Source organism: Ascaphus truei, chromosome 6 (assembly GCF_040206685.1).
Source record: "Ascaphus truei isolate aAscTru1 chromosome 6, aAscTru1.hap1, whole genome shotgun sequence".
NCBI lineage: Eukaryota > Metazoa > Chordata > Amphibia > Anura > Ascaphidae > Ascaphus > Ascaphus truei.
Window position 1 is genome coordinate 62811778 of NC_134488.1, and position 144179 is coordinate 62955956.

Sequence of the window (144179 nt, forward strand, 5' to 3'; positions counted from 1 at the left end):
CAACTTTCCTTTAGTGCTGCTCACCTGTCATGATCCTTGTCCACAAGGTGGTACCGCGCCCTGAAAGCCACCAGCCGTGCGTAATATGCGGGAGCCGGAATGGAGACGGAGCGCGTGCAGCGCACATACGTGTGACACAGTTGGTAGGTCAGCAACTGCAGCTCATCAGCAGTGAAACAGTTGTCATCCCAGAGAACTTGGTAATGAGATGGACGACTGGTTCCCTACAAAGGGAAAGGGCATTTAAATGGTCAGCCAAAAGGCAAGAAGTAACCAGCAGACAATCTGGACAGAATCAGGTTTGACAAACCTTGTAGAGTTAAAGTGGTTTCCGGTTTATCCAGAAATTAATTCACTTGGTGCTCAAAAAATTGGTTTACCCCAGACAAACCTGAAACATTTCCCATGGGGAACACATTAAAAAAAAAAAGTTACCTAATAAATTGATTACAGAGAAGAAAAATGTACATTTGCAAACGCAGTCAATCTAGTTTAATACCCAATTCCAGTTTAGCCATTTTTGTTCCGACTTGAACCAATGGTTCATAAACATATCAGCAAGGAAAGCATTTTGAGGAGAGAAATAAATAAAATACTATATTATAAAATAAAGCTCGCTGGAAACGAGTAGCTAGAGGCGATTTAACCAACATGTTAATCCCTTCACTCTCAGTGGGTTACGCAGCAAAGTGATGTCACTTGGCTGCAAAAGTTATACGAGCCCCCACTTCAAAGGCAACTAAAAGCCCACATTATGTACCAACTGCCCCACAAATGTGTCCCCGAAATGGAAAACTATACCAGGCGATCAACAGCCTTGTCTTTCACACGTGTTTAAAGAAATTAAACCAATTTTTGGGCACATAATGAAAAAGGGAATCCTTAGCCCAGTTAAAGGCGCCGATGAATTTGCTTTATAAAGGTAAAAACGGTTACAATAAACAATAGTACCTGAATGCCCGCATGGCTACAGAGATAGAAGTCAAACTCTGATGGATGGGTAATAGTGCTATCCACTGTAGTTCCGGCTGGTACATTTCCACTTTTTCCCACCTAAAACATGGATGGGAAAATGGCACATTATACTGCGAAACGTTTACAAAAAGCAAAGTGTGACTGGTTTGTGCAGCCAACCATTACTTAACGTCTGACCTTCAGCAGGAACTCAAAATATAAAAATACAGCGCACGAGATGGACAAAAATTACAGCGGCTATATATATAAAAATGTACACATCGAAAACCATGAAGAAATCTTGATAAAAAAATCAAAAAGATAAATTGTAGAGCTCTCAAAATATATCACACACAAAAAAATACAAAAAAACTGAAGGCCCGAAACCTCCATACAGACACTTACAACTAATGACAATTTCAGATGAAAAAAAAAAAAATGCACAAAGGCCAATAGCATTATATATAGCTGAACTGTATTAATTTTGGCTCGGGTAATCCTGTTTCCAGTAATTCTTACCTCAGTAGAGGGTGCCAGTATCTCCTCAGCCAAGGAGCTTGTAGGCCTAACATAATGGAGGCTTAAATGTCCCCGCAAGACAATAGGAAGCTGTGATGTCATCCGTTGCGGCTTCCAATTGGCCCGCGTGACGTGGACATTTAAACTCAGATACCGGCACCCCCTACGGAGGGCTACAGGTTTTGCTGCTTTAAGTGAAGCATTTCAAGAAACACCTAGGGGGCAAAATTGGGAGCATCACACTGTAAGCTTCCCTCAGGCTTCTGCATTCACTCGCGCAATGAGTGACGTCACCTTCTTGCAATGCCCCAGGGCTCTCGATCGGCGGCAACATGGTAAACGCTGGGTCAGGTGTATGGAAGGACCCCGAAAACTCTCAGATAAGCTTGGCTTAAAAATGACCTTTGTAAGTGCAATACTACCCATGAAGGATTATTAAAAACTTGCGCAATTGTGGTTTTTGTGCTTTTTGCTCTTCTCCTGCTACAATCTTAGGCATGAAGCACCTCCAAGAAGCTGCAGAAAGCTGCAAAGCGTTAACACCTTGCGAAGAGCGTGCTATATGAACAATTGCTGTTGTCCTTTACCATTAGGCACAGTCATTTGGCTATCTTCTATATTTGAAGAACTGAAAACACGTGTGGTTCATTTTTTGGGGGCACCAACATTTACATTAGCACTATTGGTCACTAAATTTGGAGGTGGTTTGTTCTTCATTTTCACTTTCCTCACCCTTGTCTGTGCACTTTAATCTATTGTTGGTCATGATGCCTTTAATCTTTTTCTAGCAGCTTATCTTTGTGACAAACCAACAAGCATTTGCCCTTTATAATCAGCAATAATGGTCTAAAAATAAATAAATACTTTCCCTGCCAAACAATATATACTCCAGCCTTGCCGCATCTTTCAGAAGAGCTGCCCCTCAAACATACCCTTTCTGTTTTGTCAGAGCAGAAAAGCCTGGTGTGATGCCTCTTCTGCACAACAATGTAGGTTATGCCAGGTCGGTAATCTTCTTCCAGGGTGATGCAAGCCTTCCGAATAGCCATAAGCTCTGGCCATGCAACCTAAGTGCGCAAAGACAACACAAGGTTAAGGAACACAAGTTGCATCAGGTCTCTGTTAATGTCAACTGGACATTTGTGGTTTTAAGGTCATGATTTCTTTTTTTAATTACCAGTGCCTGGAGGCTTCGATAAGAGCTGCACAGTATATAATGCTCATTATCCCCGTTGTCTGCCACAACACGAATAACGAAGAGAAAAGCTATAGAAGGCTAAACTGCGACCGTTTCGTAGCGACCAAAAGGCCGTCGGGTGCTTCGCCGCAACTCGTCCCGCCGCCGGAACCTGCCTCAGCCAGCCACTTCGCCGCTAGGGTAAGTGCCTAAACCCTCACCCTAAAACCCCCTACCCCAAGCATTTACTCAAACCCTATACCCCAACCACTAAAACCCCTTAAATTAACCCCCTAAACGGTAATAAAACTTACCTTTGAAGCAGCTGGCGGCAGGGATTCCTGTGGCAGATAAACTGCAGCGGAGGGTCCGTCTGCGGCCGAACGCTGGCAGCCATTTGGTTACGGCGAAACGGCCGCGACCAAATGTCCCATTACGAAATTGCAGAGAGATTGAATCACCTTTTTCCTTGCTGATGCCCATCAATGTGCCGCTCAAGAGAATACATCTAGTTTTACTCCATTCTACTAGTGCATACGAATGCTATATTTTGAGACAGCATTTATGCAACCCAACTGCACACCAGGTTGTAGATATCTGCTCAAGCTCACCTGCTTCATCTGGCCCTCGGACACCCCTCCTCTGTAATAGATGATACGGGTGGGTTTGAAGCGGGTTGACTTGTAGAACTGGATGAGGAGTTCTCGCACCATGTTGCTCAGGTCCTGGATAACTTCCTGACTGTACAGCAGCTCCTGGGCGGTCTCCTGGCGGGAGGTCTGCACGCGCACAGTGGCGCAGTAGCGACTGGGATGCCCGTCCATGCTGCCGACCACAGCGGCAATTGAAGGTTTCTTACCATCTCCGGCTGGGGGGTGAGTAACATCCGCTCCCAAGAAAATAACAGGCTGCTGGAATACAGAGGGCCTGCAACAACAAAGTGTATGGGTAACGCACCCCAAGAAAACAGATAAAACAGGACGCGTCTATCGTGGTAACTAAAACATCCAAATGCAGCTGGCCCAAAATAGACAGGGGACAAAGTGGTAACATGAACCCAGTATCTGCTCCTTACAGAGGGAGGTCACCCTATCTTCCAGTGCTGCAGACACAAACTATAACTAAGATCTATGGAGAAGGGACTGAATAATGTATTGCAGCGCCAAACACAAAAAAGAGTCACTTGTTGAATATAAACCCTTTGTACAGATACTACAATTAAATCGTACACAAGGGAACGTTTATAATTTATTGCACAGGTGAAGTTGCCTATCTAAATGTGTAGGAAGGAGGTTTTGATAACCAAAAAATATAAATAAAACCGCTTACAATTTAAAAAAGTAATTTTCAAACATTTATTATGACATCCCTGTGCAAACTGCACTTGAGCATAATTCAGCAGTAGCATTCACCTCATGGCTACCTTAGATTTGTTTAAATTAATTTTGCTACATAAAATTCCACTATATAGAAGTACAATGTTACAGCAATGTTACAGTGCAATCCGCACGGACGCCATATTTCATATAAAAGGCTGTTACACCATTTTACTCTTACCTTTGATGAGGCACCAGAACATTGTTTATGCCACCCAACTTCGCATTTATCTTCAGGCAGAGGTTGGAGAGTGTTTGAGGAGAGGTCTTAACCACATTTTTCACCTGGACACACTGAGTGGCCATGCCAAGGAGTGTATCACCTACTCTCTTCACCTCAGCTGTGGGAAAGCAGAAGGAAATAACCTAATTAACCCTGGACAAAATCTTAAGGCCCATCAGGCCAGGGCCATGGTCAAAAAGACCATGCTGAGGCGTGCAGAGCCGCGCTGAGGGGAAACATTATCCCTATCAGCGCGGCTTTAGTCGGCGCTTCCGCAGGCGTGTGGAATTGCAGCCGACAGGGAAATTTACGTTTTCCCGCTGAGGGAAGCGGAGGGCCGGTCACGTGACTGCCAAAAGCCAATGGCAGTCCGTGACGTCGGCGTCGTGACGCCCTAGCCCCGTATCCCGTCCCACCTGGCTCACAAGCGCGCACGCTGACGCTCATGCAGGGACAAAAAAAACACTCCTGCTTGAGCAGGAGAGCATGAGCGTCAGCGCTGCTGAGCACTGTCAATGCTACAATGTCCGAGGCCTTAGGCTGCGCTTATAGTGCCGGCCACAGCAACGTCAAATCAAATTCATTGCCGCCGTCGTGTGTGCTTATAGTAAGCGCGACTGTTTAGTCACGATCGCTGGAAATATCAATTTGATTTTTCCAGCGACCGCAGCCCGACGTCGCCGGCACTATAAGCGTAGCTGAGTTTGCAAAGAAAATCAAAGAGAACCCATTCATATTGAAAAACAAACATGCTTCAATATGAACTAAAGGCCTGGAAATTCATACCACTTAAATCTTTTGCTTAAAGAAAAAAGCACTAAGGAAATCTTCATTGAATATCTAAAACACGTTTTTAACCAGAGGCATGCAGCCCATTGCTATTCAAGGAGTTGCTTAACTGTCAAAGCATTAAACAGCCGACGTGCCCCAATAACCCTCAAAGCTCTCTAGTTCCTATGAAACAGTTTTTCGTTGTAGACAAGGATATTATTGTGGTTTCTTCAGATGCTCATTACACACATTCTACCATATTCATTATAGATATTTTGACAATGAAGTTCCCCCAGCATGCAATGTACCACGCCTCTGCAAATGCCAACTGGAAACTAGTGCTTTCAACGGATGGAGACTAAAGTGTAACTTTTTATCCAGATATCCCTTACTGGTTGTTAAGCAGAGCAATCACATGCATTGAAATACAGGCACTTCTATCTTGCCAGGAAGGACTCGAGCTGTTAAATAGCTCAGCAACAGTACTGCAAATTTCAGCTGCTTCCTTCCATGGATATGTTCTAGGATTCAGACCGCACTGTTCAACCACTAAACCTTTACACAACCACCTTAAAGATAGCAAAGGCGTTAGCTACTCAATCCCTACCATAGACTGGAGTCTTCCCAGGCAGGATAACCACGATGAGCTGTAATCCAACATATGTCAATTTCAGATGCTTAAACATGGGCTCCACGCTGTCCGCGCCCTGCGCGTATTTACAGAAGCATGGCTGGCCCTGGATCGGCATTCCCGCGTCCTTCGAGATCTTACGTAGCTGGTCCGTGAAACTCCTATTAAAAATAACAAAGACATATAAATTATGCATTGTGATCCATTCCAGCAGCTACAGACAAATATTAAAGTAAAAAGAGGATCACAATAGGGAGCATGCAACACATTTAGTGAGCAAGCAGAAGACAAGTGCAAAAAGGAAGCAGAAACAAAATACAAACAAAAAGGGATGGTTAATCTGTTGACACTGGGGGAAGGGAAGGGTGTGGCGAAAGGATAGGTCTCAATGAAAGTAATAAGATTATGCCTGGCACTCTTTCAAAAAGTCATTTTGCTTGGATAGATCATTAAAATGCATGTCATCCCCCCCTCTTTCCACCCTTTAACCTCATGTGTAGGTCACACTCACTTTAACAAGTCTTCTCTGCACTGCTTCTGTGGTGCAAAACAAGCAACAGCCCACACTTTTATCTCAATGCCAGCATAGAACTGCTTTCCTCTCATGTCCCAAACACCCTGGTTCGGTGTGGCTACAGTCTTATTCTGGGAATAGCAAACAAGCAAGCATGTCAGTGACGCTCGAGGCCCCCCCAAAAAATATCACAGACCAAGTATATTTTTAAAGAACATATGTCCAAAACCAATGAGCAGTAATCAGCAAGACACGTTCATTTACATATGGAAAGATGGTGGACACAAGTAGCAGAAATGTCCAGTGAAACATTAAGGATGCTTATGGTGTGCATTGGGTAAGTAGCTGATTAGGTGTCAATGGTGCTTTTAAATAGCCCCACGCTAACATCACCTGATATCACTGCAGTTGTGGTATGTTGACCAGTATAGACCTTAGCAGGTAGTAAGGCTAGGGACTGTCCTGTAATAGGTTGGAAGAGGAATATGAATGTTCTTACCCTGCCTCCGTACTGAAGCATTGGGGCTGGTAATACTCTGCCTGTAAGCTCAGTCATTTCATTGTGTACGACAATGCCAAACTCCTTCAGATATGGGTCAGGACCGCCAACCATGCTGTTACTCTTCACCTGGGAGGTCAGATTAGACATATTAAGCAACACCATCTCCAGAAACCACAACATCAAAACCCTTGCAAGCTGGGAAGGACCTGCAAAGAACTACAGGCCAAGCAGCAGCAAAGATGTGCACTCCTCTAACTTGGGCAAAGAAGCCCCACACAAAATATTTGAATGTTATTTCTTCAGTCAGTTTCGTTATAAAACTCAAGAAGAATCATTCCTAACAAAGCAAAGGTTTTGAAATGATAGAATTGGCACACATCCCAATCAAAAGTTACCAATAGCAGAAGCTACTCCAGCAGAACAAGGTCTGGTTCATGCTTTCATTTCTAAATAAACTAAGACCACACAAAGTACGTCACAGCCTTACAAATAAATGCAATTGTGCCCCTTTCCCTAAGAAATGGTTAGGCAATTCCAAAATATCTGGGGCTTAGTGTGCGACTTTGTACCCATGCACATCTCCTTCCAGCTACGCAATTTGTAGTGTTTAGCTCCCACAACATTTACAACTGTGAAGGTCCTCTGGTATCCTTCATTTTGTCCCTCTATCAATTCCTTGATATTAATGTATTTTGTTCTGCTGAAGACCTAAAGATTCTGTTTATCAACCCCATATACTTTTTGGGGAGTTTATTCCCCCGTTGACTGACGATTAAAGCATTTGAAAGACAGCCAAATTAATAATGTGTTGCCTCTTAAGTTCTGTACGACTTGCTTCATCTTTCTTTCATAAAATGTATTGAAAACAAGAACAGAAATCATTTGCGACATCCCAGAAACGAGAAAGTGGATTATATTTGCAGCAGATGTAATATGGACATGCACGAGCAGAATTTGCTTGCTTCAACTCGTTAAGAAGCCCACGCACCCACAGCTAAAGGGAAAGGCGAATACTGTTGGAAAATAGCATACTAGAGGAAAGCTTCGTCAAACCTGAAACCCAGAATGTATTGGAGCACTCACCAGCCTGCTTATCTCCTCCTGTCTGTCCGGGGCAGACCTGGCTGTGGCTTTTATCATAGTGGAGGTTTGATTGTCCGTCAGCTTCTTGATGCATCGCTGGCCGGCCACAATGTTACAGACCTGGTAACAGTTAAATCCTTTTAACGATTATATACTCCATCAGAGTGTGTAACTGGACTAGATGTGAATGAAGAGACATGCATAAGGGTCTCTAGTTATGGAAAAGGAAATATAGGATGCCAATATCCTCAATAAACCAGTGAGTCGATATCCAGTACAATTTCAGAGGAGTACCATCTCTTTAAAAAAAGAAAAAAAAAAAAAAGAGAGAAGTCCCACTTCACAAATGTTTTAACCTTGGACTGTTCTGACCCCTATGAAGCATATTCCATAAAACCAGGTTTACTGTGCAAAGTGCTTTTGGAATCCAGGATAGAAAAAAAAAATAAAGTTATCCAATAAACGTATTTTGGTAAATGTTGTCTGGCTCCCATAGCTGCATGACTACATTTACACAGCAGGTTTGGACAATGTGAAAGCTGCAATGTAACCTTCGCCAATACTGCCTCTAAGCGGCACTTCAGGCTGATTTGGAACCAACGATTCAAAAGGTTTGTGGTACATGATCCCACTTACCTCTAGTGGCAAATAGGTATGCTTTTGTTCTTGCCCCACTTGAAGACAAGGTAGGTGCGGGTATTTTAATTGCAAGTTGTATTTCTGCTTAAAATACTGAGCAACCGTGCACTCCATAGCCTGACCGTTCTCCAACTGCAGGGGAAACCTGAAATGAAACCCACACAAAATAATAAGGACTACATAATAGCTGTTGGAAGAGCACCAGCGACATGAAGGCATCCATATCCTTTATATGCAACTATTTAATGTGGTGCTAAAACCCTATACAGAATTTTGTTTAAGATTCTGTAAATAAGTTTTAGGGTAACCACAGACAATGTTCTGGGGATATCTAACCACTGTTGAAGTACAGTCACTTTGTTTGCCTAGTGTAAGGTGTTAACCACCGCCCTAGAATAACAAAACCTGGAGAGCTCGGCTTGGATAAAAGAGTATCTTACGTTTGGTGGCTGGCTGGCCGCCTGGTAACATTACAAACTCTGTATTTCCTCTTCATCTGGCCACAGTGTGTAACCTCCACTTTCAGACCTAACCAGGAAAGAAAGGTTTGTGTCTCTCAAACTAAACACCAGGACTACATTTAAAAAAAAAAAATTTTTTAAAGGCAAACAAAGCAGGGCAACCCATCAAGTAAAAATAAAATAAGTCACCTCTAATTTCTTTGGTGAATTTGACACGCTGGGAATCTGTCAGTGGCTTTGTTTGTTCGTTGATGTTCTGAACGTCCAGAACTTCACACATGAACTCAATGACAGGCTGAGCACGGTAAAAAGCTGTGGCAGAAACTGGAAAAGAGAACATTTCAATGAAAAAAAATTGCCAAATCAAAAGCATTCTGCTTTGGCTAATGAGTACAAAGAGGAGCGGCTATGTTGCAGTAGCATGGAGCAGGTCATTTGCGAGCAGACAGAACCCACACACAAACCATCAGGGCAGCTTATGGCCGACCCATTTATGGAGGTGTACTCAAATTATCTTCCTAGCCCAAGAGACCAGAGTGCATTTCAAGAGAGCAATTATAGATGTGTAACTACCTAAATGCAGTTGCAAGATGGAGAATTTGGCTTACCGAAAACGTATTTTTCCTTTAGTCCATCACGGCAACACCATTCGACGCCACCTATCTGAAGGTGAACAGGAAGAAACTTGCACCTGCCTTATAAAAAGGCACCTCCCCTTTAGGATTTATTACGGCAGAGAGATATGACAAACACAATTTTAATCTATTACAGCCTGCGGGACTTTTATGCCAAAGGCAGCTTCTTGGAATACTTGTGCATTACATTTGTAATGTCTTGTGAAAGTATGCCTATTCTTCCATGTTTCCGCCTTGCAAATTTGCTCTGCCGACGCCTGTGTTTTCTCTGCCCAGGACTGCTACTGGCTCTTGTAGAGTGATCTTTTAATCCTGTTGTAATCTGTCGGATCTTGGATACGCCAACCATATTGTTGCTATCATTAATTTTGCGATGGACCTCTTTGAAACTCGCTCCTTTATTTTTCCCGAAAACAGGATGAGTAAGGTATCTTCCTAAATTCCGGATATCTCCGGTATTCCGCAGAACACCTCACCTCTAGTGAATGCAGGTTCCTTTCCAGTCCCTGGATGCGGCCATAGTGCAGGTAGAAAATCTCATTTTGTATAGAAGAACTATGTCAACCTTTGGATGTAATGGAGGGATTGTACCACCTTATCTTCATGAAGTCCTAAATAGGGTTCTTTTACAGAGAAAGCCTGTAGTTCAGACACTTGTAGCCGATTTTACAGCTACCAAGAATGCAGTTTTCAGAAAGGGTTTTAAGACCAATGTCTTGCAAGGGGTCAAACGCCACAGTACATAGCACCTTCAATATTGGATTCAAATGTCATATTGGCATTGGATCTTGAACTCTGGGTCTGATGTTCTGGATAGCCCTCAAAAATCTGTTTATAAGGGATCTACCCGCAATTGGTTGTAACCAGGCTGCGTCAATAGCTGCAATCTGGACTTTGATAGAGTTCGGTTTAAGCCCCTTCTGGAATCCTAAGAAATCTAGGATCAAGTTAATGCAAGCCACTTCTGGGCTAATGCCTCTTCCGATACCCTTCTTAAATGTCCAAACCTTCACATATGTATTGATAGAGACTTTCGTACGAGACTGTAGTAGGGTGTATTACGGGTGAAGACCATCCCATGTGTCGCATTTGACTCACAGCTTCCAGGCTGTCACTTTCAACCTTCGAAGATGGGGTGGCGTACTGGTTGAGACAGGCCATTCTAGGCCAGTATGGAAGGAGGGCTACCACTCTTGCATTGTCCGGTTTGATTTTCTTGAGGACTCAACCATTGAAACTGGAGGATATATGCCAGCCCGAATTCACATGTTGCGTCCAAATGTTCCAGATTGTCGCTCTGATAGAGGGAATAAAAAGCAGCTGAACTTTGAATTTGCCCTTGCCATCAGATCGATCTCTGGCCGAACCCATCTGGGGGTGTTACCTGATTAAATACTTCCGGGTGGAGCGACTATTCTTCTTGGAGAATCTTCTGGCAACTGAGGAAAATGTGTGTTTTGTTAACAGAGGAAATCTGCCTAAACATTCTCCTTTGATGTGAACTGCTGACAGGTAGAGGCCGTTTCCTGCCCATGCGAGTATCAGCGTGGCTTCTTGAGTGCTGGGCTCCTTGTGCATACCATGGCAGTTTATATACGTGGCTACCAGATTGTCCGTTTGAATCCTGATAGGATTTGAATCTTCTCAATTGAACGTGGACTGCTTTTGGAGCTCTGGACACTGCCCTCAATTCCAAGATAATTAATGCAACCTTTTTTCCCCTTGACACAACCATGCATTTCTGCCAGTTCACTCCCCAGCCAAACTGTAGCACTGTTCATATCGGCGTCTCCAAGGAACATCCTGCTAGGAGGTTTTCCTTCTGCAGCCGCCACCTTAGTGAAGCTCTGGTCAGGGGTGAGTGTGCACGGTTTTTCTAAGTGACCATGGGTTTCTGTCCTACTTCAAGAGTTCTTGTGTAGTGGAGTCCACGGTATGGCTTCTACTGAAGCAGACTGTCTTAGTACTCATGGCCTGACCCAGTAATGTTTTTGGGTCAGTTCTCAAACGGCTGATCTTTAAAATCAGACTTATCCCTTTTTTCAAGTGGTAGATAGACCATGTAACGTGTGTGTTGAATCGCAGCCCCATCAATACGGCATGCTCTGTGCTGGTGTCAAGTTATATTTTTTCCAGTTGATAATCCAGCTAAAGTCTTGTAGTAATCTCAGAACATACTGCATGCGACTGTTCAGAATCTGCTCCGATGCAGGTTTTAGTAGCCAGTGGTACAAATAAGGCACTACTGAGATGACCTGCGCTCTGATAGCTGTGGCAGAGTTATTACTTTTGTAAAAACTCTGGGGCAGACGAAAGGATGAAGCCCTGAACATAAAGTGTTTCACTTCACCCACTTCCAGTATGGCAAATCTTAACATCTTCTGATGAACGCAGCAGATGAGAATGTGCAGGTATGAGTTCTTCAGATATATCGTGGCAATGAAATCCCCTGGATTCAAGATGTTAACGGCAGACCTGATTGACTCCATCTTGAAATGCTCCCTGCAAATATACGGATTTACTACTCGTACTGCTCTGTACTTTTGTATTGCTTGTCTGAGAAGACTTTTCTTGATTGGGTATACTGGCAAAGGCATGATAAATTTTCTTGCAAGCCTTTCTACAAAATTTTATTGAATACCCCTTTCTAGCAATTGCTGTACCCAGCGATCTGTGTGAAGAATCAGTCTTCCTCCTACAACAATCTCTGGAGTCAGAAACTTGCTGGTCGAGAAATTTGTGCCACCCAATGACCTGCTTCTTGAAGATCTTCCCCTGATCTGGTTCTCGAGGAAGATAAATGCCTTCCTAGGCTTTGGTAGAATATTAATTCTTTCAGAGAAGGTCTTGAGCCACAAGATTTGTGGGATTTGATTGATCTTTTGTCCAGGGCAAAGCACACGCCTTGTCCTCTGAACTTGTCCACTAACTGTTCTGAACAACACAGCATTGGAATGGCAGAGAAAAGCTTGTTCTTGGACATGGTATCAACAATGCAAGCCTTTCAGCATAATGCCCTGCAGGCAGCTGTTCATAGGGCCATACATATAGCCGTCAGGATTCTTATAGACGCATTACTCAAGTTATCGATGCCTAGGCAAATCAGAGGGAATAACTTCAGGATCTGATCCCTGAAAATCTTTGCATCCAAGCCCTCCATCCAACTTACGCAAATCTTAGTGACCTGGTAGCAGGCTGGCGCGACATTGGGCTTACAGAGTGCCCCTGCTGTCATGAAGATTCAATGCATATTCTGCCAATTTATCCATTGGATCCCGAAAACATGAGCCATCATCTAGGGGTATAGCAAACCTTCTGGACAGTCTGCGCTACAGGGATGTCCCATGCTCTGGACACTACTGGATCAAATGGACATAACTGATTAAAGCTATACACAAAAGACACTAGATGGCGCTCAACACTTATAAACAAACATGCAGTGATTAAAGTGATACTATAATGATATACAACATAAAGTGCAATGAGTGTTATAGGAAAAAACTCAAACCCTGAATGGACTGTTTCAATTGTCCACAAGAAAGCACAATATAGAGGAAATCAGGGGAGCATCATTACCTATAGGAAAAAATAAATACAACCATAGTGCAAAACGTAATAACAAAATACACTAAAATGGCAGATCTCTCTCAAGAGAAAAAAGACGCTAGATGGTAACACTGTAACCACAGGCTAGCGGCAAGGAGCAGGAGGAAAGTGCGTCCAGGACAGAGACACAGAGTCAAAAGATAAAATACCAAACTTTATCCGACAATGATAAAATTGGAGGCTTACGAGATATCAGATGTTTAACAGCATTGGTGTATGGTAAAGTTGTTCGCCGAGTCGCGTTCTCGGAATCCCCGTACACTGCTGCCTTATCCACCGATCTCCGACCTCCGACCTCCTGGAGCCGATACGTCACATCCGGTTCTTTCAAATCGTATGGAAGACGCCACCGGAACTTCACAGCAGTCACAGTGACTGCTGTGAAGTTCCGGTGGCGTCTTCCATACGATTTGAAAGAACCGGATGTGACGTATCGGCTCCAGGAGGTCGGAGGTCGGAGATCGGTGGATAAGGCAGCAGTGTACGGGGATTCCGAGAACGCGACTCGGCGAACAACTTTACCATACACCAATGCTGTTAAACATCTGATATCTCGTAAGCCTCCAATTTTATCATTGTCGGATAAAGTTTGGTATTTTATCTTTTGACTCTGTGTCTCTGTCCTGGACGCACTTTCCTCCTGCTCCTTGCCGCTAGCCTGTGGTTACAGTGTTACCATCTAGCGTCTTTTTTCTCTTGAGAGAGATCTGCCATTTTAGTGTATTTTGTTATTACGTTTTGCACTATGGTTGTATTTATTTTTTCCTATAGGTAATGATGCTCCCCTGATTTCCTCTATATCTGATTAAAGCGTCTGGACAAGAATGGTTTCTTATCTGGGTGCTGCCATTTTGCATTAATCACTTTCTTGACCGCAGCATGCGCTGGAAAGACCCTTAATCCTTTATGAAATCCCATAAACATATGGTCCTGAATCTTCAGGCGCTTTTATGTCTTCCATTTTCATTACGGTTTTTACTGCTTTCACCAGCTTGTCAATATCTTCTGCTGCAAAAGTTTTATATTCTTCCCTCACTTCACTTCTTCCTCAGATGACAGTCAGGAAACTCTGTTCCTACTGCAACTTCACAGTCAGACTCCTGCGATGATGCAGAGTAAAGCCGCTGATACACACTACTCTAGGTGGCCTGGGTGCCGACTGCACATTAGCGGAATTAAAGGAGTCAAAGGTTTGCTGCATTGCAGACTGGAACCATCCTAGAAAACCTTGAATCTGGACAGTATTCTCTTTCATAACCAACAGCTTTATGCAAGTATTGCACAACGTCTACTCGTCAGGCAGCAGTTCCCATCCTGAACAAGTTAAGTGTTTGATTTTTGAAGTTCCCTTCTTAGGACTGATATCACCTGTACTGGATTCTCAGGGAGCCTCAGACCCTGTATAGCAGGAGGCATCTGTGGGATACATAAACAAGATAATGACCCCCCCACCCCCCATATCCATTGCACTACATGCCACCAAGACAGACAGCAATTGATGGGTAAAATTCAAAAAAGTCAACTGCTTTCCTGCACTACTGTGCCATCTTCATCAAATTTCCAGGCATCCACGTGGGTTTCGACGCTTTTAAGCGACATCAGACTCCATCGCTCTATGTGAAGGAAAGTCAAAGCAGATGACACCCTGTACTTATGTCAGACCAGGACTTCCAGGCAGACACTGGAAGGCACAGGTGGGGGTGCTGGCTAAGGTTCTACCAGCCCCCACGAAGTAAGCAATTTTGCCGCTTATGTACCCTCCAATGAGGGCTGGCTTACAGCCGCTTTGCGCCTGGGAGAAGGTACATCCGAGACTCCCTCCCTTATCCCCATGTGACCCATCCTTAGGCGGTTACCTGCCGGCTAGGGATCCCCGAAGGAGCTCCATAAAAATATCAACATTTGTGCAAGCTCCTACTAGCAGGTACGATAGGAAAAATAACACTACATGTGCCCTTTATATGGCCTGTGCAAGTTTCTTCCTGTTCTACCTCAGGAGGTGGAGTCTATAATCTAACGGTGCGCGTCAAGGAAGAAATTCCCATTTCAAGTTTTTATTTGGCAAAATGTTTTGCCAAGCATAAAAGGGCTAATAAGGTCACAAAATTAGTCTTCGATCTTGCAAAATTGCAAGCTTTCAGCAAAATATAGACCGTGAGCGAAACAAGCTGTCGCCCCTATTTATAGTATCGACATTAAGCAAATCTATAGATTTTACAAAATTTCGAAAATTAGCATATTAATCTAAATTTGAATGCACATCGACTTAATGTTTGGTGAATGCTTGCAAACTTATTAGGCTGCAAAATCTTGTGCAAGGAAAGAAACATCCAAATGTGGTTCACGAACGTCTAAAAAAGTTTCCACATCTCCAGGGTCCAATGCTGCTTTTTTCCCCCCAAAGTGAAATGTTTCAGTTGGGTTTAGACCACATTTAGCGCTTTTGCATCGGATTGTGATAGGAGTGTGCAACGCCAACATCTGCTCTCTGTTTATAATAGTTACCCTTAACTTGGATACCGTTAATAATGTTAAATCATCTAAATTGGTTTACTTCTCTTTATCGCACCTACCATCAGAAATAAAATGACAAACAGAAAATGCATCAGGTACGGTGAGAACATTGCAGATGCAGTAAACATCAAAAGAAAATTATTTGGTATATTCAGTGCTAATATTCCATATTTTCCCAAAAGTCTGCCAACCAGAGAGTCTTAAAAATATATTCAAGCATGAGTGTCATCAAATGTAATCTATATACTGTCTCTTACCATCAATATTCAGCATCATGTTCCACATGGCCGGCCGAACAGACTGATGGAACCCAAACCAGACCTCACGTCCCCCACCCAGCGGGTGATAGTAACCCTGAGGGGGAGAAAAGAAGGAGCGTCCCACTGGCGTGTACCTGCAAACAAACAAGAAATAAACTTCAAGTCATATGAGGTACCAAATAAAAAACAAAACATTGTCAAGTCAATGTTTGCAGTATCCACCCACCTCACCAAACAAAAAACCTTTCATGCGGCTTGACAAAGTGAAAGTAATATCTATAATCATAGTCCACTTCTAAACAGCAATATCGAATTATACTACACATAGCTAAATATTGTTGGCCATTTCAAATCACTGCACATTTTTGTAACAAAAACGCTTGCTCCAAAGAGGAAATTGCATGGATTTAAAAAAGGTTTCCTCCGCAGCATTACATGGTACTTCAAGTCGTAGGTCACAAACTGTGAACAGATGGTGTACTGTAAATACCTCATGGAGGGAAGGTGACGAGTGATGACATCAAGAGCCTGCACAGATTCCTCAGGAACTTCACTCACATGTCCGGACAGAGCTTCCAAGAGAAGCTGGAGGCTGACCACAGACACCCATTGAATGGTCACTTTAAAAGTCTGGTCCTTGCCCTCGCCAGGAAGGGTGACTTCCAAGTCAACCTGCAGACAGCAAGTTCTACTTTATATGGGATGCTATAGCAAAGGAAGACTTTATACCTGCAGCTTTACAGTCATACAATGTGTGCATGTGCACCGGGTAAATCTTAATAGCAAATATAGCAAACATTTGTCGTCGTATACCAAGCATGGTCTAAAAAAAAAAAAAAAAAAAAAAACAAGGTGTGCCTTCAAGAAAGTGCATGTATATTTATTAAAACAAAAAAAAAATGTGTATGGAATAAGAGCAGGGCACTTCATTTTTACACAAATCAGGGCACACCAAAAGATAGCAGGATGAAATTAGAAAGCTTGGATCGACAAGGGATGAAGTTTCGTATATGCATCTCCTTCCGTCAAATCCTCATCTCACTGCCTTAAAAGTGCTGGGAGGTGGCAACAGGTGATTAAAGGTGTCTAGTGCCAATTGCACTGGATGTGGCAATCGTGCTATGACAGCGTGAATGATATACCTGGCTAAAGTGGGAAAGGTACTTGCCAACACGCAGTTAAAGCATGGCAAGTATGTCCTTAACATCCAAATATTAAACATACAGGAAACAAATTCTCCTGGGGCCAGATTATCACTGGGCTTGGTGGCTTTCAGGAAGAAGGCACTAAAAGGAGAGTACGCCAAGAATTCCTGGGGATTAGACACCAGCTGCCATTCAAACCTCATATCTAGCTACCTACAACTGCCAGACTCGCTCCAATAAAAGCAGCATTGCAAGAACTGGTAGACTACCTTCAGAAAATTCAAATGGGATATTGTTAGCATTCATCAAGAAAATATGAAGGCCTCATTGTAAGAAAATAGGTCTCCTTTTGACAACAGAGGTACAGAAAATGGAAGAATCAGTGGAGTAAGCTTCATCAACAGGAAATGGAGAAACAAACAGCATAGTGAAGTATGAGAGCTCATCTGAAACGGCAGCAAGAATAATTCAGATACAAGCGCCAAATCTCAGTGTATGCTCCAACATCAAGTCACAGAGAATGAAGTGGAAGACTTCTACCATGAAAATCAACCAACTTAAAGGAAATTGCCACTTCAATTTTATGGGAGATTTCAATGCAAAGATGGGAGCCTAGCAGAAAGACTAAGCATTAGTTGCAATGTATGGCTGTGTCGACAGGAATTAATGTGCAAACGATTGGTAGAATGTGAAAACCTCTGCATCATGAATTACTCTTCAAGGAGAATGCAAAAAGAAAATGAATGAGTTGAACCAATGAAATCAAGAATTAAATTGACTAGATCCCCCCAAAAAACATGATTAAAGACTGCAAGGCTCAGAACCGTTTTGACAAGTGATCACTGATTGGTTTGCAGCAAATCACATAATGATCTAAAGATAGAAAGAAAATGGATTAAAAAGACAAACCATCGTCATCAAGAACCTCAGAAATAAACAATTTCCGTTAGAGCTGAAAAAAAGTGCTGCAGTTGGATTGAGATGCACAGGGATTCTTTTAACAATTACAACAACAAACCACACATATGAAGACGGCAGTTGGAACAAACAAATTGGTAGAGAACCCCCCCAAAAAAAACAAGAAAAATATCAGATTACTGCAGGGGGGGAGGGGGTGGAAGAGCCAAAGCAATGCCAAGATGCAAGAACTAAGTGATTGTGGAAAGGGAAAACTGCTGCGGTCTCATTTAGGCACTGAAACCAGCATCTTTGTGCTTCCGTTATCTAGCCTTACCGCCAAACTGAAGACAAGACACAGACAGATCAAAAACAAACAATAGAGGATCACAGAGCCCTTGCACTTACCCTATCCCTTCCAATTGGTAGTGGGTGCGCCGTATACATGTTCCTCTTGCCATCATATCCTGGCTGACGGTCTCCGAATATCTGCATTTTGAAATGCCGCACCATCGTGTCAACCACCTCCCTGAGCACAAACAAGCAAACTTTAAGATCATACCTTAAAGCCATGCTACCTTATTAGTCATTGGTTTACACTGTTAACATTTTACAGTTGGGATAATGTTGGTCCCACCAAACTATGCCATTTTGCACTTAAAATATAAAGGGAAGGGATCCATGAATATTGGTGAATTTTTTAATGCCCACTCCCCTGACCCAGTAAATACTGAGCTACAATTTCATTCTGAACTCTGCTTCCATTGTTTAAAAAATGTTCCCTTATTTCGTTATGTGACATGAAAATCCAGCATGGACCAAATAGCAGAAAGTATTTACTGAATGACTTATGTGACTCCTAGATCAGTCTCAGCTTCTCCCCTCATGAAATCCCTCTCCTGGCTTCCTATCAAATCCCGCATCTCACACTCCATTCTTCTCCTCACTTTTAAAGCTTTACACTCTTCTGCCCCTCCTTACATCTCAGCCCTAATTTCTCGTTATCCACCATCCAGACTCTTGCGTTCTTCTCAAGGATGTCTTCTTTCTACCCCTTTTGTATCTAAAGCCCTCTCCCACCTTAAACCTTTTTCAATGACTGCCCCACACCTCTGGAATGCCCTTCCCCTCAGTACCCGACTAGCCCCCTCTCTATCCACCTTTAAGACCCACCTTAAGGCACTTCCTTAAAGAAGCATATGAATAGCACTGTGGATATTCTGAACACATGATACATAAAGCTTGGCCCCCTGCAGACGCACTTACCAGAACTCCCTCCTACTGTCTCTGTACGTTCTCCCTACCTACCAATTAGACTGTAAGCTCCTCGGGCAGGGACTCCTCTTCCTTAATGTTACTTTTATGTCTAAAGCACTTATTCCCATGATCTGTTATTTATATTATCTTTTATTTATTTGATTACCACATGTATTACTACTGTGAAGCGCTATGTACATTAATGGCGCTATATAAAGACATACAATACAATGTAAGGCAGGGGTGCGCAAACTTTCCCCCTGCCTGCACTGCCCCCCACCCCCTCCTTACCATGTTTCCGGCGTCAAATGACGTTGCGGAGTCGCGTTGCCATGGTGCCACGTCGCCAGAGACAAGGTAAGTGAAGTTACAGAGGCCTCACGCGATCCCCCGGCATATAATTTAAATGCCTTGGGGAAGTGTGTGGGGCCTCTGCAAATGCCGCGCCACACAGTTTGCACACCTCTGATGTAAGGTATTATTTAGATATTGTTGGAGTAGAAAGATTCAGAGATTTAAGCAAGTGATGTTTTCAATAGAATAATGGACACTATAGTAAGTAACCTGTTTAGAGTAGCTCATTCTCTCTGAGCATCTCCTTTACCTGTTGACTCTCCGGGGCCTCTTCTCAGGCTTGATATCCACATCGTAATGATAGACATCTATCTTCGGTATCTGGACCTGGAAGTGGTTGGCGAGGAGCCTGATTGGCTTCCCGAGTGTGCCCAGGCCAGGACGCCGCGGAGGTTGAAAGAGGCTGGTCGGTGGAGGGCCTGAGCAAGAAACATACATTTCATAATCAATGGAAAGAAACCAGCCAAAATCTAAATACAAAGATGTTACAATAATGCACAATGCAATCATAATAGCCAATAGAACGATGTTGTAACTGCAAATATGCACCTGTTTAAAGAGAGTTCAGTTTAAAATGAATGGAAGGCAAGTTCATAAGAGGCTATGAACAACATTAACTTTGGAAGTGCTTGCTGTGCATTTACTCCAGTGTTTCAGTCCCAAGCAGTACCTTTTCTATTTGTACCAGTTTATTTAATATACCAGTATATTTAACAAGTTTTTAACTCAACTAACAGTTTTCAGAGCACCTTCCCATGTCTCCCATTGGAGAGCCTGTAAAACATTTGAAAAGAGAAATCATGGAATAAATATTTGTCCAAGCATACAAGCTTATATTTGAAGAGAATTTTGTGTTTTACTAGCAGCAAACGAAAGTACATGCCAAGAACGATAGTTCGAACATATGCGCCCACTGAAGCATCACAGATGACTGCAAAGACTTCTGATCTATTAAAACTGTCCACCTGCTGCCACATTTCAGAAAGTCACCATGTCAGCAAGGCAGGTCTGGTAGAGAAACCAATGTTCCAGGAAGGCTGCTAACCCTTCATGTACTAGGTACACAGGGCCACTGCTTTAACCCTTTCATGTCAGTAGGCTCTGCGGTGGTTTGCAAACCTATCTCCCCAAAAGGGCCATCACAGCAGGTTTTACAGTGGAAGATGTAGCAGATTAGAAATATAAATACAATAATCTTACCAATTTAAGGAAGCTTTTGTTTCATGCAACAACAAAAAAGGAAGAGGGTTACAGATTTTGAAACCGCCAACAGCTTTAGAAGCAGGATACAAGGTCATGAGCTTGGCAGTAGAAACAGATGGGGAGAAAAAAAGCACAAAATTATGTGCATTATACAGTGTAGTTCTGCTATGTTCTGGCTTTATCAGTCATTTTAGCAGTTAAACAACTCTTAGGATCCGATTATGTACCAGAACTTATGAGCTGCATTTAGTAAAAAAAAAAAAATACTGATTGCATTAGTATGCAATGAACAGTCCATCACTTTTCTTTTTTAAATGGTTTTCCCTTTACATGTTACGGTTTTTTTTCTGGTAGTGAAGAGGTATAAACAACAGATTGCTTAGTTTTTAGGACCGTAGCTTAATCGTATTAAATACATGTTTAGAACAAACTGAAATGCATTGCAGTGGTCGACAGTACAGTACAGCTTGCGTTACTCCAAATAACCATGTTAAATGTTGCAGACGCCGTGCACAATTTCAGCGATTGAGCACCCACCTTCAAAGTCATCTAAACTACCTCCAAATACAAAGCCCTGTCCTGCCTTTACCAGTTCGGTTTAGAATGGCAGCACTAATTTACACAACAACAAATGATTAAGATTAACAAATGTGCCTGAATATACACAACAGTTTAAGCAGTCACTTAAGAATCATGTAAAAATTAAACTAGTGGCATGAACCACTGTAAGCAATTAAACATTTTTTTTTAATTTAAAAATATTTTAACTTTCTCCAAATAGTTTAATTTTTACCTGATTCTTATGCTACTGCTTGAAAACTTGTGTATATTCAGGCACATTTGTTAATATTAATCATGTGTTATGTTAATTAATGCTGCCATTCTAAACTTACATCACTGGTTTATGGTTGCCGAAGGAATGGCTCAATGGGTTAAGGCAGCTTTGAGCAAACTGGGGGACGGGTGATTTTGCGCGGGGGATGGGGCGCAGGCCGTTGCAGGGGCCCCACGCTCTTCCCCACGGCATTTAATTTAATGCTGGGGGGATCGCGTGAGGCCCCTGCAACGCTATACTTACCGGGATTCAGACGCTCTGTGACGTGTCGACATGGCATTTGACGCCGCGGAGCCATGTGACGTCACACGCGTCAAACGACGCCGTGGGTCACGTGACGTGACCCAAGCGTCATTTGCCGCAGCTTTAAGGCTGAGCTCAGACAGAAGGCGATGCGACGTGTGCGCCCGTCACAAATTTGGGTTGTGCGGTGGGAGTTTTCAAACCCCCCAAACGCCGCGATCTGCCTCCTGCAGTTTGAGCACAGATCGCTGTGCTGCAGGAGCTAACACTGCCGTAGCAGCCTGTCAGAGCGAGCCCTAAGGTAGGGACGGGGGCCGCCATCACAGAGGCAGGGAACACAGGGGGGCGCAGCTGGAAAAGTTTGCGCTCCCCTGGGTTAAGGCACAGACTGAAAACAATGACACTGACTGAGGGAGGAGACCAGTACAAATTTCGGTGTCGGCTCATTTGGGAAAGTCACTCTCGGTGCCTCGCGTCAAAACAGACTAAACTCAGCGGCAGACGGACAGTGCCTGTAATACATGTAAAGGGCGCTACATATTGCAACTATGAAGCTCTGAGCACCATTGGGAGAAAAGCGCTATATGACAGTTATTTTGCCCCTTTTAAAGCAGCAATCCCTCTGCAGAAGCCTACACGAGACCAGAGTTCACCAAAGTGTAAAAAAATTCACTAGCTTCCAGGACATTTAAAAAATGTCTGAAATGGAGCTTAAGGCTGCGGTCCCAGTGACAACCACAGCGCACGCCTCGGTGTGCACTGTGCGCACAAACACCGGCCCATCAGTCACTCAGGGCCGAGTACATGCGTCGGCGCACATTCAGCAGCCGCGCTGTACTGCAAGATTCCACACTCAAATAAATTGTGTGTGTAACTTGAGACAGAGCCCCACGCCCCCTCCCGTCGCAACTTCTCCCTCTCTCCCGAGACCGCAGATCGCGGCTAGCGCTGTGCACGCGATACACACCCACCCAACACCCCTCCCTCCCGCTGGGTGCACGTGTCACAGTGATGACTGGGACCGCAGCCTAAGACTTCAAAAATTTAAAGGGCAATAAAATATATTAAAGTAATAGACAAAAAAAGTAATCAGAAGCACCTCCCCCCCCTCCCCTCTCCACACAGCCAGGTTTCAGCTCTGAGGACTCATTACAAATGAAGTGACTAGGTTTAAATCTCCCTCCAGGTGAAACAAAATGGCTGCCTAATCGCAGCCCAATAGGAAGCTGCACCATCACCCGCTGTGGCATCCTATTGGATGGCCATTTAAATCCCCATTACAAGCCAGTAAGTAATGCCGGTAACAAACAGTTTGTAATGTTGGGAACCAAAGGGGGAACATAGAAATAAATAGTCTAGTTCAGCTCTAAATTAGCCCCTAGTTCCTGTGCGGTCAAAACCAGGGGTTTAGTTGGGTAGGACTGCTGCTTTTTCATTTGCATTCGGTAGAGTTAAAGTTTTGTAAACTTAAGAGACAAAAATGCTGTGCAGTGTTCTGCACCATAAAAATCAGACAGTTGGGCTTGCACAGGACCTTTCTGTGTGACAGGACCCCAGCTGTCAGTGATACGTTTATATACACTACCACTTTTGACAGCTCTATTCTTTGGTCCCCATATTGCCTCAACCTCTATCCAATGTCCTCGATGGGGTATAGGTATGACCATGTTTGGGTGTGTGGCCTTAGGATTCCGAGTCCAGGGTGCCCCGGTAATTCTTAAAGCACCCCGCCGTGAGACTGCTGCTCCAATCACGTCTTCAGTTTCCCCCAGAATTTGAGGCGGATCCCAGTGAGTGAAACAGTATTATCCCACTGCCACCCAGAGCCTGCCAGTTATTCATGGGCCTTTGCTTCCTGCCAGTGCAGTGGTCGGTTACTAGACCTTGTGCAACGAGTTTGTCTCTGGTTATTGAGAGCAACATTCTGGATTTTACTTTCTCCTATATGGATTCTGAAGGACATCGAGGGTAAGCTCGCTTCGACAGCGCCCTCCACCTGAGTTTTCTCTGTACCCCTGTTGCAGAATAAAGTATTACTTGTACCTTGTATACAAGAACACTTGTATTTGTCTAGTGCAGGGGTACCCGACCGTTTTATGCTCAATGGCACACTTGAGAGTTCAGGAGCGAGGAGGGGACACGGACACACACTTATCTTGGGGGTTTCCTCCAGTGTCACACCGATCCTGCTTGCAAATGCAGAAGTTGGGCCAGACTTCCAGCGCAGACCGACATGAGAGGCACTCAGGAGCTATAGGGAGCACTGCGACAAGCTACTGGTAACTCGCGATTCTTAGGCACCCACGGGACCCCTGGTCTAGTCATGGTACGATCATGATAGTCTGGTCTATCCTGATCGTTGAGTCAATATAAAACAAAAAACTCACAGCTAACTTTCTAAAAAGAGGTTTGTGCCCATCGGGGCGTGAGTCAACAGGAGTATGCAAGGGGGACCCCATACAATTCACTAAGGGAGAGGAGTCTGAAAGAAGTACAGTATGACATCACAGCCACAGAACAAAAAGTTAATTTTAAAGGTCTTCCACATGGGAAGATTAGTCCAGAAAAGCAGAACACATACAACCAACCTCTTCACATGCATACTGAGTGAGACATTAACTGTAGGGAGAGGAATTCACCTCTTCTGTTAGTAAAGATCGGTATTAAAGCCCATTGTTTTTGCAAATATATAAACTGCTGTTGGTTTGTCTTTAAGTGGAAAGAAATATTTTGCAAAATAGTCCTGCAATTATCTGTTTGGAGAAAGATGGATTTACAAAAAAAAAATAAAAGTGTAATTGTAATATTTTTAAATGTGCTTTTTATCTCCACAACTTTGACACTGCTAGTCTAGCTAGATTAAAAACATTGCAAATTGTGATTTGTTTACACACCGAGTAGAGGGCTGAAATTGAAGAACCACAAAACCCTTATGGACACACCCTCACCACACAAACGCCTTAATAGTCAGGATATTAATCAACACATCCAGGTCTCCGAGATCTGGATACTAAAAGTTTTAAAGTTCATAAGGAGAGCAGCTAGGTGCTTGAAGTCTACAGTAACACTACCGGTCCATGCAAGTAATTTAAGGGAATGATCCCCCTTACCTAAATGGACTAAAACATTTTCTTCCTCCACAACCCACAGGATACAGAGTAAACCCATTCAGCAAGGTGCATACATAAAATAGCAAGGTTCAAGAGTGAATACCTCAGCTGCCCACTGCATTCCCAAGATTTGCTTACGAGCTGGGAGTTTTAGGAGATCTTCGCAACCTCAAAAAACATGTGGAAAACCGTAAAAACCTGTTTCACCAACCCTGCATTATCAGAGGCTCATTGGAACTGACTAATAGTTTGCAATCTACAGGCACGAGGAGATAAAGAGGGAGCTAATGTCTTTACCACAATACAAGGGTATTAATATCTTACAAATATATACCAGCTGTGCATGACCTAGCATTATTTTGGCTGTGCTTGGCACATATGGCAGGTTAAAAGTGGTTGCTTTCTTCTAAATTGAATCTTTTGATTAGTTACCACTAATCAATGAGGTGCAAGTCTTTTGTGTCCACATGTGTATGCCCTAGTGAAGCCTATTTTAGTTAACCCGCTGTGTCCACCCATTACATGGGTCACATATGTGCCTTATATACTCTGCAATTTACTTATAAACACTATCACCCATACTATAACATCTCCACAGAGGCATAATGGCATCCCAGATCTTCCTTTATGATTTCTCCACGTACGCCACATTGTTACCCTATGAAAAGTCCCACGCACAGGTATTGTCTTCCACATTACTCTTCTCAAATATACCCATAGCAAACAAGTGATAATGGGCGTATGGAAAAATATATCAATCAATCAGTCTGCAAGCCGCTTAAATACCCTCCAACACTGGTATACCTACCCACCCACCCACCAACCAACCAACCAACCAAAAAACAATACCCCACGCACAAATACTCAACACACCGTGCATACAGACATCAACACCTGCAATATCACCCTACAGATCCCCGTCCCTGCATAAAAAAATAAAAATATAAGCTGCCTGTACCCTCCACACATGCAAATACCCCCTACATGCAACACCTGAACCCCACAAGATACCTGCTCCCCCAAACATTGTCTAGTTACTTTAAGCCCCCTCCCCCCCCCCCACATCAACATACCTGCTCCCTCATAAATAGCCCACTCCTTTACCCCAATATATTTTTCTTTTTTAGTTAGCCCCAACCTTATACTATTATGAATGTAGGGATACAACATATACCTGCCCCTCGCACACAATGACCCCCCACAGGTGAGGCCTACACATTCCCGGGCTCGCCCCTCCCTCACTCACACTCACCGGGCCCCACCGCCTCCATCTCCTCTGCGGTCCTCTCCGGGAGTCTCTGTTTCTCCGGAATATTTGCTCCGGATTGGGGTCCCTCTCCGACGAATTGGGGGGGAGGAGGGGGAGGCGGCGGCGAGGGGCTCCGAGGCCTCACCGACCAGCCGCAGTGACGGACGGGAGGCAGCGGGGGCCTGGCCGTCCGACCGGGAGGGGACCCCTCGGTGACCCACGGGGCCGGGCCCTCACCGACCACTGAACGGGTGGGTCCACCGTAGAGGTCCACCACGACCGACCGGGCGGGTATCACAGGGGCTCGGCTCTCCAGCCTAAGACCGGAAGGAGCGAGTGCTGGATACTGGGGAAGGAGGAGGGTGAGTGGCGGGCGTAGCACGAGAGCACCGGACGCGCGCGCCCGTATATGTATGTATAGGGTGTGTATATAGGTGTGAAGGAGCGCGAGGGTTACGGGAGCGCGCGCGCGGCAGACACGGACAGTGGAGAAAGCTGGTGCGCGCGGCAGGGAAACGGACACTGCGAAGAAAAGCGTGCGCATGCGCGAAGCCCAAAACCGGATGTGGTCGGGAGGATGGAAGCGTGCGCCCCCCTCCCCCCCCTCCCCCCCAAAAGCCCGTGAGAGTGTAAATACACAGAGCGGCCACGTGCAGCAAGGAGGGGAGGGAAAGTGTGAGACAGAAGGGATGGCTGTGCAGCTTTTCCTGTTGTAGGAGGGAGGCGCCCTCACATTTAGCTGAATGATTGTGTGTGGGTGTTTATTTATTTACTTTAACCCAATGTTGGTGGTCTATGGAAGATTGAGAACCCTCACTAAACCTTCCATGAAAATAGCCATGTGTCGGAGAAGGGCTCCTTTAATACAGAGAAGGGGGGGCTCCCTTAATACGGGGAGAGGAGATGGGGGGGGGGGCTCCCTTAATACGGGGAGAGGTGGAGGAGATGGCTCCCCCCCCCCAAAAAAAAACAAAGACACTCACAAAGTACAAGCACAACAAGGCACCCAGCTAAGTGTAGGATATACCTGTGTGCAGGAAAAGTTAAAGGCAACCCAAACATCTTAACATGGACAAATTTACAGATAAAACAAGCACCAGCAGCAAAAAGATCAATAAGCAAATGAAAAAAAAAAGTGGCCCCAGAGCCACATTTGCTAGATAGATCTGAAAGAGTTAATACACCACTGATACCCCAAGAACACGAAATGACTTTGGCGGAGGCCATAGCCAGAAAAGTGCTGAAGCTGATCTCCCCTCTGAGGAAAAAATATTTGATATACAACAAAAGACATGGGTGCCCAATACTACATCAAATTGACAAAACATATGGTAATGAGTACAAAGTTCAAATACTTCAATAACAACAACAACTTGGTTATTTAGTTAAACCCTTTGGTCAAAGCGTTATAAGCCTGCATACCAATCGTCAAGGTATAACCAATAAAGAAAAGAACAGGACCTATTATGGTTCTTTCCCCTCATACAGAGATAAAGGGAAGGGTTCACAGTGCAGTGTAGGACCTGCATTATTGATTATACCTTGACGTTTGGTATGCAGGCTTATAACGCTTTGGCCAAAGGGTTTAACTAAATAACCAAGTAGTTATTATTATTATTGAAGTATTTGAACTTTGTACTCATTACCATATTTGTTTTGTCAATTTGATGTAGCATTGGGCACCCCTATCTTTTGTTGTATACATTTGCCACGCCCAGTAGCACTCTTTTTTGACAAATATATATTCATGATGTGGTGGGTGTAGGAGTTTGAGCTAGCTGGGAATGTGTGTTGAAACAATATTCGAGCTTCAAAATATTATACAGGAGACACTGACAGCTGGGCTCGCACGGGCAAAGATTGGAAGAATTGGAGAGCAGAACCATGGTTTGTAAGACAAGTACAGAAGCTGCAAAGCAAGCTAGAGGCAATCTAAACCCATATTATCTATACAGGAAAAATTGGATGACCTAAGGGGGACAGGTCTGACCCAGATGCTATCAAAAGGTCTGCAGCAGGCGCTGAAAATGCCAGGCTCAGCAGAAGATCTGAAGAGAGAGCTCAGACAGGGACCAGAAAGAGACAAAGCTAGACCGAGACCAGTCATCATGACGTTCCTAAACTATGCAGGCAGAGCGAACATGCTAGCAGCCTACAGGAAAAGGTCAGATCTGCACTACAAAGACAACAAACTACTAATCTTTCAAGACTTCTCGGCCCAAGTATCACAAACAGGAGAGAGTTCTCCCCATTATGCAAGAGTTATACCAGAAAAGGAAATAATTCATATTACTCTACCCAGCCAAACAAACAGTCACGGAAGGCTCCAATACCTATTTGAGTCACCAGAAAGAGTGCAAGCGCACTTTAAAGAGGGACCAAATCCACCAAACGATTCATGAACTAAATAAAGGCAATCTTGGCAAACCCAGGCCACTAAAATCCAACTAAGTCAGCCTGGTCGGCGAGTACCCACAGGAATTGCCACACAAAGCCCACAGACACCACCTGTTGCTGCTTGTTAAGCTGGACCAAACACGACATAGCAGGAAAAGTCCACCAAAATCAAAACTTCAAGCCAAAACACCAAAAACCTGGAGGGGTCCGCTCGCTGGGACGGCTCACCTCCAATGGAAAGCAAACAAAACAAAGATTATAACCCCACAGAAGGAATTGAATAGAAGCAGCCTCAATACAAAGCTTAAGTACTGTAGAACCTGAGGATTCCCAAATCTGGATAGACAACCTCAAGATGGTCTTCTGGAATGTCGAGGGCCTTAATTCACCAGCAAAAAGAAGGAAGATACTCTCCCACATCAAAAGATCCAAAGCGCTGGGGACCCTCTTCCAAGAGACACTTCCTGAAGGAGGACACCAAAAGACTAAAAGCACCATGGATCTAGGAAATAATCATGGCACCATACACTGGAAAGCAAAAAGGAACTGCAATACTAATAAACAAAAATGTGAACTACACCATCCATAAAACTCTGAAAGATTCAGGAGGAAGATCTCATGGTCAACATCACCATAGAAGACTCGAGACTGTTGGTTAATGTATATGCTCCGAACTTGCCTTACCATTTGTTTTTCATAGATCTCTACCAAAGAATTTTGGAGTGGGACGCAGAGACCGTTGTTGTAGGAGGCGACTTCAATGTAGTGGAGGACTGGACACTTGACAGATCAGGAAACAAAAGGATATCGCACCATTCACACTCAACGGGGAACTTTAAAATCCTTCAGGGAAAACCCAACACTGGTAGACCCCTGGAGAATTTTAAACCCGCTGGAAAAAGGATTTCATTTTTTTCACACGCACAAAATAGGTTCTCAGGAATAGACCGATTCCTAATCTCAACCAATTTAATGGAGAATAAACTCGGCTAAAATAGAAAATATAATTCCAGACCATGCACCAATATGGATCAACTTAAGACTCCGTAAATCCCAAAATATCTTGCGAAGCTGGCGCTTGCCCACGTATCTAGCCAACTCAAGAGTTCAAAGCGTATCTACAAAACCATTGGTCCAATTATGAGACTGACAACCAGCAGCATTCTGTAGAACCCATTCTGTACTGGGAAGCATCCAAAAAGCAGTACATAGAGGCCATATAATTGCTTACAGTATTAGGAAAAAGAAATCCCTAAACACCAAACTGAACAACCTAAACACACACCTAACACAGGCGTTCCAAATATACAAGACAGATAATACAGAACAAAATACGAAGCAGTATTTAGAAACCAAAGAGTTGTACGAGGCACTTGCTGACTGAAAGCACAAACCCAACTTATGTATCAAAAAAATAGCTATTTTAGATGGGGCAATAAACTGGGGAAATTGTTGGCTAATCTAACAAAAGAAACCAAAAGCACTAATCAAAGTGTCCATGAGCACTAAGGAGGGTAGCAGAGCAACAACGCCAAAGAAATGTGTGCAACATTCCTAAATTACTACAAAGAACTCTACACAACAATCACAGATGAAAAAGAATTAGGAGGAAAAGTTATACAAGAAGCAAACCTTCCTCAGATCTTGCAAGCAAATAGAGGCACTAGATAACCCTATAACAACCCTAGAAGTGCAGGAAACTAATCAACACACTTAAAAATAACAAATCACCAGGACCAGATGGCCTTAGTGCAGAATACCACAAATTATTAAACCCCGAAATAGCAACATCACTAACCAATTTATACAACCATAGGGGGGAGGTGGTGGGGGGGGGGGGAATTGCGAACTTTAATCTAGCGAAAATAATGGTCATCTCAAAACGAGGCAGAAATCTGGAACCACCGTCGTCATACAGACCCATTTCCCTGTTAAACCAAGATTGTACAATTCTAACAAAAATGTACACAAACCGCCTCAAATATACTCCCCAAAATTATATCTCCAGAGCAAACAGGTTTTGTCCCCAGGAGACAGTCAGTTACGAGTATAAGATCTTTGGCCGCGGTGGTGGCAGCAGGACAGTCCAAAGGCAACAACATAATAGTATATCTCAACGCCGAAAAGGCATTCAACAAAATTATATGTTCACACATTAACCAGGATTCTCCAGGCACAAAAGTTTGGGGAAAATTTTACAACATTAATCCAAACTATATACAACTCCCCCAAAGCCTATATCACAGCTAATGCACTGATCTTTTCACGTTACAACGGGGAACAAGGCAAGGCTGTCCCCTATCCCCAATGTTATTTGATATAGCACTAGGCCCCCTAATGCGACACATAAAACAGATGGAATTCAAATAGGTGACAAAACTAAAAATCACAGCATTTGCGGATGATATGCTCCTTTTCATTTCAAACCCTCAATAGGCAATACCCGCTATTATAGAGGCAATACAAATGTATGGCAAAGTCTCAGATTTAACCATCAACTATGAAAAAGCAAAGGAACTAGCTCTAGACTGCAATCAAAAGATTGGAAGGGTCCCTTCCCATTTAAATGGGCAAAAAAAAAACACATCAAATTCCTGGGGGGTACTCATCTCGAGTGATATCCATCAACTATATAATATTAATGTTAGACCACTGATGTTCACACAAACGCTCTGAAAATGGCAAACCGTAAGCGTAACATTTCTGGGGAGATGCCACCTGGTGAAGATGACAATCTTCCCAAAAATCCTATAAACTGTTTAAGATGTAAAAATGTTACAACAAATATTCAATTATCAAATGAGTTTATTCAGTGTGCACACAGCGGAGACAGCTTCAAAACAAAAGCTCTTACCCCAGATAATCCAGTAGTGAGATACATTTATAACCTAAAAACTAAAGCTCCCACCCCTTTATGGGGGGGCTTGCGCATCACTAAATATTGCATCATTTTGTAATACATAACAATACTAAAACTGATGTAAGTTTATAATACATAAACTGAATAAATGTATGTCAGCTAAAAATCATTATGGGTTATATGTGATGTTTTCTGTTCTGTCACCTGACATAAAAGTATGAGAAAAAGTTCCACTGTAAGAATCTGAACTTTTCTTAGACTGCTAACGAGGCTTCTCATTATTTTCTGGCCTGTTTACACTTTCATTTGTGGCTGATTGGACTAGAAAGATCAACAAACAGCTAGGAGCGAAAAACATTCCATTCTCTGATTCACACAGACATTACTTCACATATAAAAAATGACACAAGAATTACAAACGCAAGACAAAATGGCGAACAAAAGTAGTCAAACAAAATGGCTGCTTGAATCCTAGTGCTGTTTACGTCAGACACCCCTTAATGTCCCTTTTTCTCAACTTTGTCAATACACTGCAGATGCTGCCAATTATAATAAGAGACAAAGACGAAAAAGCTCTAAACAAAGTATTCCAAATTTGTATATGGAAAAAACAAAAGCCTAGAATTAGTATGGCAAAACTACAGCAACATAAAAGAAACGGAGGTGTAAACCTACCCTCACTTAAAATGTACAACTGTGCCGCTCTCGAGATATGCGGGAAACTGGATAAACCATACAAACTATTTCACAAAATATGAAATGGACCAACAACTGTGCCCAGATATAAACTTGGCATATTTGTTACACATGCCTTCTCAGGAGGTCCCAAGAGCTATAAAAGAGAACCCATTATTATTCAGCACATATAAAGCATGGTATAGAGCCAGGAAAACTCTCCAAAGAAACAAGTCGCTATTTCTACCGTTCACTAAGAACCTGCGGTTTCAGGAAGGGAAGGCGAATTACCCTTTTGTAGCCTGGGAGAAGGGAATCCTTGGTATAGGGCAGCTCCTGCATAAACTAAATCACACAATTTACTCATTCCAGGAACTGAAAACTAAATATGCGCTACCTTACAATTCTCCACATATTTACAGGCGAGGCATTACGCATCGACAGCACTAAACTATTTACCAACCGCAGATAGAGACCAGACTCGACACTCTCTTCCACATGGCAAAATATGGGAGAATCTCAATATGACATTTCTATCAGTGTCTGAAGAAACATTGCATTTTGATGACAAACACCTGGAATTGGAGCTTGGTTAACAGACTGCCCAAATCTAAATATGGAGACTATCATGAGACAGTTTGGGAAATCATTGAAAATCATCCCATCCACAGTGTCATCTTAACTCTGTGCCCAGGACACACTTGAAAATGAGAGGTAATGTATTTTTCCTGGTAAAACATTTTATATATAAATAAGTATACCAAGAAATGCACTATAACATCTTACATAGGACACATACTACGCCCAAATTCAGATACAAAGCAAAATGATCTCTGGACAGTAAATGCACGAAGTGCGCAGCCCCAGAGGCAGATCTTATACACGCCCTATGGAACTGCCCAGTGGTCCAAGAGTTCTGGTCACAAATAGACGAGTACTGCAAAGACGCTCTGAATATAACAATCCATGTAAATCCCGAATATGCCATTTTTAATATTCTAAACCTAAGCTCTGTAGGGGAAATAAGGGACCAAACCGATAACAGTAAACAAACAAATTATAGCTATGGCCGCATGAAAGAAAGAAAAAATGTTTGGTATATTCACATTAGACTGGTTGGAAGCCACAGCGGACAAAAAAAAAAAAAGCGGAACGATTCTTCCAAATCTGGGAAAGCTTCACTGCCATACAGTCAGATGAGACAAAGGCAAAAATCCAAGAACACTTTAAACACAACATGGTATGCAACACGCACACTAACCAGGAATCCCCCAATAAGAGTCTGAACACTACACCAGTTAAAAAAAAAAAAAAAAAAACAGGATCCTGGGGGGTAGAAAGGTACCTAACAGGACTACTGACGATACCATAAGACTAGTAAAATAAATACTTCAAGGTATCAGACAGAGGTGTATGGGTTGCACAGGAGAGGCAAAGAGAGTATAAACATAGGGTTGAAGTGTCCTTATATGAACTACTTAGTCTGACAGAGGTCCAAAATATACAAAGCAAAGGCTGGGGTATACTATCAAGAGGGAAGAAGTTGAAGGTAAAATGAAATAACGGATTGACATAGTACAGTTAAATGTTTAAAAGTTGAGTTAAAGGTTCAAGTGTTACTATATTAAAAAATAAAAAGGAAATAATGCAAAACTAATGTTGTATGGAACATAAAGAGATACATGTATAAGAATATGTTACATTATGCATGTTAAAAATGTATGTACAAGTCTGTAGAATTTCCAATCAAAAGATTTTAACAAAAAAAAAAAGTATATTTTAATACCCTTCTGAGTCTTGGGGACAGAAAAGGAAAAATGTTGTAGTTTTTATTTCTATCTCCCTTATTCCCCACACACTTTCCCTTGGACTCTGTTTGGGCTCTCAGAGTCCCCCCTCAACCTTATATCTATTTGTCCCTGTGCCTCATTCTCTCTTCTGGGCTGTGCTGAAGCAGGGTACACTAGTGGTGAGTCGCGCTTGCGTTTTCAAGGGGAGATATTGCCTGGACAATGTGCCTACATGTATCCGAGAATCAGGCAGGATTCCCGGGTATATTTAGGGGGGAGCCGACAACTCCGGACCCCAACTCCTAGGCTCAGTCTGTCAACGGTTCCTCCACCAAAAAAAACCCTTGAAACGCATACACTAAGCATCCCAGCTTGATTGCATGCCAGGAAAGGGACAAACGCAAAATGCTTTTAATACACACAGTATAGGAGTGATACAATGTGACTGGGTCCAAGAGCCGACTCTCAGGGACCCCTATACACGGAACAGGGGTAACCAAAACAGGCTTGACCTTTATTAGAGAGCCTGGTTACCCCCTCCCGTCACAAATACTACAAGAAAATCTTGACTCTGCACCACAACAACTTGGCAACTGAGAACTTGACTTTCTAAATGCTGTGATTATTTGTACTCTTCCCATCCTCCAAAACCTGGGAAGTCTTTCCTCCTGCATCTCACTGTGCCCTCCCTGTTGCTTTTTCTGTTTACAGTTTCCTCACCCATTTGTGAATATTTCTGTTCTCTCCAACTTCCCTACTCCCCTCCTATCCACATTTCTTTATCTCTCCTCCTCTCCATCTATGCATGTGCCCATACACTGCACCATTATTTATACACCTCTCTCCCAACAACTTCTTTACCACCTCAATAAAAAAGCACCCACATAAATCCTCTATTCACATCCTCTATCTGCTCCTTCCTGCTGCTGGGGATCTCTCTCCTAATCCTGAACCCAGCCACATACACATCTGCTCTCACCCACACCTCCCAGCCATCTCTTCCCCTGCAAATGGTGTTAACCTTCTGATTTAATACTGACAAACTTAAAACTCGCCACACAAATCAAGCATCCCAATAGCCTGCACTCATGGCTATTGTCCCACACCCAGAGTCACTCCTACCACCCATTGTGGCCAAGCACTGCCATCTACTGCACTTATTCCCTCACCTGCTGCTGTCTCCAAGTCTGCCAACATACCACCTGTCATGAACAGCAGACAAGTGAGCATGTGACTTAGATATGCAATCAGGGTTAATACACACAGCTACTCTAGCCAACTCGTCTTTCTCCTCCACAAGGTAATTCAAATGAGTTATTAACCCCTTACTCAATTGCAATCATATCTATATGCTGCCACCATCCAGGAAATGCAAATATGTAAAATTAATATTTGCCAAGGCCTCTGTTTATGAGGGCAAAAAAAAAAAAACCTATGCACTTTAACACACAAAAATACGTTGTAGCAAAATGTGTCCGAAAATGTAAATACTCTCTCCAGGGCGTGTAACAGTTCATTCAGAGCCCAAAGAATTACTTATTAAATGTTTTAATGTATATTATATAGTGCTTAGATTACAGAAAAGGGATTACAAGAACATACAATTACAATAAATGCATTACAGTTTCTCAAAATAAAAAGGATAAACATACAGAAAACCCTATACATTACCAAATGCCATAGATTGTCCCTAGAGTGGTCACTGATTCAGGAACATGAGATCCATGTTCCATGGCCCAAAAACCTCTGTTGAAATCTAATTTTAATAATCTTTTCTCAGACTTAAATACATTCTTTCCTCATGAAAACAGTAAAAGCCCAACCCTGTTGTAAATCTGCAGTTTGACAGAGTAAAATATAAACCTTTTGCAAACAACGTTAAACTCCTCTTCAATATCTAAATGTACTCTACTTTCCTTAACTAATACTTACACACACGAGTCACATTAATACATTCAGGTGCTCATGGCAAGACACAACAAGACTAAACATTATGTCTTACCATTAAACCTGAGCGATAAATGAATATCTGTCCCTTATCTCTTAACCTAGTGGTGTGTGATGTCAGAACAGGGCATTCTGTGAAATGATTACAGATTTGTAACTCTTATTATGCAGAGGATAGGGGGGGGGGGGGCGCCAGGGCGAGATGGTGACAGGATGGGGGGGGGGGGGGTGGGCACCAGGGCGAGATGGTGACAGGATGGGGGGGGCGCCGCCAGGGCGAGATGGTGACAGGATGGGGGGGGGCCGCCAGGGCGAAATGGCGACAGAATGGGGGGGGGCTGCCAGGGCAAAATGGAGACAGGATGGGGGGGGCCGCCAGGGCGAAATGGCGACAGGATCGGGGGGGGGGGCAGGGCGAGATGGTGACAGGATGGGAGGGGGGGCAGGGCGAGATGGTGACAGGATGGGGGGAGCCAGGGCGATATGGTGACAGGATGGGGGGGGCCAGGGCGATATGGTGACAGGATGGGGGGGGGCCAGGGCGATATGGTGACAGGATGGGGGAGGCCAGGGCGAGATGGTGACAAGATGGGGGGGGGGGGCCCAGGGCGAGATGGTGACAGGATGGGGGGGGCCAGGGCGAGACGGTGACAGGATGGGGGGGGGCCAGGGCGAGATGGTGACAGGATGGGGGGGGGGGCCAGGGCGAGATGGTGACAGGATGGGGGGGGGGCAGGGCGAGATGGTGACAGGATGGGGGGGCCAGGGCGAGATGGTGACAGGATGGGGGAGGCCAGGGCAAGATGGTGACAAGATGGGGGGGGCCAGGGCGAGATGGTGACAGGATGGGGGGGGGCCAGGGCGAGATGGTGACAGGATGGGGGGGGGCCAGGGCGAGATGGTGACAGGATGGGGGGGGGCCAGGGCGAGATGGTGACAGGATGGGGGGGGGCCAGGGCGAGATGGTGACAGGATGGGGGGGGGCCAGGGCGAGATGGTGACAGGATGGGGGGGCCAGGGCGAGATGGTGACAGGATGGGGGGGCCAGGGCGAGATGGTGACAGGATGGGGGGGCCAGGGCGAGATGGCGACAGGATGGGGGGGCCAGGGCGAGATGGCGACAGGATGGGGGGGCCAGGGCGAGATGGCGACAGGATGGGGGGGCCAGGGCGAGATGGCGACAGGGTGGGGGGGGGCAGGGCGAGATGGCGACAGGGTGGGGGGGGGCAGAGCGAGATGGCGACAGGGTGGGGGGGGCAGCCAGGGCGAGATGGCGACAGGGTGGGGGGGCCGCCAGGGCGAGATGGCGACAGGGTGGGGGGGGGGCCAGGGCGAGATGGTGACAGGGTGGGGGGGGGCCAGGGCGAGATGGTGACAGGGTGGGGGGGGGGCCCAGAGCGAGATGGTGACAGGGTGGGGGGGGCCAGGGCGAGATGGTGACAGGGTGGGGGGGGGCCAGGGCGAGATGGTGACAGGGTGGGGGGGGGGCCAGGGTGAGATGGTGACAGGGTGGGGGGGGGCCAGGGTGAGATGGTGACAGGGTGGGGGGGGCCAGGGCGAGATGGTGACAGGGTGGAGGGGGGGGCCAGGGCGAGATGGTGACAGGGTGGGGGGGGGGCCAGGGCGAGATGGTGACAGTGTGGGGGGGGGGGCCAGGGCGAGATGGTGACAGGATGGGGGGGGGGCCAGGGCGAGATGGTGACAGGATGGGGGAGGCCAGGGCGAGATGGTGACAAGATGGGGGGGGGGGGGGGCAGGGCGAGATGGTGACAGGATGGGGGGGGCCAGGGCGAGATGGTGACAGGATGGGGGGGGGGGGCCAAGGCGAGATGGTGACAGGATGGGGGGGCCAGGGCGAGATGGTGACAGGATGGGGGGGCCAGGGCGAGATGGTGACAGGATGGGGGGGCCAGGGCGAGATGGCGACAGGATGGGGGGGCCAGGGCGAGATGGCGACAGGATGGGGGGGCCAGGGCGAGATGGCGACAGGGTGGGGGGGCCAGGGCGAGATGGCGACAGGGTGGGGGGGCCAGGGCGAGATGGCGACAGGGTGGGGGGGGGCAGCCAGGGCGAGATGGCGACAGGGTGGGGGGGCCGCCAGGGCAAGATGGTGACAGGGTGGGGGGGAGGGGGCCAGGGCGAGATGGTGACAGGGTGGGGGGGGGGGCCAGGACGAGATGGTGATAGGGTGGGGGGGGGGGGCAGGGCGAGATGGTGACAGGGTGGGGAGGGCCAGGGAGAGATGGTGACAGGGTGGGGGGGGGGGGCCCAGGGCGAGATGGTGACAGGGTGGGGGGGGGGGCCAGGGCGAGATGGTGACAGGATGGGGGGGGGGGCAGGGCGAGATGGTGACAGGATGGGGGGGCCAGGGCGAGATGGTGACAGGATGGGGGAGGCCAGGGCAAGATGGTGACAAGATGGGGGGGGCCAGGGCGAGATGGTGACAGGATGGGGGGGGGCCAGGGCGAGATGGTGACAGGATGGGGGGGGGCCAGGGCGAGATGGTGACAGGATGGGGGGGGGCCAGGGCGAGATGGTGACAGGATGGGGGGGGGCCAGGGCGAGATGGTGACAGGATGGGGGGGCCAGGGCGAGATGGTGACAGGATGGGGGGGCCAGGGCGAGATGGTGACAGGATGGGGGGGCCAGGGCGAGATGGCGACAGGATGGGGGGGCCAGGGCGAGATGGCGACAGGATGGGGGGGCCAGGGCGAGATGGCGACAGGATGGGGGGGCCAGGGCGAGATGGCGACAGGATGGGGGGGGGCAGGGCGAGATGGCGACAGGGTGGGGGGGGGCAGAGCGAGATGGCGACAGGGTGGGGGGGGCAGCCAGGGCGAGATGGCGACAGGGTGGGGGGGCCGCCAGGGCGAGATGGCGACAGGGTGGGGGGGGGGCCAGGGCGAGATGGTGACAGGGTGGGGGGGGGCCAGGGCGAGATGGTGACAGGGTGGGGGGGGGGCCCAGAGCGAGATGGTGACAGGGTGGGGGGGGCCAGGGCGAGATGGTGACAGGGTGGGGGGGGGCCAGGGCGAGATGGTGACAGGGTGGGGGGGGGGCCAGGGTGAGATGGTGACAGGGTGGGGGGGGGCCAGGGTGAGATGGTGACAGGGTGGGGGGGGCCAGGGCGAGATGGTGACAGGGTGGAGGGGGGGGCCAGGGCGAGATGGTGACAGGGTGGGGGGGGGGCCAGGGCGAGATGGTGACAGTGTGGGGGGGGGGGCCAGGGCGAGATGGTGACAGGATGGGGGGGGGGCCAGGGCGAGATGGTGACAGGATGGGGGAGGCCAGGGCGAGATGGTGACAAGATGGGGGGGGGGCCAGAGCGAGATGGTGACAGGATGGGGGGGGCCAGGGCGAGATGGTGACAGGATGGGGGGGGGGGCCAAGGCGAGATGGTGACAGGATGGGGGGGCCAGGGCGAGATGGTGACAGGATGGGGGGGCCAGGGCGAGATGGTGACAGGATGGGGGGGCCAGGGCGAGATGGCGACAGGATGGGGGGGCCAGGGCGAGATGGCGACAGGATGGGGGGCCAGGGCGAGATGGCGACAGGATGGGGGGGCCAGGGCGAGATGGCGACAGGATGGGGGGGCCAGGGCGAGATGGCGACAGGGTGGGGGGGCCAGGGCGAGATGGCGACAGGGTGGGGGGGGGGGGCAGCCAGGGCGAGATGGCGACAGGGTGGGGGGGCCGCCAGGGCAAGATGGTGACAGGGTGGGGGGGGGGGGCCAGGGCGAGATGGTGACAGGGTGGGGGGGGGGCCAGGACGAGATGGTGATAGGGTGGGGGGGGGGCAGGGCGAGATGGTGACAGGGTGGGGAGGGCCAGGGAGAGATGGTGACAGGGTGGGGGGGGGGGGCCCAGGGCGAGATGGTGACAGGGTGGGGGGGGGGCCAGGGCGAGATGGTGACAGGGTGGGGGGGGGCCAGGGCGAGATGGTGACAGGGTGGGGGGGGGCAGGGCGAGATGGTGACAGGGTGGGGGGGGCCAGGGCGAGATGGTGACAGTGTGGGGGGGGGGCCAGGGCGAGATGGTGACAGGATGGGGGGGGGGCAGGGCGATATGGTGACAGGATGGGTGGGGCCAGGGCGATATGGTGACAGGATGGGGGGGGGGGGGCCAGGGCGAGATGGTGACAGGATAGGGGAGGCCAGGGAGAGATGGTGACAGGATGGCGGGGCCAGGGTGAGATGGTGACAGGATGGCGGGGCCAGGGCGAGATGGTGACAGGGTGGGGGGGGGCCAGGGCGAGATGGTGACAGGGTGGGGGGGGGGGGCCAGGGTGAGATGGTGACAGGGTGGGGGGGGCCAGGGCGAGATGGTGACAAGGTGGAGGGGGGGGCCAGGGCGAGATGGTGACAGGGTGGGGGGGGGGCCAGGGCGAGATGGTGACAGGGTGGGGGGGGGGGCCAGGGCGAGATGGTGACAGTGTGGGGGGGGGGGCCAGGGCGAGATGGTGACAGGATGGGGGGGGGCCAGGGCGAGATGGTGACAGGATGGGGGAGGCCAGGGCGAGATGGTGACAAGATGGGGGGGGGGGGGGCCAGGGCGAGATGGTGACAGGATGGGGGGGGCCAGGGCGAGATGGTGACAGGATGGGGGGGGGGGCCAAGGCGAGATGGTGACAGGATGGGGGGGCCAGGGCGAGATGGTGACAGGATGGGGGGGCCAGGGCGAGATGGTGACAGGATGGGGGGGCCAGGGCGAGATGGCGACAGGATGGGGGGGCCAGGGCGAGATGGCGACAGGATGGGGGGGCCAGGGCGAGATGGCGACAGGGTGGGGGGGCCAGGGCGAGATGGCGACAGGGTGGGGGGGCCAGGGCGAGATGGCGACAGGGTGGGGGGGGCAGCCAGGGCGAGATGGCGACAGGGTGGGGGGGCCGCCAGGGCAAGATGGTGACAGGGTGGGGGGGAGGGGGCCAGGGCGAGATGGTGACAGGGTGGGGGGGGGGGCCAGGACGAGATGGTGATAGGGTGGGGGGGGGGGGCAGGGCGAGATGGTGACAGGGTGGGGAGGGCCAGGGAGAGATGGTGACAGGGTGGGGGGGGGGGCCCAGGGCGAGATGGTGACAGGGTGGGGGGGGGGGCCAGGGCGAGATGGTGACAGGGTGGGGGGGGGCCAGGGCGAGATGGTGACAGGGTGGGGGGGGCCAGGGCGAGATGGTGACAGGGTGGGGGGGGCCAGGGCGAGATGGTGACAGGGTGGGGGGGGCCAGGGTGAGATGGTGACAGGATGGCGGGGCCAGGGTGAGATGGTGACAGGATGGCGGGCCAGGGTGAGATGGTGACAGGATGGCGGGGCCAGGGTGAGATGGTGACAGGATGGGGGGCCCAAGGTGAGATGGTGAGAGGATGGGGGGGCCCAAGGTGAGATGGTGAGAGGATGGGGGGGCAAGGGTGAGATGGTGACAGGATGTGGGGGCCAGGGTGAGATGGTGAAAGGATGGGGGGGCAGGGTGAGGATGGGGGGCAGGGTGAGATGATGATAATGGGGGGGGATAAAATGGTGAGAGGGGCTAGGGTGAGATGGTAAAAGGATGGGGGGGCAGGGTGAGGATGGGGGGCACGGTGCGAAGATGATGATGGGGGGGGTGCAGGGTGAGATGGTGAGAGGATGGGGGGGGGCAGGGTGAGATGGTGACAGGATGGGGGAGCCAGGGTGAGATGGTGAAAGGATGGGGGGGGGAGGGTGAGGATGGCAGGCAGGGTGAGAAGATGATGGGGGGGGGGTAAGATGGTGAGAGGGGCTAGGGTGAGATGGTGAAAGGATGGGGTGGGGGCAGGGTGAGATGGTGAAAGGATGGAGGGGGCAGGGTGAGGATGGGGGGCAGGGTGCGAAGATGATGATGGGGGGGAGATAAGATGGTGCGAGGGGCCAGCCTGGGGAGATGAGATCATGATGATGGGGGTATATTTTAAATGTATTGGGGAGGTGGGGGTATATTTTAAATGTATTGGGGAGGTGGGGGTATATTTTATATGTATTGGTGAGGTGGGGGTATTTTTTAAAATGTATTTGGGGGAGGTGGGGGTATTTTTAAAATGTATTTGGGGGGAGGTGGGGGTATTTTTTAAATGTATTTGGGGGGCGTGGGAGTATTTTTTATATGCATTTGTGGGGCGTGTGGGTATTTTTTTATATGTGTTCGGGGGGCTTGGGTGTCCAGTATTTTTGGACAAGCCACCTGGCAACCCTACGTGAAGCAGTAAGTTTGACCCTGTTCAAATGGACAGCATATTAGGGAATGGGGGGGGGGTGGCAGCGTGTGGAGGGATGGGGGAAATCAGTCTTATGACTGCAAAACTGGGGCAAAAATACTGCACCATCTTCACAACTAAAAGATCCCAGTGGTTACATTGAGGATCTTTCAGTCATATCTAGTGCAATTTCTTTGCCCCAGTATTGCAGCCAAGAGACGAATACATACTTATATTTTAACGTGGGCCAGTGTGAAGCTTACAGCTACACAGGACACCAACAAAGAAATTGATCTTTAGTTTTAAGTATGTTAAGTATTAAAATCGAATGATTTTGTACATACACCAGGATTTCCCATGTTCAGCCCTGTAGAGCCACCTACAGTGTTTTCAGAGCAACACATCTAAGAAAGTTTTTCTTGGTGACGATTACAGCTATGTTTAATTGGTTCATTTAGCATTCAAGACTCCTAAGGCTGAGTCCCCGCTGGCGCTGAGCGCGCTCATGCTTGGAGCATGAGTGCTGGGTGTCCTGGCATTTACACGTGCAGGGGGGCCATTGAGTCCTTTGGAAAGTCTAATTTTTTTGTTTACCCAAGGGCCGAGCGCGGGTGAGCTTGTGTGGCCGCGCACGAGCGGGGACTTGCATATATCTATAAGTAACCGCCGCAAGCGCCGCCCGCTCAGCACCAGCTCTGGTGAAGGGGTGCTCAACTTCGGTCCTTACCCCCCCCCCAACCACCAACAGGTCAGGTTTTCAGGATATTCCAGCTTTAGCACAGGTGGTCCACTGAGCCTCTAATTGAACCACGTATGCTGAAACAGGGATATTATGAAAACCTGACATGTTGGGGGGTGGGGGGGGGGGGGAAGGGGGTGAGGGAGGACTGGAGGGTCGGAGTTGAGAACCCCTGCTCTGGTGGACGCATATGGGTACATTTGATGTAGTCTACAGCAGCATCAATATATATATATATATATATATATATACACACATATATATTATATATATATATATAGCATATGAACCAGCCCAAAGACCAGTAAAGAGACAGCAACCAGCAAGGAGTAATCCAAAATAATCTGTATTGAAGTAAACAGATACACGAAAGCTTTCGTGTATCTGTTTACTTCAATACAAATTATTTTGGATTACTCCTTGCTGGTTGCTGTCTCTTTACTGGTCTTTGGGCTGGTTCATATGCTATGTGGATTCCTATGGGACTAGCAACTGCCTTTTGCCTTACATCAGAGTGCTGACTGCTTGTTTTGTGTGTGTGTATATATATATATATATATATATATATATATATATATATATATATATATATATATATATATATATAGCAAAATAAGGTGCGCAAAACTAATTAACAATAGTAAAAATGGTGTCAAATGAGTGCTGCCGTAATGTAATGGATGTACACAACACCAATGATATACAAAAAGTCAAAATACAAAAGGCGCAAATCAGAGACAACAGGTGGTTAAATATCTAACACCTGTGGGATAAATACGTAGAATATCCTTATAAGAATCCAGGACGAGATATGATCTATAATAGCGCTTTTTGTATTTTGTCATATATATATATATATCCCAATTTAAATAAATGTTCACAATGTGTTATCACTTATACCTTAAAGTATTTATGATTTGATAACATTTTCTGTGTGATAAGGGTGTGTGTTCCACGTAGTTTAATCTGAAACTTACCCACGCTTTGTAGGCACACAACATATCCATTTGTAGCAAAGTCCTCACATGCTGTTTCAGTCTCACCCCCCATCTCTCTCTCTTCGCCCAACTGTCCCTCCTAAACTCACTTTGAAAAAACAAACCAACAGCTCAATGCCTCACCTGCTTATATAGATGTCCACACCCATTTTACACTCCACTCATAAGAGGGCTGGTTGCCTGTGAGGTTCACTAACACACCTGTGAGTACTTCTGAAGAGTTTAACTGGCCAGTCACTTTCTGCTGATGCCTTTAATAGAAGGTTCTGGGTATTTTGCTATTTATATTGTTTTGCTATATACACGCACACTTCTTAAACATGATTGAAAGTTACACTTGGACACTAGGTATCAAACCCCCTCCTTACTTACAGCTCCAGTGTATGTTAGTGTTGTAATTTAAATGATATTGTGCTGCACTGTGGAATATTTTGGCATGTTCTATATAAATGATCATAGTAAAACGAATGTTAATGATGACTCTTGGTTGAAAAATGAGAACAAAAACAGCACAAGATTTATCACAGAAAAAGATATCCTATTTTAATGAGATTTGTTTTAATTAACAAGTCAGCTATTTTTCCTCCAGGTTTGTAGTTAGATGTTGACAAAAGAACCCATTTTAATTTACCACTACAATTATCAAATGGAGTCACTTGTATGTTATACTTCCTTTAGAAGGCATGGACTGTGTCTTCTAAACAACATATAAATACATTTCACTTTAGCAATCAGACTTTAAGTATAACTCTAATTGCAATTTCCACAGGGAAAGAATTAAAGAGTAGAATAATATCCAGGTTCTTTTTTTTTTTTGCAGCAACTTAATTGTAAAGAGAAGCCTGTTTTGTAGCAACACATTTAAGGGCAGGCTTTTATAATGCTAAATATTACATCGTGGCATGTATATATGGTACCAGACAATGAAAGATTAAAAGTCACTTGTCACATTTTATGTTAACCCTTTCACAGGCAATAAGACATTACTGCGTGTAAATGTAGGTATGTATATCTTTATTTATATATACTGTATTGTCAAAAGTGTACTCCACGCTTCACAAAGGCAATACAGTACACAGAATAATAATAATAATACAATAAGTGCAGAAAAGTCAGAGGATTTGTGAGGGTGCTTTTTATTTAGGTGTGTAGAAGTTGTTGGGAAAGAGGTGTGTACATAGTGGTGCAGTGTATGGGCACATGCATAGGTGGAGGGGAGGAGTGATGAAATGTGGACAGGAGGGGAGTGGGGAAGTTGATGAGAAGAGAAAAGTTTACAAAGAAGTGAGAAAACAGCAAATAGAGGGAGGGGGGGGGGGGGCACATAATGAGATGCAGGAAGGCGAGGAGAGTTCCCAGGTATTGGAGGATAAGAGTAGGAATTGAAAAAGGTGTATAAATCAGGGCTGGCAGGGCAGCACTGAACCTTAAGCAGATGATTAGAAACTGAGTCTATAGAAATGTACAAATTGTCAGGGGTAACTAGGTTACATAACATATATGTTGTATTTTATCTGGAGACAAAACCAGTCCACACACATCCTTGGTCCAGTTGTGATTATTTATTAATCAAATTTTCTGGACTACAAAATTTACTGCACACCCAGATTGCAAAAATAGCAAATTGTTAAGCTCTGTGACTAACCACTCATTTTATGGTGTTCCACTCTGCTTGGATTTGGCGGGGTTCAGTGCATATAATATAAATTGTAAGGCGATATTAGAAAGCATGCTACTGGATATTTGCTTATCTGGGTCTTTCTCAACACTTCTTGGACTGGTGTTGCAGTTTTAATTTCTTATAAGATCATTGGAGCAGGTAGTTTGTAAGATTTTGTATCTTTATATGTAAACATTGCACTGTTTCAGTGCGCTATATTTTTTATTGTGTAGTTGGGTTCTTTTTCAAAATCTCCTGACTGCAAAACAGAGATATAAAATTGCTCAAACCAAACCACCAGATTTCTGAAAGAAAGAAATCCAACTAAAAACCAATAGCATTTTTTTCTTTCATAAGACCCGATTGTTTGTTTTTTGCTTTGGTTTTGCAGCTGGGAGAGTTAAATAGGCCCCATTTTATTGCAATAAGGAATATATTTTAACAATGATGGTAATGCTTTGACTCCTTCCTCTCCTGCCTCTGTAAGGTTGCGTACATACAGCCGAAGACCTTGCGGAGGCGTGCGCGTGAGTGACGTCACACGCGAAAAGCGGGAGCGTATTGTGGCCAAGGTAGACAGACGCGCCTTGGGGTGTGTGTCTGTGACGTCACGGTGCTGTTTCGCCCTCATTGGGCGAACCGCTCACGTGACCTGCCTGTCGCACCTAGAAATCAGATTGAACTGATTCCTCGCGTACCGCGTGCCCCCCTCCTGCTTTCGCACGCGCGGTCTATGGGCGCGATCATTACCTTTAAGGCAATGTGATCGCGCACGCCTCCACCAGCATGGACGCAGCCTAAGTCTCCGAACATACCGCTCAGATTATGAGCTCTGCGGGGAAGCAGTTCCTTTTCCGATTGTATGGTTGGTGCACTTGTATTGTTGTATATCCCTGTATTTTGTAAACTGCTGGGTATATGACAAATTACTATTTTACATTTGAATTTAGCAGTTTAATATTTTAATTTACATTCATTTTAATTAATATTTAATGTACACAATGTTAGTTTTTTTCGTTCATTTACATTTTTTTCTTAACTTTATTCTCTTTCCATGGGGAAATGGTACAATGGCATTACATGCATCACACACACTATTGTTCTGAATACAGTTTAGTCACTGATAGTGACCCTTCCAGACCTGGAACATCTGTTTCCTGATCTGTAATTCGTTACATCATCACCGCCTTGTGAGTACCATAAGGACACGGCGGAAACAAGTCTTGAAACGCAAACTAACCAAGTGCCATTAGGATTAGTTAGAACGAAGAACGAGTCTTGAAACGCATGCGAGGCGGTCGTTGACGTCAGCAGCATCGGCTGTCGCCATTGGTCAGCAGTCCAGAAGCCCCATCTGCCATTGCAGCGCGCGAAGTCCAAGGCGGCCGTTGGGCTGTTGGCGGGAGCGAGGCGCTGTCACTGGCCGTGCAGCCCGTATTACCGCAGCTGTCACCGGGGTTTTTAGAGAGCACCATGGCCGGTGTTTCACAGGACAAGGTGAGCTATGCCACCCCGTTCTCCTTGGATGCCCTCTGAGACCCAGTAGCCCCCGATCTGGCCTTGCTGGGTGCCCGGAGAGGCCCGTACTGTTTCTACGTCACCCACTTCACCTGACCGGGGTATGTCCCCAGCTAACTAATATATACACAGATACTACCGCTCACCTATATGTGTGCTAACGATTGGGGGTACATAGGGTGCATAATACGAGTATAATACATATACATATACGAGTATAATACGACAAGGAGAGGGAAAGGTTGAAGATACAACCTAAAGAACCTATGTGCACTCACTATTAACCAATTGAGGGCTGGAAGTATTCAATCCTGGGGTAAGGACCTCTAGTCACTCACTAATATTATAAAAATAATTTTTATAATATTAGTGAGTGGCTAGGGGTCCTTAGACCAGGATTGAATACTTCCAGCCCTCAATTGGTTAATAGTGAGTGCACATAGGTTCGTTAGGTTGTATCGTCAACCTTTCCCTCTCCTCTATCCCCAGCTGTCCTACTGGGCCGCATGCAGCCTAGTGTGTCATCTGTCCCTATTGGCTGACACCCAGGCCCTTCAGCAGATGTGTTCCACATTTATAATTGTTAATTAAGTGTGTGTATATATATATATATATATATATATATATATATACACACACACACACACACACACACACACACACACACACACACACACACACACACACACACACACACACGTACGTGTTTATAAGATTGGTTGTCAGTGGGTGAGGTGAGTTTTGCGTATATATACACCTTTTGTTGCGGTGCTGAGTTACACCTTTTGTAGTGGCAATAAGAATCTCCATATAACTGAAACTATTAGGAATGTGGTTGTTTATATCTAGGAGAGACAGAATAGTGTTGTTCATACCACATAATAATATGCTGCATCTTAGATATACATACATTTTTCTTTCTGTTGGGATTCTGGCACCTTTTTCCCTAACAAAATCACTGTATATAGGAGACAGAAAGGTGGGTAGCTGTGTTGGTCCTTTAGGATTGTCCTATAGTAGGTGCGGGCGCTCGCGCGTGCGTGTATTGAGTTAATAATGAATTAAATAATATTTTTAAAATAAAAAAGTTGCACAATAAAAATAATTATTTATTTAACTGTGACACCATACATACACACATTACTGCGCCGGTAGCGGCGCAAATTCATTCTTTTCCCCATCTTCTCCCCTGTCGGCTGGCTTCACACTCACTGCGCGGCCACTATATAACAGCCCTAAGGCCTGGGACATAGTGTAGTGAAGAGTGCTGGGCAGCGCTGACACTCATGCTCACCTGCTCACACAGGAGATTTTTCTTGTCCCTGCATGAGCGTCAGCGAGCGCGCTTGTGTGCAGGTTGAGAGGCGGGGCTAGGGCGCCACATCGCCGGCGTCACGGACTGCCATTGGCTTCTGGCAGTCACGTGACCGGCCCTGCGCTTGCATGAGCGGCAAAATTGAAACTTGCCTGTCTCCTTCATTTCCACACGCCTGCGGAAACGTGCGGAAGCGCCCTCTAAAGCCGCGCTGATAGGGATGTTTCCCCTCAGCACGGTCTTTTTCACCATGTCCGAGGCCTAACATGTACTGTAGTAAAGGAGGGACTACTTGTAAAGGGAGGTGGTTTGATAACTTTTATTGGACCAACAAGTAGTTGTTACAAGATTTCGAACCTCTCTGGATCCTTCATTTGGGAGTGTGTAAAATAACAAGGAATTCCAGGTTAGTGTCAGTCTGAAGTGATCGGTTATATTACCGATCGTGTGTGTATATTGTAATATATCTATCGCACTTTCCCCCACCCCTTGGGAGATGTGTAGCTACGGTGTGTGTAGGGTGCAATACCTGGTGGCTCACAGGAAGCCTGAGCCTCCGCTGCTGGAAACTTGGGGTGTATCCAGGAACGATGCTCGGTAGCGCCTCCACCTGTGCGGGATTCTATTGTTTAGAATGACCCCGTTACAGGACACATATAAACAATACACAATGGTATAATTAGAACAAGTTTACTAATGACATAAGAATAATCATAAACCACATACAATAGTGCCACAACCGTAACACTAGGCCTCGTCGTAACCCCACACCGTGTCTCCCCAACACTGTGTCCTCGGAGTCCCACACCCACCCAAGTGTATGAGGCAGCGCTGCCCACTAGTGCTGAGGTGTACGTTGGTGCACTTGGTGAAAGGGAATACCTGCCCAGGCGCTCCTGCACCCGGTATGGCGAACAGCAAAGAGGATCCAGCGATGTCGTGTAGCCTCCGCGTGGGGTGGCTCCCGCGTGGAGTGATCCACCTTTACAATGTCTCTAGTCTACAGGGGGTGATCTAGTCCCAGATCACCGAATCACCAGTCGCTACCGCGTCCTGGCTGTGACCCTCTCTCTCTCTCCTCTCTCTGGTACTACAGGGACGTGTCCCTATCTACTGGGCTGGTCCCTGCAGCAACCACACACTGAGGGGCGCTGGGGCCTAACAGGAGGTCTCTGGCCTAGTGCAGATGCCACAGACACCTGCACATACCTCTTACCCTGTCTTTGTCCAAGCTCCGACTGGCGTGACTGCAACCGCGCAAAATGTATCAATATCCTCCTGCAGGGGAAGTTGCAGCCCTATTGGCTCTCGCACAACCGGTGATTAGCAGCCCAGTGCCTTCTGGGGCTTGTAGGTCCCACAGAGCCATTCTCCCTAATGGCCGCATCGCGTGGTCCGCATGCGCAGTAAATTACAAAATGGCGGAGGCCTGCAAAGGGAGCCGCCAGATTATCCAGCGAACCGCTTGCTATCCTGAATATCTGCGGACACTGAACTGCTGCCTGCACCATGCCTCCGTTTTGTATCGGAAGGTAAGGGGCGGAAAGGAGACCCAGGGGAACGTGTGTGTGTGTGTTTCTGAGAGCTTGCTGGGTATCTGTATTTTGGAGGTCAGTGGCTCCTCTCTCCCAGGGTTTAAGTTCGCCCCTCCCCACTTTCCAAGTAAGCAGGTTTTCTTTTCATGCAGCTGGTTGTGACAGGTTCAATGCTAGGACCAGGTAAATAAGATTTTTAACCTGGACCTGCAAATTGGTCATGCCTTGAAGTGGCTCGCAGGCTTATACGCTTTGGCCAAAGGGTTAACTAAATGACCCCTTTTCAAGATATAAATACACACATATATATATATATATATATATATATATATCTTAATATATAAAATCAAAGGTTGGTACTAGCTGCGGTGAATGTGATTGGTCCGTGGCCACCCCGACTGTCATTGCCCAAGAGGTACGCCCTACTGTGACACACACCGCCCACACGACTGTCATTGGCCAAAACTTACACTGACATCACTGACACACACCTACTTCACTGTCACACACTTGCACTGACAGCATACCCCCAAAGAAGCCCTGCAGAGTCATTGGTAAGTTCAACACACACACACACACACCATTTTAATATGTCCTGTTTCACACACACACTTTACATATTAATATGCCCACTTTACCAACTGACGTGCGCTCCGCACATGCATATCTCTATGCGCTCCTCTCAAATGTCCCTTTCTCTATACGCTCATGCACAAGTGTCGCTACATTCAATGGCCACTTTCACAATATGTCCCGTTTTCCATTTATTCCCCATCCTGTGTAAAGTATATTATTCATTTTCATTAAATCATGACCGCCAGCCACGCTGTGCATTTCTTGCTTTACCTACGCACTTACCAATTATTTATGTCCCACGGGAACTCACATCTGCGCTCCGCAACCCACTGTTCCCTCCCCTCCTGTCCACTGTCCCCCCCCCCCTCCTGTCCACTGCCCCCCCCTCCCTCCTGTCCACTGTCCCCCCCCCCACCTCCTGTCCACTGTCCCTCCCCCCCCCTCCTGTCCACTGTCCCTCCTTCCCTCTGGGGGCTGGGAGAGGGGGAGCACACAAATAGGGGGGAGAAGAGGGAGCAGGAAATTTAACTCACGGGCAACGCCGGGTCTCTCAGCTAGTATATATATTTCACTGTGTATTTTTGTCACGTTGGATGTTGCTCTGGACTTCTTTGTTTCGTGCGTGTGTGTGTATGTATATGTATGCATAAATAGTGTTCGCTGGTGATTGCCCCAAGCAACGCACGTGGTTGTTTAGTTTCTCCTGCTCGTGCTGAAAACAAAAAGCATCCAGGCTCTATGAGCCCGCGCATGGAAGCGGCCTTCCTTTTTCAATCGTGTGGGAGCAAGTAAGTACTTTCCCATGCCCCTCCTATTCCTCTCCGATGCCCGCCCATGGCTCTCCGATGTCCCTGCTGGACACAGTGATCGGGACCTGGAGCGGGACTCCCGGCGCCGGTTCTGCTTAGTCTTGCGGGATTTGGACCGCTTCCTCACCCACGAGCGGCTCAATTTCTTGAAGTGTGCGAGTATGTATACAGGTATACCCCGCTTTTAAGTACACTCACTTTAAGTACACTCGCGAGTAAGTACATATCGCCCAATAGGAAAACGTCAGCTCACGCATGCGCCTGTCATCACGTCCTGAACAGCAATACCAGCTCCCTACCTGTACCGCAGCTGTGCGCAAGTAGGGAGACTATAGAACCTGTTACACATGCCTTATTTACATCAGTTATGCACGTGTATAACGATTGCACTGCAGTACATGCATCAATAAGTGGGGAAAAGGTAGTGCTTCACTTTAAGTACATTTTCGCTTTACATACATGCTCCGGTCCCATTGCGTACGTTAATGCGGGTTATGCCTGTACATATATACACACACACACACACACACACATTTGTGTGTGTAAAAATATATATATATATACACACACACACACACACACACACACACACACACACACACACACACACAAAGTTCAGCTCCTGGGAACCCCTGCTTCAATCCTATTTAAAAAATAAAGTTAGCTGTACTCAAAAAAACCAAACATTTGTTTGTGGGGGAAATTGCTGCTTTTAAGGAGAATATTCAGCTAATTCAACAGCTATTTCAAATATAATATGCATGTAACCCTCCTTGCCCAGCTCCCTAAGGAGGTCACATCAGTGTAGTGGTGTAATGTACAACTCGGCAATAATTTACCTTATCTCAGGGGCTGTTGTGGTCGGCTGGGCGATGACAAGTAGGGCGCCAGAAGCTTTTGGGTGGTACAAGAGGACTCTTTTATTATAGGTTCCCTTGCAGGGGAGCATCTTCATACAGTCACACATGTCTATTTTCTCATACATCCCATGCAATGCTATTCTGTATAGGCTTCTAGACAACACTCCTTACTTTACATGGGAATGACTCCTGTTCACATTCCTGCCTTTGAGTGTGTGCGTGGCCCTTGCCTTATCCTGGCCGATTACAGACTCACGTGTCACTATCCTCCCCTTATGGGGAGCTGCCACTTCCTCAACGATACTGGACACTGACTTTCCCTGTCATGGGAACTGCCACATGCACAGGGATATTCACTACTGGCACTTCGTGAGTCGTGACCTGAACATGGGGACTGCTTGCCTGGCAGATCCCCTGACATCCTGAGGCCTTCTCAGTGTTGCCCTCTGTGGCATGTCTGCATTCCCTCTGTGCGACATGCATCTCTCTCTGGGCCATGCTAATGGATCCTGACTACATGGGTACTGTCCCTGACTGAAACACAATAAATGGGGGGCCTGATCTGCACTATACATGGGGAAGCACGTTCTACCTCTACTCCCTGATGTCCCACCTCTCCTGCCATGCTGACTTCTGGCACTCCTGGAACATGACTTCCCAGAAGTCTCTCTGCCTTATATCCCCCCTATGACACAGCATCTTTGCCACTACTGGGCGTAGCTACTAGCATCACTTCTCCTATTAACCCCTGGCATTACTTCTAGTAAACCCAACAGAGGGGGTTTACATGCACATGTGGACTCCATCACTTCTTCCAACTGGCCCTTGTTAGATTAAGCTGCACTCCCATCTCTCTGTGCCTCCATTGGTGATCAGGATGTTATTGATGCTGTTACAAGGAAACTCTCCTCCTCCTTTGCTCCATGCTGATGAATTCTGATGAATGTTAACTCCTCCTGGCTTCAGCATTTATAGCTCACCAACACTCGGTGTATTATGATGTCCCGGTGACCTCACGTGACCTCACAATGTTGTCAGCTGCCTAGCTATCTAAAGGCAGACAGTATTTTGACCAATGAGTGATGACTTCAAGCAAATAGCTGCTGCAACTTAGCCACACCCTCCAGTTCTGATGTCACTGATGACCTCACAGTGTTCTGGCCACAATTTTCTGCTTAGTTGCATTCCTACCTTATGAACAAAAAAGAAATAGCTGTGTGAGTCCAGTTGTGATAACTATAGTCAGTCCTCGACAGATGTGGTCGCCCAGGGCGACTGCATTTTACCCCCTGGCGAGGTGCTGCGGCGGCATTTTCCTCATTCTCTGACTCCTGCACTTAAAATGGCGTCAAATGACGCCGCGTTGCCATGCCAACGGGACGCTACATGGCAAGGAGGCAGTGCGCGCCGCACGAGCTGTGTCATCCCCTCCACCTTCCCAGCACTGAGTCCTCCACGGGCCGTCTGCAGCAGGCTTCAGGCTTATATAAAAAATATGTACTGGGGCGGTTGGGGGTCTTTTTAAAATGTATTGGGGCGGTGGGGGTCTTTTTTAATATATAGACACACGAATGTTCAGGGCACTCAATAGGGGAACGTATAAGGAAAGCAACTTATCTGGTCAGTTGTGGTGCAAGCAGTGCAACCAGGATCACCATCCAGCAGCAAAAATAGACAAAATCCTGATGTACAAAATCCGCAGCACTCACCAATTCAAATGTAAAAACAATTTAATGTAGAAACACAAGCATCAGGGGTAACAGCGGGGAAAAAGAATCGACGTTTTGGGCCTCTCAGTCCTTTCTCAAGCTCCCTCCCTTTAGTATGAATTGGGGGCATGGGAGAGGCATAGGATTGGACATGGGGGGGGCATGGGAAAGTACATACTTGCTCACTCACGATTGAAAAGGAAGGCCGCTTTCATGCGTGGACTCGGAGCCTGGATGCGCGGCAAAAAAAAAATTGGCAATCGGGAGGATTAATTCATTTTTTTTCAGCGTGAGCAGGTTAAAATTAAACAGAACCACGTGCGCTGCTTGGGCCAATCGCCAGCGGACAAAATCTGATCGTCCCTGGTGACCAGATTTGTTGAACTGTGTGTGTGTGTGTATACACACATACACATGCAGTCCTTATTTTATTTTAGTGGCGTACTGCTATACTTCTGGTATGTATGTGCATAAGGCCAAGTTCCTGTTATTTCATAAAGCAGCAACAATAGGTTGAAGTTAAACAGCTGTTTTGTTGCTTCAGTGCTCTCAGCCCTAAAGCTTGTACATGTACCCTTATTTATGTGAGGAAGTGTGACAGAGACCTGGAGTTTGGAACAAAATGCATTTGTTCACAAACCAGTGTTGTGTCCTCTTTGTATCCAAATAACCGGCACGTCTGCTAAAAATTCATTGATATTCGTAAACCAAATTTTGTTTGAGGTTTTTGTTTTAATGTGATCTGTAAGACATTATGCCTTGTTTTTACCATAACTGTTTCTACAAAAATAGTTGTTCCTCTGAATAAGGTCAGCGCATGTGGCACCTAGAGTTGAAATTATCTGCATACAATTTTCTAACTTTGTGGTGTTAATTATACATTTATATCTACAAAGCATTGATAGTGTGTTAATTTCTGCGTTTTTTTTTTTAAATATTTGACCAGGAAAGTTATGTTGAGCTGTACATTTTTGTTTTTTCTATCTTTTTTTTATTTTTTTGCAATCCCTCCTTTACAATCTGCTCACCAATTGTGTTCTCTAACAAAAGGCTCGCTGGCCTGTCTCCCCAGTTATGGTCTTCAGGAAAGAATGTTCTCCGTTATTAATGTTCGCTTCAGATGCCCCCAATATTACTCATTGTTGGTGGGCAGTTTTGAACCTTTAACTTTTTTTTCATATGACATGGAATTTTCAAATATTGTATTTAAGCTCCTATGTCTCAGCACTGTGTATATTTAATGAACTTAATAAAACTCCTGACTCCTTTTATTGTTTAGCTTCATTTGGGAACTGAAGAGGCGAATACTGAAGTGCTTAAGGCATTGGAGAGTGATTCGGACAGTGGTCAAGGCAGCTGCGAAATTACTTCTCCTGGGGACTTGAGTAGAAGAATGGAGTCTCTGGAGGATGGAGGTGTGTTAAAATTAACATGTATCTATGAATACAGTCTTTGACTCAATGGCCCGTGCTCGATATGCAAGATTAAACCTTAGTTTAATTCAAATCCATGGAGCTAAAACCTTACCTGACAAGACTGCTTGAAGCAGTCCATTTTCTTGTGTACCTGCAAAATCAGAGAACCTGTTTAATCTTGTACTTCTTTTATCATACAAAATAAACAAACTGCATTATATGTAGGGATATTGGGTCAGATTTGTTGTCCTCTAAATTCTTCCACAAAAACGTTCATAAAGTTTAATTTAGTTCTGCGGTCTTCAGAAGCAGAAATGCTTTAAACAAAAAATCAGCTACAGGTCCTAATTTAATGGACGATACAACACGAAATAACTGGAACTATGTTCAGAAAATACTATTATAGAAAAAAAATAAGACGCCTACAAAGGGCATTCTTAGCTCCCCTAAAACATAAAAATATAATTTGGGGACCAAATAAATTTGAGTACAAAAATCGATAAGACCTTTTCATTGTCAATTTATCTGTAACCTTTCATTCCCCTACTATATCCGATTAGTTTGTAAAACATAATTGCTTAGTCGTTCAGCCATATAGATGGGGCGTGGGTAAGGGCTGGCTGGGTGTGGATGATATTGCAGTATAGAAATGGGCGCCTTTTAACTTTTATAAAAGAAAAGGGTGTTTATTGAATAGCCATTCGAAAACCGTTCACCTACACATTCACTATACATGTGGCAAAGTATAAGAGCTCAAGGAATCCTCCGGTAGGTTCCGTCCCTAACCAAAGGAATAGCTTGCAGTGAGACGGTGATGATAGAGACTGGCTAGTTGGGCCAATCCAGAGAGAGTATAGGTTGCAGTGTAGGCAACCCTATCCTTCTCCTGCAAACTTGGGCTGCGGCCATAGTGTGCACGTGACAGTCCTGCAACTAGATTTGTGCGGCTGTCGCTGAGCGATGTGTCCTACGTTGAAGTGCACGATGGAGACGCGTGGCCATGACATCACCCGATTGAACAATAGAGGTTCGCCCTCATTGCTTCAACGGCTCACATGAAGTGGTCATCGCTTTAAAAATCAAATGGATTTGTCTGCTCCAAATCCTGTTGCACTGATGCGTGCGTCACCTAGCGCACAGTATGGCCGGACTGATGCACTTAATGAATTTGTTAGTGCACGCGCGGCACAATGTCCACAGCCTTAGACTGCCTGATCCTTTAACAGGCACTGGCTAATGATCGGGTATGTTGCTAAACCGGAAAACAATAAACAGTGACAGACATGCTAGCTGCAGACTATATACATAGAAACTCTATATACGGGATTTGCCTTGAGGGCACCAGTCAGAACTCTGAAGAACCTGCTTCCAGAGCAAAGGTCTATATATACCTTTTGTGGTTCCTATGGTGATATCACTGGTCACAGGGTAGAAAGGGGAGAGGCAAACCTCACTTTTCTAGGTTGTTGGCATTAAACTTGCCCCTCATTTCCTCAACAGGCATTGGTGCTCAGTATCTGCCACTGGCCGTTTTGCTTGGATAAACATCTGCAACTTTCTCCCCCCCACCCCCTCGATTCCTGTATTTATAGAAATTATTTATCAAACCGAGACTGGGGGCTCACAGTTTTACCATCCATATTATTTTTACAATTATGCAGCAGATGTGATACTTAATTGACGATTTGACTTGTTTATATATTTATGTTGTCTTTAACATTCCTGACACCATATTTTATGTAGGATGTCTGTTTTTTCAATGTGTATTTGTTCAGTGGGTATTAACAATATGTTTATAATGACATTTGTTGTCAATTTTTGTACTCAATAGACTCATTTTGTGACCAAATTATTTTGGTTTGAATTTTTTTGGTCTAAGCAGAAAACCTTATTTTTAATGAAACTAATATTTCCTTTAGGAAATTAGATTGAGTCCTTTTTGAATTAATAACATTAAGCATAGTCATAGATGCTATTTCTATACACCTTCAAAATGTGGCTTGAAGAATATGGTATTTCTCTCCAAACAGATTCTGACGAGGAAATCTGTGTTGGTAAGAAGTCAAAAAACAAGAAAATACTTGAAGAAAGTGACTGTGAAGCAGAGGGGGAGGTGAGCACTGTTACCGTCGGTGCAGAAGTGAATATGGGAAGTGAAGATGAAATCAAGGAGAATACTTTAACCCCCAGAGGGAAGCCCCGACGTATCCGCTATGCATTGTTGGACAGCGATGAGAGCGAAGCAGAGGAGACTTTAAATAAGGATGACATGGAAAGGATCACCAGGCCTTCGTCTGACCAGGACAAGCCAGAGTTGGACTCTCAGAAGGACCACCCTGTAATCAAGGAGAAGAAAGCCCATAAGTCCTCTAAGAAACAGGCTGGCAGTAATGATGAGAAAGTCAAGAGTAAGTCAAAGCGAAGGATGGAAAAAGAAGAGAAGAAAATGAGAGCGGTCAAAAAGTTAAAGGACAAGAAGCAAAAATCCAAGGTACCAGTGTCCATTTATCTTTTCCTGTGTGTGTGTGTGTGTGTGTGTGTGTGTGTGTTAGAATTGCTGCATAAAGTTGGACATAGTTGAAAACTTGTGGTATTTAGAAAGCGGATTTTCCTTCAGGTGTCTGCTTAGTCTTCATCAAAACATCCACATTTTCTTTCTTTTCTGTCTACAATATTTTTATTCTAGAAACATTTACTTGCATTTGATAAGCCTTTCAAAAAAAATAATAATTCCAGCTATAAGCATGGGTACCCGTTTCTCTGAAAGAACCTGGAATTTTAATCAGCCCATATTTGACAATATTTCATGTGTAATTATTAAGTAATGTGTTCAGTTAAAAAAAAAATATGTTGCTTTTTTTTTTTCTCCCAGAAGTTCTTGCATTGTTTGCAAAGCTTTCATCCCTTTTTAAACATGTTTTTGGGGAAAGTGCAGGTTAACTTGATGACCGGCAGCTTTTCCTCTAAACACTTCTGGTTTCCTAGGCGCATGAGGAGGAGGAGGAGGAAAAGAGGCCTCCTTTGAATGACAGCGGCTGCCTTCTGGCTGATGGGGATCTCTTTGAGACGGAAGTGGGGGAGGAGAGTGATGCATCTGAGGTAGAGGAGTCCCTAGATGCCATCAGAGCCAACGTGAAGGAAAAGCTAAAGAAACACTCGGTATGTATCATTTTGAGCAATATATATTGACTGCTTAATTTCAGACCCTTGTGTGTTTTCCTACAATTTTAAATCACGATTTCTCTTCCATTTTCAAACACTTACCTTTGATCTTGCACCTCATGATGTCCTTTCTCTGAATCTCTGGATGCATCTGGGATTATGTTTTGGCTATATAGATTCCCATATCGCAATGTTATCTTTCATGTCGAGTGCACTATTTTGTGAAGGGCTGTGTCTAAGGCTCTATATAAACGCACTTAACACTAATTCTAATTTTAATAAGTGTGTACAGATAATTTACACGTGCATTCAGAAGCACGGGGACTTCTGTTGGTGGGCGGTGTTGTACACACAGTAGCATACGTTACTGTAATGTAAAACTGAATAAACCCGCCGGGCAGAACCCCCCCCCCGTTTCAGCCCCGATGCGTAGATTACTTTGAATTGCTTAAAAATCTGGCTTTTCATGCCTAAATCACAGGAAAGTAAAGGCCGTGTAAGAGAACTATAGGTGCATTAAACGGATTGCAAGATATTAAAATGAGAGTACTTCAGATGGCGTTTGACAACACCAGTAAGAGTATCAATATGTTCTCCCTTTCTGCCAGCTTAAATCAGAGGATGATGAAGGTGCAGAGTATCAACATGAGTTTGAGGAGAGAGAAGATAAGGGAGAGAAAAGAAAGGTATGTGTGTATACTAGCAATCCCTCACTTTTTTCTGCATCAGAGGGTTTATACCCTTGTTCTATAGCTGATCTTGATTTACAAAAAAAAAAATCGTGTTTGAAAGACCGGCAATGTGAAATAATGGGTTTTAAGTATTCAGTTGAAAGCAACAGTTAATATTTAAAAGTGGATGTTTTGGTTGTCTTGCAAGAGAACAATGCTACAGAGGATGTCTACACTTCCACCCTCACAAAGCTGAATATTATTTTCTGATGTTGCATGGTACCCAACCTCACTAAGCCATAATAATTATACAAAGAGGTTGTTCTCCATAGTGGTTTCTTGATCACGATGACTGGGCAGTAGGGGCTAACGATTCAACTTGTAGGTTGCTGTGGTTTTTTTTCACCTTAACTAGAAACGTAGGCTGTTGCAAACCCACAGTCATACTCCTCTAGATTGGAGAACGTGCAGTTCTGCTTTAATGCAATTCACCTCTTTGTTTTTATTTGTAAGGAGAGAAAAGCAGCACGGATTAGCAAAGAAGCTATGAAACAGCTGCACAGTGAGACACAGAGACTCATCCGGGGTAAGGTGGGAATTATAAAATCCTGTCAAAGTTTGCATTGCTTTCTCGGACATTACCATCCAGGGGGAATAATGTTCCTCCCTTCAGACATGAACAGTTTTTAATATTTTAAAACAAAAAACACTAGTCTAGACTTTTTTTTTATTGGGGCCTTTATTGCATCATCTGCAGAAGTGTGCACCATCCTCTTTTCTCTTCTAGCGTCATCTGTGTCTTTGCCGTACCACTTGCCTGAACCCAAAACTATCCATGACTTTTATAAGCGTCGTCCAAGGCCGGCTTGCCAAGGGAGCGCCATGCAGTTGATTAAGTAAAACGTTCTGCTCCTTCTTTCTGTAACTTCTAAGTCTGCTTGTTTTTATGTTGGAATACATTTTTATTTGACCCACTGTATGTATACATAAGGGATATGTAATGTGCTTGCCATAGAATTAAGGATTTATTGAAGTGTTAATTGTGAATTGTAGAGACACTCTTAGCTCTTCTTCGTTCTGCCACTTTTTAGGTTGCCCAAGTTCAAAAAGGAAGCATGAAAATAATTCCCTGTATTTTATTGTGTTTTCTGTTAAGAGTTCTGAATGTCGTCCGCAAGATCAAAATAAAATAAACATGCATAGATTAGCGATACAGTGTGTAATAATTGTACGGTCACATCAGTTGGGCTGAAATGTTAACTCCCTTTTTGCAGATCAACAAAGTATCAGCCATGCAATACAGAAGAAATAATGGACACTAGGGACACACACTGCACTGAGAACCAAACGTGTGACTCTGCTCCAACTGAATCAAACATTGATCAAGAGCTTCCCCTCCAAGGTCCTGAGGGTTCCCAGTCTGCTGTCCATGGTGACGTGTTAAAGGAAGCGCATGCTAATGGAGAGAGTGAATACACCCACACCATTGATGGCCCAGAAATGACTGCAAGCCCATTTCCTTGTAAAGAATCTTTGGGTCAGGAAGACTCTGATCAGAGGGGTGAAGAGTATGCTAGAAACACGATTAGTGCTATCCTGGATACCCAGCCTGAGAGAGTGTTCTCCGAGCAGCACTGCGATGAGAGCCAGACCTCTGCACAGACCTCCGCGTTCACTGTATCAACACAACACAAAGCCAAGCAATCCAAGCTGGAAAAACTGCGTGCACTCGGTGTGGACCTGTCCCTCAAGCCTCGTCTCTGCCCAGATGATGGCTCGTTTATCAACTTTGATGAGCCAGAACCAAATAAAGGTATTCTTAATTCTATTTGGGACTATTCTTCTGATGGATTTAAACTCTGACCTATGTTTGTTCACTACGTCAATGATAAAAAAAGAAAATGGTAGCACTTACACTAGTGATCTAGCAACATCAACAGGTGCTATGATCCTGTGTCCATACCGCTGGCGCATGTAATAAAATACCGGATTGGATCAGAACTTGGTAAAAGAGAAAAGGATAAAGAATAGAGAGAAAATAGACTCGCGGGTTCCTTTGGTATCAACTAGATTTATTCTTTAATGTACAGAAAAATACAGAAAGCAAGACGGGTCTGCAGACCTTGTTACCCCAGCACAATGAGGAATGTTTCAAGGCTCCCTGGCCGTTCGTGTATTTTTTTCTGTTTTTGTTTTTCTCTATTACCGAGTGCTGATCCAACCGGGTATTTTGTTCCCCACTTCAGACCTGTAACATTATATGGATTTTCAAGTGGCGCGTCCTGTTCGGTGCGGTCTTAGAAATATAGCAATGTAAAGTATTGCTGAGTAAGACAAAACACTATTTGCCTAGACAGCAACTATCTGAAAACATGGCCCATACTTGCTAAGCAGCCTTTCACCATACAATATCTTCCGGTGCTGAAGTGACTCGAATAGGCTGTACGTTGTCTCCTAGTGCTGGAAGGTATCAGAAAGCTGCTTTGTAAATATGGCCCTCTGTACCCCCCCCCCCCTAATAATTAGTTGCCCTCGCCCATATTGCCTCCTTTACCTCTCCATACACCAAGTAGGAAGGGGTTCTCATATTTTGAATCTGATGATTCTTCCCACTGCCCTCAAACGCAAGATGACACCCCATCAAAATTGGTGTGTATTTTTTTTGTATTTGTGCACGCACACACACTTTTCTTTACTGTTTTTCGGTACTCAAAGGGTGTAACCTTTACAGCACTTTTATTTTTTAAATGAGAAACTGGCAGTGGCCAGGTGGTAAATTGAGCACAGTTGCTGTTAAAGCGGCAGTACCACCATATTTTGCTTTCTAAAAAAAAAATAAAGGCACGTCCCAGTGTTGTCGGTGAGCCTGGTGTGAGCTGCTTCTGTAAGTGCTTTTGTTTTGGCACAGAACTGGAAGCCCTGAAGGAGCGTTTCCTGAAGCACACTCGACATAAGGCCAAGTTTACAGGCGAGAGGAAAGTGAACCTCAACATTGTGCGCAAGGAAACCACAGCAGAAGGAAATGAGGAGCTGAAGTTGGATGTGGTGCCCGTCACTGTGGCTGCAGAAAAACTGGAGGGAAAAGTTCACGATAAGCCAGGTATGGTGTGCTGTGGGCCCCCTAGGTCTCTTCACGGGGATGAAACGTTGTGTATGGGACTTTTCCCGGCTGGAGTAGTTAAGGGTGATGTCATATTAGCCATTCTTGTAAAAATAGTACAAGGTTTTAGGTCCACTGAAATCCATCAGGTATGAACCAATATATGCTTCAGCAGGCACTGATTGGGCTAATAAGGGTTTTTTGGATGGTGACCTATTTTGGGTTTTCTGCCATCAAGGTTAATAGACTGGATTTGCTTGTTCATATTTAGGTGTATGCTATAAGGGCACCTCTTGTATGTTGCACCTCATACATCCACATGAATGTTGCATGCTTTCAAATCGGCCCCAAGGTGACCTGAAAAGTGCATTGCCCTGTTGTGTGTCCAGGTGAGAAGCTCCAAGTGCTCAAGGCCAAGCTCCAGGCAGCAATGAAAGTGCGTCGCACAGAGGAGCGTCATAAGCGACAGGCTCTGTTTAAGTTGGATAACGAAGACGGGTTTGAAGATGAGGAGGAGGAGGAGGAGGAGGAAGAAGAAATGACAGATGAGTCAGAAGAGGAAGGAGATGCTGAGGTAATTGTTGCTGGGTGCAGAATTGAAATTGTCTATCTTTGGCAACAAAAGGGGGTTTAATGCATCTTGAACAGTGTAATTCATGGTCCCTCATTTATGCTGTTACTCTCCAGACTGTAGAGTATCTCCTTGGGGAGGAAGATGACAATGAGGAAGATACAGAAGACAAAGCAGCAGATGAAGAATTGGGACAAAATAAGACTGAAGTTACAATCCCTGTGCCAACACCTGTAGCAACAGAGTCAAGCCTGATGCTGTTTAAGGACAATTCTACAAAGATGGGGTGAGTCAGTTTTAGTTTTACTGCAGATGGCTATAAGTTGTAATACGTTTTGAGCAGTGTTATCAAAATATGTACCCCTCCGCAACGATTAGTTGCCAAGACCCTTCATTCCTCCTTCCTCTCCATACACCATTATAGGAGGGAGGAACAGTCATTTATTTCATGTGATGCTTCTTCCCACTGCTTCTAATCCAAGATGACACCCTTCATAGCTAATTCTTTTGCTGTATGTAGAAGTAAAAATATTTTTTTCTTTGCATGGTTTCTCTTGGCCTGCGACTAGACATTGTCAATCTGATGAGGTCCTAATTAAAATGATCCAAAAACACAGACCAGTATATGGAAAGAGTAGGTTGTGAAATGGTAATGGGATCTGCCAGGGCTTGGAGGCATGAGATTTTTTGGGGGGCGACGCTTACAGAGACCCAACGCTCTTCCAGAGCAGTGGGGGAGAGAAGGCAGGGGGGCGCAAGGCAAAAAGTTTGTGCACCCCCCTGTGCCAGGGGATGGCACCAAAATAAATATCACAAATACCTTTGATGTTGAAGGTAAATGCAGTATAAATCGGTTTGAATAACAATATGTATATCCACTGTTTTTATCTATCTTAAGGGCGCTGCATTTACACCGCTTTTAAGTAGTTGGAATACATTCTGAACAATGTTTTCGAAGTGATCGAGCTTCATAGATATTTTTCAAATATATTATGTTTGCTATGATTTCAAATGCATTTGCAAGGCCGTGTTTTAATCCAGCTTTATCTCAAAATTTGCAGAGATTTCCTTGCGGATAAAATTGAGAACGACCGAGGCGCATGCAAGAGAGACTGCAAACTAGGTAAATGTTTCGCCGTGATTTTACTCTGGACAAAGCAAAAGGTGAATTAAGTTTACAACGTGCTCAGAAGCTGCTTAGGTGTTGTCTTGGGGAAAAAAAAAAAGTTTGAATAATGGGTTGTTATGGTTGCACTCAACAAATGTACAGAAAATGAGTCTAGTTCAGGGGTGCACAGTTTCTGAGCTGCGCTCGCCCCTCCCCCCCCCCCTTTCCTGTGACTCGGCGTCAAACGACGCCGCGGGTCATGTGACGTCGCGTGTCCCACGCAGTGGCATTTGAAGTGCGTTACAATGGAGACGCGCACATCACATGACCTTGTGGCGTCATTTGGCGACGCGTGCAGAAGCCTACTGAATCCTGGTAAGCTGAGGTTGCAGAGGCCTCGTGTAGTCTCCCGGCATTTAACTTGAATGCATCTGGGAAGAGCGTGGGGCCTCTGCGACCGCCTGCGCCCCCCCAGTTTGCGCACTCCTGGTCTAGTTTACACACACAACAGCTCACAGCCGTTTTGTGTGCAGTATGTTTGCAATATAGAAAACATGCAGGTTAATAAGCTCGCTCAGTGTGTCATGGTAAAATATTTGCATTATGTAATGCTTTTAACAATACACCTGCAATAGTGACGTTTTTAACTTTAATAAGAAGTGAAGGTTTGGAAAAGTCTTGTGTAGTAGGGTTAACACAGATGTTTAGGTTTTAAAGCAGCAATCCAAGCTGTTTAAAAAAAAAAAATAATCCCCTTTTAATATGTGCATCAATACAATCCACACAATGATAAGTAATTAGCTAAATTGCAGATCGATCCGTTCTCCTGTGATTGATCAGTGAAGATTCGGCTCGGGGATTCATTAAATGGCTGTTGGTGCAGCAGAAGAGCCAAAGATGCAAAGTTCTGGGGGGGGGGGGAAATCATGTGACCAGGCAGTGACTTGATATAATTGTTGCAGGGCTCAAAAAGGGGTGTCAGAGCCTGTTTCCGAAGAGGAGGGGGATGTGACTTTGTAAATGATTACTATAGAAAAAAAAATGCTTGTTACATTATAATACATTAATACATTAAAAATGTCTTTAAGAGTTGTTTTTAAATAACAAAATACTAGAAGTATTTTCTCAGTACAGAACAGTACATATACATAGTACAGAACTGATTTATTTAAAAAAAAAAAAAGAAAACCACGTAGGATATTGCTTGGTCTGCAGGACATTGCCCCTTCTTATAGCTGAAGACTTTATTTAGTATGTTGAAGAGGTTTTGTTTTTGTTATGAAAATGCACCGCTATTAACAGTAATTCAATTATTTGTATTCTAGCAGAAGATGATGATTCTTTACCTCAGCTGACAAAGGAAAACAGCCACAATAGCAGCTTTGAGCTGGTTGGCTCAATGATCCCTTCCTACCAGCCATGTAACAAGACAGCACGTGGGGCTATCCACTGCAGTATGGGCGGTTTTCGCTCCCCATCTCCAGGACTTTTCAGAGCGAGCTTCCTCAGCTCTGCATCCAAGGTGAGTTCATATAGTGGTATACTACACTACTGTTCGTGACTGTTCACGGTTCAACAAGGAATCCGGTCGCTCCTCGGTCCTTTACCGTGCACATCGCGTCTGGAGAGATTCAAAGCCGCCTACAGTCTTGCGTTCTTTCAAGACTTTGGCTGTCTCACATTGTAATATTGTCTGTAACTTGCATACCCCATAGTACCTATGGTCACTAACTCTACATAATAATAATAATAATTGTTTGTTCTTGTATAGCGCTGCTAGTTTTACATAGCCCTGCTAGTTTTACGTAGCGCTTTACAGAGAAATTTTGCAGACAGTCCCTGCCCCGTAGAGCTTACAATCTATCTTTTTGGTGCCTGAGGCACAGAGAGATAAAGTGACACAAGGTCACAAGGAGCCGACACCGGAATGGAACCAAGTTCCCCTGCTCAGTGCATTTACTCACCGAGCTGCTCCTTCTATATGTTGATAAATTTACAGAGTAAAAATGTATTGTCATAACTCTGTGCCCAGGACATACTTGGGGGCAAAAAGGTAACTCTCAATGTATTACTTCCTGGTAAAACAATTTTATGAAGGATACAAAGTGAAACATTATTCAGAGCAAAAAAATAACCAAAAATGGCTAGCAAATTGCTAGTGGTGCAAAAGACAGGCTTTACCAAATAGACAGGCTATGCAGCATACACAAGGAAAAAATACATAAAATAATCTTCTGCTCTACTGAGTAACTTGCAGCCAGTGGTAAAAGAAAATAACCAGTAGGTACTTCCAAGAGCCTGTTGTGGAACAGATTGATTGTATGTCTCACTTCCCGACCCACGGGCTGGTCAGAAGCATCCTGGCTTTTATGTCCAAGTGTATGTAGTGGATTGGACATTGCTTTTAAATGACTGATTTCTGTATTATCTGTCTTAGAGTTCCGGGAAGATGTCTGAACCGTCTCTTCCTGTGGAAGACTCCCAGGACCTGTACAATGCCTCCCCTGAGCCCAAAAACTCCTACCTCTGTTCTGGGGACTCTCGGTTTCGGTTCTCTTTGGAAGACGACACTCAGAGCCAGCTGCTTGATGCTGATGGGTGAGACACGGGTGAACACAGGCAAATTTGATGCATCTTCGTTTCTAGATTACAACTGGATTTGCTTGAAAGATCGGAGAGAGATTAATATACCATTATGCATCTTAACTATGCTCGAGCAAAAAAAATGTTTTTACTCTGTCGCGTTGTTTGCAATTCTGCCTCTGTGAAAGGGTTAAGTGCAATCCCCAATTTGTACAGATTCCCACTGCTGTTCCTTCACAATGTAATTGGGGAAATCATCCTGTAGTTTGTATTACTGATCTCTAGTAAATGCCACTTTAGAGTTGCTGCCGTGTTGTTTGCACAGTTAAAAATGAGCCTCCAATTTCTCCTAAAAGAAAAAATCTGTGTGTTGTATACCCTGTTAGATTTCTTAAGAAAAGATACTGCACACCAAGAATACAACAGACGACAGAGAAGCCCAATGCTACATCCAAAATGACAGAAATACACAGTAAAATACTTATATATTCTCTTGAAAAAGGGTCATTTAGTTTAACCCTTTGGCCAAAGCGTTGTAAGCCTGTGAGCCACGACAAGGCAGACACCCGTTCGCAAGTCCTAACACTACCAGATAAAATACTAATATACCTCTATTAGGATTAAAATTCTCATTTACCTCTATTAGGAGGGAGAAAGACCACATTGGATCTATATCCAGTAGAATGAAACTACTAACTTGGGAAGAGGGGAGGGGCGGGCTTAGAACCTGGGAAGGAGGAGCCACCAACCCCCAACAGCTGAGAATAGATTAACAGAACACAAAACCCCAGCATGCTCTTTTTGGGCCAAAGGGTTAAACTAAATGACCCTTTTTCAAGAGAATATATAAGTATTTTACTGTGTATTTCTGACATGTTGGATGTACCATTGGGCTTCTCTGTCGTCTGTTGTATACATATGCCACGCTCAATAGCACTCCATTTTGACACTTAAATACATACATATATTTTGTGGGGGCTCAGGGGTTCCCAAAAAGAGCTTGCTGGGGTTTTGTGTTCTGCACACCAAGAATAACATTGCAAAGAAATAGATTATAGACAACACAATGGGAAAAAAATATATAATACAAATGAGCCAAAAGCAATTAATCTAGAAGCAAAATTTAAAAAATAAAGATACAGGCAGTTACAATATACCCTTGGTGAGGCAAGGCATAATGTTTCGGGGTATCGTCTCCTTCATTAGGTGCCACCCACAATATGATCTATCTCTCAGCTATGTAAATAATGGCCAGCGCGGGAATTAACACAGAAAAATGACACGTGTTGAAAAGTGATAGAGAAGGGGCTTAGTGGCTGGTTTCATTAAACTCTTGGTGCCGCACTGGCTCTGAAAGGGTTATCATTTGCGAAGTAGGACGGCAACTTGATAACATCATTGTTTAACATGGAGCAAGTTACTGTTGGTGTGGGATTGGAGAGCACTGGGTGATGTAAGCCATTAAGAAAATGACCCTATATAAAAAGGACCGTTTGCAAAGCTCTAAAATGACCACGTCCTTTTGTTGAAGGTTTCTGAACGTTGGCCACCACAGGAGTAAGTACAATTCTGCCAAGCACCGGCTGGCACTGGATACCATGGACGAGAATGCTATGGATACCAATATGGACGAGCTGCTAGACTTGTGCTCAGGACAGTTTAAAGCCTGCCTGTCTAATGGCACTCAAGCTGCTGGAGCCAAGAAAGAGGACATGGAAGAGCTGCTGGGGCTGTGTTCAGGGAAATTTGTGTCTCAAGGTAAATCGGGCTGTCCTCATATTTTCAGGGTCTTCATGTCGTTTTGTATTAACCATTCAACATTGTACAGCTTGAAGGGGAGAGGGAGGGACAAGGATTGAGACTTTAAAATAGATCAAGCGTTTCAACAAGGTGTAAGTGTTAAGCCTATTTCTGAGAAAGGAGTCCTAGAACAAGATGTCATGCGCTGAAGCCGGGCAATGGGAGGCTCAGGACAAAATGTGAGGTAGTACTTCACGGTGGTGGTGGATTTGTGGAATAGCCTCCCATCCCAGGTGTTGGATGCCACTATATAGTAAGGAAATTCAACAATGCTTAGGATAGACTCAAGGATAAAATGGGTTCTGAGGTTTTACTACCGATACGAAATTGAGCAGACTAGGTGGGCCAACTGGATCTTATCTTCTAGGTTTCTGTGTCACTGTTGGAAATCTCATCTTCCTTGGTGTTGTATTGTGATGTACTAGCTTGTGGTTAGAGCTGTGCTATGGTAAAGGGAATGTTTGCAAATCATGCTTCATTCAACTCGCGTGACTTGGATGTGCCATACTATTAAAATGTTGTTTTTGACGCACTCCAAATCTACTTTTATACCACTTTCTTACCTTACCTCCATCTTGTCGTTTCTAATGGATGGACATATGTTTACTGAATGTACTGTATGCAACTTTTTTATAAGTCTACATTATTAATAATTCCATTTCTCTTGCTTGAAAACCTTATGTGCCAGATACATCTAATCACTTGTAATTTTTGTCTTGTGCAGCCGATTGTTCAACTCTAGATTCTTCAGCCTCCTCAAAGCATCACCGGGAGACTGACAAGAATGACCCCATGGCTGAAGCATTAGCCCTGTGTTCAGGTTCCTTCCCTACAGACAGGTAACTGCACTGCCGCAGACCTAAGATGTACATTCAAACGGTCACACTTGGGACAGGGTTGGCATTTGGTAACCTGTATCACATGTCTTTTCACAGAGAAGATGAGGAGGAGGAGGAGGAGGAAGAGGAGTTTGGGGACTTCCAGCTCCTACCAGACGATGGATCAGACAGCGAAGAGGTGAGTGCGCTGCAATCCGGCAGTCTTCATGGACTTGAGAAAATGTTAAAGGTTGATGGAATTCGAGATGCACGATCCCAGGGGAAATAAATGGTGGGGTAGTCTTGTTGGAGAACAAGTGTCTTATGTGAATTTAGCTGTGTATTGAGGGCAATGCCGTAAACATAGAACATTTCTACATTAGAAGACATGCTAGCAATGCATTGCTGGCCACTAGCCGCAAACGTTAAAAAGCACTTGCAGTAGTGGAAGGCAAAAAGACTTCTATGGCGCTAGGACAATGATTGAGATCAAACCCTTTCCAAACGAATTTCTTGGAAATCCACTCTGTTGTTCCAATCCGCTTTGCCGTGACTGGTTTTTCAAAACTGCAGGCAATGCTAGCAGGAAATATGCAGATGGAAACAAAAATGGGGAGAAAGTGCCGCAATAGTGTATTTACCCGTAGATAACTATCACTAACATATAGTGGAATAACCTTGTGAAGGCCAATCACAGGATTATTTTAATATTGGATTATTCCAAATAAAAAAACCAATGGATACATCAGCATGATGTTCGGTATATGGCTTTTCCGTGTTGGTAAAAATTGGAATCCTACTCACTAGATGTCGCTGGACGTGAGCCTAGTACATAGCACTCTTGCTGTGGTGTTCCCCAGTCGGTCTGGCGATGTCGGGACACGAGTTGATGCCGCCGTAAGTCATCGCTTAGCCGTCCACTTTCTCCAGCTGATCGGCACCTCCAGGTGATGTCACTGCGCACACAGCCAAGAATTGTGGGCTCCTATGATTGGACCGTCAGCAAATTAATTAGTGTCCACATGTTCATAGGAAAAGCCCAGTCTCTTTGCATGAATCAGCTCTTATTGTAAACACATAGTGCAATCACAGTATATAAAATATATATTCTACAAGAACTTGTAATATATTAGATAACCCAATTTCAAAGGGATAGCAATACTAGGGACAGGGTTACTAAGATGCTATTGATAGTTTGGATACTTTATAGGAGGAAATGTAACTTGTATGCATGGTATAACATGTTACTAAATTGGAGTATGTTAATGTTAGACTCGAGTGAATCTCTTCACTTCACATACCATACATGCCTTATTTAATGATCCAAATTTTGTAGTCCAAATGTCATTACAATGGACTCAAATGGTTCATACTAATTTTGTTTTTTTGTAGTTACAAGATAGGGTCAGATAGGGTCAGCGGTGCACAGCAGCAAGGACAGGAAAAATTGTTATAGGTGACAGGGATGGGTGGGCAACAGGTAACTGATGCGTTTCGCCCTTGTTAGGTGCTTTGTCAAAGAGCCGAACAAGCGTGAAAAACGTCAATTACCTGATGCCCTCCCATCCCTTATGTCACCGTTAAAACTTTTTTGATGTGCTGAGCTCAATTTCTCCTGTCCTTGCTGCTTTGCTCCGCTGACCCCATCTTGGGACTACAAAACTGCTATTTCATTGCTGGTAGCACGCCAAAAGGAGTCGAGAATCGTTTATATGCCGTGAGTACTACTCAACATTAAAAGTTGTTCCCCATCATCCGTGTTCTATCATATATATTGTGACCAGCTTTACACACACTGTGGTTACTCCATATAAGTGAGATGGAGAACAGGTCAGACCAGTCTAACAGGCTATTTCTGTCCCTATTATCCATAAATCCCCATTTGGGACGAGTGACAATATTATAACATACCATCTACTAAACGTGTGTGTGTGTGTACACACGTACACATTCTTCAGAAGTTCTGTAGCACTGGTTTTCTGGACTTGTTCTATATTGCTCTCTAGGTTCATACTTGTAAACATGCATATAAATACCATAATTTATCCATGAATACATAGTGACAGTTCTAAATGCATATTATATATACAATTATACATATACATACATATTGCATGTACTGTATCTTCAAAAATAAATCAATATCAAAATGTTGTCATGTGTAAGTGAATGTATATAAATCATGTAACTCAACTAATACTAATCTGAAATGAATTTAAATAATAAATACATTCAAATACATAAACTTTAATAATGAATTGTGTAAATACACACACATCCAAAAGATTACATGTGTATGAATTCATATATAGACACTTGTATTCTATTAATAGCCATGCAAGTGGTGGGACGCACATCATATGAAATAAAAATGAAAAAATCCACCAACATATCATAGGTATCATGGATATACTTAGGTGAACCTACTCTGAGAAAAGCCGCCAGATCGAATTCAATATTGGGCCCTATTAAGTATCCAAACTATCCATAGCATCTTAGTAACCCTATCCCAGGTATTCATATCCCTTTGAAATATGGTTATCCAATATATTACAAGTTCTTCTAGAATATATATTTTATATACTGTGATTTGCACTATGTGTTTACAATAAGAGCTGATTCATGCGAACAGACTGGGCTTTTCCTATGAACATGTGGACACTAATTAATTTGCTGACGGTCCAATCATAGGAGACCACACAATTCTTGGACAATTTGAGCCGGGTCTGATAAATACTAGCTGAGCAGTGAGGAAGTATAGCACCCCTGAAGAAGAGACTCCTAAAGTCTTGAAACCCGTAGGGTTTATCTAGACTGAGGAGCCCGGTGGTATCCCCACAGCTGATGTTGTTCGGCGTCAGTCGAGGGGACTGACCAACTAACGTGCTCAGAGAAGCAGGTGAAGTAGAGCAGCCGGTTCCGTGTCTCCTTGCTCATCGCACCAGCTGTGTGAGCAGTGAGTATAGCTGGAGAAAGTGGATAGCAAAGCGGAGACATACGGCGGCATCAACAAGTGTCCCCCGACATCGCCAGACCGACGGGGGAATACCACAGCAAGACTGCTTTGTACTACAGCGGTGCGCAAACTGGGGGGCGCGACCCCCATGGGGGACGCGAGACTGCCGGCGGGGGGGCGCGGGGTTTACAGAGGCCCCGCGCTTCCCGCAGGCACTTAAATTAAGTGCCGGGGAGCTGCAGGGCCTCTGTAAACCTTTACTCACCTAGGCTCCGGCGGCTTCCTTCCTGCGTCGCCATGGCAACGCGGCGTCAAAATGACTCCGTGAGGTCATGTGACGTCACGTTGCTATGGCAACGTGACGTCATGACGCCGGAGCGCGGGTAAGTGAGGGTTAGGGGGGGCGCGGGAGTGAGGGGATCGCCGGCAGGGGGGCGCAGGGAAAAAAGTTTGCGCCCCCCTGATGTACTAGGCTCATGTCCTAGCAACGAGTAGGATTCCAAATTTTTACCAACACGGAGAAGGCATATACCCAACATCATGCCGATGGAACCATTGGTTTTTTTTATGTGTGTATTTGTAATAATCCAATATTCAAATAATCCTGTGATTACACCATTTGGCCTTCACAAGGTTATTCCACTATATATTAGTGATGGTTATTTACGGGTAACATACTATTGTGGCACTTTTCCCCCTTTTTTGTTTTTCAAAACTGCATGCAATGCTAGCAGGAAATATGGAAGCAGTCACGGCAAAGCGGATTGGAACAACGGAATGTATTTCCAAGAAATTCATTTGGAAAGGGTTTGATCTCATAAAATTATTGTCCGAGCGCCATAGAAGTCTTTTTGACTTCTAGTATCAGATCTGGTTTCCAGAGAAAACCAGGTACGTTTTAGGCTGTTTTTATTAGTTAATAGTAACACTGCTGAGTAACACTATATTGTAACATTTGTTTATTGCACCATTTCTAAATATTCACACATTTTCACTTCACTTACAATAGTGGTCTGATTAAGTGGAACTTGTAGCTATATATATATATATATATATATATATATATATACGTATATACATACATACATACATACATACATACATACATACATATATACATATATATATATATATATATATATATACCCCGCTTTAAGGACACTCACTTTAAGTACACCCGCGAGTAAGGACATATCGCCTAATAGGGAAACGGCAGCTCACGCATGCGCCTGTCAGCACGTCCTGAACAGCAATACCGGCTCCCTACCTGTACCGCAGCTGTGCGCAAGCGCGGGGAGACTATAGAGCCTGTTACAAATGCATTATTTACATCAGTTATGCACGTATACGATGTTTGCAGTACAGTACATGCATCGATAAGTGGGGGAAAAGGTAGTGCTTCACTTTAAGTACATTTTCACTTTACATACATGCTATGGTCCCATTGCGTACGTTAATGTGGGGTATGCCTGTATATATATATATTTTTTTTTTTTAAAGTGGGAACCATAGTTTATGAAATGTGGGCATGTTTTCATTGGCTGTTCCTGAGCAGGGAAGGATATTGCTGCTGTCTTTCCCGCTGCATTTTGTGTGTGCGTGTGTTAGATGCATTAAATACTGTAGATACCTACATGTGTATTTGCTGTGCAAATAAATATCCTTTGCAAACACCTTGCATGTTCAGGCCATGTTTGCAGCTGATGATCTCCAATATCTGTAATCTGTTTAATCATTATGCCAATGTTGCTGCTTGTAACACAGGAAGAAGAAAGGGAGAGGGGTGAGAACGAAGAAAAGGAAGCCTCAGTTGATGAAGATGATGAGGAGGAGATCCTGAGGCAAAGACAAGGGAAGAAGAGAAAGCTGTAAGTGGGATTTGTACGCGTTGTGAAGCCTTTTCTGCATCAGTGATTCAATGTCGGGGTCTGAGCCAAACATATCGGGCTGTAAATGAGTGAATAATAAAGGGCATTTATAATTCCTGGACTGAGCAGTCAGTTTCAACCTGTTGCAAACTGTGGAACCCCTGAAAATGTATTGGGTTTCCGTTGAAACATGGTACTTATCCCATGCATTGAAATGTTTTACTGCTGTCGTAAACTTAGGTTTTTAATCTGAACAAGCAGATTTTTATATATAATTTGGAACATCACATTCTAATATATACTTCTAATTATTATTAATATATATTTATATATAATATATATATATTAATAAAATAAAAAAAATTAGGTGTGTATATAATTTTGTTTTTTAATGTGATGTTCCAAATGATATATCTAATCTGAACAAGCAGAATCTTATATATCTCTATCTTCTTCTTTTTTTTTTTTTTTTTTTTTTTTTTTGTATTAGTGGAAAAGACTCAAGTCAAAATTAGGTTTTTACATAGTAATGTGATCCACATCATGGTATACAGTCAGGGAACAATATGAATTTATTTTAAGATGGCCTTTGACTAGTATAGGTAGGTATACTAGAATTGCTCATGGCGTTTCGACTTCAGGTTCTCCCTAGTTTTATCTGGGTATGGAGGGGGGAAAGGGAGTTAAGAGCAGAACAGAACAGAACCATTTCTACAGTCACAATGAACACTTTAACTTTATTACATGAGTACATCTCTTAATATATATATATATATATATATATATATATATATATATATATATATATTGTGGCATTATTGCTACAGAAGAGCGATTTTTAGGTTGACCCTTGGTTAAAGCCAAGAGCCACAGAATCTCTCATTTATTTTGCTGATATGAGATAATATTCATACTTTTAAAGTGTAAAATATCCATCAACATAACCCCAGGGTACCAGGCTAAAAACCACTGTGGTTAATTCTGGTCCTGCATCGTACAATTCTGTGTGCTTCACAAGGGATTCCAACACTAAGCTAATTTTGTATGTTGCAGGAAGCTACAGGACTTCATGGAAGATGAAGCAGAGCTGTCCGGAAGCGACCTGGGCAGCGGGGACGAAGACGAAGGGGACGAGGATGAGTATGAGGAAGACGCCATCGATGAAGAGCTCCCTTCCAATGAGGAGCTACAGGACCAAGTTAACAAAATCCACATGTTCGTACCCAATCTGATCTGCGCTTTCTCACCAATGAGCCATGTTTGTGTCTGCACTAAAATGGTGCCTTAAAAGTCTACATCAATGTCTATCATTTTAATAGGTGTACTGCCGAAATATCATAAGCCATCCATGGTTAGTTAACTGCAATATTCATTCGTGAATGTGTGTTAATTTCAATGGCAATCACATAATCTGCTATTTACCCTGGCTGACGTGTATTGAAATAATGGAACGTTATTGAATGCAGCAGAGCTTAATATTGTTGTCATCTAAAACATCTCCTTCAAATATACTCTAATTTGCTGCCTGCAATTTGGGATTGCAGGAAAGTTACCATGGACGAAGACCAGCGCCAGCTGCGACTGTACCAGGAGCGTTATCTCGCTGATGGAGACCTCCACAGTGACGGTCCAGGGAGGATGAGGAAATTTAGGTGGAAGAACTTAGGTATAAAACTGGTGAAAACCTATGCTGCGAACACACTGTTGTAGATTAGCCCTTTTTTTTTTTGTAAAGTGTGTGTGTATATATATAGCAATGTGTTTGAACCTTTTCTTGTTTAAGGAACCCTATAATTTTATTGTGAAATTCTGAGAAACCCGACTCTCTAATAGCACGTCTGAGAACAGATGCATTGTAAATTGTTCTGTATTTGGTACAATTTTTAAATGACCTGAAAATTACAGGGAATCTTGAGGGATTCCTAGGAACCCTTGCTGGAAAAACAATGGTGTCCACTATTTACCGTGGGTGAGCTAAAAACTGCATGAATACAATCTCTTTAAACACATATGGTAAAGAGATTTGAACATGCATAGGTCAGTGTATAATCTGCTTTGAACCCAAGCCAATTATTGCCAAAGTGTTTACAGAAGTGATTAGTAACTCTCTGTTTTACACCAGATGATGCTTCCCAGCTGGACATGTTCCGCAGAGACTCCGACATGGAAGAGCAGGAGGCAGAGAATGAGGATCTGGGCGAGACGGAGGTGAAGTGGAGGAAGGAAAGATTTGAGAGAGAGCAGTGGCAACGGGAACAGGTACAGAACACCTGTAGTCCAATATGTGACTGTCTGTGCACATGGATTTTATTCTTTACATTGTACAGTCCTTTGCAGAAGACAGAATATAGGGTATTGTATTACAATACAGGGGATCGGTGCACCAAGCATGAAAGAGAACATTAGGAACCAGCAGCCCTACCGGGCTTGCAGTCCCAGTGGTCTGTTACATTTGGAGTAGGGGTCGCTAGCTGTAGCTTCTTCTAGAGAGTCTTAATTGGAAGCTATTGAAAAGCGCCATCAACAAACCATGCTGGATGCTGAAGAGAAGTGAATTCGAGAGGCAGATGGGGAGGAGATCACATCAGAGGTATAATGAGAGGATGAGGAGCCGTAAAGACTAAAATAATTTGATGGGAACCAGCATGTGTTTAAAAATAAACTGTGGCACCACGTTCAAATGGCACCTTGTGTTTTGAGACAGAAACCGGGTATAATGGAGCACTCCACATATACGAAGGCATAAAAGTTAGATAATACGGTGCCTCCAGCAAGCAAGCAGGGGTCCTTCCTTGCAGAAATATCCAAGAGATCCAATAGCACAAGCTGGACACTCGTAAAAATATATTTATTTTGCAAATAGACCTGTTAAAACACTGGCGTTTCGGTCCAAAGAAGCACCATCCTGGTATAAATGATACATATAAAAGCAGAGTATTTCTAGTCTTGCTAACAAACCAGGAACTCTGCATTCCCGGAGGTGCGTGACTTCATATAAGACTGCGTAACGGGGGTCCAAAAGGTGCGAAACCTCAATACTGTAAGTGCAGCAACCAGCCCCATATCCTGGAAACTAAAGACGCTGCACACGTAGTCGGTGACATTGCAAAAACAATTTTACGCACTATAGAAGTTGTGGCATCGACAACTGTGTAACTTCTAACAGAAATGGGCCCTTCTAACTTCTAATTAACATATCTAATCTATTTAACCCTGTTTTCTTCTGGCCCCTTTATTGTCCTTACTGGACCTTAGCTAGCAGGACAACCTGTCCAATGCTTCATTCATGCATCGGTTCCTTCCTTTTTGTGTCTTCTAGTCTCAAAGTGGTCATGTTGACAAGGAGGAAGAGGAAGAGATTGGAGAGGGCAGCGAATTCATGAAGTTGGCCAGGAAGGTTACTGCGAAAGTGCTCCAGAGGAGAGGTAAAATGTAAAAAGTGGAGCGCTCCGGCTGCAACAGTAGAAAAATGATAAGCATAGCAATATTAGCTGACTTGCTTCGCACGCAGTTTCCTGTAATCATATGGAAAATAACTTAACAATGAAGGCCCTGGCTGTCAGTTTAAGTGTTTGATATCTGAGATTGCTATAATGCGTGTTTTTTATGAAGAATTCAGTGTGCGTTGGACTCCGTATTCTGTAGATCAAGTTCTGGAATGTACCTGTTTTTGCTAGTGCACTTAGACATAATTACCAATGTAAACTTTACGACCACCGCTGTAAAAGCGTTACTGGTTACTGCACCAATACCAAGAGGCTTTATTCAGGGTATTCAGTTATAAAAAAAACATTATTTTGTGTATTTTATCAGTAACTACAGAAACAAAGGAACCAAAGAAGCCTTCACCAAGAAATCCGTTTGAAGTGATGAGACCTTTCGGCTTTCCCAAGGTAAGTCCTTTCTCCAACAATGCTGACATGACGCTTTATTTGGCGGCCGTAAATGCTCATTTCATACCCAACAGGAAACTACATCTTCACCGTAGAGGCGCCTCTCTCGATGTTAGAAGGCATAAAGGTCGGGACAGCGAGGAAAGGGGCAGCATCTGTGGCCCGGTTAATCATTTTGTTCCAGTGTTTTATGACCCGGAGATGTCTTGCACAATATTTAATTGCTGTTATGTTAACTTCAGGTTGTCTGAAACTGTTTTTGTGAGGTCTCAACTAATGTTATATTGTAATGTAGCTTTACATTATGCAAGACATGGGCATATGCGACTTTATCAGAATCGATTTTGCTGGTCCTTTTGGTGCTCAGGATAGGTCACAAGAAATCAAGTTATTGTGCGGTTAATACTGTCCATGTCTATTTTTCTGGCCAGACCATGTTCTGCTGTTTAAAAATGGATAGGAGTATGGGAAGCTAATGCAAGGCAAATTGTGTCCCCCTTTTTCAGATGATCACTGGCTCTTTGTTAAACAAACCGAAGGAGGTCCTACAGAAACTGGCAGCAATGTCGGACCTGAATCCCAACGCCCCTCGGAACTCGAGGAACTTTGTGTTCCAAACTCTGTCCCCAGGAAAGAAAGCGGAATCTGCTGGGAAACCCAAGTCACAGGTAAGGGCTGAACGTTCGTGTGTATTGGTGTCGTGCATTGTATGTTATTTGATTTATATAGCTTTTCATGAATAAATGGCACTTCACCATTAACTTTTCTAAAAGATCTGTTCTACTAAACTTTTGCAGCTGCAAAACTAAATGAAGACCAGTGCAAACGAGCGCTATCTTTATCATAGAAAATTCATCTCATTCAAAGCAGTTGGGACTTTCGTCTTTGTTTAATCTGGTGCAGTTTTTGCATTGTTTTTTGTCCAGCTCTGCAGATTAGGACACTTTAATAATATTAAATAATATTTTAGAGAAGAGCGGCTCAGTGAGTAAAGACACTGGCTCTGGCACTGAGTTTGAAGCAGGGGAGCCAGGTTCCATTCCCGGTGTCGGCTCCTTGTGACCTTGGGCAAGTCACTTTATCTCCCTGTGCCTCAGGCACCAAACACATAGATTGTAAGCTCTATGGGGCAGGGACCTCTGCCTGCAAAATGTCTCTGTAAAGCGCTGCGTAAAACTTGCAACGCTATACATGAACAAGCAATTATTAATAAATATCCCCCACAATTATCTATGTGGCCCTAAAAAAAAATACAACCGTGATGAAGTGCTCTACAGGTTTCAGTTCTTGCATTTTGCAGCTTCCTACAATTTAACCACAATTCTGACAGTTCGCTTTGTTCTCCGGCTCTATCCTCCCTGTAGATCAAAAAGAACATATCTGCTGCCATCGCCGGGCCCTCCCCCAAGCGCCCCAGAGTGGAAAAAGCCTCTGCCGTCAAAAGCAAAAGCCGTAGCGTTTTTCCATTTCTGGAAAATTAGTTTCCGACGCTTGTGTTCTGTCCTGTCATCACTGTGTGCCAGGCTGCTCCGAAAGATTTAACACAAAGGGAACAAGCGGGGGAAAGAGTTTGTTTTGTATGCCATTCCTGCTGCAATGGGGGTAACCTCTTCCACTCCTGCCCATTGTTAGACCTTCAACTGTAGTGGTGCTGGACTTGCAAAGGCTTCTGTAGAGGCAATAAGGTGCTGCAGGGGTATAGTTGACAAACACAGGAAATGCTTTGGTAAACTTAAGCTGAAGGCGTCAACACTCTAACGGCTGCAATATCCGTCCAGATTATTTTTATATAATTGACGCTCAACACCTCTTATGTATATATCTGTGATTATGTATGTGACAAATTGCCTTTTATAATGTGCACTGCCTTCAACAGACTGGCTAACATTGCTCCTAAGTTAAGTCATGGCATTACTTGAATTTGCCATGTGATTTGTACTTGTCTTCCAATGACTGCCCTGATGTTATCATATGCATGTGGCTGAGAGAGCAGATGGGTAGCGTCCCCTCTGTGTGTATGTTTAGGCACTTAATAGGTTAATGGTAGGTGTATAGTCCTGTGCAGTGTTACAGCCTTCTGTCAGTGGAGTGATTTAACTGCTGCAGATGCTGAAGTCTACACCAGCTATGAAGAAGAACTATTATTGGCTGTCCTGCAAAGTATTGCTGGTCATACTATCTGAGAGCCCAGTATACTGTGTGGGTCTCTGTATAAACAAACCTATTTCAATATACTTTCCCTAGCCTACGTAGCGCCCACACTAGCCTAACATTTGGGTTTTGGTGTTGGAATTTCCTAATGGGCCAAGTTTTGTTTATAAAAGCTGAAGTTTCTGCTCTGTTGGTTCATATTAAAAACTACCTCATCTCCACCTCATACAGGTGCAGCGTTTTCACCTTCAACAATCTGTTGTGTTCCTCTATACCAGGGATGGCCAACACCAGTCCTCAAAGGCCACCAACAGGTCAGGTTTCAGGATATCCCTGCTTCAGCACAGGTGGGTCAGTCGTTGCCTTAAAACCTGACCTGTTGGTGGCCTTTTGAGGACTGGAGTTGACCACTCCTCCCCTATACATTGGAAATCAGGGTGGCGTCCATTACAGTCCCATGTAAGGCTAGGTTCCCGGTGCCTGCTGCAGCGTGCGCCATGGTGTGCCTGCAGGTACAAGAACCGCCCCTCAATGGGGCCGGGCCCACATAGCACACTTGGCCGCCGCGCTGCACGACCAGTTTTTCCTGAAGACGGTCAAATTGTCTTCAGTACTGGTGACGAGTTTTGTGGCCACGCCCCCTGGCAGTTCAGCCAATGAGGGCGAACCTACCGGGTGATGTCATGCAGTTCACATCAGCCTGGGAATCACAACTGGACGCGCCGCCAGGGCCGTAGCCTAACACTACTAATGCTGCGTTGAAGGTAGCAGCCAGGCTGTTTATGCATGTGCTGCAAAATGACCGGTCTTTTCTTGCAAGTACAGTTTACAAACACACCTAGAGCTACATTCTCTCGCTTTTAAAACAACTGGTGTTAGTATTTTGATATTGGCAGCACTTACAGGTATCTTTGGAGCTGCAAACTACAGCTGTTTGTTTGGCTTCTCGGCTCTTACACCAAATTATGTTTTCTTTTTTTTTTACTAGTACAGCTGCTCGTATTATAAACTTTTTATGGTTAAATATTTTATCTTGTCTCAAGCACTGCTGAGTGAAAGGCTTTGAATGCATTAACCAATTTTGTGGTCGGTTTTTTTTTTGTAAAGTATTTTATTGTAAATTGTTATAAAATGAGTTTTACTTTTTTAAGTGTGATTTTTTTTTTTTTTAATAAATGTGTTTAAAAATAAATAAAAAATAAAATGTTGCAAAATGTGTGTCCTGGTAAGGTGTGTAATTTCTAGGATCTTTGTTTAACTAAAGCTAAAGTGACACTGGTGTCACGCTAGAGGGAGCCAGAGGGAAGCTTAATCCTAATCAAGATGCGTCTGGTATCCAAGTGCTTACAGAGCCTGAGCCGTGCATAATCGAGTGTTTTTAAATGTTTTTCTGCGAGTCTGTTCTCTGGAGAATACAAACGTGAAGAAAACCGGGTACCATTAGTTGGTACCTACAATCCCCAATTGAAAGTCCTATGCAGAATAGCTAAAACCTCTTCCTTCAACCCTCCATAAAGATATTAGATTTGAAAGAAATCTGCACTCCTTCAGACAGCCACCACACTTGACACCACTTATGACAAGGAGCTCCTTGTCCCAGTCCCAGGCACATTCCCCTGTCCGTGTAAATAAGACCCGCGCGCACATTCTAATCACAGACCTATACGACACACCGGCAGTATAACATTCTTGAATCCTTCACGTGTGTGCTTCATCGAATGTTGTATACTTGATAATATGCACAAAATGCCCCTATGGGGAATTCAGAATAAATGTGTCCAAGCGCTGCCATCTACTGCACTTATTCCCTCACCTGCTGTCTGTATGTCTCTCAACATACCACGAAGATTGTAAGATCTCTGGGGCGGAGACTTCGTTTCCTATTGTCTGCTTTTGTTTGTTTGCACTTATTGTATTATACTTCTCTGTTGTAAAGCGCTGAGTACACTGGATGTTATATAAATAAAGATACATACAATAAGAAAAAGAATGAACCATACAATGAATCATAAAATACGCTTGTGGGGGACACTTTTGTAACCCCAATCATAAGGACATAAAGGTACAATTGGGGAATTTCAGAACTTTGAGAGAACCTAGGAATAAAAAAAACTCTGAGCATCGTCTTCAATATATCAAGTTTGCCAATCAGGGAAAAATATTTGTCTTGTGTATATACAAACATTTTACATTTTTGTAATTGGGTATCCTAATATACAGGCATCCTCTCTGCACCTTCATACCTTTTTGTTCCTGACCGATTTTAAATTGCTGCATTACGCACACTTCACACCCTGACCTCCGTGCCTGACCAACTTGCATCTCCTTTTGTGCATTTCCATGTTACTTTGCGTATTGTACTAAATCACATCTGTATATCCATTTACTCCTTGATGGGATGGGTGGGAATAGGAGAACATGGGTGCCATTTCCTCTATGGGACATATTGGTGTTCCTGGCTTAAGTTCTAATGGTTTGAGTACCTGTGCACAGACAGGTTTGTTTTGATGCACCGAACGGTGTCCTCTGTAACAAGCTTGTTCATGTTTCCGGCAGATTTGCTAAATACTTCACACCTGGAGCTTTCTGTGATTCAGAAGAGAGGGAAGCCCATAAATCCACAAATTGCTGTATCTCGTTACAAGATGTTTATTATGTAACTCCTCTTATCGAGACGTCACAGGCCGGTGTACGCAGCGGAAAATTGGAATCAATTGCCTTTAATACATTAACAATAAGATCTGCATAGTTAAAACATTATTTGCTTCACTGTTGCTCCAAAATTGTCTTGACACATAAGGGGTTATTCTGTATCAGCCAATCGGACCGTGTTCAACCGAAATTCCCTATTGACTTCAAAAGGGCCATTTTAAACTACATTTCCAATCTGCCGTTATATAATAAGCCCCTATACACCACTAAGAGTTTTTTTTATAGGGGAATTTAAAGTTGCTGAGAAGTGTGCTGCAAAGATACTGTGCATGCAATGTCTTGTATATAATGTATACTCTGTTCATTTATGTAACTGTATTTGTAACCATGTATTATTTGTCTTAACTCTGTGCCCAGGAAATACTTGAAAACGAGAGGTAACTCTCAATGTATTCCTTCCTGGTAAAACATTTTATAAATAATAATAAGATATGCCTTTCCCCAAATCTTATTGGGAAGGAATGCAGTTTTTCGCAGTGCTTGGTGCTACAGGACAGAGATGGTGGGGTTTAAGAGAAGTCTTGACTCCTATTCAATATGCCATGAAGTAGCTTCCCCTTGCCATGGAAGGCTCTGGGCTCCATTCAAATGAAAGGTGGTCAGCATCGCGGCTTCCCTGATTGAGGAGCAGCTTCTCAGCATATTGGTTAAGGGCCTAGGACCAGTAGATAGTTTAAAAGCATTACCTTAGAATAGCTCTCTTCCCCCACTGAGGATAAACAGAGCCCTAATGATGGGAGGCAAAACAGGAGTTATTAATGGACTAAGAAACTGAATCTCTCTGCTACCCCACGGCTTGTGAGGGAGAAACACACATTGCATCAAACCTTTAACGAGTTCCTAATTCTCTTAACATCTCATTAATTTAGCACAGATTAGCACAGGCCATTAGCCTCGCTGCATGCGGCTCCAAGTCTGCAGTCGGGTTAATGGGTGCTGGGGACACAATGCATTGAGAACAACCAAGGTAACTGGTAGCCTGGATACCAGTGTTCAAATGTTCATATACACCTGGATGCCCAGTCTTACTCTGCCCAATAAACGCACCTGTGGTATGATGTGTTGTTTTTAATAGAACAGATCATATAGAAATTTTAGGAGCTACATTCAAGAAAATATGATACATACATGCACACATTTAAAAGACCGGGGGGCTCTTGGGTTTCAAGTGACGCCACGATGGTGGTGTCAGAGCAGGGGGTGACTAATGCAGATACGGTTGTATGGCGATATTTTATGGCAGAAGAAATAGATATTGCCTACTCGACTTAGCCACACCAATGGTTATTAAGATGCAAAACATGTTTTTGTAATTAAGTATGATATTAAGTGGCATATCGGGTTATTAAATGTATTTTATGGCTAATCTAGACATGTCACATACTAATGTTATGCCAGTATAACAGTTGGTAGCTTTTCTGGCACACTGTGACACTTTGCTGCAATTTTGACTTGATCCTCACTTGATATAGTTACAATAGTATCTGTCTTGTATCATTGTTTTATGCAAGTGATTCATGGGCTGCTAGTATTCTAGTTTCCAGCTGCTGACAGAAGATTGTGCAACATGTTTACTTAATATACATTCTAACTAACTTTGCTAAGTGATCTCAAATATCACCATAAACCAGCCTCCGTGCAGATATTATCACTGATAAGATAGTCAAAGATATATCTGGAGACACTTTTTGGTATTATATTTACCTAAGTATAGGTTGTCCATTAGTGTTAATCTCTGAGTCGACTATCTTAGGGCTTTTTATTGTATTTTACACTGTATATATTAATATAACGTGTCGTTGTTCAATAGTATCATTAATAAAACTTTATTGTTTTCTCTATAGAAGGTGATTGATGGTTTTTAGTACTCTTGTCAGTTGATACAGCATATCCTATAATATTGCTATCCTAGCATACTACCTTTCTAGTTGCAACATTAAGAATATTGAGATTCTATGGCCAATATAGTCTGAACCGATTTTTCTACACCAGTGTGCAATTGTGAAAAGGGTCAATTCTTCTCTTTACACTATATATATTACACATTTAAAAGACGTAAATGTTCATGTGTGTGTGTGTGGACCCGACTACTAATCACCGCAAGAAATGGATAACGAATTAGATTGTAAGTTCTTCGGAGCAGGGACTCCTCTTACTAAATGTTAATTTTTAAGTCTGAAGCACTTATCCCCATGATTTGTTATTTGTATTATTTGTTATTTATATGATTGTCCCGTGTATTACTGCTGTGAAGCGCTTTGTACATTAATGGCGCTATATTAATAAAGACATACATACAAATGTACAAAGACAAAAGAAACAGCGCAAAAAACCTCATAGTGTAGTATATATAAAATTATAATGTGATATAACAGGTGAGTATTGCACGTACATCAGTTTAATAATTACTAGCAGTACATGTTGTGGACATGTTACCAGTCAGCAACAGATGGTGGGTATCGATCACCGGATAACTTCCCTTCTCCTCTCACGTCTCGCTTGATGTGCTTGTAGTACCGCTCAGGACGCCGTGATACAGGGCAGCAGCCCCTCAGCATGAATACAGCAGCCCGATGGAGTACAGCTGTCCCACAACGTGTTCACTGTGGCTGTTTGCGGGGAAGCAAGCTCTCAGTCACTGGCTTTCAGGCTTATGTCTGCACGTGTGGCGTCCGCTTGCAGCGCGCATCGGATGACGTCATCAAGCGGCGCCGATCACTCAGCAGTCTCAGCCGGCCACGGGAGCGTAGGGAGCAAACGGAGATGGAGCCAGATAGCAAAATAGGGTAAAAACACACTGCAGATAGTGTCAGAATGCGCCCTCTTATCCAACGCGTTTCGTACTTCAAAGGTACTTCGTCAGGGATCCCTGAGACTGCTGAGTGATCGGCGCCGCTTGATGACGTCATCCGATGCGCGCTGCAAGCGGACGCCACACGTGCAGACATACGCCTGAAAGCCAGTGACTGAGAGCTTGCTTCCCCGCAAACTGCCAGTGAACACGTTGTGGGACAGCTGTACTCCATCGGGCTGCTGTATTCATGCTGAGGGGCTGCTGCCCTGTATCACGGCGTCCTGAGCGGTACTACAAGCACATCAAGCGAGACGTGAGAGGAGAAGGGAAGTTATCCGGTGATCGATACCCACCATCTGTTGCTGACTGGTAACATGTCCACAACATGTACTGCTAGTAATTATTAAACTGATGTACGTGCAATACTCACCTGTTATATCACATTATAATTTTATATATACTACACTATGAGGTTTTTTGCGCTGTTTCTTTTGTCTTTGTATCTTTAGCCCTGGTCTGTGGAGCCATTCCACGAATCTAGCAGCATATCCTCACCATTTAAAGTAACAGGTTTACATTAATATTATCACTGAATTATCACTTTTTAACACATAATCACGATTAATAGAGCGCAGTTCACCCTTTGTTTCTATACATACAAATGTACATTTTTTGTGCCGTTTAAAACAAATTCTATTGAACCAGTTGAATTGAGAAACAAGCCCACCTTTTGAGAACCAAGTTTATTGGTAAGAATATATCAGTCTTATAGGGCAGGATGGCGCAAACTTTTTTTCCCTGCGCCCCCCTGCCGGCGGTCCCCTCACTCCCGCGCCCCCCCCAACCCCCACTTACCTGCGCTCCGGCGGCATGACGTCACGTTGCCATGGCGACGCAGGAAGGAAGCCTAGGTAAGTAAAGGTTTACAGAGGCCCTGCAGCTCCCCCGGCACTTAATTTAAGTGCCTTCGGGAAGCGCGCGGGGCCTCTGTAAACCCCGCGCCCCCCCACCGGCAGTCTCGCGCCCCCCCCTGGGGGTCGCATCCCCCAGTTTGCACACCGCTGTTATAGGGCACTTATTAAGACTGGAGATAGAAAAGGAGATCTTTGTTGAAATATTACAGCAACAATATACACACAAATTACTTTTGATGTGGATTCTGATAATTGCCCAATACATTTTTTTGGTTGTATTAAATATAGTCAATATGGGTAATCATATTAATATTGTCGGTGACCATTGGCATCTTTTGCAATTACATCCATTGTTTATCTGTATTGCAAGATCAACCGAGAATTATTTTTAGGAAAGGCCATAATTGAAAAATATATTTTGGCCCTAAGTTTTATTGGACACCAAAAACAATTGTCGAGATTTATATTAGGAACAATTATTCCTAGTGACTGCTTATATAGTGGTCATTGTAGAACTTGCAATTTTAACATGAAGTCTATATCATGGGGGTGTGAGATTTTCGGGGGGGGGGGGGGGAGGAGGGTTACAGAGGCCCCATGCTCTTTCCAAAGGCATTTAAATTAAATGCCGGGGGAGCGGTGAAAGTCTCTGTAACTTTTACCTTGGCTCTGGCTGCTTCTGGCGACGCGTCGGACGATGCGGGGTCATGTGACATCAGAACGTCGGAGAGACAAGGGATGGGGGGGTCGCAAGCAGGGGGGGGGTTAGAGCCGACATGGGGGCGGAGGGCAAAAAGTTTGCGCACCCCTGGTCTAACTAGTATTTTGTCCATGTGGACTACAATATATTGGAAGGATGAAAATAAGTCTCTACGGTTCACAAAACAAACATTTGAGTTATCTCATAGCATTTTCATTCGGTAAATCATGGATCTGATGTTTAACATTTATGGGGAGAGAACGGTGGCTTCTATCTCCAATCCACAAGGACGCCAGGCAGGGGTTTCAGGCTATCCTGGCTTCAGCACAGGCGGTTAAGTCAAAATGATTGAGCCACCGGTGCTGAAGCAGAGATATCCTTAATACCTTACCTGTTATCTTCCGCTTGCAAAAGAGCTTTCTGTTCAGAGAATTGCATTTTAATGTGTACCCCAGTGATGGCTGCACGTATATGCTTCTGCAGAGGGCAGGTCACATAACTACTTAGAATCCATTATTAGATAAGTTATGCTACACATATTATCTTTTATTTACATGGTGCTGACATATTCGGCCGCACAGTACAAAGTGGCTGTAAGCAGGGTGCTGCTGGACGGAGCCTGCAATGCATTGCGTTACTGCCTCGCTGCCACAGTAAAAGGGTTAAGACACAACTTCATTACCCCCCAACATCTTTCTACAGATATGCACCATAATTACCAATGTTATTTCTCCCCCATAGCCTTCGTTTACATGAATTTGTGTCTAATGATTTTCCTTGGCTGGGGTACACGCTAAGAAAAGGACTGGAGTGAATAAAAAATCCAGGCATCATTAGAATCCCCTTTTAATAAGTGTAAATATATTAGCATTTAACCTGTTCACGGTGTCTGTGTTATACGAGGCGCCTGGAAGTGCCCAGTCCTGCCTGTTTCTTTTAGTTGAATCTTAGATCCCTTAGATTGTAAGCTCTTCGGGGGAGGGCCTTTTTTTTTTTTTACTCACTGCTCTTATCCCAATTGTTTGTACTTTTATGTTCCCTGAATGATCTTGTAAAGTGCTGCGTACACTGTTGGCACCATATAAATAGAAAGTATACATACAGTTATACATACATGTTGCAAACTCATCAACTAGCTTTCCAAAGGGGCCGGATCAGGAACAAGTGATGCTGGGAAGGGCCACAGTAATGTTGTAATGTCATTTAAGACGCATTTAAAAAGGACTTCAAAAGATAAGACGTATGTCATGGGGCTACCAGAACTTTTAACACCGAGACCACCAGGATCCCTATCACCAGATAGGACACGATAATTTAATAAACGAAAGTTTATTCTGGCAGGCCAGCAAACACACAAAATAGATAAACACAGTGAAACACTCACCGTCTGGGGGGAAGACTCTAGCCTCAACTAGGTGAAGGAGCCTGCTTCAGGAGGACTATCCTGTCCGCTTCACGTCCCGTGATTCTCCGCTGAGAACAGTGCTATTTTCCACAAAGCACTTTCAAATCTCCCGCCAGCTGTATCTCCGAGCAGCTGCAAAGATGTTCTCCGCTGGTCAGGCTTCTCCAGCGTTTCTCCGCAAAGCGCAGTGCTATTTCCCATAGAGCACTTTTGAAAAGCCCGCCAGTCGTGCCTCCGATCGACTCCAGAGATTGTCTGGTTCCCTGCCCCGGTCGCGCGCCTTACATAGTCCCCGCTGACTATACTTTACATGGAGCAGGAGCTGCCGGCCAATCACTGCGCAGATCGTGACGGTGCAGCCAATCAGAGGACCAGGGCTCGCCCAGCTACACCAATGGAAGGAGGGGGCTGGCTTAGGCGCTCAGGGCCGCCACTGGATGATGGAGCTCCTCGGAAGCGGGGAATTCAAACTTGCCAATGGGAATCGTGCCTCCGGAGCTCAGACCCGACAAACTATTCCCTTGGCAAGTTCTATTCCCCCCACTGGGTAGGCGCCTCCATGTCTGCAGGGAACAAAGGCTCTATCGCGTTGAGAGCCAGCCCCCGGACCTGGTACTCAGCCCTTCCCCGCTCACCATTTGTCCCAGCACTTAGCGGCCCCCAGACCTTTGTCACGACCCGGCATTTCTCTGCAGACAGCCCAGTTAAGTGAATTACTTGGTCTGGATACGGAGAAATGCTTATAACATATAAATCACATTAGTGTCTGCCTTACTAACTGTATGGGGAACATGCTACACTCTAACACAGGGAATAAAAGTGCACTTTTAATGTTAGTCTCCTTTGCCCACTTCATACAGTTTTCCCCCTTGCAGACATCACAGTGATTATAGCTCGTTTCTGGAAGGGGTTACAGAAAACATTACATAGACATGCCAAAATGAGCCTCCCTGAGGCGGCCATTACACACAGTATTGGGGCAGCCAGCTGGGGTTCCCCTTTATTATGTGAGGCTGGCTACCCCTACCGTCACAACGCATATTTTGCCAACATTTGTAACATATCTAATATATATATATATATATATAACTTTAAAATTAGTTGCAGTGGGAAAACATTGCACTTTATTAGGAACAGCAACTAAATTATGAGGCGCAGACTGTTCATGGGCCACTCCGAATCCACAAGTAGAAGAGCACTGGTATATGATATTATTGGGGTTGATTATGCCAGCGCATAAAGGGTTAACCGCTCCCCCCCCCACACCTATAGTTCCCAAGTCTGAATGCCACATGCATGTCACCCTATACCGTTCCCTCCAGCACCCCCCCCTCACACCCATTCCTGTCTGTCAGATCACTCTGCCATCTCATTTTCAGCTATTGATCCCCCCCCCCCTTACCCTGCAGCTCTGGGACTCTCTGTTCTGCTGACACTAAGGAAATATATGTATTTTCTTCTCATCTCACAATAAACATGCTGGAGTGCGGAATGTGACAGTGTTCTCTATTGTAAGCAAAAAATAAATAATCCAGACTGGCCTGTTCCCTTAGCATTTAATGCACAGCTATGTGTTTCTATGTAGCGCTCATATCTATGTATATGTCTCACAGGCCTCTCTATATCTCTATATACATTGACAGTCAGTCCTATTTTTCGGCAGCCGCCTATCACTAATATTATTTTGTGATTAGTTGGGTTCACACATTATTTGTATAGAATTCACTTGTTAGCGCTATACTACCCCCTTTTTTTCTCTATATATATTGAAGTATTATTCTGGTTTTTATGTGTAAATCCTACAGTGTATTTGCCAGTAATGCTGTGTTACATTGTGTTACATTGTATAACAACTTGCACACTGATAACCTGCTGGGCTTAAAGACAGGGCAGCTGGATGTCAGCCAAGTCCGCTGAGAAAAGAAAATAGCGCAGAATTCGGTAAATTCCTCAATAAGGCTTATTAATGTCTGAAAAAGGCCCAATCTGCCATTTTGACAATGATACAATAAGCCCCTAACTCCTCTACTAATAGCCCCCAACCCGAAGCCGATGCACACAGGGCACAGTAGGAGCAAAGCCTCATCATACATTGACACCAAGAAAAACAAGATGCACAAATGAAATGGAAGAAATGCTCCTTTTGTGCTCAGATACCCAGAACCCATAATTATTTATTAGTCTTTTGTGTTAACCCCTTTGTTGCTGTGCCGGTTGCTCTGGCAGGGGAGAAGGTAAATTCACATTCACCATTTTGGCTTGACAGGTTGGTAAAGGGCACGAATGGTATGTACAAAAAGCACCAGTTCCTCCACAAAATACAAACCGAGTCAAGGTCATAGGACTGGGTATCACTCAGTGGAGGACAGTCTCATTTATTTGTTCTATTGACTCCCCTGATAAGGGTCTATGTATCAGTGTAGAGAAAAGTGTGTTCAGACGCACCGCTCTGGTTTTGTGGAGCAGAGCTGCGGGATACATAATAATAGTTTCTTACATGTGCAGAATGTTAGATTTACGCCACTTCAGATATGGCGGATTTTCCTTAGCAAATAAAAGGCAAAAAGAATTGTGCAGAGAGATGCAGACTGTGATATATCTCATTATAATCTCTGCCCCATGTAACTCCTCCCCAACTCCTCCTACTGAGTCTCCCCAAGGTGCAAGCTGGGGCAGAGACGCAGGCTCATTACATCTCATTATAATCTGTGCCCCATGTAACTCCTCCCCGACTCCTCCTAATGACTCTCCCCAAGGTGCACACTGGGGCAGAGATGCAAACTGTGATACATTGGGGACTTCAACTGCCACATTGATGAACCCTCTCTCCCTTGGGCTTCCTGCTTTCTCTCTCTAACCTCTTCTTTTGGCCTTCAACAGTGGACTGCAGCCAGCACCCACAAGGATGGCCACTACCTAGACCTGGTTTTCACTAAAAACGTTTCTTTCTCTGATTTCTCCATTTCCCCCTTTTCTCTCTCTGACCATCACCTCATCTCATTCTCTCTTTCTCGCTTTTCTTCTCCATCTACCCCTCGTTTCTGCAGAAACCTGCGCTTGATTAACCTACCAGCCTATGATTCCACTTTACTCTCCTCCCTCAGATCAGCTACAGACTCCGACAACCTGGTCAAGAACTACAACTCTGCCTTATCCTCCTCTCTTGATCTACAAGTCCCGCCATCTCTCTGCCGTCCTTGCCCTTCTAACCTCAGACCCTGGCTAAATTCCCACACGCGCATGCTGCGTTCCTCCACTCGTTCCTCTGAACGCCTCTGGAGGAAATCTCACTCTCACAGACTTCCTTCACTACAAATTTATGCTGTCCTGTTTCAACTCTGCCCTCTCTTAGGCTAAACAACCCAACTTTTCTTCACTAATCAACACGCACAAGTCTAACCCACGCCGACTCTTCTCTGTCTTGGACTCTCTACTCATACCACCCTCAGCTGCCTCTTCTTCCTCCATCTCACCTCAGGACTTTGCCGACTATTTTAAGGAAAAGGTGGAATCCATACGGCAGAACATCCCGTTTCCTCTTCCCACCCTACACCGCTTCCTAACTCTCCTCCTGCCTTATTTGACTCTTTTTCCGCTGTCTCAGAGGAGGATGTGTCACTGCTGATCTCCTCTTCTCCCTCTACCACTTGCCCTCTTGACCCTATTCCCTCCCATCTCCTAAAACCTCTTGCTCCTACTATAATCCCTACGCTCACACACATTTTTAACTCCCCCCTCTACTCTGGTACCTTTCCCTCCTCCTTCAAACATGCAACAGTTATACCATTACTCAAAAACAGCAAGCTTGACCCTACCTGTTTTTCTAACTATCGACCTGTCTCCCTCCTGCCTTTTGCCTCTAAACTCCTTGACCGTCTTGTATTCTCTCGCTTGCTCCACTTTCTCAACACCTATTCTCTCCTAGACCCTCTACAATCTGGCTTCCGCTTCTCACTCCACTGAAACAGCCCTCACGAAAATAACTAATGACCTCCATGCTGCCAAAGACAGAGGTCATTACACTCTGCTCATACTACTTGATCTGCAAGCATTTGACACTGTGGACCACCCTCTTCTCCTTCACATTCTCCATTCTCTTGGTATTCGTAACAAAGCTTTATCCTGGATCTCCTCTTACCTCTCCCATCGTACTTTCAGTGTCTCTTCTGCTAACACCTCCTCCTCTAGCAATCTCTGTGGGGGCACCCCCGGGCTCTGTCTTCTCTTTTCACTGTACACACTTTCTCTAGATGACCTAATCACATCTTTTGGGTTTAAATATCACCTCTATGCTGATGACACACAAATGTACCTTTCCACCCCTGACCTTACACCTGCTGTACAGACCAAAGTTTCTGAATGTCTCTCTGAGATATCATCCTCGATGGCCCTCCGCCGACTCAAACTTAACATGGCAAAAACAGAGCTCCTCATACTTCCTCCCAAACCTGGCCCTACTACCTCCTTCCACATTATTGTTTGTAGTACTATCATTCACCCAGTAGCCCAAGCACGCTGCCTAGGGGTCACACTCGACTCCTCTCTCAAATTCAAAACGTAACTAAAACCTATCGCTTTTTCCTCCGCAGTATTACAAAGATACGCCCTTTCCTTTGTTTCTCGACTGCTAAAACTCTGACACAGATCCTCATTCTCTCCCTTTTCAATTACTGTAACCTCCTGCTTTCCGGCCTTCCTGCCTCTCACCTGTCTCCCCTACAATCTATCCTTAACGCTGCTGCCAGAATCACTCTACTCTTTCCTAAATCTGTCTCAGCGTCTCCCCTGCTGAAATCACTGTCCTGGCTTCCTATGAAATACCACATCTTGCACTCCATTCTTCTCCTCACTTTTAAAGCTTTACACTCTTCTGCTCCTCCTTACATCTCAGCCCTAATTTCTCGCTATGCACCATCCCAACTCTTGCGTTCTTCTCAAGGATGTCTTCTCTCTACCCCCTTTGTATCTAAAGCCCCCTCCCGCCTATAACCTTTCTCAGACTGCCCCACACCTCTGGAATGCCCTTCCCCTGACTAGCACCCTCTCTATCCACCTTTAAGACCCATTTGCTTAAAGAAGCATATGAGTCGCATCGTGGCTAATACTATACACGTGATTCATAAAGCTTGACTCCCTGCAGACGCACTTACCAGAATGCCCTCCTATTGTCTCTGTAATGTTCTTCCTACCTACCAATTAGATTGTAAGCTCTTCGGAGCAGGGACTCTTCCTAAATGTTACTTTTATGTCTGATGCACTTATTCCCATGATCTGTTATTTGTATTATTTGTTATTTATATGATTGTCACATCTATTACTACTGTGAAGCGCTATGTACATTAATGGCGCTATATAAATAAATACATACATACATCTCATTACAATCTGTGCCCCATGTAACTCCTCCCCAACTCCTCGTACTGACATTCCCCAAGGTGCAAGCTGGGGCAGACGACGCAAAATTGGAGCAAAATGCTTTGATATATGTAACAACCTTATTCCCACCTGCAGAAAATAGGGTGTACATGCACTCAGTCTCCCTCTTGCACTGCAAACAGGATTTCTACCTGCTTCAGCTTAGTGTAGCTCAGCCAGTTTTACCTTCGTCTCAGGGCTTCTCCAGTGGATCCAGGCGTAGGCTGTAATGAGGAGTAGAATAAGTAGAAAAGGACGCCAGGAACTTTTAAAACAGGATGCTTACTTTTATTGTCAGCAGGATCAGCATATCACACAGCATAGACAGGACAGGTTTTCAGCATGTCTTTCTTCTCCCTCTGCCTGCAGTTCCTCCCAGGACCCACCCTGACCCTGGCTAAGGGCTAGGTCACACTGCCTGGTACGCGACGTGAGCGCGCACGTTCGTACTCTTTGAGGCTAGTGGATGAGAGTTGTCACACTAGAAACTGCTTGTGGCGGCAAAGTACAGCGTTGACGCTGCAACATTTTGCCGCCACAACCCAAAATTACATTTCAGGCTGGAGTCGCGTCGCATGACCTGGTTCAGCCAATAAAGGCGAACCAGCTCCATGACACGTTCGTCACGCCCCCAATCGCTGCGACCCAACTCCTGCAGCTAGCTCACAGATCGCTGGGCTGCAGGAGCGCGCGGCGGAGGCGCGCTGCTGTAGCAGGCAGTGTGAGCTCGGCCTAAGGATGAAGCAGGCTCAGCCCCAAACCCCTACAAAGATCTGGACTACAGCCCTGCTCCCTGCAGCATGGGAACCTTTGGAACCTCTGTTGCACCAGCCACCTACCAAAGTCTGCCCCAGCACACTCTTTCTCTCTAGGGTGGGTCCCCACCTCTTATACCCAGGGGGTGTCAACCTTTCCCCTTCTCTGTCTCTGGGCAAAACATGCTGTAGCAATCTGTCCCCCCACCAGTCACATAGCCTACAAGAACTTTCCTAGCTCTGAGTCATGCCTCATGTGCCCAGGACTGCACCATTGTATCTTATCTCTGAGACAGCTCACATGCAGGACCATGTGTAATGGGTTTAACCCCATACACTGCCAGAGTGCTGCCCTAGCCTGCATGCTAAAACGGGCCTGGTTTTAGCAGGGGGCTACATATAGAGGCAGGGTGAAAATGCCAGAGTTTTCCTCCAAAATAGCCATTATAGACTTCAATGGAGTTTCACACTTTAAAATCAGCAAGGGTAGAAACCCATGAACCTATCTATATGTCTTCCACAGGTTCCCAAACCTTTCATTGATCCCATTGTCACTTCATAGTGATTAACCTGCAGACTAAGACTCTGGGCAGTGACGAGCATAACACAGCGTGTACAGCTAAGCCTGGGACAAGGAATTACAGAATCACTTTAAATCATCGCCATTCCATTAAAATATCCCTTTTTATTCCTAGAATCCTACATTACACACACGTGCCGTCCTGTGACCTTGACAATGAGATTAGCCCAGTTTATTAGGTGAGGTTGTTTTGGTCACTATTTAATTAACCAGTTCACTGCCTGCCACCTATAGCCGGCAGCGAAGGGCTTCTAATGGAGCGTCTCACGTATTGTCTCTTGATGATGATGCTGCCAGTTATTTCTTCGGAGTCTGTGAGGAGAGAGGGAGGGGAGGGGAGGGCAGAGAACAATTCCTCTGCCTTGTCTGGTTTAATTTCCGTTATTTGTCAAACAGACATGTTATTTAGGAAACCAGATGTTGCCAGGATCTTCAAAATGTGAAATATTGTGTGTCTAGCGCACAGGTGGCTATAGCAGAGCTCTGTGTGTTTTTTTTGTTCCCATATACACATTGATCATTTATTGGCAAAAACCTTAATCCAAAATTTCTTCTCCTTGAACAACAGGGCCCCCATAATCTTCTTAGAGTCCTCGATAACTGTAGCTGTTTACACCCTCATGCTTTGCAATGCATTACTGTCCTTAATTGCAGAGCAGTTGGCGAGGTCCTGCTTTGTTTGGGATAAACGAGGTAAATAATGTCATTGATACATTGCAAGCCCAGAGAGGAGGCTAAGATCAAAGGTCAAAAAGATGCCTACAGGATCTAGATCAGGGTGGCCAACAGGTCAGGTTTTTAGGATATCCCTATTTCGTAACAAGTGGCTCAGTCAAGAAGTTGGCTCCCCCTGATCTAGACAAAGATTTTAAACACACACATATATATATGATCACATCTTTTTCTTCTTGTGACAGAGAATAAATAAATGATTCCACATGACAATGTCACTAGAGATTAGGATAGAAGATTGCCAATATATTCCTATTTTCACCTCTGCTTGTAAAGATCGTCGTGAATTTGATAGTTGCAGCACTACATTTCAGCTGCTATTGTGCAGCAGTAAGGGATTGGGTTGAAGGAGCGGTTCAGTGAGTAAAGGGAGTAAAGGCACTGACTAACAACAATGAAAACTGAGTTTGAAGCAGGGAACCTGGTTCAATTCCTGGTGTCAGCTCCTTGTGACCTTGGGCAAGTCACTTTATCTCCCTGTGCCTCAGGCACCAACAAGTAGTTTGTAAACTCTACGGGGCAGGGACTGTGTCTGTAACAATTCTGGGCTGGGCAGTGCTGGGCTGCGTACACTGTCAGTGCTATACAAGAGAAAACTATTATATTATTCAATCAGCAGATTGTATATTTGGACTCAAAGGATATGTTGGTGAGTAGCCTTGTCTTATTCCGTAAACTCGAATCTCTGATAACATGAGTACAAAGTAACAGAACATCCCGTTACAGGTGTGTCACAGTATGTGTAATGTACCTGTGCTTCTATCATATCAACTTCAGCCGATTTAACATAGAAGCCAAAAAGGTACTAACTCTTCCTCCTCTTTATCCTCGTTCCCCTTTCTCCACTTTCAAGCTCTATCTCTTCTACCTTTCTCCGTCTTCTCATCTCACTTTCTTTGTCCCTCTCTTCATACTCTCTCCCTGCTTGTCTTGTCTCTTCGTTCTCTCTGTCTCTTTAGATCTGTTACCCTATCTCTGTTCTCTCTCTTCCCCTTTCTCTCCCTCTCCTCTCACCTTGCTCCCTCTCCCCTCTCCTCTTCCTTGTAGTCCCCTTGCGGCCCTGTTAGGTTTTGGCAGGGGTATAACGTTCCCAGGTAAGCGCGTTATTGCTGGCAGGAACACACCTGGGAAAAGCCAGAGGAACATGCACCCCCCGAGGCCAGACTCACTTTCTTGGCCTCCGATCTTTCAGCAACATTTTGACAACTGCGTGTGAAATAGCTGTGCCCGTGGGCTGCGCTTTTTACATTTCTTTTTATTAATCGACTTGTCTATCTGGAAAGTATTTCATCTTTGCTCTGAATGACCCCTTCTCTCCACTTCTCACTACGTGCTGTTCACACACGTCAGGTTGAACTTAACCACTTATTGTTTTCTCTCCCTCCCCCCACCCCCTTTGTTCTCCTCTCTCCCCATCTCTCGCTCTCTTCTCCTTTCTCCCCATCTCTTTGTTTTCCTCTCTCCTCGTCTTTCTCTCTCCCCCTCTCTCTTTTCTCTTCCCTCCACATTTCTCCTCCGTTTTCCCCTCTTCTAATTTCTGTTCTCCTCCCTCTCTTCTCCTGTGTTCTCCTCTCTTCCTCTCCCATCTTGCTACCTCTCTTCTCTCTTTCCCTCTGTGTTCTCTCCTCTCTCTCTCATTTCCTACTTCGTTTCCCCTTTTCTCCTCTCTCTCATCTTCCTCCCTCTCTTCCCCTCTGTTCTCTCCTCTCTCTCATTTCCTACTTCGTTTCCCCCTTTCTCCTCTCTCACCTCCTTTCTCCATTCTCCTCTCTCTCTTATCTTCCTCTTTCTCATCTTCCTCCCTCTCTCCCCCTCTGTTCTCTCCTCTCTCTCATTTCCTACTTCTCTTCCCCTCTGCTCACCTCTCTGTCTCTCACGCAGACCCCTCTAGCAGAGCATCGCTTAATGATAACTTTATTTCAACTCACAGCAGCATTTTGCTGCAAATCAGCCTGCTAATTTATACAGAGCACCCAAATAAGAAGGATTTGAGAAAACCATAACCCCTTCAGCCTGTTAGAGTCTGTGACTCCCAGCTCTCTATCTGAGAGGGGGATCTAGGGTTGCCAGGTGTCCAGTAATGAACCGGACTGTCCTGTAATTTGATACCCTTTCCAGTAAAAAATGTATTTATCCAGTATTGCCTCTCTGGAGCATGGGGGTGGGGCCAAGGAGAGGAGGAAACAGCATGGAGTGGAGAGGCGAGATGGGTGGAGGGATGGTTTTAGGGATGTCTAGCACATTGCACCTTTCACCATTGTGTCCAGTATTTTTGGAGAAGCCACCTGACAACCCTAGTGTGATCCCATTAAAATAATTTCTTGCAGAGAGGGACCCCATGAAAGTCTATGGGGACAATTTATTTCTTGTAGACAAATAATTGCTCACACCAGCATTGGTTCCTACATATTATTCAGCTAGATAGAAGCGCTCTGGAGCGAGCCATTCAATTGCAGAGGCATCCCTCAGTTTATCAACAGTGAAGTTTATTCAAATTACCTTAAAAAACAAAAGACGCAAACAAAAATGAAATACCTAGTTACTGCAACATGTTACATTTACAATTCCAGTGCCATTATAATGAGTTTTAATGAATGAAATAGCATATTCCTGACGCTGTGTTATGCTAAATAAAATGCACAATTCTTTAGCAGCAGTACACAAATCATAGTATGCTCTGTGTTCCCCCGGGGTCAGTCACGAGGCTTTCGGAGGTGACACAGAAGCCGGTTTGAGAAACACTGCTAAGGACGTCAGCAGCAAACTTTCCCCCCTCTCTCTCTCTGTCTATTTCCATGACTACGAGTGGACGGACCTTGCAGCCATCACAGGGATATTTAGCCCCTCTAACATTAATTTGCAGGTGACAGGGCTCTGGGACTCTCCATTCATCTCTTTGCAATGCTCGGCGGTCCTGACGGAGTTAACACTGTGTCACACGCAGGGGCCCCCAGACACACGGTTATAAATGAGCTCAAATCAAAAGGGAAAATTGAAATGTAACACAGACGCTCTTCCCTGAAGGCCCAAGCCAGGGCCAGGGGGCAGTATCACTCACCCAGACTGCTGCCTGACACCCTTCCAATCAGAAGTGTGGCCACAGAACTTAACCCCTTAACTGTCACACTGCAGAAAGTTCACCCTGCGAGGCGAGTTTTGGGAGTCAGTCCTTTAATGGAAGAACTGACTTTTAGCATTGAGGCTGTGAGAGGCGGATGCTTAACCTCAGCGAGGCTGCCTCCTGGTCCCCCCCCCCCCCCAACCCGTGGGACCTCCTGGTCGCCACCCCCCAACCCGCGGGACCTCCTTGTCCCGTCCCCCCCAACCCGTGGGACCTCCTGGTCGCCCCCCCCAACCCATGGGACCTCCTGGTCCGTCCCCCCAACCCGTGGGACCTCCTGGTCATCCCCCCCAACCCGTGGGACCTCCTGGTCGTCCCCCCCAACCCGTGGGACCTCCTGGTCGTCGTCCCCCAACCCGTGGGACCTCCTGGTCGTCCCCCCCCCAACCCGTGGGACCTCCTGGTCCTTGAGCGGTTGAAGTTTTTTTTTGTTGCCCAGTGGACACAAAATGGCAGCGGTGTCCGCCTTCGCTCTGGCAGCCAATAGAAAGCCGCAATGTCACCGGGAGAGGATAGCGCAGATTATTATTGGTGACCTCGACAGCCACGTTTAGGAAACAACAAAACATTTTCAAATCCTTTTACCCTTGAAACAGGGAGGAGGGGAGGCATGGATCAGATCCAGGTCACCCCACGGTTCAGGTAAACTTGGAGGAAATTGCTGCTTTAAATACATAATTGGCACTAAATGTTCCATTTACAAATTAATATACAATGATAGCGTTATATTCACAATAGTTGTAATGGCAAATCCCTGTTTTCCTGGTATTTAAAATGTGTATCAACTTCTTTTAGCAGCATGCCAGCAAAATGACATCATAATCCGTTTACCACAGGATGCCTGCAGGTTAGTCTGGGACAGCTGTGGCTGACATGGAGCTCTGGCGGAGAAATAACCTCTTAAAACATAAATTGTATTATTATTATTAATGCAATTCCTAGTTTGTATGGGGAGGTGAACGACAATAACGATAAAACATACAGGAAGTGTTACAATATTAATATGCACTGGGTAGAGTACGGGAAGCAGGGTCTGCTCCAAAGAGCTTACAATCTAAAAGCAGGGGAGGGGGGAAACATACGGGTTTAGTTGGAGGTAGATGTTCGTGTGGTTTCCGGGATGGAGGCTGCTGGGATACTCTTTGCTTGGTGGTATGTGCTGAGATAGAGACCTGGGGGAAAAGGTGACCACCAGGATGTTGTCTAGGCTTCCTTGAAGAGGGGAGATATCAGGACTCTTCAATGTTTTGGCTGGCAGTGATGGACAGATTGAGACCCAGATAATAAGACGGACATGACTCCTTTAGAAAATGAGATCTGTGATGCTGTTCTGTGCATATCACGATGCAATTAAGAATAACAGTTACAGCAATAAGACACATGAAGATGTGAGTTAGCATTGTGTGAAATGTGCATTACGAGCTATTCTACCATGTAGCCCCTAGGTGGCAATGCAGTACCACCATATAAGTCCTATGCACAAAGCTGACCCTGATAGCAACCTGTAAATGATTTTCTGTTTTGTGTTTTAGCCTTGGCATGAAATGCAAAAAATTGTAAAGGAAATGTGAAAAAAAATGTTATTAACATTTTTTTAATCAGTTTCTTGCATCTTCTTATTCAGATTTATGGAGGCAGATCTGCAGGTTTTTCTTGGCCCATAAAAGGTAAATGACAGCAAGAGACATAGAAGTTGATACATATAACATTATATTTAATTATAATATGTGTGTAACACCTTCTAATCCTACTTCATACAAAACCCCCTTTGTCACTAGCTGTGACAATGTGAGGAACGTCGAGCAAAGTCGCTAAGACATAATTGAGACACGTTGTAAATTATTTTTTTAAGGGTCAATTTAAAAACACAAGAAGAGACCTGTGACATTTGGAAAGCTCTGTGAACATGAAGAAGAGACCTCTGAGGTTTGGAAACCTGTACACGAATGAAGAGACCTGTGAGGTTTGGAAAGCTATGTACACGTGAAGATACATTTTGAGGTTTGGAAAGCTCTATACGCATGAAGAAGAGACCGGTGAGGTTTGGAAAGCTCTATACACATGAAGAAGAGACCTGTGAGGTTTGGAAAGCTCTATACACACGAAGAAGAGACCTGTGATGTTTTTAAAAAGCTCTGTACACTATACATACAAGAAATGTTATCACAACCCACAACAAGTATATACTTATCCAGGACCAATAAGGCAACTATAACTTTGTACTGCTTCTCTACAATAATTCTTATTGGCACGAGTGAATATCTGTCCCTTGTAGACTATAGATATTTTAGAAAAAGACTGCTCCAGTTTTGCTGCCCTCGTGTCCTAAAGAATATATGTAAAATTTAGCTCTAGGAGAAGAAGGTGTGTTGGATGGAAGATATAATACTTATCCTTTAAAGTAGGCGGCAAGAATTTAAAGGACTCACCTAAAAAACTGGCAACAGAAATGCTTCATTTTCTGTGTGCCCATGTCAGTCTTTGTGAGAATAGACTAAACATATATATACGAGATGCGTTAACGATCGGATAACTGGAAGAAAGCCCGCCCCCCCCCCCCCAGCAAATTATTAAAAAAGCAAAGTTTAAGAAATCCCGGCGATTTTCCACCAAACCTTGGGAAGAAAGTGTTATCTTCTTTGCTGCTGGAGTGGTAAGAAACCCCTCTCACTGCGAAGGCAGCCACATTACATGTTCTAATGCAAGGGCGCGCCCTCCACGCATCAAAACCCCACAAATGGGTCATAGACAGAGCCACTGATAGCCCATCTTCCGCACAGGTGGCTCAATCAGCCCCTGCTTCAGCACAGGTGGCTCAATCAGTCTTCGACTGAGCCACTGGTTGAGCCACCTGTGCTGAAGCTGGGGTATCCTTACAACCTGACCTGTTGAGGGGTCTTGAGGACTGGAGTTGAGCGCCCCTGTTAATCTAAAGCAGCGCTGCGCAAACTAGGGGCGCAGGCAGGATTTTTTTTTGGGGGGGGAGGAGGGGCGGGTGGTTGCAGAGGTCCCGCGCTCTTCCCCGAGGCATTTAAATTAAATGCCGGGGGGACCGTGCGAGGCCTCTGCAACCTCTACTTACCGAGGTTCAGCCGACTTCGGGATGCGTGACCATGGCAACGCAATGTCATGTGACGTCACGGTTGCCTTGGTATTTGATGCCGCGGGGTCACGTGACTTCACACGACCCCGTTTGATACCGCGCGAGGTAAGGGGGGGGGGGCGCAGGAAAGGAAGGAGCAAGGCGAGGGGGCGCAGCAAAATAAGTTTGCGCGCCCCTGATCTAATAAAAAGTATGTTAGTTAGGTAGCACTCCACAAAGAACTAAATGTATAAATATACCTTGTAGATAAATTGGTGCACGGAGGCAGGGGGACTTCTGACCCCCCGATAGATCTAACGCACCGTAGCGTCTCACTCCACACCCGGAGAAGTCGTGTGCTGCACAGAACTGGCACAAAGAAGACCAATGTGCATTCCAAATGATCGCCTACTCGTCTACATTTTAATATTGTGACTATTGCCCCTGAGGAAGGGGGTTTCCCGAATCGGGGTGTGCTCGAACTTTCTGCTAATAAAGCAAATATGAATATGACGTCTTGTGATGAGAGCTACTTTCATTAGTGCGGCATTTAAAGTCTCTTTCCCCCGTCTGCATGTTGGATAGGAGCGATCCCAGCATTGGCAGGAAGATGTTTCAAATGAACATTAGATTTGCCTTCTTGCTCGCTCAGAAAGGGTCCTGTTGGCATATGTTAAAGCAGCAGTACTGCAGTCCCACTTAAATAAATGAATTATACGTAAAGCGTGTGACAATGTGTGATGACAGCATTCTCACCTAAGGCAGGGAGCGGCGCTGGGCAGCGCTGACACTCATGCTCTCCTGCTCAAGCAGGAGATTTTTCTTGTCCCTGCATGAGCGTCAGCGAGCGCGCTTGTTTGCCGGGTGGGAGGCTTTCGGGAGGCGGGGCTAGCGCGCACGTCACGGCGCCGACATCACGGATTGCCATTGGCTTCTGGCAGTCACGTGACCGGCCCTGCGCTTCCATGAGCGGCAAAATTTAAACTTGCCTGTCTCCTGCATTTCCACACGCCTCCGCACGCCTGCGGAAGCGCCGTCTAAAGCCGCGCTGATAGGGATAATGTTTCCCCTCAGCGCAGCTCAGCGCGCTCTTTTAGACCATGTCCGAGGCCTAAGATAGCAATCATTGGGTCTCCTGTAATAAATCTGTAAAAAAAGAAAATCCTGATCGTGTGCCTAACATAATGGCTGCTTCAGTCAGTGTAACTCAGCAGCTACAATGTATCCTTATATTACTAAGGTAATATTATCTATTGTTACAGTTTGCAGCTCAAACTGCTGGGAACATTGGCAACAAATGATCACAAACAAAAAAGTGTTACAAAGATCTTGCTCTGCTGGGGAGGTGGGCTAAAACCTGTTATAGAAATCAAAGGATGCTTTAAAACTCATTAACAATGACATTAAGAGTTGAATAATAATAATAATATTAATAAAACAAACACAGTCATTATTATCTAATAGAACTGATTTATAAAAAAAACATATAAGATTTCACATGTTTTGCTGCTTTAAGCCGATCCCTTTGCAGACAGTAAACAGGCTGTAGTATAACACGAGCCCGAGTTTGACCTTTAAATGTTAAAAGCGTCTTCTACGCAGAGATGAGCCGCGCAAAATACACCACCGTCAGGCACGTTTGTCCCGTGCTCAGAAACGGGACCGGTCACCCGCACGGTTTTATGTTTAACCCTTTGCAAACTCACATGCTGCTCCTGCGGCTGACACCTTGACGGGCGCATTCTATTCTTCAATGGGGGATTCTGCCCGAAAAACATCGGCGTCGGCGGATATGAAAGAAGCTTCTAAGGGATTAAGGATGGATAGTGCCTTGAAATACGCTGATGCACCAAATGTGTGCAGGTTCGGACTGATCTAGTTACGCGGGGTCCACAGACCCGCGTTACACCTTATTGTCACAGAGTCTGCATTGCTTTTTTAGAGCGGATCCCATGAAACATAACCCCTACTCAGGCCTGCGACACCAACCAGCGAAGGGTTAATCAAGCGGTGCCTAACTCCAGTCCTCAAGACCCCCACTCCAATAGGTCAGGATTTCAGGATATCCCTGCTTCAGCACAGGTGGCTCAATCAGTGGCTCAATCTAAGGCTGAGCCTCTGATTGAGGCACCTGTGCTGAAGCAGGGATATCATTAAAACCTGACCTATTGGGGGGGCATGATGACTGGAGTTGAGCCCCCCAGGGTTAATCATTTCCCAGCATCTTGTTGTTTTCCTGTTTAACCCCTTCATTGCCTGAGTGTTGCAAACCTCCCCCCCCTATCCCATGACAGCAATGGAGTTAATTGTTTTAATCTCCATTTTTTTTCTCACCGATTAAGGATTTCCAGATTGTAAGCTCCTTGGGCCAGGGGCCTGCTTCCTATTGTCTCAGTTTGCGTTAACATACACGCACTCTTTTATTATACAATGTGAGTGTCCTCCCTCCTACGTTGTACTGCGCTTCGGAATATGTTGGTCCATACTCCTTGGCAGGGGGAGAGAGTAAGGGCACTCCCACCCCATCCCCCCTTTTTGGCAAGGCACTGTGCCATTTTCCATTGAACGTAGTTCACCTTTGCGGGCGGGGGCGGGCCCCAGGGGCCGGCAGAAAGGGGCTGTCAGTCACAGCTGCCCACCTCGTTAGTGGGAGCTCCTGTCACTCACTCGCTGGCCGGGCTTTAGGGCAAATAGTTTCTCCTGTATTATTAAAGCAGAGCCGCGGTAGCTGCATCAGACTGGGGAAGTGCAGGTAATGCGCGGCGTGGGCAGGAGGGAGAGATGTGGGGGACAGGGGTGAGAGTGGGGGTGACGGGTGGGGAGAGAGTGACATGTTAGAGACTGACGTGGGGGCCATGGGAGGGGAATGGGTGATGGGAGGGGAGTGGGTGACATGGGAGGGGAGTGGGTGGCATGAGAGGGGAGTGGGTGACATGGGAGGGGAGTGGGTGACATGGGAGGGGAATGGGTGACATGGGAGGGGAGTGGGTGACATGGGAGGGGAATGGGTGACATGGGAGGGGAATGGGTGACATGGGAGGGGAGTGGGTGACATGATGGATGCGCTGCACCTCTCTCTCTCTGAACAGGTACTGTAGAAGGGACATTGCAGTAGTAGGTAGGAGCTGCTCCCTGCTCTCGCCAATCAGCTGCTTCATGCCAGCGTGCTAATGATTCCTGCCCTGCTCCTCTTCCTACCCTCAGGACTAGTGTAGGGCAGAGTAGAGGAGTCGGGCAGCATTTATCAGCACACTGTCGGCAAACAGCTGATTCCTTCTCCACTGGGAAGAGAGGGAGAACGAGACCTGTGCTCGGACCAGAGCCCACCCGATTCCCTGCGCCCACCCGATTCCCGGGGCCCGCCCGATTCCCTGCTCCCGCCCGATTCCCTGCGTCCTCCCGATTCCCTGCGTCCTCCCGATTCCCTGCGTCCGCCCGATTCCCAGCGCCCGCCCGATTCCCTGCTCCCGCCCGATTCCCAGCGCCCGCCCGATTCCCTGCTCCCGCCCGATTCCCTGCGCCCGCCCGATTCCCTGCTCCCGCCCGATTCCCTGCTCCCGCCCGATTCCCTGCTCCCGCCCGATTCCCTGCGCCCTCCCGATTCCCTGGGCCCACCCGATTCCCTGCTCCCGCCCGATTCCCTGCTCCCGCCCGATTCCCTGCTCCCGCCCGATTCCCTGCGCCCGCCCGATTCCCTGCTCCCGCCCGATTCCCTGCTCCCGCCCGATTCCCTGCTCCCGCCCGATTCCCTGCGCCCGCCCGATTCCCTGCTCCCGCCCGATTCCCTGCTCCCGCCCGATTCCCTGCGCCCTCCCGATTCCCTGGGCCCACCCGATTCCCTGCTCCCGCCCGATTCCCTGCTCCCGCCCGATTCCCTGCGCCCGCCCGATTCCCTGCTCCCGCCCGATTCCCTGCTCCCGCCCGATTCCCAGCGCCCGCCCGATTCCCTGCTCCCGCCCGATTCCCTGCGCCCGCCCGATTCCCTGCTCCCGCCCGATTCCCTGCTCCCGCCCGATTCCCTGCTCCCGCCCGATTCCCTGCGCCCTCCCGATTCCCTGGGCCCACCCGATTCCCAGCGCCCGCCCGATTCCCTGCTTCCGCCCGATTCCCTGCGCCCTCCCGATTCCCAGCGCCCTCCCGATTCCCTGGGCCCACCCGATTCCCAGCGCCCTCCCGATTCCCTGGGCCCACCCGATTCCCAGCGCCCGCCCGATTCCCTGCGCCCTCCCGATTCCCTGCTTCCGCCCGATTCCCTGCTCCCGCCCGATTCCCTGCGCCCTCCCGATTCCCTGGGCCCGCCCGATTCCCAGGGCCCGCCCGATTCCCTGCTCCCGCCCGATTCCCTGCTCCCGCCCGATTCCCTGCGCCCTCCCGGTTCCCAGGGCCCGCCCGATTCCCTGCTCCCGCCCGATTCCCTGCTCCCGCCCGATTCCCTGCGCCCGCCCGATTCCCTGCTCCCGCCCGATTCCCTGCTCCCGCCCGATTCCCTGCTCCCGCCCGATTCCCTGCTCCCGCCCGATTCCCTGCTCCCGCCCGATTCCTTGCGCCCGCCCGATTCCCTGCTCCCGCCCGATTCCCTGCTCCCGCCCGATTCCCTGCTCCCGCCCGATTCCCTGCTCCCGCCCGATTCCTTGCGCCCGCCCGATTCCCTGCTCCCGCCCGATTCCCTGCTCCCGCCCGATTCCCTGCTCCCGCCCGATTCCCTGCTCCCGCCCGATTCCCTGCGCCCGCCCGATTCCCTGCTCCCGCCCGATTCCCTGCTCCCGCCCGATTCCCTGCGCCCTCCCGATTCCCTGGGCCCACCCGATTCCCTGCTCCCGCCCGATTCCCTGCTCCCGCCCGATTCCCTGCGCCCGCCCGATTCCCTGCTCCCGCCCGATTCCCTGCTCCCGCCCGATTCCCTGCGCCCTCCCGATTCCCTGGGCCCACCCGATTCCCTGCTCCCGCCCGATTCCCTGCTCCCGCCCGATTCCCTGCGCCCGCCCGATTCCCTGCTCCCGCCCGATTCCCTGCTCCCGCCCGATTCCCTGCTCCCGCCCGATTCCCAGCGCCCGCCCGATTCCCTGCTCCCGCCCGATTCCCTGCGCCCGCCCGATTCCCTGCTCCCGCCCGATTCCCTGCTCCCGCCCGATTCCCTGCTCCCGCCCGATTCCCTGCGCCCTCCCGATTCCCTGGGCCCACCCGATTCCCAGCGCCCGCCCGATTCCCTGCTTCCGCCCGATTCCCTGCTCCCGCCCGATTCCCAGCGCCCTCCCGATTCCCTGGGCCCACCCGATTCCCAGCGCCCGCCCGATTCCCTGCGCCCTCCCGATTCCCTGCTTCCGCCCGATTCCCTGCTCCCGCCCGATTCCCTGCGCCCTCCCGATTCCCTGGGCCCGCCCGATTCCCAGGGCCCGCCCGATTCCCTGCTCCCGCCCGATTCCCTGCTCCCGCCCGATTCCCTGCGCCCTCCCGGTTCCCAGGGCCCGCCCGATTCCCTGCTCCCGCCCGATTCCCTGCTCCCGCCCGATTCCCTGCGCCCGCCCGATTCCCTGCTCCCGCCCGATTCCCTGCTCCCGCCCGATTCCTTGCGCCCGCCCGATTCCCTGCTCCCGCCCGATTCCCTGCTCCCGCCCGATTCCCTGCTCCCGCCCGATTCCTTGCGCCCGCCCGATTCCCTGCTCCCGCCCGATTCCCTGCGCCCTCCCGATTCCCTGCTCCCGCCCGATTCCCTGCTCCCGCCCGATTCCCTGTGCCCTCCAGATTCCCAGGGCCCGCCCGATTCCCTGCTCCCGCCCGATTCCCTGCGCCCTCCCGGTTCCCAGGGCCCCCCCGATTCCCTGCGCCCTCCCGGTTCCCAGGGCCCGCCCGATTCCCTGCTCCCGCCCGATTCCCTGCTCCCGCCCGATTCCCTGCGCCCGCCCGATTCCCTGCGCCCGCCCGATTCCCAGGGCCCGCCCGATTCCCTGCTCCCGCCCGATTCCCTGCTCCCGCCCGATTCCCTGCTCCCGCCCGATTCCCTGCGCCCGCCCGATTCCCTGCGCCCTCCCGATTCCCAGGGCCCGCCCGATTCCCTGCGCCCGCCCGATTCCCTGCTCCCGCCCGATTCCCTGCGCCCTCCCGATTCCCAGCGCCCGCCCGATTCCCTGGGCCCACCCGATTCCCTGCGCCCTCCCGATTCCCTGCGCCCTCCCGATTCCCTGCGCCCGCCCGATTCCCTGCGCCCGCCCGATTCCCTGCGCCCTCCCGATTCCCTGCACCCTCCCGATTCCCTGCGCCCCCCCGATTCCCTGGGCCCCCCCGATTCCCTGCGCCCGCCCGATTCCCTGCGCCCGCCCGATTCCCTGGGCCCGCCCGATTCCCTGCGCCCTCCCGATTCCCTGGGCCCGCCCGATTCCCTGCGCCCCCCCGATTCCCTGGGCCCGCCCGATTCCCTGCGCCCCCCCGATTCCCTGCGCCCTCCCGATTCCCTGCGCCCCCCCGATTCACTGGGCCCGCCCGATTCCCTGCGCCCCCCCGATTCCCTGCTCCCGCCCGATTCCCTGCTCCCGCCCGATTCCCTGCGCCCCCCCGATTCCCTGCTCCCGCCCGATTCCCTGCTCCCGCCCGATTCCCTGCGCCCGCCCGATTCCCTGCGCCCCCCCGATTCCCTGCTCCCGCCCGATTCCCTGCGCCCTCCCGATTCCCTGCGCCCCCCCGATTCCCTGGGCCCGCCCGATTCCCAGCGCCCGCCCGATTCCCTGGGCCCGCCCGATACCCTGCGCCCCCCCGATTCCCTGCTCCCGCCCGATTCCCTGCGCCCGCCCGATTCCCTGGGCCCGCCCGATTCCCAGCGCCCGCCCGATTCCCTGGGCCCGCCCGATTCCCTGGGCCCCCCCGATTCCCTGGGCCCGCCCGATTCCCTGCTCCCCCCCAATTCCCTGGGCCCGCCCGATTCCCTGCGCCCCCCCGATTCCCTGCGCCCCCCCGATTCCCTGGGCCCGCCCGATTCCCTGCGCCCCCCCGATTCCCTGGGCCCGCCCGATTCCCTGCGCCCTCCCGATTCCCTGCGCCCGCCCGATTCCCAGCGCCCTCCCGATTCCCTGCGCCCCCCCGATTCCCTGGGCCCGCCCGATTCCCTGCGCCCTCCCGATTCCCTGCGCCCGCCCGATTCCCAGCGCCCTCCCGATTCCCTGCGCCCCCCCGATTCCCTGGGCCCGCCCGATTCCCTGCGCCCTCCCGATTCCCTGCGCCCTCCCGATTCCCTGGGCCCGCCCGATTCCCTGCGCCCGCCCGATTCCCAGGGCCCGCCCGATTCCCTGCTCCCGCCCGATTCCCTGCTCCCGCCCGATTCCCTGCGCCCTCCCGGTTCCCAGGGCCCGCCCGATTCCCTGCTCCCGCCCGATTCCCTGCTCCCGCCCGATTCCCTGCTCCCGCCCGATTCCCTGCTCCCGCCCGATTCCCTGCGCCCGCCCGATTCCCTGCTCCCGCCCGATTCCCTGCTCCCGCCCGATTCCTTGCGCCCGCCCGATTCCCTGCTCCCGCCCGATTCCCTGCTCCCGCCCGATTCCCTGCTCCCGCCCGATTCCTTGCGCCCGCCCGATTCCCTGCTCCCGCCCGATTCCCTGCGCCCTCCCGATTCCCTGCTCCCGCCCGATTCCCTGCTCCCGCCCGATTCCCTGTGCCCTCCAGATTCCCAGGGCCCGCCCGATTCCCTGCTCCCGCCCGATTCCCTGCGCCCTCCCGGTTCCCAGGGCCCCCCCGATTCCCTGCGCCCTCCCGGTTCCCAGGGCCCGCCCGATTCCCTGCTCCCGCCCGATTCCCTGCTCCCGCCCGATTCCCTGCGCCCGCCCGATTCCCTGCTCCCGCCCGATTCCCTGCGCCCGCCCGATTCCCTGCGCCCGCCCGATTCCCAGGGCCCGCCCGATTCCCTGCTCCCGCCCGATTCCCTGCTCCCGCCCGATTCCCTGCTCCCGCCCGATTCCCTGCGCCCGCCCGATTCCCTGCGCCCTCCCGATTCCCAGGGCCCGCCCGATTCCCTGCGCCCGCCCGATTCCCTGCTCCCGCCCGATTCCCTGCGCCCTCCCGATTCCCAGCGCCCGCCCGATTCCCTGGGCCCACCCGATTCCCTGCGCCCTCCCGATTCCCTGCGCCCTCCCGATTCCCTGCGCCCGCCCGATTCCCTGCGCCCGCCCGATTCCCTGCGCCCTCCCAATTCCCTGCACCCTCCCGATTCCCTGCGCCCCCCCGATTCCCTGGGCCCCCCCGATTCCCTGCGCCCGCCCGATTCCCTGCGCCCGCCCGATTCCCTGGGCCCGCCCGATTCCCTGCGCCCTCCCGATTCCCTGGGCCCGCCCGATTCCCTGCGCCCCCCCGATTCCCTGGGCCCGCCCGATTCCCTGCGCCCCCCCGATTCCCTGCGCCCTCCCGATTCCCTGCGCCCCCCCGATTCACTGGGCCCGCCCGATTCCCTGCGCCCCCCCGATTCCCTGCTCCCGCCCGATTCCCTGCGCCCCCCCGATTCCCTGCTCCCGCCCGATTCCCTGCTCCCGCCCGATTCCCTGCGCCCGCCCGATTCCCTGCGCCCCCCCGATTCCCAGGGCCCGCCCGATTCCCTGCGCCCCCCCGATTCCCTGCTCCCGCCCGATTCCCTGCGCCCTCCCGATTCCCTGCGCCCCCCCGATTCCCTGGGCCCGCCCGATTCCCAGTGCCCGCCCGATTCCCAGCGCCCGCCCGATTCCCTGGGCCCGCCCGATTCCCTGGGCCCCCCCGATTCCCTGGGCCCGCCCGATTCCCTGCTCCCCCCCAATTCCCTGGGCCCGCCCGATTCCCTGCGCCCCCCCGATTCCCTGCGCCCCCCCGATTCCCTGGGCCCGCCCGATTCCCTGCGCCCCCCCGATTCCCTGGGCCCGCCCGATTCCCTGCGCCCTCCCGATTCCCTGCGCCCGCCCGATTCCCAGCGCCCTCCCGATTCCCTGCGCCCCCCCGATTCCCTGGGCCCGCCCGATTCCCTGCGCCCTCCCGATTCCCTGCGCCCGCCCGATTCCCAGCGCCCTCCCGATTCCCTGCGCCCCCCCGATTCCCTGGGCCCGCCCGATTCCCTGCGCCCTCCCGATTCCCTGCGCCCGCCCGATTCCCTGCGCCCTCCCGATTCCCTGCGCCCGCCGATTCCCTGCGCCCGCCCGATTCCCTGGGCCCCCCCGATTCCCTGGGCCCTCCCAGTTCCTTGAGTCCACCTGGGATTTCCCAGAGTCCCCGGTGGGCCAGTCCGGCCCTCTCCAAATGGAGTGTTCGCCCTTCTAACTGTTGAAGGACCGAGCACTCCCCCAAATAACCCAGACTGGGAACAACTACTGAGAATATTCCGCACACTGCTGCTTATTTACCTTACAATCCATGAAATAAACACTTATCCGGCGGCCCTAAAACTGGTATCTCCATTCTAACTGTCCCAGAGCCGCACAGAAATACAATGAATATCTCCAGATCAAAGCACAAAATAACATCAACGGAGGGGATCCCCGCAGGCGGCAAAAACAAGACTCACTACAACAAAATGACTAAATGTGCTTCTTTTAAAAACAGCGTCACAGATCGTGCCAATAACCCATCAAAATCCAACGCTAACACAACAGAAAAGGCTGGGTGAGCGCTTTCCCTTTTATCCGCCTCTGCATTGTTGGAAGACACACTACGGCTTTAACCCCTTCCCTGCCATATGGGCCTGCAACACATTGCTGTGCAATTAACCCTGTCAGTGCCAGAGCGCCCACTGATCGGGGGTTGATTAAAACCAAAGCCTCCGATTCAGACCTCAACCGAACAAAATCAGGCAGACAATGGGCCTGTCTGAAATCCTAGAGGGAGCTCAGTGCTTCTCGCAGGGCTCGGGATACAGGGGCAGCTGGCACTGCATCTAATCCCTCTGCCTGCCGAAGAGGTGCTAGTGTCACCCCTAACTCACACCCCCTATAAGCCGGCTATTCAGCGCCTAAACTGTTCTTTGGTCATTACAATGTAAATATAGCTTTTCATGGACTAAGGATCTTTTATGGGGGGCGCAAACACTTAGCCCACTTAACCCCGCTGACAAAAAAAACACTGAATTAGCCATTTACACGCCGCTCGTGCGAAAAATCCCTTCTCCAAAAGGCTGTGGGTATATAAACAGCTACGCTTCGGAGGAGGTGAAAGGGGTTTTAAGTCGGTCCGTGTGCCGCTGTTTTTTTTTTTTTGTAGCAATAGACAGAGTATTGAGGGGAAAACAGCTGCTTCCCTTTAATAAAACAATGATTTATTCATAGTGATTTGGGAGACGGTAGGAGGGAAATGCGTGGCTAAAGATCCGCTTTTATTTACGGGGATCGGAGGCCGTAACCACACAGGCACTTTATTCAGGGGGGCGAGGGAATTGATGTTATCTGACATGGCGCTCTAATAAAGACAGACTGGTTTCTAAAATAAATATATAAAACAGGTGCGGAAGGAAACGCCAGGTCCCCAACAAGAAGAAGAAGAAGGAGAAGAAAGAAAGGAACGAGAAAAGGGAAGAGCAACAAAAAATGAAGAGGAAATAAACGGCGGGCCGCTGAAATTCTTAACCCTTTCAGCAGCAGAGAGCCTTTGCATTTATTAGCACTGTTAAGAGGCTGGAATGAGATGTCTGATAATACCACATTTTATGTCTCCATAAACGTTCCATTTTTAGGACACCGTTAGCAAATTGAGTTGTAAACTCCAGGTTTTTTTATTTTTTTTTATTAAACTGCTGAAGCTATGAAAGTATTGGTAAGGTGAGTGGTCGGCTCATGGGGACAGTGACGCTGAACATGAAGTGCGGTTTTACAGGTCGTCGCGCTTTGGCGATTGCAGAAACGTTTCGGTCTTTTGCATCCAATGACTACATCGTCTTTCTTCTAGTGTTAAGCAGCCAGTGTTAAAGGTGCATTTCCGTCTGGGCCGTGTTTGCTGTTACTTGTTGTTGTACTTGCGTAGGAGATGCAGCCCTGGCAGGACACACCATATGCTCAAGTGTTCTGTGGCAAGGGAGCCAATAGGAAGCCGCGTCATCATCCATCAGGGTTTCCTATTGGCCTGAATGATGCAGGACCTTTAAACATGAAGGCACCTCACAGAGGTCTGTATCTCAGGAAGCAGGGGGTCCCCAGGATTGAAACTAACGCGGATCAGCTTGGGAGACCTCCTGCTCTTTATAGCTCCTGTACAAACTGCACCTCGTGTATGAAGAGCTGGTTCATTACAAGTGAAAACAACTTGGAGCAAACCCACGGTCACACGTCGCAAGACATAGAGGATATTGGATAAGCGTGGAACTCCTTGATTGTCTGTGGGAATTACATGTAATATTGATGTGATATCTAGCCGAGATTCGCTTCGCTGACATTCAAAAAGTTCTAAAGCTCAGAAAAATTTCCCTCGAACGTCGCTGGAGCTTATGGTCTCGCAAAGTTGTCGAATTTCACAAGCGAAAATATAATTATAATATTATATAAATGGGCTGTCTCTCTCGCAATACCCCCGCCCCCTCCGACCCCCCCCCCCTGCCCCCCCACGTATTTCAGGCTATGGAAATTAGTTTGTCCTTTACAGGGCTAACGTATTAAAACGGTGCAAATGTTTCTGTGGCAAAAAAGGGCAAATTTTGCGTGGTTCTCAAACGTGAGCAATGAGCGTTTCCACATCTCTAAACTTTGACCTTGTCGCTGCCCTTGTGCAATGCGTTGCGGGGTCCATTGTGCACCAAAGGGGTTATTCACTCATGCCTAGAGGCACCACTGTCATCCTTTAAGTTTAGCCTAATATCCACTGTGGGTGGTTATGTACATGGCAGTCTTGCTGGTGCACCTTGTCAACAAGAACAATCCATTTTTGCTCCAGTGAGAAATATATGAGCTTTCTGTTTTCCCAAGTGAAACTATGAGGGTGAAAAGAAGACGTGGGGGATAGTGACAGTGCCAGCCACAGAGAGAAACAGGGTAACTCCCAGCAAGGGAATCAGTTTGTGTTACAAGGGAGGACCTCTAACCCCACAGCAGCTGCCTCTCGTGCTCCCTGCTCCTTGGTTAAGTGTTGCTTTTGCAGATACATTGTGCACTTGTCAAGGTGCTATTGTGATTTAATGATGCTATTGTGCTTTGTAATGACGGGTATCCATTACTCCTGATTTTTATACAGGGGGCTTAACCAGACTTGACACTCACAGGGAGCTGTTTAAAGTAGAGTTTTGTGCAGTGCTTACTGAGTATCTATGCACACTTCCAGTCCACTGAAAATGATACCATTTATAATGAGTATCTTCGTACATTCCCAACCACCCTGGACAAAATAAACATGCTGGGGTTTGTAATGACACATAGAATCTCAATTCTTTTCTATACCACAGAGCAGTGTTTTTCAATGGGGCTTCCTAGAAACCGTTGGGTTCCCCCGGGCTTCCCTAAAGGGTTCCCTGCAATGTTCAGGTCATTTGAAAATGGTACCAAATACAGAATAATATACACTGCATCTGATCTCAGACGCGCTATTAGAGAGGGTTGGGGTTACATACAATGCATCTGATCTCAGACACGCTTAGAGGGGGTTGGGGTTACATACAATGCATCTGATCTCTGGCGCGCTGTTAGAGAGGGTTGGGGTTCCTTACAATGCATCTGATCTCAGACGCGCTATTAGAGAGGGTTGGGGTTCCTTACAATGCATCTGATCTCAGACAAGCTATTAGAGGGTTGGGGTTCCTCAGAATTTCACAATATAATTATGGGGTTCCTTAACCAAAAAAAAGTTAAAAAACATTGCCTAATTCACAGGGTTAGAAATTAAATGGTAGCAATACACAGACCTTTGCCAGTTCTGTCCGTTTGAGCGTGTACCTAAGGTACTCTATCCCAAGGCAATAAACAACAGGATAGTCCCTCCCTGCAGTATGGGTTCCTCTATGGGGATGAAGTGTGGGGTTTAAGTGCACATCTCAGAGCCTGGGAATTTTGCTATGGTGACAGAACATTACAGATGTAGCGAGACTTAATGTCTCCGGAGCTGCGGCTGAGAAAGCTTAAAGCCGCAGCTCCGGAGATAGCGCTGCCGCGGTCACGCTGCGGGAGGTCCATGCTTCCGGAGCGGACCTCCCCCCGCCCCGGTAATCCTTTGGCACCAGGCCTGTCGCCAGTGGCATCTGGGTGAACATGGGGAAATAAATCTTATCCCGGAGGAGCGGGGAGGGAAATAACGGCGCTCCTTTTCTCTTCCATTAACCCTTTCATAGGAAGGCAGGCAATGCATTGTAAAGCAATACCTTGCTTGCATCTCTGGCAGTGAAAGGGGTTAACTGCGAATTGTTTTTCCAGGGAGAAAGTAATAAAATTATATGTACTTAGTGTCAGCGACATTTCAAGCATTGCAGAGTAAGTTTTTCCAAGAATTATATAGTTACACGAAAGTACCGGGATTTTAAAATGGAGGTTGATTTATCCCCTCCCCTCTCCCCCAATTTCTTATATTATATACATATTATATTAATACAACATATATATTATAGACATATATACATATTTATTCCTCCACCCCCAAAACCGCCTTTATAGGTTAAAACCCTTTGAACCAAATCTTTGCTAGAGGGGCCTGCAAGGCATGGATGGAAATGGTTAACAGCAAGGAGGCCAAAGAGAGTCTAAGACGTGGAAACTTAAAAATGGAAGGACAGCGTGACAGAGACAGCTGGGGAAAAAAGAGAGCGCGAGAGTCAGGATGTCTCTGGAACACAAGCAAACTGGTTTAATTTCTAACACATGGGCACATGATGTGGGGATGGCCGAGGGCAAAGTGACATCTTTGTTTTCAGAGAGGAGCAGGACAATCACACAGACCCCTCTGTGTTTCACTTCGGGGAGCGTGCGTGTGCGAGACACATTCACAGCTCTCAGGCATGTGATTCCCGGGCTGGAAAGGTCCACATACAGAATGGATGTTCTCAAGGAGGAATACCGTGAAAGTCTATGGGAACAAGTCATTTCTTGTAGAGGGAGGTCCTGTGAAACTCAATTGGGGCAAGTCATTTCTTGTAGAGGGGGGGGGGGGGGGTCCCATGAACCTCTATGGGGCAAGTCATTTCATGTAGAAGGGGGTCCCAATGAAAGTCTGTGGGTGCCTGTGAGGTATAATATTGACCCTCCTATCTGAGCCTTTTTGTTATCAAGTAAAGGCTCAAGCAGTCTTGGTTTAATACCTTCAATCACTGCAGATTCACCCTGAGACATATATGTATGCAGAATTCTATGCACGTATAAGTGTATCTATCTATGAGAGCATGTATATATTAGTGTATGTATACACCAGAGAATGTCTGAGCCGGTCTATTTTAGTTGAGGACAAGTGCAGTTATACCGTATGGTCCTATAACGAGCCACTCCAATCTCTTTCCTCCTGGAGGCTCTTGATAACCCCAATCCGATACTGCACTCTGGCAGCAAAGCAGGTAATACTTCAGGTGCAGCCTGACTGCCAGAGGGGTCTGCAAAGCATTGCACAAGCGTTACAACTTCCAACCTTATTTTACAATCTAGACAGAGGGATAAAGTGTGATCATTACCAAGCGGCCAACAGTACCCGTGGAACGGGGTTAAGTTCCCTTTTCTTCTGCATATTTTGGGGTCTTATGGTCATTAAGGGGGTTACTCTATATAGTCTGATGCGGCCGTTGAAGCAGTTTTTGACCTCAATAGAGATTTTCAGCCACAAATGGCCTGAATATCCGCATCAGACTATACAGCATGAGGCCCCAAGCATCCCTCCTCTTTCATTGTTGGTTTAATGTCAGGGGAAGAGTATGCATTCATTTAATCATGGGGGGTAAAGGAAACAAAATAATCGCTAGCCACCTTTTCGCTATCAATACCATAAATAAAAAAATGTAAAAGTGATTTAAACGCGTGTATATTGGTCTGATTGTGCCCCCCTCACCAGGACTTCCCCATCACGTCAACTATTGTGACGCGTTATATTTGGTCCTACGTGTGTCACGGGGAAAGTTTCATTACGATGTAGTGGGTACTTATGTCATCAGTTTCCATAGAAAGAGTCCTTCCTCCTTAACCCCCCGAGCGCCAGAGTGTGCCACCGCCCCTCCGGCACATCTTGCTCATGCGACCGCTCCCCGGAGCGATTACGTGACGGTGCCGTGACTGATGAGGAGGGAGTCAGTCTCTTCCATTCACTTAAAGTGTTAAAGCCGAGGAGGCCAACTCCAGTCCTCAAGGGCCACCAACAGGTCAGGTTTTATGGATATCCCAGCTTCAGCACAGGTGGTTCAGTCAATGGCTGAGCCCCTGATTGAGCCACCTGTGCTGAAGCAGCGATATCCTTAAAACCTGACCTGTTGGTGGCCCTTGAGGACTGGAGTTGGCCACCCCTGTGTTAAAGTAAGTGCCTCATTTACTTTAAATGAACATGCCGGGCATTTCTTTGGGGACACTGGATTACACATAGTTACTTATGTTGATCTGTTTGATTTATGCCTTATCAGCAAACATTGTAACAAGCCCTTTAATGTTTTTGCAAATCATGGATGTTAAAAGTTTCAAAAAAGCTTTAGAAATACTTCTACTTGTTGGCTGTTTTTGCAAAGTACATGTAACCTATGCCAAATTCCACTGTCCTTAGTCCACTTTCGTCCTAGGCAGGACCTTTTCAACCACCCTGGTGTATAAAGTATCATACTGCGAGCGTAGGGTGAGAGTGGGGAAGGAGAGAGGAGAGAGAGAGGAGAGAGAGAGGAGAGAAAGAGAGAGGGGAGAAAGAGAGAGAGAGGGGAGAGAAGAGAACGAGTCAGAGACTGGCAACCTTCTCCTTCACCTTTCCCCCGCAAAGTCAAAAACAGGCCTCGGCTGGTATAAACCCTCCATGAAACAAGAAGAGGGAAGGCTATTAGCCGCTAATAGCTATCAGGGAGCTGTGAGAAACTGACCTGCCATCAAACTGGCAGCTAATTTATAATGAAATAATGTATGCAAAAAAAAAACATTAATGGGGCATCCCTCCTCCCCCCCTGCTGCATGCGTGCTGCTAAATGGTGAGAAACCTCATTCTGCCACTCGGGAGGTATGGGGGTGGAGTGGTATCATTAACCCATTACACGTGGAACAGAAGCAGTCAGACTTGGGGGTATCTGGAACAAAAAAAAATCACTTGTTTAAAGGAACAATTCTTGCTTTTTTTTTTTTTTAAGCAGGGAGTCTCTGGAGCTGATAGTCAAAAAGTATGGACTGGTGCTCCAACCACATGTGAACCCGAAATCCTGGGGGCTCTATGTGATGTCCATGAAGGAGGTGCATATATAGGTAATGAGGAGGAATAAGTGCCTAGCGGTGTCCGTGAGGCGATCACAATATTTGACACAAGATAATATCCTCTACATAATATAAATATATATTCAACGATGGAAGGTCAAGGTAACTGAATTCAGGGCTAAAGCCCACTACCTGTAAGTCTCCCCCTTAAGACACTCCAGCAGTTCCAGGGCGTGCAACCCAGGGAGAAGAGTGTGAGTCCGGAGCACAGCCGACAGAATGGAAAACATGAGTATTCCAGGGCAACTCCACAAAAAAAGTTTCATTTATTGTGTAGCTCGTGGATATAAAAGGAAAACGCAGGTGCGTTTGAACCCATTCATTTCAGCTCCTGGGACCCCCTGCTTCCCGAGATACAGACCTCCATAAGGGGTGCCGGTATCTAGGCAAAGTTTAAAGCTCCTGTGTCATGTGGGTCAATAGGAGCCATGAATCTCCGCTAGTACGTGATCCCCGCTAGCTAAGCAGGGCAGATACCAGCACCCCCTATGAAGGTAAGTACCTCTGGAAGCAGGGGGCCCGGGAGATTAAATGAACGGGTTTCAGCTCCAGGGGCCCCCTGCTTCAAGCTTATGTTAAAAACAAATTGGCAAAAAATAAATCACCAGCTTGGATTGCTGCTTTAATAGAAAATGGCTGATTTGTAGCAGTGACAATCCATTGAAGTCTATGAGACACTTATGTCAAAAATCAGTGAGTCTCCAAATGGCCGAGACTTAGACAATAGTTGACATGCCCGAGTGCAATTGAATGTGCAACAATGTAACTAATACAATGGAACAATGGAAAGTTTAGTGTTAGTGGCTCTTAAACTGTGGCCTGTTCCTCACCTGAGTTCCCCACAAACTTTTCTCCTGGTTCCATGAACCTTCCGAAATTCACCTGCTCCTGCAGTCTGGGCATTTGGGCTGCTGTGTAGATACAGGTCATGTTACACACACACACATACACACACACACACACACACACACACGCACGCACGCACGCACACACACAGATGTAAACAGAGGTCCTCCAAATACTGAAGTGTTCTGCGATATGGAAACGTTTGAGAGTCCCTGGTGTAGTATATAAATTTGTTATGTCTTCATTAAAATGAGTTAATAGACCAGTATGAGGAACCACACAGTAAATGTTTTCTCCTATAAAGAGCATATCGTTATCTATAACGGGCGTTAGTGATAATGAGATGTAAATTATATGCGAATGAGGCATCATTATAGCATATCATAACATCGCATACCTATGAAAGTTTGTTAATGTTAACGTGGGGACTTAATGTTCTGTTAGTTGGGTTATACCTAAACATGGTGTCACACATCCAGACCATGAAACAGGGCGTTTACAGGGCATGATTTAACCAACAGCATTATTTCCCTGTCCTCTCTTAACTTGAGTTAAACATCTATTTCAGGGCCTGGACTGGAGTAACAGCAAGACTGACATAACATCATGTTAGTGGGAGATAAAGCAACATTATGCTACAATAACGTGATGTTAGTCCCAACGCTAATCCGATGTAGTTAGGATGTTGTTTTTGCATATAATTAGCTTTAAGATACCATGTTTAGTTAGGGAACATAACTTTTGTTTCTGTTTTAGGTAACACCAAATTATGAATCCTGACTCCTGATTTATTCGAGATTTGTGGATCTAGGCCTCCGGGTGCATTGCCCCTTTGGTGGTGATGTAATTGCTGCGCTCTCTGACATCACTCAGCCTGAGGTATACAAGGCAGTCCACGGCACAGAAAAAAGAGATAGAAACAGACAGACAACTGACTTCTATTATATTGTATTCCCTGTCGCTAAAGAGCTCACAATATAATTTTGGTGTCTGATACCCAGGTACCAGTGACTGTTACAGCTTACAGATACTGGGACCTACACCATGTTCCCCCAAAGTGGAAGCTTATTCACTCTGTATACGGCAGATACGCAGGCTAATATAAAGGAGTCCACAACTGATCGACTATATAATTAACCCTTTCACAATTGAATTCTCCCTGGACTTTGCTTGTAAGAAACAAACCCTCCTGCAGGAAGTTGTTTCCCATGCTTTGCAGGCCCCTTAAGCCCTGAAGGGGTTAAAATACCCAGAGATCCTTCAGACGCTCATCCGCAGGTCCCAGACAAACATATTTTAGTGATTAGGGCCTGAACTGGAGGAGGATATTGTTAGTTCCTGCTCATAGATAATTTAACATCTCCCAGTCCTGGGAATTTCACCCATGCAGAGAGAATGCAGCAAACAGCTGAGAGATATGTGGGGTGATTGTCCCATTCTGACTGGGCAATAGCAAACACATATGTGTGTGTGTGCGTGTGTGCTTGTGTGTGTGTCTGTGTGTATGTTACAGAGATAGCAATGTGTTTGTGTACAGAACTTTAAAGGGTTATTTATTGATCTTGGCACCAACTTTATAGATTTATCAAAGACAATATCCAGTAGCTTTTCTTTGATAAAATTTGGTGCTATTTCCCTCTCCCCAGATTATAGTCAGGAAACGTTGATAAATGACCCCTGGTGTGTGAAGTATATGTGTTTATAAAGCAGAGCAAAGAGTACCTGGGTATTACACAGAACATGGTTTGAATGTGTATATAATATACAGAAGTACATATTTTTTTATAAAAGCAATGATTTGACTCGGGTTACATGTGAATGCCTCTGCAGTGTTAATCTTGCATATGCCTAATGCAGAACAGGGAGTAGTATATCTGTTACAAGCTACAAAGCTGAGTAAAGTGTATTTGTGTATAATACAGAACATGGTTTACAATGTGTATATAATACATAACAGTATATATTTATATAATACCGGGGACTTTACATATGTATGTATTTACAGTGTCTATGTGTGTGCAGAAGCCAAGCAATTCTATGCTAAAACCTGATGCTACTTTTCAACCCTCCCAGTTTGTAGAGAATTGGGGGAGAGTGTCTGAAATCATTGCCCCTGAGGGTGGAATTCAGAGAGTTTTTTTTCAAGTTGATCACAGGGGGATCATGTGCGCATTTGATGGAGATTTCTGGAGCAGTACCTAAGTCATGCCCCTGAGATCTATCTTTGGACAGTGAACTATTCAGCACGCAGAAAGGATTTTGTTGAACTCCTTTTGGGTTACAATAAATTAGCAGCCCCTTTGCTGGGATACAATTTAATAATGTGCATGTAACTACATAGGGGGCTGTGTAAGGAAGTGGAAAAAGGGTAAAATCCTTGAAAACATCCTATAAATACTAGAGTACCTTGTGTAGCTATTTATGAAGCTCCTTTTAATGTACTGACTTCTGCGTTTGCGTGCAATGCATCAGGTAGCGAGCCTAGCAACACCAAGGCATTTACATCAGTAAATGGTTACATTATTAATTAACGTTTACGCCTATTATTAACCTATTTGTTTGGCCGCCTCCTCAGAGATGCCGGTAGTGCCTCAATATTCAACAATGCATTAGACTAGCTACATACATTGACGGCAACAAGTAAAGGTAATAATTGCATTTATTAGTTTGAACATAAATTAGAGATGAGCGCACTGCTTTTGTTATGTAACAAAGAAGCCTGCCTCAGCCTGTAGGTGAGAACGCGCAAACTGCCATTAAATAATCCCCATAGGGGTTAACATCAACCCCTTCACTGCCATAATGACTTCTGAACACTACTGCTGTATATATTGATGTATACCTAATGCCTTGAAGGCAATGGATGCTGAGTTCCATTTAGTTTGGAGATAATATACTTAGATTGTAAGCTCTTCGGGGCAGTGACGCCTTTTCTTGATGTTTCCTTATACGTCTGTAGCGCTTATTCCCATTATGTCACGTGTATTACTGCTGTGAAGTGCTATGTACATGGATGGCCCTATACAAATAAAGACATACATACACATACTCAATACATGACTGCTAGCTAAGATTGGTGGCATAAGGCTCGATATCAAGCATTAAATACAGCCTTTTATTTTGCTAAAGGAGTCCTGCTTAACTAGAGCTTAAAGCTGACAAAATACTTTTTTTTAAACCTAGGGTGACATGGCTGGCTGCCTCAGCACACAATCTGCAACAGAGGCCAAATGTATTTATTATGGTGGGATGTGGGATAACATAGAGTTAATGATGCATTAATGCCTACTCAAGTGAATGGGAGTCCATGCATCATTAAGTGAATATCCCCCCACCTGTCACTAAATGCAATAGGAATAAAAGGGCTATTTAATAAAATCTCCCAGCTGCAAAACTGTGGCCAAACCAGAAAGAAGGAACAGCACCAGATTGAAGGAAAACCTCTATTTACTTGCTACGGGATTCCTTCTGTTTTACACGTTAGTAAATAGGGATGAGAGTGACAATCTCTTTTTTTAATGTTCTATCTCTTTCTGTTCTAGGCACTACAGGAGTTATGTATGAAAGATTCCAAAATGGGGAGGAAATAGCGCCAGATTGCTTACAGAAAAAACATCCCGTCGTTTTCATGATAGAGTTGGTTCTATTTCTTGTGTTTTGTCCCATTTTAGTAGGCGGGAGAGTTTGATGCACAATCCCGCTTCATGGACCAAAACATTGTGGACAATTGCAAAACGTTTATTTAGTGGATCAGAACACTATAGGGCCACTAAATAAACATTTTGCCAATGTTCACATGTGCAGGCTCTCCTTGCTTCTACGTCAGACCTGGTGTCTCCAAACACCTGTTGGAGGTTTACTAAATGATTGTGGGGACTCCTTTCCTGTACTCTAAAAACATTGTGGGCCATTATTTACTAAGCAGTGCTACTTCCCAACTCCCCAAGACACCATCCGGCAGCGTTAGACACCATATGGCTCATACAAGTGAATAGGCCCAGAGGAGTCTTCCAGCAACGGGAAGTGTCTGATGGATTAGCACTGCTGAGTAAATAATGGCCCAGTGTGTTCAGTAAAAGTAGTACTGATTGGAGTGGGAAACTGCCTGCCCCAGTGTGCATACAGGGATAAAGTGACTTGCCCAATGTCACACAGAATGGGCATTGGGTCTCAGAGAACCCCGCAGTAACCACTAAGTCACCCCTTCTTCAGACTTAACTTATTTAGGGCCAAAGAGGCCCACAATGCATAGCAAGGCTTTGGCACTAGAATGGTTCATAAGATGTCTAGCTAGAAGTGATACTGCAGCTCACGGTTTTAATTTTTACTGTGCCGAAGGGGCCATCAACACATTGCAGCCCCATTTGACAGTAAAGATGTCTATGAATCAAGGTAATTTTGGAGCAAAACCTGGGCATTTTCACCCTGCCCCTATGTATCAAAAACCCTTTTCTAAAATATTGCCACGTCTGCCCCAGCTTGCACCTTGGGGGGGTGTCAGTAGGAGGAGTTGGGGAGGAGTTACATGGGGCACAGATTATAATGAGATGTATCACAGCCTGCGTCTCTGCCCCAACTTGCACCTTGGGGGGTGTCAGTAGGAGGAGTTGGGGATCGGTTACATGGGGCACAGATTATAATGATTTGTACAGTATCACATTCTGCCTTTTATTTTCCGCACAAAATCCTCCATATTGGAAGTGAGGTAAGGCTAACATTCTGCATCAGATGTAAGAAACTGTTATTACGTATCCCGCAGCTCTGCTCCGAAATACAGAGCAGTGCGGCTAAACACTGGAGGGAAGCGTCCACTAACCCACCTGTACCCTTACAAAAAGAGCCGCTTCCGGCAGTTTAAGGGTTATGTATGAGAAGTAGTAAGTAAGCCATACAGGTCCTCCTGTGTCCCTCCTTCCCGCCAACCTCCTTCCATTTCAATTTCCCGAGCAATTTCCTAATCTGCCTTCCAGTCTGGAATATATTAGCTGTGCATGTTTAGTGAGCATGGAAGGGCTGGGATTTGGAAAGGGTCACCCCTGTCCCTTGATGTTACCCTGTGGAGCTTAGGAATACCCACCAGAGTTCACCTCTTCGCCAGCAGAGCGGATCTCCCAAACATGGCTGCCACAACTACCGAGGGGTGAATGTGTCAAAGTTCGGCTAGCAAACTTTTCTCTTTCTTCGCAAACCCACAACAGAGCCTTTTGTTACTCACAAACCCCGCGACTGCATGCAATCCAGCCATAGTCTCTATTTCACAGGTTTTTCGTTGCAAGCTTTTTGGGGGGGTTTATTTTTTAATTTAATTTTTAATTTGTCGAAGCTAAATGTTTCTGTTTGCTTTTCAAATTAAAACAAATATAGATAGATAGAGAGGGGGATAGGGAGAGGGGGGATAGGGAGAGAGAGGGGAGGAGGTGGGGGTCAGGAGGGAGGGGGACGGAGAGTAGGGGGGAGACAGAGAGGGGGAGAGAAGGGGTGGGGGAGTGTTGAGTCTTCTTAAACGCAGAGAAATTCTCGAATAGTCAAACTTGTGAAGAAACGCTATTTTTAGCATTGGATTTGAATGCTGGTGAAAAGTTTGCCCATCACTAGTTACCATCACTAGTTACCATCACTAGTTACCATCACTAGTTACCATCACTGAAACTTTGGAATTGTTGCTTCACACATAATTCAGTAATAAGCTTGCAGATACCCCCTGACGTCAGCAATAAATATATATATATAAGGGGGAAATGAGACAGCGATCACCAGTGTGTATTCTAAAAACAGATGCTGCTAGGGAAGAATTACATGTGACTAAAAAATTGTCTCACGATATCTCTAGTAAAACTAAACTTTCACCCAAGTCTCTTGTAATAAGCGTAGTTTTACGCTCAGAAAGATGTCAGCGAGTAGTTCGTGCTGCTTGATCCTCTTTACCATTAAAAGCTCAATTCTAACATCTGTAAAACAAGCGCAGAGAAAGCCCAAGATTGAAATATGAAGTGACCGGGAAGTTAAAATGGAGCTCTCTCCAGATACCAGTGCCGTATAAAGGTTACCATGGTAACCTCAGATTCCAAAAATTAGGACAATCCAGATTTTTTTCTTTTTTAAAAGAACAGGACATGCTCAGTTGGCAAAACACTGTATAACCATTGCATGAGTTACACTCATAGATTATACATGGAAAGTATAGTATTCTGTGTCTAAGTCTGCCATTGTATTTACATTTGTTGGCGTTACCAAAAATCACACTTCTGAAGTTACTATGGTAACTGTGACAGAGTGAAGTCAACTCCTATCAGTTACGCCTGGGAGACATATGTCTGAGTGCTTCATCCAGCACTCATAAGGGTTAACTCAGGTGGAAGTTAGGAAATCAGAACTCTTTAGCTGACACCTGAGAGCCAGCAAAGTAGATAAAGGATCATGTGACTGGCAGTAGCTGCCAGAGAGAGAGAGAGAGAAGCACACTGCTGCGTGAGCCCTTAGCCAGAGGGATTTCACCAAAGACTACTTCAACTAAAGTAAGGATTATTCATTTGTTTACTGACTGCTTAAAGTACCCTTATGGTTTGGTTCTGGTTTAGCCAGCCAGCCTGCTAGATAGGTCTGCTGTGTTATTAGTCAGTTTTTCTCCCAAAGTGGAGCAGGATTTATTTTGTTAAAGGGACAGTGTACCCGCATGTTATGTTACTGTGGAGAAATAAAGCCACTGAACGTTTTTATTTATCCTGAAACTATACGTGTGGACTGTTCCCTGACCTCGGCTACAGGCCGTCCTGCCACAGTAACATTTAGACGGCACTGGTAATCTGGAGAGAGCTCCATTTTAACCTCCCGGACACTTAATATCTCAAACTCTTTTATCTTCTAAATGGAGCATATGATTTTAAAAATAAAAACAGATTTGGAAAGTGCAAGAAGAGAATGATGACAGTAAATAAAATAAAAAATTAAATGAAAAAAGGCAATCGATGCAGACTGCTGCTTAACGGTAACATAAACACTGGATTAATACATTTCTTTACACGTGATAGAGACCAAATGAAAGAAAACAGCTTTTCCTGGGGTTTTTTTTTTAATCCTGTGTCTTTTCAGGGGTTCATAGCCACCTTTATTGCATACATATTGCCCATTTATTTTAATCTTTCGTTTTTAATGTTTTAGGTGATGTTTTTACGATGATAAATGGTCTGAAAGCCGTGCTGGCACTGAAGGGGTTACCTGTCCGCTGTACAGGTTCAGGAATTTGAAATCCAGGGTTTGACATGAACATGTAAGCTGAATAATAGCATTGCAGACATATCTTCCTCAAATTCCCTGCATCTGACCCTATACCTACTATATGCAAAAAGACTGATCTTACATAGATACGTGCTCCTGTGTAATGAAGCCTGTTTCTACACAACACATTTTTTATAAATCTTACTGGATCTTGTAGATGTTTCAGTGCATTTGTTGTTCTCTCTGGCAGTGGATGGGTTAAGGCAGGGACTTCAACATGGTTTTGGCAGCAGTAATGTGGGTGATTATGTGTAGATATAGATAAAGAAGGCAGGGGATGGGACTCTTAGGCCTGAACATGGTCACTGAATTGCAGCTATAACAAAGATTCCTGGCTGCAGAACCCGAGACAAACCAGAGGCAAAAAAAAACAGCACCAGATTTAACAAAGAAAAAGCAAAAAGAAGCAAAAGAATTGGCAAAGTGGTTGTTCTTTATTCCCCCCCTAAAGACTTCGATACACTGTCCCCTATTCTTGTGGGGGAACTGGGTACCAGCACCTTTTTTATTTAGGGATCAACAAGAAAGTGCATATAGTTACATAGTTACATAGTTACATAGTTACATAGTAGTTGAGGTTGAAAAATGACATATATAGTGATTAGGAATGTGGATGGAATTCTAAATGGGCGAGGGATACATGCTTTTTCTTCCACATTTCCTGGTCTAAAGACAGATTTTGTATTGTTGTGTGTGTATATATATATATATATATATATATAAACATTTTTTAATATATATATATATATATTTCACGTCATAAATGGAACATTTAATATTGCTAAGCCACTGCATAATAAGGATTTGTCAGCATACATTTTCGTATACAATGACTTGCCACTGTGTGTGTGTATGTATATATATATTTTTTAGAAAACAGGACAGACACTCCAAGAATACATTTCACCTTTGGATCTTGGAGTGCCTGTACTGTTTTCTCATATCAGGTGTGCTGCCGTGCTGACACCTGGACAGTTTGCACCCCTATATACCACCTTTATCTACGCATAAGTGAGTGCCTTGTTTTCTGAACTGATTATATATATATATATATATATATATATATATATATATATATATATATATAGATACTGTATATATAAAACGGTAGTCAACTCAACAAGAGTAAACAAAGGACAGCACTCAGTGATAGATGAAAAAACCTGTATTCAAAGTAGACAGCAGCACAAACAAGACCAACGTTTCGGACCTCACAAGGACCTTCCTCAGGGCAGTGCTTTAGACTACTGGTCGTGGAAAAGTTATATACCCCCTAAAACCCACACCTAAGTGACCATCAGCTACTCTGATTGGTTATGCAAAAATGACCAATGATCAACCCCTCATGATCTGCCGTCGCACTAAGGCTGCGGTCCCAGTAATGTATGTGACACACGCAGGGGGGGGATGGCGGCGCGTGCACAGCGCTTACCGCGATCTGCGGTCTGACAGGGAGAGAGGGAGCTTGCGACGGGAGGGGGCGTGGTCGGGGATTTGCGGAGACATGGCCATTACGTCACGCGGCTAGTTCGCCCTCATTGGGTGAACCGCCGGTGGGGGCGTGGCCACGCCTCCGTTGCAGGGTTTGAACTCAATTTCATTGAGCTGAAAAAAAACCTGCAGCACGGCGCAGCTGCACCTTCAGCGGGAAGGTGCGTACTGGGCCCTCTCCCATTGAGGGGCGCTGCTTACACGCACAGCGCACGCCGAGCCGTGCGCTGTAGCAGTGACTGGGACCGCAGCCTAAAGCTGTCATTGCCTTAGCAGGAAAAGCAGCAGAAAACTGAAAAAGTAAACATAGCTATATAAGTCCACATGTAGGGAATTTACATCCCTGGTAGCCATGGTGACTAGTTCCTGGTAGCCGCGACGCCGTCCTGCAAGACAGGGGAATTCATAGCGCCCCCCAGTGCGCATGTGCAGTCTCCTCGGAGTCAGTATAAGCACCACAACACATCTGGTAATGAGAAAGTTATCATAGGATCCTTTATCTTTAGCATAAATTCTGCAGCAAGCAGTCATTGACGCAGCATATCAGGAACATTCCAAGAATGGCAAGGCTGATGCTCTTGTGTATGGAGTCACGGGGGAGATGTACAAGGGTATCCTAAAAATAAAAATAAACAGTGGGGAACAACCGTGAATGAAGGGTGTAGGGAATAAAAACAAAATTACACAGTGTAGCAGAATACATTGGGGCAATTGAGGCAAACTGACTAGTAAAGGAGTAGGCTATATACAATGTATGGCAATAATAGTCAAATACTCCTAATGAGTGATAAATGCATCATAAATCTACGGCAACTAGGATAGCAGAAATGGACAGTACGTCAGGAAGCTGAGAGGAGAAGGGGGGGAAAAGGGATGACACGTCAACAGAAGCCACCACTACCGGCCTACGCCGGTGGCGACCCATTCGGAGAAGTGGTGGGGGCCCCAAGTTATCTATCAAGAGAGAACAAAGGCAGGGGAGAACAGAGGGGTCAACCACAAAGGAGGTGATCTTTAATATCTCCGGATACACCCTCTCACCGTCTGAATGCAGTATCTTAAACAAAGGGTTGTCCTTTGTCCCTACACATACCATCGACCCCTTTCGTTGGGAGGTAGATCTTTATCGACTCAATCGCCGGTTGCGGTTGAGGGATTTCTTCTCCAAGGGCCATGAGGACATCAGGACACCTGGTGACTGCACCAATACTGCACATCCATTTTGACAGGTCATTACATTTGACCCACAGGTACAGAATCCCAATATCTCCACCTTTATCAACTTGGTTGAGGCAGATGCGAAAGGGCGCATTAAGAACTATAAACGGAGTTTCTCCAACCTTACGCCCGATGAGCATCAAGCATTGAAGTCACTGCGTGACAATAAAAATATCATCATAAGAGCGGCTGACAAAGGGGGACGTATAGTGGTTATGGACTATGGGCAATACCAGACTGAAGTCATGAGGCAGCTCAATGTAGTTCAACACTACAAACTGCTGAAGGGTGACCCTACCCGTGGCTATAAGAGGGAGATTGACAATATCATCCAGTTAGGAATCGACAATCGCTGGATTACAGAGGATACGGGGACATTTCTACAACAGGAGTTTCCTATTACCCCGGTCCTCTATATACTACCAAAGCTGCACAAATCACTTACCGCGCCTTCTGGCAGACCGATCATCTCGGCCAGGGGCTCGTTGTGTCATCCTATCTCGCAATATGTTGATTTCTACCTTCAACAACTCGTAGCCAAAATGGGGAGTTACATCAAGGACACTACATATTTTATTAATCGACTTATGGTAGTTAGTCTTGATTTACAGGATGTCTTACTCGTAACCATGGATATTTCGAGCATGTACACTAACATTGCCCATTCAGAGGGGATGGAGGCCATAGAGGACCATCTGAAGAAAAGTACAAATTACTCTGGTCCCCCGACGGAGTTCCTCTTACTCCTGATTGAGATCGTGCTGCATAAGAACTTTTTTAAATTTGAATCACACTTCTATCTCCAACTCATGGGCACTGCGATGGGGTCAAATATGGCCCCATCGTATGCTTATCTGTACATGGATCAGTACGAGCAGACGCATGTCCTCAATGACACACCATATGCACATCATATCACCAACTACATGAGATATATAGATGATATCTTCATGTTGTGGAAGGGGACGGAAAGGGCAGATTCCCTCCAACATCAGGTTCACCATGACATACTCAGCAAAAGAGGTAGTTTTTCTTGACACTGTTGTTTACCGTGATGCTGATCGTTTGCTGACGAGGATTCATCAGAAGCACAGATAAAACCACCCTACTTTTGGCCAACAGCCATCATCCCTCACCATTGAAAAGAGGGCTGCCATAGTCCCAGTTCTGGAGGGTAAGAAGAGTGACCAGTGATGAGACAGAATGTGATTTGGCGCTGTTAAATATGACACAGCGGTTCCTGAATCATGGGTATGATGCAAGGGAGATTACAATTGCACTTGAAAAGGCTAAATTAATCCCTCGTGATCAATTACTCACACCTACTGCAAAAACATCAGATTTAAATAGGTTCCATGTAGCCACTACCTTCAGTACTGCCTCTGGACTGATTAAATCTAGCATACAGAGGCATTGGCATGTACTTGCTAATGACAAGAAGATCGGGGTACATTTTACTAAACCACCACTTTTTTGCTACAGGCGTGGACGCAACATTGGTGACTCCATCCTACAATCGGATCCAGTGACCAAATATACCAATACCACTAACTGGCTCACCAGGACCCCTGGGGTGTACAAGTGCCATGGTTGCACAAATTGTCAGCACATGATTCTTGGCAAAAGTTATGCGCACCCACATAGTGGGAAAGCCACCAAATTCAAAGACTTCCTTCATTGTGAAAGCCGCTATGTGGTTTACTTTATTCGTTGCCCATGCGGCCTGTACTATGTGGGGAAGACCACTCGCATGCTTAAGGAAAGGATTTGCTTGCACAGATCCACTATCAGGAAGGCACTGTTGGAATCCAGCAACATTGATGACCGTAAGCTCCAACCAGTTGCAAGACATTTAAAAAAATTCAAGCATGGTCTCGCCACGATGCGCTGCATGCCCATACTACAAGCCCATGTATCAGCACGGGGTGGAGATAGGGGGAGACTGCTGCTTCAGTTGGAATCAAGGCTTATCTTTGAGTTAGACACCATGGCCCCAAGGGGCTTGAATGAGGACTTCAAACTGGGTTGTTTTCTTTGATTTCATTATCCCTAGAGTCCTTATCATTATGCTTGTCTGTACCTCCCTTCCTTTTCTCCCCTTCTCCTCCCTCCCCCCCCCCCTTTTCCCCCCACTTCTCCTTCTTTCCATCCCTTTTCCCCCCCTTCTCCTCTTTGCTTCCTGACGTTCTGTCCATTTCTGCTATCCTAGTTGCCGTAGATTTATGATGCATTTATCACTCATTATGAGTATTTGACTATTATTGCCATACATTGTATATAGCCTACTCCTTTACTAGTCAGTTTGCCTCAATTGCCCCAATGTATTCTGCTACACTGTGTAATTTTGTTTTTATTCCCTACACCCTTCATTCACGGTTGTTCCCCACTGTTTATTTTTATTTTTAGGATACCCTTGTACATCTCCCCCGTGACTCCATACACAAGAGCATCAGCCTTGCCATTCTTGGACTGTTCCTGATATGCTGCGTCAATGACTGCTTGCTGCAGAATTTATGCTAAAGATAAAGGATCCTATGATAACTTTCTCATTACCAGATGTGTTGTGGTGCTTAAACTGACTCCGAGGAGACTGCACATGCGCACTGGGGAGCGCTATGAATTCCCCTGTCTTGCAGGACGGCGTCGCGGCTACCAGGAACTAGTCACCATGGCTACCAGGGATGTAAATTCCCTACATGTGGACTGATATAGCTCTGTTTACTTTTTCAGTTGTCTGCTGCTTTTCCTGCTAAGGCTATGACAGCCTTAGTGCGACGGCAGATCATGAGGGGTTGATCATGGGTCATTTTTGCATAACCAATCAGAGTAGCTGATGGTCACTTAGGTGTGGGTTTTAGGGGATATATAAGGTTTCCACGGCCAGTAGTCTACAGCACTGCCCTGAGGAAGGTCCCTGTGAGGACCGAAACGTTGGTCTTGTTTGTGCTGCTGTCTACTTTGAATACAGGTTTTTTCATCTATCACTGAGTGCTGTCCCTTGTTTACTCTTCTTGAGTTGACTACCGTTTTCTATTTTATCCCTATGGGCAGTGGTTGACAAATCACCAAAAAATCTACTCGCCACACAAAAAAATCTACTCGCCACCTAGTACCAACCGTGTGATGCTTGGGCCAATATTTACTCGCCCGGGGGTTAAATCCACTCGCCCAGGGCGAGCAAATGTATAGGTTTGTCGAACACTGCCTATGGGACATGCACCGCAACTATTGTTTTGTATTTGGAGTGCCAACTGTCTCTCTATTTTCTATATATATATACAGTATATAACACACACAAAAAAACAAACAGCATTCCAATAATAGCAATCAAATAATAACCGTAAATAACCAAAAAAATAAAGAAATGTAAAGACGCAGAATCAGAAAATCAAATGAATTTTAATTGAACACAGAGCGGTGTCGCTAACACTACAAAAAATAAACGGTAACAAAAACCAGTCTAAATACAAAATTATAGAACAAATACTCTATTAACTGGTGGTGGTGCTTTTTTGGTTATTTACGGTTATTATTTCAGTGCTATTATGGGATTCTGTTTGTTTTTTGTGTGTCTATATATTAGTTGATTCCCTAGCACCACCAGTTAATAGAGTATTTGTTCTACAATTTTGTATTTAGACTTGTTTTTGTTACCGTTTATTTTTTGTAGTGTTAGCGACACCGCTCTATGTGTGTGTATAGCCAACAGAGAGTGGACACAGGATAATCAGGAGCAGCGGACAACAGTTGAGAGGTGCGTGTGGCCATCTGTCCCATTATTTGCATGCGGTGTGAGTTGCAGTGCAGAGGACTGAGACACCACTCCCACAGCCCACCGGAGGAACTCTCGCGAGAAGGAGTGACGTCATCGCGTCGTCACGTGGCACAGAACGTCCACAGGAGACGCGGGCAACCGGAGGAGCAGTGAGGATTCTTCGTGGCAAAGAAGAAAGATCTGGGTAAGCAGAAAAACGGACATTATCCATTTCGAAGTACCGTGAGTACTGTAAGCACATTAGGTGCAGAGAGGGAGACCCACGTAGGTCTATACCAACGGAGTTATATCTCTAACCTAAGGAGACTGTGTGGAGCAGTTAAAAGTAGAGACACTGAGTGTGTTTGTTACTGAATACACCCAGCACTAATTTTCTAAGTGGTCACTGATCTGCACACCAGGGACTGTTGAGAAAATCTGCCAAGTGTTATTAACCCCTGATGAGTGTGAGATGCTCAGAATTCTCAAAAGTTTTATGATATCTCACAAAGTGTAAGTTTTTTACTTATCGTTATTTTACTAAGAATTTTATAATAAACTGTGTTACGCTATATTTGTGTTTATCTCTCTTCCTGCATGTGATATTATGCACGAGATTATACTTGCTGTGGATGACCAGCTGTTCCAGATTCGTCATAATTGTTCCAGATCCCAGAGTGGATACAAGGCTTGATTTTGTCCTACACGCTGTGAGTGCATATCGTACCTTCTGGTGGTTAAATTGTTAGAACGTACTACCCTATGTTTGTTTTTCTTGTCTCCACTTGCGCCTAGGTCATTCTTTTTGGATATATATATATATATGTATATATGTATGTATATATATGTCGATTTTTACCTGCAGCCGATGGTCATTAAGATGCCTAGTTACATTAAGGATACCACAGACTTTATTAACAAATTGATGGAAGCGAGGGTGGACCTGAATGGTGTTCTGCTTGTACAATCGATGTTTCAAGCCTATATACGAACATTGCCCATGCAGAGGGGATAGAGGCCATTGTGGATTATCTTAGAAATTGCAAGAATTACTCTGGACCTCCTGTGGAATTTCTACTTCTCTTGGTGGACATTGTGCTACACAAAAACTTTTTTAAGTTTCAAACGAAATTCTATCTCCAACTAATGGGTACAGCGATGGGGTCCAATATGGCCCCATCGTATGCGAACCTGTACATGGATCAGTACGAGCAGACACACATCCTGGGTGATTCACCTCATACTATACACATCATCAAATACATGAGATATATTGATGATATCTTCATGCTGTGGGATAGCACAGAGAGGGAACTTATGTTGTTTTTGGACTATCTTTACAATATCCCCTCAAACATTCATTTTACCATGTCTCATTCGGCCAACCAACGAAGTGATTTTTCTGGACACCATAGTCTACAGGGAGGCAAACAGGCTATTAACTAAGATTCATCAAAAGACGACTGATAAGAATAATCTGCTTCTGGCTAGCAGCCATCATCCCTCACCACTCAAGAAGGGGTTACCATATTCCCAGTTTTTGAGGGTACGGAGGGTGACCAGTGATATGGTTGAGAGCGATGCCGGCACTGCTCAGCATGGCGCGTCGATTCCGGGACCGTGGTTACTCTTGAGGAGAGATCAATACCGCACTGGAGAAGGCTAGAGTAATTCCACGTGATCAATTACTTCTATCCACTACAAAAACACAGAATACGGATAGGTTTCACGTTGCCAGTACCTACAGCACGGCCTCGAGTCTGATTAAATCAAGTGTACAGAGGCATTAGCATATACTCGCCAATGATAAGAAGATTGGCATGGATTTTAACAAACCTCCACTGTTCTGTTACAGACGAGGGCGGAATATTGGTGACTCTCTTCTACAATCCGACCCTGTGACCAAATACACGAATAACACCACATGGCTCACAAGGACCCCAGGAGTCTACAAATGCCATGGGTGCACGAATGGCCAGCATATGATCTTGGGTAATAAATACGCGCACCCACATAGCGGCAAGGCTATTAAGATAAGGGACTTTATGAACTGTGAGAGCCGTTTCGTGGTCTACTTCATTCAATGCCCATGTGGCTTGTTCTACGTGGGCAAGACCACGCGGAAATTGAAGGAAAGGATCTGTCTTCATAGATCTGCCATTCGGAAGGCACTATCAGAACCGAGTGATGGTGATGATCAAAAGCTACAACCGGTTGCAAGACATTTTAAAATATTCAAACACAGTCTTGCCACCATGAGGTGTATGCCCATCCTGCAAGCCCACATGCCAGCACGAGGAGGCGACAGGGACAGATTATTACTACAGTTGGAAGCAAGGCTCATTTTTGAGTTTAATACAATGGCCCCAAAGAGGACTTTAAACTAGGGTGCTTTCTCTAACATCCTCTTGCTGATCTCTGTTATGGACGGATTTATTGCTCTCTGTTGATTCTTTTCCCACATTCCCTATTTTCCTCTCTCCTTTTTTTCCCCCCTTCTCTTCCTCCCCTTTTTCCCCCCTCTGTTGCTCCCCTCCCCTTTCCCTTCCTCCCCCATTATGTTCTGTGTGCAACCATCACTGACCTAATACCTATTCTACATACTTATAGTAGTTGACCATTACTGCCTTCCCTGGCTGTGATAATCTTATGGCCGCTGTGGCTGTTTCGTATATTCCATGGCCTTTTAGTGAAATTATAATCTCACTCTTTAGCCATACTACTGAAATGATCATTTTATTTAGTAGCCTGCACTCATGGTACATTTTGCTTTTATTCTCCTCACTTTATGTTCACTTATGTTTTTCACTTTTTTCCAGTACCCTTGGAGATCCCTCCTGATGTCCTGCTCATTACCATATTTTTGTATACGAGACCATTTCCCTGATGTATATTTAGATGATACCCCCAGTATCAACATGACCCAGATGTGAGGGATGGACAGCGCTCCTCCTGACTGTGTGATACGCCGCGCTGCCTATTTTGCTGGTGTTGAGGCCGCGCATGCGCAGTATGCCCAGCTGTTTAGTCTTCTTCGATGGACCACGGCATCGCGGTCTCCTAGCAGCACGGCACCATGGAAACGAAGAATGCTCTCTTCCCCCGCAGTGGCGCTCTGGTGGTACTGCATGCATATCCTTGATTATTCTGAACTGAGCAGCTGTATTGATGACATCCATAGTGCGACTTCAGCAATAATTGGGACTGATCATGGGACTGGGTGCATGACCAAACAGCTATCCTGGTTGAGTCATCTGGGTGTGGGGGTATATAAGGGACCCACTGGCCAGTAGTCTCAAGCACCACCCTGAGGAAGGTCCTACGAGGACCGAAACGTTGGTCATGTTTGTGCTGTGTTTTACTTGCAATACAAGTTTTCTTACTGACCTTTGAGTGCTGTCCTGTGTCTGCCCCTGCTGGGGTGGATATATATATATATATATATATATATATATATATATATATATATACACATACATACGTTAGGCTACAATGGTTGGTGTGGAATAATGGAGAAAGTCTATTGTAGCACACTCGCAGGATGTCTTAATCACCTTGATCAGTGGTTCCCAATATGGCGTCTCGTGTACGCCTGCCGGGGCCGTCCTGCCGGGGCCGTCCTGCCGGGGCCGTCCTGCCACCGACCTCTTAAAACATCCCGGCATATGGAATAAATAAAGCAGCTGCACGCAAAGGATATCACCCACTTCAGCGCTACAGTACCGCGCTTTATTATCAGCGCAAAGAAACAAGTGAGGACTTGCACTGATAATAAAGTGCAGTACAATAACACTGCAATGGTTGATATCCTTTGCGTGCAGCTGCTTTATTTCTTCGATATGCCGTGTTATGGAATAATGAAACACACAGTTGCTTTCAATCTATGGGTCAAGTGCTGGTAATATTCCTCTTTTGGACTTTTTTCTTTTTATATATATATATATATATACACAGTATAGACACATACATACGTGTGTGTAATTGTAACTATAATTTTAAAGCATCTTTAATTTGATATATTTATATATATATTTATAGCGTCATGTAAGATTTCCTTTGAACTTTCCATCTGAATTTAATAAACGCAGAAGGAGAGGAAACACATCTCTCGAGGAGATCCAAAGAAATTAAAATAAACAATAGCTGGCCCTCTGCCCCCCCTCCTCCACCCCCCATCCCACACCCCTCCCCTTCTCCTTACTCCGGTCAAAGCTCTTTAATTGTGAACACATGGGGATGCTCCTCAGTCCCAGACATGTCCCCAAAATTAAGAACAGAAGGACTTCCCCAAAAAGAGACCATTTCATACACGGAGTTGCTCCACTGCTTTCTTAAGTCTAAAACTACAAGGCGAAGGGGTTAATGGGAGTCATAATTAACCCCTTCAAACCGCTGTCACGATTGAGAATGTTGCAGATCGTACCCCCAGTGTAATGTAACAGAACATGGTTTTGTAGTAAAAGGCAACGGTTTGGTTCAGTGAAATAATCCGCAATTTGTAGATCAATTAAAACGAGAATAAAGTTCTGTCTGTCACTATAAATCCAAGTCGCCCACTCTTGTCTTGCTGGACCCGTAGGCTGGTGATGTCCTGCCAGCTTCTCTGGCAGTGGAAGGGTTATGTTTCCCATTTAAGAAGCATCTCTCTATTAGCTGGTCATCTTCAATGAAGTGATTCAGAGGACTTCAAAGTGGGGATATTGGCATCTAATGAGAGGCCCAGTGAAGCCTGAAATACAGAAGGATCCGAGTGTGTGCCTGTCACATGCTTCATTCATTTTATATGTGACTATATACTGTGTGTATATGTATATAATATGTATATATATGTGTGTATATATTTAAAAACACATATATATAAAAACACATATATACAAGTACACGTTTACATGTATGCATCTGCTTTATTTACACGCAGCACTTCCCAAAATAGATATCAGAATACAGACATTTATAGTGCAGTAGATGTGTTGGAAGAATGGGTTTATCTTGGAGAAGGTCCCGTTAATTATTCTTGAGCTCCAATCATATTATATGGATTAGCCTTTTGTCAATTGTTTTGAAGATTTTTGATGGTATTGCTAACAGACACACACACAAACACACAATGTGGGAATTGAACATGAACACATTTTATATAATAAACATGCAGGAATCGAACCCAGGACCTTTCATATGATAGTACCAATTCCCTACCTGCTATGCCACAGGATTGGTGTTAGAAAACAGACTCTATATATACTTAACATCTCTGGACTGCACTGTGTACTATATGTTAAATTTGTTTGTGTGTGTGTCATGTGACCCTCCTCTGCGCTCCAAAGTCTACGTGTCGCGCGCGTGGACGCAGCCTGATGAAACAGGGAGAGCTGCAGAGGAGAGAGCTGCAGGTGCCAGTAAGTTCTTGCGCGGTGAAATGCTATAATATGGTCTCATTCTGTGGACGGTGGGTATTTATTCCTACCAGGTGGGAAGCGGGAGGGGTTAACCCCTTCATTACCTCAGCGGTATTAACTCCTGCGTAAAACTAGCAGCGCTATACAAGAACATGCTATTATTATTATTTATTAACTATGGCCCAGATCCATAAAGCTCTGTGAAGTCGCTTAATATGGCATTAATCTAACATAACGTTATGTTAATAGTAACTGTATATCTTCAAAGGACAATAACATAAAGTGAAATCATGTTCTTTCCCGTAAAGAGCGTTAACGATAACATCTGTTAGTGATAATGACATACAAATTATATGCAAATGAGGCATTACTATAACATTGCATATACTCTTAAGGTTAACGCGGGGACTTAACATTACATTATTTAAGATGTACGTAAACTTGGCGCTACTCACATCCAGACCGTAATATAGCGCTTTTACAGGGACTGCATGGGTGTAACCCCAAAGTTAGGCATAATTTAAATAACATAGTGTTATTTCCGGGCATTATTTCTCTCTCCACTTCAGCAAACCCCCTATTTTGGGGTCTGGATCGGAGTAACGCCAAGAGATACATAAAGTCACGTTATTGGAAGAAAACACAACGTTATCCTACAATAAGGTGACATTTGGCCTTTGCTAATGAGATGCAGTTGGGACGTTGTTTTTTTTCTCTCACATAACTCACTTTGAGAATACCATGTTAATTAGGGGAACATAGTGTCCGTTCCTGTTTTTAGGTAACGCCATGCTATAAGTCCTGATTTAATGAAGCTCTGTGGTTTGGAGCTTTAACCTTTTGGGTGCCATTTGATTTTGCTACTCTGTCATGGGGTCTGACGCTCCAGCACGCGTTCTTACCAGGAAAAGGATGGAAGAGGATCGGTGATGGAGCGATCGCGTGATCGTTTCGGAGAAGCGGTCTCCTGATTGCGAGGGCTGAAGGGGCCATGGCACTCGGGTGCGGTGGGTTCTCTGACACTCAAAGGGTTAATGTATGTTTACATCACACAGAACAAGGTGTGGGTGTATCTATAGTGTACATAACAGAGCAATGTGTATCTCTATGTACAAACAGCCATAACTTTATAACACAAGGTAGTTTGTATCTGTATGTAACATAATGTGTATCGGTATGCATCACAGAGTAATATGTATCTCTATTATACAGAGTAATATATATATATGTATATAACATACTGTAGAACAATATCCCTGTATAAGACAGATCAAAGTATCTCTTTATATAACAATGTGTAGCTATATATACTGTAACAATGTGTTTCTGTACATACCCTAATGTGTAAATGTACATAACACCTAGCAATGTGTATCTGTATATAACATAATATGTATCTATATATAACATAGAGCAATACCTGCTTTATATATAACAGAGAGAAGTGCGTCTCTGTATAATAGCAATCTGTAAAAATAATACAGAGCAATGCGTACCTGTGTATATATAATACATGTACATGAATGTATCAGATGGTGCAGTGTGTATCGTTATATAACACAGGACTGTGAGTATATGTACATTAACAGAGAGATGTGTGTCATTATACATAACACAGAAGAATGTGTATACAAGACAGCAGTGTAAGTCGGTATACAGTGTGTGATGATGAGCTGCATTGCACTGATGCTCTGCCCCATAGGAAGTGTGTAACCACTGACGTTTTCCTGCTGCTGAGGAAAACATTTCCGTTTTGCAGCTGCAGCAGGAGGAGCAGTCTGGAAAAGGGACAAGGTGGACTCGGATATCCTAGGCCACACACTGTCGGTAGGTCGGTTAAGGCAGAGAGCCTGTGACACCCAATCTCAGCACAGGCGTGAGGCCCTTAGTGGAAGGGATCAGATCTTTTGTTACTGTATACGGATGTGCATACTATAATTGTACTGTATTATTTGCATGGGGCAGTATCATTCTCAATGTTTAATCTTCATGTAAAAGGAGCGTGTGTTTTATTTGCAGGAACACAATGTAATTATTGAACGGGGATGTGGTGGTGAGAAATGTAGAAATCCAGTGCTCACAAAGCATATTTATTACCATATTACATTCATTGTTATTAGCAATAGCATTAACCTCTTCAGTGCCTGCCACTCAAGGTCTTTAAATCGTAATGAGAGTGCACGTTAGGCTGCGGCCCCGCTGGCGCTGACCGTGCTCATGCTTGAGAGCGGTGATGTCACCAGCTCTCTAAGCATGAGCGCCGGGTGTCCTGGCTATTTCACAAGTGCGCGGGGGGGGGGGGGGGTTGCGGGCAAGTTGAGCGCGCTTCAAAGTCTCTTTTTTTGTTTACTCAAGTGCAAAGCTTGGGTGAGCGTGCGTTCCCGCTCACGAGTGTGCACCACGTGAGCGGGGACGGGACAATTTGAATTGCCGAAACTAAACTCGGCAAGCGCCGCGCGTTCAGCGCTAGCATGGCTGCAGCCTAAATAATAAAGTAAAATCAAACTATGACGCATCTGTCTCCCAGTTCAGATGTCATACACTGCATAAGAAAAACATTTTCAATTCAGTTTTCCTGCTCAAACCTGCTGGGTGCTGTCACCATGCAGATTTTTTTTAACCTCCTACATTAATTACGTAAAAAAGAATCATCAGGGGTTTGGGTATTATCAATAATAAGTGTTCCCCATAGGCTTATAACCCTTTCACCGACTCACCTTTTCCCTGTCTTCAGCCATTGCATCAATATATATATATATATATATATATATATATATATATATATTTTTTTTTTTTTTTTTTTTTTTAAAGATAGCTTGTCACCATACAGCATTTAATCAAGATTAAACCTGGGAACATAGATATTATGAACACATAACTCATTAGCTATACCCTGCTGAGAAAACCTCAGACCCCATTTGCTTCCTGGCCTTTTACCATGTTTAGGATCCTCGTGTGTTTATCCCAAACAGATTTAAATCCCTTTATTGTATTTAGCTCCACCACCTCTGCTGGGAGCTGGTAACATGGTTCCACTACTCTTCAAGTGAATAAGCATTTCCCCCGGAGCTCTCCACCCTCCATTATCCATTCATGACCCCTCTCCTGCATGCGTCTCTCCTGTTCCTTCTTGATACTCTTGATGCATTTAAAAGTCTGCATCATATCCCCCCTTCTCCTCTCCAAGCTGTACATGTTTGGGAACTTTAGTCATTCCTGATAAGTTTTATGATGCACCATGTCTTTGCTTTTCTGACATATACACACTGGTTGTTGTGCTTGCACTCTGTTACTCACTGCACTGGATCACATGAATAGTGGTGTACCATATGCTGTCAGGGGTTTGATGTTGCAGTAGATGTAGTGAATAGATTCAATTGTAGGAAGGCAGCGGGTACTCGTAGGATTGAAGAAAAAGGGTTTCTTTATTGGATATACATATTCATCCTACGTATTTTGACCCCAGCTGGGCCCGAAATGCATAGGACGAACATCTATCCCATCCTCTGATTTGTTTACGTCCTGGAGATGTGGTCGGGATCCTAGGTGAGGTTTTATGAATGACCCATAAAATTAATTAATACCTTTTTTTGCTGCAGATACCTCTCCCTGCTCAAAAGGGAAAAGAAAGGTTTGAGATTGTAAGCTTCATGGGGCAGGGACCTCCTCCCTACTGTCTCAGTTTGACCTAACATAGTTGTACTCTTTTTACAATGTTATTGTTACCCCCGCTCCCAAATTGTACTGCGCTGCAGTATACGTGGGAGCCATATAAATAAAAGATACAAATAATAATATTACACAAAGTAAATGGATATAGTAGGTGGGACTGCACCTTTAGTATGGCAGACAGTGCAAAGCTGAGTCTAGCAGTCGCTGTCCATTCAGCACCATTCATTCAACACAGGAAGGATACAGCAGCAGCTGACTCCTCCCCTCCCTCTGCAAACACAGACTGAACTGACTCACCACCAGCTCCCAATGCGGAATCCTGACACTGTCTTACAGGGGAGCAATTAGCCCCCATAAAATGCACAGTGTGATATCTATACGTGTATCCCAAGCAGGTCTGAATTAATGTTGGCGCCATATAAAAGTTAATAATATGAATCATCTCAGATCTGGGCACTTAATGCCCAGTCTCTGTTTGTAGATGAGAAATGCCGAGATGGGAGGTTTGGGACTCTTATTGTCTGCCGATCCCAACAATAGAGAAGCAGTCCTGTGGCCCTGTGAGTAAAACATTGTAACTTTAGGGGTTTGGTTACCATATGCTCCTAGGTCAGTGTTTCCCAACTCCAGTCCTCCGGGAACCCTAACGGGTCAGGTCTTCAGGTTATCCCTGCTCCAGAACAGGTGGTTTAGTCAAAATGACTGAGCCGCTGATTGAGCCACCTGTGCTGGAGCAGGGATATCCTTAAGACCTGACCTGTTGGGGTTCCCGGGGACTGGAGTTGGGAAACACTGTCCTAGGGTATAACATATTTCACTGCTGAAGTCCCCTTTTTCCCAATAGCAGTCAGCATGTATCAGCAGTAAAACTCTGGCCTCTGAAGTGGGAGGCTATGAAAGGTGGGATCATTGTACTTTATTATTCTAATACTTGCACTCTTATTGCTATCCAAACCCCTTGAGTGCTAGGCACTGCAGAGGACGGGAATACAAATGAAAGCAATATGATAATAAAAGATGCATTGCAAGCCCCGTTAGCACTGAAGAGGTTAAATGACCCCCTTACATTTGTCGCCATCATGACATTTCCCCTCCAGTTATTACGTAGCTTCCATGCACATAAAATAGATGCTCTTTTCAGAAGAAAGTTAAACACCCAGAATTATAATAACCCATAATATACATAACATAAACATATACACTATTTCTGCAGAGCAAGGGTAACCGAAGATCTGATATCTAGTGTCTCTCTGATTGAGATAGGGGATGCTTTGCAAATTCACAGCAAACATGGCGATTTATAGCATTTCCAAATGATTGCAAGTTTTAAAAAATAACATAAAACCGACACTAGATTACATTTGAAGAGTTGAAAATGTGAAAATCAGCAAAATGTTCGCACATTTGCAAGTCGGGGGAGAAAGATGCTCCATGTTTATGATTTTTTTTTTCCCAACAGATTCGCCAATTTCTAATCTCTGCCACTAAGAATCTCTCATCTGCGCTAGATGACAGTACGCCCAACACACATGGCAGGGTGAGTCAACTATAGCTTTACTAAGGAGAGTAAGAATTAACTGTGTGGTAATACTCAGTAGGAATATACAGTACTCTTTGGAGGGCGTTTTACTCTCCCAAGCATAAAGTGAAGGGGTTAATAGAGGGACATATTTTGTTAACAGTCTCGCGTTTGTTAGAAGATGAGTGATTTCTGTGTGTTGGGGTGTAAATGACCCCTGTGTGTGTGTTAGACAAAGGCCCTTCTTGTTAGTTCCACATAAGCATCTATTTCTGTTGGTTACATTTCATGTGACTTGCACATTAAAGGCTCGAATGTGTCTTGTGAAAAACAACTGTTTTATAGCCCAAAATAAACATACGTGACATCCATAAGCACCACTTCAACTTACAACCAAGCTGAGCCATTCACAGCATGCTGTCATCCTTTATTTGGGCTGCCATTTACGACACTGGAGGATGTAAGGAACTAAGATTTATTAGCAATCCCCTTCTGCTTCTTCAGGACCAGCACAAACCTTTCCTCTTCCACCTTCCTACATTTAACCCTCCTTGCCCTGCTCCAAGGAGTTTACATTAATAGTTTATGTACGTGGCAGTGCGCATTTGTGGTTACCTTTATCAGGATGCTGGATT

At 45.8% G+C, this 144179-nt stretch overlaps 3 protein-coding genes across 6 annotated transcripts in view; 2 read left to right on the top strand and 1 right to left on the bottom strand.

Moving 5' to 3' along the window:
* LOC142497146 (protein argonaute-4) overlaps window positions 1-26717 on the bottom strand; it is a 29145-nt gene extending 2428 nt beyond the window's left edge. Inside the window, exons 1-17 of one of the 3 annotated variants that reach the window (XM_075604566.1) lie at window positions 26156-26717; window positions 19769-19937; window positions 18316-18436; window positions 16356-16537; window positions 15863-15999; window positions 9040-9174; window positions 8830-8917; window positions 8387-8534; window positions 7751-7870; window positions 6665-6793; window positions 6163-6296; window positions 5628-5812; window positions 4208-4367; window positions 3262-3577; window positions 2406-2540; window positions 952-1053; window positions 25-224 (exon numbers count right to left, since the gene is read on the bottom strand). In XM_075604566.1, the coding sequence (XP_075460681.1) occupies window positions 25-224; window positions 952-1053; window positions 2406-2540; window positions 3262-3577; window positions 4208-4367; window positions 5628-5812; window positions 6163-6296; window positions 6665-6793; window positions 7751-7870; window positions 8387-8534; window positions 8830-8917; window positions 9040-9174; window positions 15863-15999; window positions 16356-16537; window positions 18316-18436; window positions 19769-19937; window positions 26156-26702 (3008 nt within the window). In that variant the 5' untranslated portion in view covers window positions 26703-26717. Of the gene's footprint in view, window positions 1-24; window positions 225-951; window positions 1054-2405; window positions 2541-3261; window positions 3578-4207; window positions 4368-5627; window positions 5813-6162; window positions 6297-6664; window positions 6794-7750; window positions 7871-8386; window positions 8535-8829; window positions 8918-9039; window positions 9175-9458; window positions 9588-15862; window positions 16000-16355; window positions 16538-18315; window positions 18437-19768; window positions 19938-26155 lie in introns of those variants that run through there. The other 2 variants (XM_075604567.1, XM_075604569.1) reach the window with 2 other exon arrangements.
* A 20059-nt stretch (window positions 26718-46776) lies between these two features.
* CLSPN (claspin) lies at window positions 46777-81047 on the top strand. 2 transcript variants are annotated; one of them, XM_075604571.1, is made up of 25 exons: window positions 46777-46923; window positions 55028-55163; window positions 57194-57654; window positions 58149-58322; window positions 58934-59011; window positions 59510-59582; window positions 59784-59892; window positions 60271-60809; window positions 61905-62096; window positions 62486-62670; window positions 62784-62953; window positions 63729-63790; window positions 65101-65297; window positions 66213-66373; window positions 67890-68116; window positions 68883-68997; window positions 69094-69175; window positions 73697-73800; window positions 74854-75015; window positions 75345-75466; window positions 75923-76059; window positions 77120-77225; window positions 77614-77693; window positions 78200-78361; window positions 79058-81047. In XM_075604571.1, exons 1-25 carry the CDS (start codon window positions 46900-46902, stop codon window positions 79172-79174), a joined length of 3975 nt encoding a protein of 1324 aa, XP_075460686.1. In that variant the 5' UTR covers window positions 46777-46899; the 3' UTR covers window positions 79175-81047. The 2 variants fall into 2 exon arrangements, with proteins under 2 accessions (XP_075460686.1, XP_075460687.1); XM_075604572.1 differs by having other exon boundaries at window positions 65104-65297.
* A 59008-nt stretch (window positions 81048-140055) lies between these two features.
* Window positions 140056-144179, top strand: part of C6H1orf216 (chromosome 6 C1orf216 homolog) — a 6044-nt gene continuing 1920 nt past the window's right edge. The window contains exons 1-2 of the mRNA XM_075604574.1: window positions 140056-140180; window positions 143485-143562. Of these exons, the coding sequence (XP_075460689.1) occupies window positions 143534-143562 (29 nt within the window). The 5' untranslated portion in view covers window positions 140056-140180; window positions 143485-143533. The remainder of the gene's footprint in view (window positions 140181-143484; window positions 143563-144179) is intronic.

Excerpts from the sequence above, each read along its gene's own strand:
- CLSPN (XM_075604571.1), top strand. The coding sequence starts at position 46,900 with ATGGCCGGTGTTTCACAGGACAAG. Across the intron at positions 62,671-62,783 it reads AAGAGGAAGGAGATGCTGAG|ACTGTAGAGTATCTCCTTGG; the intron begins GTAATTGTTGCT and ends GTTACTCTCCAG. Across the intron at positions 75,016-75,344 it reads CAAGTTAACAAAATCCACAT|GAAAGTTACCATGGACGAAG; the intron begins GTTCGTACCCAA and ends TTGGGATTGCAG.